General features: G+C 43.0%; 4 protein-coding genes across 12 annotated transcripts; all 4 read left to right on the forward strand.

Moving 5' to 3' along the window:
• Nucleotides 1-1,568: 1,568 nt before the first annotated feature.
• On the forward strand, nt 1,569-72,598 carry LOC108941639 (protein furry homolog). 6 transcript variants are annotated; one of them, XM_029255228.1, is made up of 64 exons: nt 1,569-1,953; nt 15,586-15,785; nt 22,849-22,902; nt 24,646-24,785; nt 25,974-26,064; nt 26,416-26,495; nt 26,577-26,657; nt 27,915-28,083; nt 28,591-28,683; nt 28,873-28,971; nt 29,736-29,837; nt 30,392-30,495; nt 31,597-31,705; nt 31,907-31,993; nt 32,714-32,885; nt 33,017-33,149; nt 33,439-33,546; nt 34,286-34,541; nt 34,986-35,153; nt 35,319-35,405; nt 36,443-36,702; nt 36,941-37,130; nt 37,333-37,457; nt 38,164-38,221; nt 38,611-38,702; nt 38,925-39,097; nt 39,525-39,581; nt 39,824-39,984; nt 41,195-41,305; nt 41,914-42,068; nt 43,081-43,180; nt 43,270-43,441; nt 44,934-45,190; nt 45,487-45,633; nt 46,235-46,403; nt 46,754-46,844; nt 47,000-47,085; nt 47,454-47,604; nt 49,298-49,401; nt 50,503-50,688; nt 52,415-52,622; nt 53,718-53,839; nt 54,547-54,734; nt 54,868-54,962; nt 55,045-55,637; nt 56,131-56,228; nt 56,566-56,736; nt 56,834-56,974; nt 57,975-58,154; nt 59,106-59,270; nt 59,754-59,828; nt 60,362-60,532; nt 61,159-61,167; nt 62,947-63,150; nt 64,816-64,959; nt 65,830-65,993; nt 67,298-67,508; nt 67,772-67,924; nt 68,324-68,422; nt 68,561-68,644; nt 69,797-69,814; nt 70,476-70,586; nt 70,914-71,113; nt 71,209-72,598. In XM_029255228.1, exons 1-64 carry the CDS (start codon nt 1,803-1,805, stop codon nt 71,465-71,467), a joined length of 9,192 nt encoding a protein of 3,063 aa, XP_029111061.1. In that variant the 5' UTR covers nt 1,569-1,802; the 3' UTR covers nt 71,468-72,598. The 6 variants fall into 6 exon arrangements, with proteins under 6 accessions (XP_029111061.1, XP_029111062.1, XP_029111063.1 ...); XM_029255229.1 differs by lacking the exon at nt 69,797-69,814 and having other exon boundaries at nt 37,330-37,457; XM_029255230.1 differs by lacking the exon at nt 69,797-69,814 and having other exon boundaries at nt 37,330-37,457; nt 67,301-67,508.
• A 1,202-nt stretch (nt 72,599-73,800) lies between these two features.
• On the forward strand, nt 73,801-93,243 carry brca2 (BRCA2 DNA repair associated). 2 transcript variants are annotated; one of them, XM_018764731.2, is made up of 27 exons: nt 73,801-73,901; nt 74,322-74,402; nt 78,010-78,252; nt 78,335-78,401; nt 78,680-78,729; nt 78,850-78,878; nt 78,986-79,097; nt 79,213-79,268; nt 79,418-79,505; nt 79,653-80,684; nt 80,778-84,929; nt 85,148-85,246; nt 85,343-85,412; nt 85,537-85,970; nt 87,607-87,800; nt 87,997-88,184; nt 88,330-88,500; nt 88,585-88,957; nt 89,213-89,368; nt 89,459-89,606; nt 89,689-89,801; nt 90,152-90,353; nt 90,635-90,801; nt 91,093-91,231; nt 91,468-91,724; nt 92,246-92,389; nt 92,714-93,243. In XM_018764731.2, the coding sequence occupies exons 2-27, from the start codon at nt 74,369-74,371 to the stop codon at nt 93,056-93,058; spliced, it is 9,063 nt and encodes a 3,020-aa protein (XP_018620247.2). In that variant the 5' UTR covers nt 73,801-73,901; nt 74,322-74,368; the 3' UTR covers nt 93,059-93,243. The 2 variants fall into 2 exon arrangements, with proteins under 2 accessions (XP_018620247.2, XP_018620254.2); XM_018764738.2 differs by having other exon boundaries at nt 78,341-78,401.
• A 407-nt stretch (nt 93,244-93,650) lies between these two features.
• Nucleotides 93,651-98,211, forward strand: LOC108941866 (NEDD4-binding protein 2-like 2). Its single transcript, XM_018764764.2, has 6 exons — nt 93,651-93,830; nt 94,341-95,635; nt 96,090-96,214; nt 96,440-96,528; nt 96,649-96,725; nt 97,334-98,211. Exons 2-6 carry the CDS (start codon nt 94,455-94,457, stop codon nt 97,470-97,472), a joined length of 1,611 nt encoding a protein of 536 aa, XP_018620280.2. The 5' UTR covers nt 93,651-93,830; nt 94,341-94,454; the 3' UTR covers nt 97,473-98,211.
• Nucleotides 98,212-122,350: 24,139 nt separating this feature from the next.
• trmt9b (tRNA methyltransferase 9B) lies at nt 122,351-134,108 on the forward strand. 3 transcript variants are annotated; one of them, XM_018763709.2, is made up of 4 exons: nt 122,351-122,690; nt 130,661-130,868; nt 131,626-131,799; nt 133,092-134,108. In XM_018763709.2, exons 2-4 carry the CDS (start codon nt 130,715-130,717, stop codon nt 134,027-134,029), a joined length of 1,266 nt encoding a protein of 421 aa, XP_018619225.1. In that variant the 5' UTR covers nt 122,351-122,690; nt 130,661-130,714; the 3' UTR covers nt 134,030-134,108. The 3 variants fall into 3 exon arrangements, with proteins under 3 accessions (XP_018619225.1, XP_018619196.1, XP_018619186.1); XM_018763680.2 differs by having other exon boundaries at nt 122,351-122,683; XM_018763670.1 differs by lacking the exon at nt 122,351-122,690 and adding an exon at nt 126,992-127,144.
• Nucleotides 134,109-143,254: the final 9,146 nt, after the last annotated feature.

The raw sequence follows: 143,254 nt of genomic DNA on the forward strand, positions 1-143,254 counted from the left end.
GAGGAAATGGTCTTTCAAATTCCCAATGGGTGCGTGTTTTAACGTCAGCAGAAATGTGAAAAGGGGACTGAACTCATGCTGACTTTCCCACAAACAAGGGTAAATTTTCCCATGTTGTGTTTGATAAAGTGAAATGTACACTGGATCCTTTATGCTTTCCTTGTTACATGGCTGACCTCGTGAACAGGGGCCTTGACTGTTTTGATTCGTATCGCAGAGCCTCATTACAGTCTGAACATTTCCTGTTTGCGGTATCAACATTAAAGCAGGGCTGTGGGATTTTTCTTTTTTTCTTTTGGGGAGGAACAGCCAAATATCACCATTCTGTACAAACTGGGCAATTTCTTACAGTCCACAACCCTATCTGGCACCTCTATCTCACAGCACCTGGGTGGTGCGAGGGGACGTGGGTCTGATCCCCACTCAGTCTGTGTGGAGTTTACATGTTTCCCCTTGTCTGCAAAGGTTTCCTCTGGGTGCTCTGGTTTCCTCCCACAGTCCAAATACATGCTCTTCAGTGTTCCCCCATAGTGTGCGAGTGACAGAGAGAGTGTGTTCCACTGATGTATGGATGAGTGACCCAGTGTAAGTAGTGTATCTAGCAGTGTAAGTCATTGCGGTGAATAAGGTGTGTGGGCTGACAACACTACAAAGAGTTCATTGGAAGTTGCTTTGGAGAAAACATCTGCTAAGTGAATAAATGTTCTTTTTTTGCAGCAGTCTCTGAAAGGTTTTCTGTCTTTGATAAAAAGTTAATGTAAAGTGTAAATGTTCGTGCATTATAACTTTAAGAACATGCCCAGATCAGTCCTTTGCACAGCTACTCCTGTAATGTAACGGAAATGTTCGTGTATCTCAAAAAAAAAAATACTAGGAAGGTGATCAGGAATCGTCGATATTCTGAAAGTTTTATGCAGCTGCACGTGTGATGAACATTGGTTCATATGGTGGAAACAAACAAACTGTACTTAAGAATCACTCGTCTGCATCTAAGTGTCTCTTTTTCCTAATGTAATGTACATATTGTATTTTCTATGAGATGTATGTTGCTTTGGAGAAAAGTGAATGATGAATTATGAATACACATAAATGTAATGTAAATGTAGTATTGAGTAAGGTAATTACCCTAAAATGCTCCAGTAAAAAAATTACTCTGCTGTTTAAACAGGTAAATCACTATAAGGTGCTGAACATTGTTATTTGCATTGGAAAAAAGTGTCAACTAAATGAATAAGTTTAAGAAACAGAGAGGTTAGGCCAAAGGAGATCTTGTGTGAGGCTTGTTGTTGAAGATCCCTCCTCCAGGGGTTCGATGGTTCTGCTTCGGCTCCGCAGCTTGGTAAACTCCCTCGAGTCCTTTCAGTGCTTCCCCTCACTCCCTTGTCTCTGCCTCTCTCTCTCTCTCTCTCTCTCTCTCTCTCTCTCTCTCTCTCTCTTTCTCTCTCCGCATGTGGTCCCACTGGGAGGAGGTGGGGCCACCCTAGTAATCCTACACCTGCCCAATTCCACATACACCGCTGCGACTTGCTCAACTGCCCCAACAAGCGCGGGAGGTTAAAACACGTCAAGCGAGCAGGGCTGGAACTAGCAGCCCTTGCCTGTGTCCTCGCACAGTGAAGCTCTCTGTGCTGGGGCGTGCACACAGGAGCCGGGACACAGATCCGCGCTGGTAGGGGGATAGAGAGGCGAGCCTCAGCTCCCCAGGAGCAGAGTGAAAGGTGTGCTGAACAGGAGCCTCTGTGATGCCGCCAGGGCTTAAAGTTTGAAGGTGCCTTTTTTCTGCTTGGGCTCCAAGCCAGTTCATGATGTTTCGCGAGGAGCTGGTGCTGAAGTGTGCTCCGGAAAGGGAGCCGGGCCCCGTGCTGGTACGCCTGGCCAACTTGCCCGAGGGCCAGTTCCCTGCCGGGAAGTTCAAAAAGATGCGCTCGAGGAAGAGACCCTCCATCCTGGAAGGTAAGCTCTGCTTGAACTCGCCTCCCAAACTCCCAACACCAAGCAATGGTCTCCTTCTGGATTTTTAAACAAATTAATGATTTTAAAAAAAAAAAAAAAAAAAAAAAAAAATCCGCTTTTTTTAAAGTACTTAATTCAAAATTTAAGAGCGATTCTTACATGTAAACAAGCTAAGCCAATATGTAAGCTGATTAATACCTGGGACTACACTTCTGACCTACTTCTCTGTGTCGCTAGGAGTTGTCACCAGCGCACCTTTTCAGCTGCTTTACCTGGCCATTGTATGCGCAAAGGAAGGCAAATAAGACTGGGAGAGCGTCTGAAAAGCGCGCTGATTTTAAACCGAAATGGTCCACAGAGAGCTGTGGCCTCACAAGGTCGTGACGTTGCACCACTAGCTATCTCTTTTCTTTCTTTCTTTCTTTCACTTTCATTTTGATGAGCTGTGGGGCTCGGCTCTTTCTCCATCCCTTTCTCCTCAAGTCCTCAGGAACGGTGTCCAGGTTTTTTGGTGTTACCTAGAAAGAGACCTGTGTTTGTATGAGCGCTCTGGGATTTTTCTTGGTCGGTTAGTTTGAACTGCTAAATCACACAGCATGTTTACAGTCTGTATGAGGTGCACAGAGATTCTTGGGGTTAGAGTTACTAAACTGCATTTCCCTGCCTGCAGCAATACTGAGGTCAAGGTTACCAGTCTGCAAACTTTCTACTGTTAGTCAGTTATTAACTAGCCATTAACAAATTAATAAATAATATAATAGCACAACTACAATAATACATTTAGCTGATGCTTTTCTCCAAAGCAACTTACAGTGTTAAGGTTACAATTATTTCTCTATTTTTACAGCTGGGTAATTTTACTAGAGCAATTTAGGGGAACTACCTTGCTCAAGGGTACTACAGCCAGAGGTAGGAATTGAACCTGCAACCTTTGGATCCAAAGGAGGCAACAGCTCTAACCACTATACTACCGGCTGTCCCTGTAATAATATTATTATTATTATTATTATTATTATTATTATTATTATAACAAATTTAATAAGGTCTGGGTGGGTTTCCTTCAGGTGCTCTAGTTTCCTCCCACAGTCCATGCAGTGCAGGTAGATTGGTGATGCTAAATTGCCCGTAGTATGTGAGTGGCTACCCTGTGATGGACTGGCATCCCATCCAGGTTGTACTCCCCGCAGCATTGTGCCCAATGCTTCAGAGATAGGCTCCAGTTCACTGTGGTCCTGCTCATGATAAGTGGTTATTGAAATTGGATGGATGGATGGATGAATGGATGGATGAATGGACGGATGGACGGATGGACGAATGGACGGACGGATGGACGGACGGATGGACGGACGGACGGACGGATTGTAATTTGGACATGCGTATACTGAAAAAGCTTTGTGGTTTGGGAGAGTGGAAAAGAAAAGCCAAGAAGGTGAATGAGTGAATGCTCTCACAGGTACGGTGAGTTGGGGGTGAGCTGTGAAGAAATCAACTGAGTGGAAGTGCTCAGTCCTGAGCTGATCAGACATGCCTTACATTCCAACTCTTCACCGGAGCTTGAAAATGCTTTTAATAAGCACTTAATTTGGCTATTTAATTGGTCTGCCACATCCCCTCCACGCAGAAGGCAAAAAAAAAATATCAAATTGGAAACATGCGCAAGACATCTTTGTATTTTTCATAACCCAATATCTGTAGCAAATCCATACAGACACATATATACATTGAAATACTGTTACTCATAACACAATGTTACTTTGTGTTTTTCTGTTTGGAATCACAGTTTACAACTGTTTAGATAGGTAGGTTTTGCGACCCCAAAGGAAGTCATTCTAGAGTGTGTTTCTGTGGAATTATCATATGCAACCATAATGTGAATGGGCAGTGATATTAAAATGAAAGCAACAGTGTCTGTGTGCAATAGTGACTGCGCTGAACTGAGATCAGGACTGGGGATGCTGGCCACTTGATAATTGGGGTTGCTGGACATTTGGTTATTGAGGATGCTGGTTACATGGTTACTGCCTATCCAGGTTACATTGTGTTTTCCAGTGTTGCTCTTGTTTCCATAGGTACACGGGTCCTTTCATGTAAAGCAGCTCACAGCAAAAGCAACTTCCATTAAACAAGTACATATTTGCTAAGGCAGACCATAATGAGGACTTTGGTTAAGCTAACAACAGAGCAGCCCTCATCAGTTTTGAATGACCTACCGATTCTTTCACTTCTGACAGTGTAGGTAGTGGAACAGCGGCAGGTACCAAGCCGGAATGTATAGACGCATGTCCGGGTGCACGAATGTCAGTAATGCTAATGTCGTGCATCCGCACAAGTGCGGTGCTATAAAACTCATCCTAGTAGTCAGTGTCCTTGTATCCTGCTGAGTATTGGGTCAGTGGCATGTGCGACAAAGTGGGCCAGCAAGGTAATGCTCATGCTGTAATGTGCAACAGGATTTCGCTGGATGTGTGTCATATGGTTTGAAGTGAGCGAAATCCCGATCCGCGCAGGTTGGGAGGGGGTGCAGGAGGAGCCGGCCCGGACTCTCAGCGCCAGGACTCCGTGATAAACCGAGACAGCTGAAATATTTGTGCTGTTATGTATTTCTGCAGAGCGTGGAGCAGCGTTGGTCTGTCCAGCGTCAGGCTGAGAGGGAGGGAGCCTATCGAACAAGTCCCGGCTCCTCCGCCAAATATTTAGGGCTGTGGAGAGCTTGTTGGAACAGGGCAGTCCGTTCCTGAAAAACCCAAATGCTTGTCCTCATAAAGCACGGTCATGTCTGGCAGTCTAATGTAGACAGAAAGTGAAAAAGGTTGCTTCCTTTCCACTGTCCCACCTGGCCCTACACTCACTCATTTATAGGTTTGTCTCACCTAATGCCCCCCCACCCCCAACCCCAACCACTGTATTCTGTGACTGATGTTTCATGGTGAAAGTGCATGACTAGGGTATTGCATAATCGTCTACAGGATCTGACATCATCTGACAAGGTCTGAACTAACTCGGGGCCGAGACGGCGCCTTCCAGTGCAGGGGACCTCAACTCCCCTGGGGGGCCCTGGTCTTGTGATTGGCTCTTAAATTAGCACATTGCAGACACCCATGTTTATCTCTGCTTCATAAGTGCCAGATTTGTAAGAATCTATTTTATGGTATAAAAAAAAAGAACCTTAACAATGAATGAGGTGTCCTTATTTGAGTATTCTGACAAAACAAAGTAGATAATAATTGTGCCTTATTTATTTGATTAAGAAATGATGCAATAAATTATTCTGCAACGTGCCACTGTCTTTCTGTTTCGGAGAATATAATTAGAATACTGTTTTCCCTCTTTTTATACAATTTAAGTGCTATGTTTATTATGTGATAAACATATGTTAATAGAAACCTTGTGTGAAGTTATTTTAACACAGTGGACATCCAGAAGGTATTAAGTATTCAAGATTCAAGAGTTTATTGTCATGTGTACAGTAAACAGTTTGTTACACCATACAATGAAATTCTTACTCTGTGAATCCTCTCAGCAGCCTATGACATAAATTATACGGACATAAGGAAAGAAAAACACAAGGTGTAAATCACAAATTACAAAAATTACTGTTAGTGCAAAAATCACAAATTTACAAAAATTGCTATTAGTGCAAAAATCCAAGAAACAAAGTTATATGCATATATAAAGTGTGCAGTGCGCAATGTAAACATGGAAGACGTACATGTGCAAAGTCCTGCAGAGGTAGATTGGGTGAATTTGCAGTTGAAAGGGGGTGTGTATTTGTGTGCGCAAGGTATGCGGAGGTAGTCTGTGGTCTCTGATGTTATTGGCGTTGTGGATGTGTATGCGTGTGTAGGAGGTATGGGGGGTAGTTGAAATTTTGGTATTTTAAGTAGGTATTTTGAAATGTGTTGTTTTTTTTTTTTTGTTCTTGAGTACTGCTGTTATGTCAGGGCACGTTCATGAATTAAACATTTGGGAAAAAACGAACAAACTGTAGGTAAATTTTTGCATATGTAGTATGTTTAGCTTTTTCCATTCTATTGCTGTAGCTGAAAATATTTGTTTCATTTTTTAAACATACATATTTGGCTGCAAAACTGAACAACAATGTAATAGTTCTCTCATAGAACTTATGTGACAGAAATGGAGGGATCGCAGTCTGTCAGTGACCCATTGCATTGTGGGTTTCCAGCCGCAAAAACCAAGAGACCATTGCAGTTATTGCCGTCACACCTGTGTACAGTCTGCTCCCGCATAAATCTCTGGTTCATCCTTTGCCCCATAATCTGTGGTGACTGTTTACTTTTTTAATGTCTCTTCAACCGTGGGTGTTATAACATCTCCAGACCTGTGTTTCAGGTTCTGTCACGATCGCCAGCGAACTGTTTCCACACTGACGTTCGCTTTCTTTAAATTGACAGGAAATAACAAGGAGGTTACAGTTTTCATGGAATCCAGGCACCTTGTGTAACTCAGCTATATCAGGGTGTGTGAGAATGTTCTAGAAATCATTTGTTTTCCTCTTGTGGTAAAGGTGACTGTGAGTGTAATAGCTGTTATGTAAATATGACATATTTCCGCCCCTGGTCTTTTTTTTTCCCACCTTTCTGTGCTGTTATGCTAAATGTGTTCTGCACACTTCAACGTGCACAGAAAATATGTTAGCATTTCATACTTTTGCCTTTACAAAGTAAACTTTTTATACCTGTGAATCCCAGTTGTGCACAATTACAGCAGATTTCAAAGACCTGCTTTGTCATGGTTCATTGAAACCCCATCACTGAGCTCAGCAGGTAGTGATGGTGGTCAGGGGGAGGTGCTGCCAGTCTTGTTAGCTATGTGTCAGTTCTTGAGTTGTCCCTTTGGATATGGGTTCACATGCATCTCAGTCTGTGTAGAGCCTGCATCTTCTTATGATGTTCCCTGGGTTTCCTCCCACAGTCCAAAGACATACATTTCGGGTGAATTGGTGACGCTAAATTGTCCCTAGTGTGCGTGTATGAGTAAATGAGTGTGTGATTGCCCTGCAGTGGACTGGTGTCCTGTCCAGGGTGTTCCCTGTCTGTCATGCTTCAGACCATCTCAAACCTGCATCGCATCAGCAGTTATTGTAGGATGGATGGATGGTGTCAGGAGGAACTAGAGAAGAACTTATGAGTCATGTTGTTGTCCTTATAGATTTTATGTAAGGGCTTCTAGGTTTTATGTAAGTTTCAGGTGCAGTTGTTTCTGGAAGAATCCAGTGTGTCGTGATTGTAAATGAAAAAATGGTCCTTGCCACCGTTTCTGGCCATCTGTAGCACTCGTTTGCCTTCTGATTCCCCAGTGGACCAAGCACTTCTTTCCTCTGGCACCTGGCAGGGCTCAGATTGGCACAGACTTCATCTTTCGATAATGGTGTGAACATGATTTCTCCTAAAGAGAGTCCAGGTAGCACTGAGCTCCACAGCTGAGGAGGTCCTGATAGAAGGAGGAGGAAGATTCTCTTGTTCTCAAGCAGAATGAAAACTGAACTGCAGCTGGGAAAAAGCAGAAGTTGCTTCAGTCTCAATCTCGTCCTTCGCTGCGGCATCGGCAGTTAGAGGAAGGAAGACCTTAAAATGAACATCTAAATGTGGGCGATTAATAATTGTGATCTCAGGAGTCAGATTTACTGAGCTGAGCTCTGAGGTTCTTTCTGTGATCCCTTTTACACACACATTCCCTTTGTTTTTCTCATCCTCCTGCTCCTTTTGTTCCCATGAAAAGTGTGTGCGCGTGTGTGTTTCTGAGAACAACCCTGCAGGACCAATACAGCCCTGATCAGCTGAGCTCCTAAATTCTCCAAGCGGGAGAGGTCGGCAGAGCAGCGGCCGACCCCAGAGTGTCATCGGCAGCTATTATTACCCACTCTCTGCTAAGAGGATTGGTTCCCAGCCTCCCTGCCTCTACGCAGTTATTTAAAGGCAGCTGCGTTGCCGCCCACCAACTGCCGCACAGAGAGAGAGAGAGAGAGAGAGAGAGAGAGAGAGAGGGAGAGGGAGAGGGAGAGAGAGAAGGAGGGGGCTGACTGCCAGGGACACAAGAGGAGGAGGAGGAGGGGCAGATCAGTGGCTGTCCATCGGTGCTTCCTCGCCGCTTCCTCTCCCGGGTCGCTCCGAGCTGTTGACAGGAGCCCTCAGCCCGCCCTTGCGGCCCCCCAGTGGCGACAGTGCCACACGCTCGCCGCGACCATGGCCAGCCAGCAGGATTCGGGCTTCTTTGAGATCAGCATCAAGTCGCTGCTCAAGTCCTGGAGTGGCAGTGAGTACGCTGTTGGGGCAGGGGGGGTTGGCGAGAGGGCACCTGTGTTTGTTTGTGGTCGTCTGGTCCTGGGCGAACCCACACAGGCCCGGCACCCCACCTCAGGTGGACAGCTGGTTAAGCGCACCGCTCTGCACATGTGTATCACAGACTTCTTCCGATTCCCTCTCTGTGTTTTCTGTCTCTCTTTGTCTGCCACCGTATGGATTCCGGTACCTTCCGTTGTGGTCCGAAAGTGAGACATTTTAAATAGCGCTGGTTACATGTGGGGACTGTGTAATGCGATTAGATGGGGCACAGGATGATCAGCCTCAGCGGTGATCTCTCTCTTCTCTCTCTGCATTCGTGTTTGCGCTCATCAGTTTTCTGTTTTGTTATTTTGTGTGAATTTGACAAGGATGCAGGTGATGCTGCTGGTCTTGTACACTGATGAGGCTCTTTTGGCAGAGGCAGGGAGTGGGGGCAAGGATGCTGCTGTCTACAGGAAGTCTCCTCTGTTTATATTTTGTTCCGCGTAGCGAGCTCCCAGTCAGAGACGTAATGCTGTTATGTAATGACATTGAGCGGCTGAAAGGTTTCTCTATCTCCATTTGATTTAGCTGGAGCATTAGTAGCACTTTACTGCAGCACTCTTTCCTGCCAGCTTTTTCCCCTCTCCAATAATAATAATAATAATAATAATAATAATAATTGTTGTTGCTGTTGTTAAACGCTCTTTTCTCGTTTTGTTCCTTTGTTACGATCAGCCCTGACTATTGACTAAGTACTATAATCATTTTGTTGTTTGTTTTAAGCAATTGCCTTATCTTGAAGCCTTTTAAAAGAGGGGCAGCAGGTGGAACGGTGGCTAGAGCTGCTTCCTCTTAACCTGAAGGACCCAGGTTTGAATGTCACCTCCTGCTGTAATATCTTAAATCGATGTGCTTGCTCTAAATTAATAGAGTAAAATTACCCAGCTGCATTGTAACCAGCTTTGGAGATGAGCATTAGCTAAAAAAGTAAGAAAAAAATTTATTTAAATACAAATTAAAAGGAATGCTCTCTGTGCAGTAGGATATGTCCCTCTGGATGCATGGCATGTTTTAGGTAAAGGGTGACACAGCGAGTAGCACTGCTTTCTCACAGCACCTGGGCGATGCAAGGGGACATGGGCTTGATCCCCGCTCAGTCTGTGTGGTGTTTGCATGTTCTCTCTGTGTCTGCGTGGGTCTCCTGTGGGTGCTCTGGTTGCCTCCCACCTGTGGTTCAGGTTCACCCATAGTGTGTGAGTGACAGAGGGAGTGTGTTTCACTGATGTATGGATGAGTGACCCAGTGTAAGTAGTGTATCTAGCAGTGTAAGTCACCGCGGTGAATAAGGTGTGCGGGCTGATAACACTACATAGAGTTCATTGAAAGTCGCTTTGGAGAAAAGTGTCTGCTAAATAAATAAATGTAAATGTAGGTAAGTGAAGTGCTCAAGCTGGCATTGCTCTGTGCATTCTCAGGATGGTCAGCGTCACATCTGTAGTGTGATGAAGGGCCAGCCCTCATGTTGCTCTTGTTTTTCTTTGCTCAGCTCCAGGCCGCACCTCAAGGACAGCCTTCTCTCAGCCAGTGAGCTGGAGTGATTTCAGTGAGTGATTTCAGAGGGAACCAGTGTTTCGTACTCCAGCATTATGTGTGGCAAGGACACAAACAGTATTTTTTTCATTCAAAAGAAATTCTTATTATAGTTGTCATCGTTGTTCTTGTTGTTGTTTCTGCTGCCGCTTTACCCAGAACCTTTATCCTAGGTGACTTATCGGGATAATGTATTGAGTTTCTTTATATGTTGTGTTACTTTTTTGAAGGAACACAGGTTGTAGTGGCATTATACAGACCAGTGTAGGTATTACTAGCAAAGTAATCATTACAACAGGAAATTCAGGGAAATAGGTTGTTCTTTAACCTAACTCATAATGGGGTTCTGTACCTTCAAAATGCCTGAGGAAGTAGAAATTTCTATTCTTTAAGGGACAACTCACTACCTTCAGTTTAATAAAATGTATACATTTTGAGCAGTATTTCAGTATTTCACTGCCTGCTTTCATTAGTCAAAAAAGTGAGTATAAGAGTAAGTCTTTATGAGAAGTGAATAGTGTCCTTGTTTTCTACCTTTGAAAATGAATCAGCTCATAGTACTCAGCCAGTAAATGTTCAGGGGTGTGGTGCAAATCACAGCGACACATTAACAGCAGGCCTGTGTCGGCTCACTGGACCAGAAGGGCGCTCGCTTTTGAAGAGAAAGCCCTGCGCCACAGATTTAATTTATTAATTTATTCATAAAGACCATGCATACCTTACACTGTATTTCGTAGCTTGCTGCCAAGGTCTCATTGAACACTGTGTGGGCTGTTAGAGCACCAGCACCAGGTCCAGCTTAGGCACTTGAAATTGGTTCTTCTAACCTGGGCATCTACTCCGCATGGTGTTGTCACCTCTGGGGACCACTGGGAAGAGGTGTGTGTGTGTGTCTGTGTGCGTGCTTGTGTGCATGCATGGGGCATTGTCTTGCAGGCTGCATTGTCCTCCTGGGAGCAGCTCCATGCTGAGAGGTCTTTCACCCCAGCGATGATGTCATGCCTGTCTGAGTCACATGGACCTTCTGAGCCTTAATCCACAGCCCAGCGCCAAGAGCCACCAACCAGTGCTCACAACTTCTGTGCAGAACCACACATTCCCTCTACCCAAAGCATTCAGACAGAAGCCCCATTCTCAACACAAATTATTATTATTATTATTATTATTATTATTATTATTATTATTATTATTATTAAGCTCATTGTTGGTTGTGATCATCCCTACTTGTTACTTGAATTTGTTTCCAAAAATCAGTTTTGGTGAAGTCCATTTCTCAAGGCTTCCTGGATTTTTTTATAACATCACACAGAGATGTATTTATTGTATTTATCTTTGGCTGTATACTGTCTGGGCTATAATTACATGCACCACTTTGTTATGTTGGTCTGTCCACATTTCCACATTGTGAATGAGGGGAACTGGAAATTTCACCGATTGTGGCAGAATATGTTGCTAGTCTATTGTCCTGTCCTCTGCTTTGCCTCGAGCACTGAATCAGTGGGTAGTTCATGGTTTATGCTATGTAAAGTATATTGATAAATGTTTGCACAGTCAGTATGGTAACCTAGCTAAGCAGTTTTGATAGAAAGCTTAATTTAATGTTTAACTTAATGGTTGAGCAAATGGTTGTGTTGTGTAATACTGACTGGTGAATTTGTTTTATTCAATAAGCTAGCTTGATAATTTGCTTATTGCAAATATGATCTTTTTTTTCTTACAAGAATTTAAATGGCAGCAAAATGATGCAGCAGGACCCCTGCCACACCACAGTGCTTGGGCTGTTCAGGTGTAGGTTTGAGTTCAGCTCAATCTGTGTGGAGTTCTCCCCATGTCTGTATGTGTTTTCTCCAGGTGCTCATTTATCCTTCCACTCAGAGACGCACAGTTCAGGTCAACTGGATGCTCTAAACTGCCCGCAGTGTGTGACGGTGTGTGAAATTTTTCAAAACTGAGTGAGTGATTTAGAAAATGTCCATAATAGGTATCCTGATCTGCTTATGGTTGCCTAAAGTCAGCTACATGGGTGCACGTAGCTGACTTTTACTTTTCATTCCATCAAGCAGCTGTAATTATAATTCTGAATACATGATATCATTTTAGGTTACTTTTTAAGCTTCAATTTGTCAGATCATGTCAATTATAGTGGTTTCTTGAGTAGCTTGGCATGTTCATGAGGTGCAGGATAGGTTCATCTGTTAGGGTGTCCTGTAGCCCAGGATAAATATAGCCGCTCAGCTATGCTACGGTACGCGTCGGCCCTCCTCACTCTGCCTCTGGGGCTCGGCTAAATATTCCCTGGCTGACCTTCACTCTGTGCACCAGTGAATTGCACAGCAAGAGTAAGCCCCGGCAGACCACAGATCCATAAGACTCGCAGCACAGGGAGCAGCGCTTCACAGAGCAACCATGGTTCTGATGTCCATGAGCAACGAACCTCATGCTGCTATGGTGGTTGTGGAAGGCGCTTTCTAACTGTTACTGGACAGCCCTGGATACACGCTCCTCTGGTTTTGCTCCGTCATGGAGGGCTTTGCCATGTGTTGGAGCAAGGCTGGCGTCATCAGGTTCATCAAGGGCCTGGGTAGGTGGGGCCGTTGGTGGACACTGGGGCATGACTGCATGCTCCTGCATGTTAGAAAGAGGTTGCATGTTAAACTGGAAGAAACTTCTTTTAAATGGCAAGGCAGGGGTGTGAGGGAATTCAAAATGTTGCCCACAGTATACCCCCATCACCCATGTTCACAGAGGAGAGTGCGTCCCACAGCATTCGCCAGAGTGTTTACTTTGTGTATTTTACAGTCCGTTTGGATCTCAGTTTCAGGTTGATGGGTGAAGTAACCCACATGTTTCTACACAGCTGTACTGTTACTCAGTTGAAAATTCAAACGTTGTTTTAAAATGGGTAGACATTTACAATATCCAGCTTTTGCAGCCGTTTTGTGTGCTTTATGATGTGGGCTTTTTAATCGTGCAGAATGGATTAAACAGATTTTGGGATAGCCCTTTGATTCCCTCCCTTATTACAGCAGGTGGTCTAAGTGCCATCAGAGTGCAGGAATGCCTGTCATTCAGCAGCGAGGGGGTTTTCATGCTTTCTCGGAGTCATGTTATTGACTCTTCTAAGCAGAACACCACACCTCATGCTGACTTTTCATTTAGCAAACTACAGCGCTCCATGAATAGCAGATTCCAGATTGTTCTCAGCAAAATCAAAGGTTAAACACAGTACGGGAACTTGAAGGGCAATTATTTTATAAATTACGTGAAACATTAGCTAAATGAATAATTGGATAAAAAGTAGGGCTATATACTATAGCCCTCTTTGACTTGAAAAAGATTTTCCTATATTTACCATCGCAATCTATTTTCTTTTTATGATTCTGTTCGACAAGTGTACTGTAATGGGCTTTGTAACAAATTGCTTTTTTGAATGGTTATAAGAAACCTGATTTGAAGAGGTTGACTCTCAAGTCTTTATCGCATACATGTGTTTTGACCCTTGAACAGAGAAGAAAAATTGCAGTATTGAATGTTAAGTGTTGCTGAGTCTGTAACACCATTACAGAGAAGCTGTGTGTCACTTGGGCATTGATTGATGGGTTCTCTTGTTGACTTGGGGTGGGTACTGTGGATGATCTTCTTGTCCCACCCCCATATTCAGTAGACCATCTAGATCAGACCCCACTGGAAGCCCTTGGAGTGACACTTTGAAGAGGAGGTATTGGGTATTTAACCAGCCAAGTAAACAGCCAGCACTATCAGTGTGAAACTGCTGCTTCAGCCCATGTTTTTTCTGCAGACTGCATTTAAAAACAAGCTGTCTTACTTAGAAAAACTGTCAGTGCTTTGTTGCTGCACGCCTCCAAAAGGATGGTTTGGTGCTGACAAACAGGCCTCATCATGGAACCTTGGAACGAGGGAGGGCTTCAAATTAACTCAACCCTGGGCTACAGCAGTCCTGTCAAAGGATCAAGGGGAGGATCATGAGAAGATTATGGCGAAGGACTGAGGAGAAGAATGACAGGAATGACAGAGGAGGGGATTGTGGGAGGAATGACTGGAAGTGGATGTGAAATGTTTGTGTTGAATTTTCTGTCTAGCAGCATAAACAGGGTTTTTGAGTTGAGTGGTGATTAGCTTATGTGGGTCTACACCATTGGGTATTCTTCAGCACTTCAGTCAGTGCTATTAGATCTTTTAATGAATTTATTTTAGCGGAAATAACAACGAACAGAATCCCTAGATAGCAGACTGACTTGAATCAGTAAACATGGAGGAAAAAAAAAGATTTGATTTCAGTCATTATAAATTACACAGCATCTTTAAAAATGCTATCTACATAACTGACAAATGCAGGTCTCTCAAAGTCATAATATAATCACACCTTAAATGTAATACAGATGTGTCACGTGGTCACTATACAGATACCCCCCATGTCTCACACACACACACACACACACACACACACACACACACACACACACACACACACACACATCATCTGAAACTGCTAGTCCCATATGGGGTCGCGGGGAGCCGGGGCCTAACCCGGCAACACATCTATGTTGTGTTTTGTGCATCCATAATGTGATAGAAACCCCTATCTGTGTCTCTTGCAACTGGTGGGAAGAAGAAGAGAAGGGCAGTTACTCTTAAGGAAAAACTCAAGATAATTGCCCAGCATGAAGGTGGCAAGCCTGTAATGGCCATTACATGTATGCTAGGCTGTGGTGTTTGGTAGGTTAGGTGTGTTAAATGCATTTTTGACTTACAATATTTTCAATTTATGATGGGCTTCGCGGAACGTAATCCCATCGTAAGTCGGAGACCACCTGTAAATTAAGAAAGGTCTTCTCTGTATATAGGGGAAGGAGAGGAAAGGGAAGCAGCTGAGTGCTGCTGAACTGGAGTTCTCTGGGGTACATGGCATGGGGTTCCTCAGAGCCATGGACCAAAACCCTGGCTCATGTGTATTGCTTCCATCTTTCTCCCTTCCATTAGGCATTATTCTGTTTAAGGACTCTCAGTTGTTATCAAAAAGCCACTCAGTTGTACTTTTGAACAAGGGACTAAAGCTCAGTTGCTGTAGTTAAAACATTGAGATATATAAATACTGATAAACTGTAAGAGAGAAGGATGTATGTATAGGAGTATTTTTCCCTATAGATTCCACCAGAGGTTTTTCTATAGATTCTGAGAGATCACATGACATGGTCATCTTGAACTTAATGGTTTAAAGAGTGTTGGCATTATAATGCGTTTTCACATGGGTTTTTTATTTGTTTGTTCATTATGGTAGACTACATACTATAGGAAAGAATTTTTAATACACTGCATTTGTATGAAAACCAAATACATAAGCAGTTAGAGAAGATGCCAGGGAGCAGTGCAGACTGGGATCACATGCTGCGACACTCTCCAACACTCAGAAGACAGTTACATCTCAAACACCAGATGAAAAATACCACCTGCTGACTTGGATGGCTTAGTTAACACAGCCGATGCAGCTGATAGGCAGAGGAACTGTGAGCCATGGTGACAGTAATGTCTCCAAATGTTTTTATCTACTAAATCTGTTTTTCACATTTTCAAGGAAGGGGTGCAAACTTTAGGGTCAGGTTAGAGGTAATTAAACACCCGATTCCTTGAATTTTGTTAAATTGTACTGGGGGGACAGTTTCATGGAGATGCATTTCACTGGTGCCAGATTAACTAATTCCTGTGTGTGTTTTGTTTGTGTGTGTACTTGTATCTCAAGCATCACCAGTCGGGAACGGATACACAAAGCCACCCATCCTCCCTGTCTGCAGCGTACAGGGGGAGAAAGGACCCCCTGCAGCCATGCCGCTCAGTGTAGATCCCGAGAGCAGGCCGGGCGAGTACGTTGTGAAAAGTCTGATTGCCAACTTCACCACGGTGTCTGAACGGAAGATCCGCATCATCATGGCTGAGCCACTGGTGAGTGATGTGCATACTGGATCGCTGTATTCTTTTTGAAAAACCTGGCCTCTTTTTTTGGGGACATTTGCTCCTTGGGGGTGTAGAAGAGATAGTGTGTCAACGCAGGTCTCCTTGGTGGCTATCCTACGGACAATCTATTCCCATAAAGCTGTTGAAAATGGCGCACCTTGCCAAATATACACTTTAGTAGTAGACACAGGTCATGAACTCAGAGGTGCTGGTAATGACTCAAGGTGAAAGTATTACAGTAGGCCTATAACTCCCCTGTCTGTGGTCACTTTTGAGGTAAACCCTGAAATGAACTGCCTCATTGGAAGTGTCTCACCCTGCATTCTTAGGATAATAAATAATCATTAACAGACTTTTCTGGATGGCGTTAAATTGATTGTTGGCTGCAGCTGGGAGAGTATCTCCAAAATCTCCAATCTCCAAAATCATATGCTTCACTATTTAATCATATTTTACAACGGGCTGCTGTTGTTTCTAAATCCATATGCAAAGCATAAATCCAGTCTTAGTTTTAGTTATGATAGACAGCTCAGTCATTTAACTGTGAAAATAACAGTACAAATTAGCTTACTGAGCTCCATTTCAATTTGAAATGCAATATGTGTAATTACACACAGGATGATTTTTCTGTGTTCACATGTTCAAACAAGCAAGGTCATTGATGAAATTTCAGTGAACCTTATATGAACCCTTATACTTCGTAACTAGTGATCTGCTACGGTCCAACTAGACTTGATCATTCACTACACGCCAACCAGACTTCTACACTCATCCATATGTTCATGATCATGCTCGGATCAGTCCTTTACACAGCTACTCATCCTATGTAACGTAAATGTTTATATGTATCTCAAAAAAAAAGTAAATGTAAAGGTAAAGGTACTGTAAAGGTATACTGTAAAAGTGGCCTTTACACAGCCACTCCTGTAATGCAATGTAAATGTTTATATGTATCGCAAAAAAAAAAAATTACTAGGAAGGTGATTAGGAATCGGCGTTATTCTGGTAAAGTTTTATGCAGCTACTTGTGTGATGAACATCGGTGCATATGGTGAAGGAAACAAACTAACTGTACTTAAGAGTCACACATCTGCAGCTATGCCTCTTTCTCCTAAGGTAATGCATGCATTGAATTTTCTACGAGATGTTCGTTGCTTTGGAGAAAGCCTTTGCTAAACGAATAAATGTAAATGTAGAGGAACCTCTTTTACAGGCAAGAACCTCACCAAATGCTTTCTGTATCTGCCAAAGAGACCTGCACAGCAGTTAGGACATATTTTAACTCATTCCTCTACAAAACTCTTTCAGTTCATGGATATTGTCTACATTTACATTTTTCATTTAGCTGATGCTTTCCTGCAAAGCAGCTTATAATGTTAAGCTACCTACAATTATTTACCAATTTAATATTAGATATACAGTATATTTAATACAAATTTATTTATACAGCTGGGTGATTTTAATGGAGCAATGAAGGATAAGTACCTTTCTTGAGAGTACTGTAGCTGGAGGTGGGATTTGAATCAGCAATCTGTGGGCCCAAAGTGAGAATCCCTAACCATTACACTACCACTTGTCCCTTACCTGTTTTTTAAATGGAACTGAAATTAGGACTGATTTGGCAATTTTAAAATACAGGATTACTTCTGTCTGAGTCACTCTGTTGTTGATTTATTCCATTAGACCATTGCCATGTTGCATGATCCAACTTGTTGTAAATTTTAGCTGACAGACATATTGAATTTATGCTGTAGAATTTAATTAAAAAAATTGAATTCACTGGTCCCTCAGTTATTGCAAGCCATCCAGGCTCTAACGCAGCAATGCAGCCCCACAGTTTTATACTCTCTCCGCCATGGTTTACAGTTGGGATGAGGTGTTGGTGTGCAGTGGTGTTTTCTCTAAAAATAATGTTCCGTACGTTTTACCAAAGGTTGTCTCATCTGTCCAGAGAACATTGTTCCAGTAGTGATGTGAAACATCCAGTTAGTCTTTAGCAACCTTCTTCTGTGGTAACCTGCCATGAACACCACTCTTGTTTTTCTTACAGTAAACTCATGAACACAGATGCTTTCAAGTGGAAGACATGCCTGCAGATCCTTAGTTGTAATCCTAGGGTTCTTTGTTTAGGGATTGTATGGCATGCCCTTGCGCTGATCTTTGTAACATACCTGCTCCTCGGGAGAGTATTACAATCATGAATTTCTTCCATTTGTTAACTGTCTGTTTGACTGTGGACAGATGAAAACCTAGATGGAGGCCCAAGTCTTGAAATTTTTGTCTTTTAAAAGTTTTGGACCATTTTCAGTTTTGAGCTTCAGCAGCTCTTCTGAGGTCTTCTGAAATATTTATTGATCACGCCACATTGCATTTCAACAGAATTCTCTTGTGAAGAGTAGCTAACCAAAACTGTGTGGTTTTTCTTTACAAAAGGGTAGGTTAAACCCAAACCTAAATTGATCGGAACATCTGATTCATTGATTACAACACCTGACTCCAATTACCTTCTTTTCAAAACACCATTATCCCAAAGATTCACTTCACATTATTTTGACAACAGTGACAGAATTCAAATTTACCACTAAGTTTTAAAATGTACAGAGGATAAAATTCCTTGTTGCCCAGTGACATTGTAGTATGTCTACAGTACTTATACTCGAATAGTGCATACTTGATAAAACTGGAAGTAAATGTGTAATATGTACCCAGTAAACACACCAATTCATTACTGAGGTTGTAAGTAACAGTTTTAACTGAAACTGGTATTTACAACCTCAGTAAAGACATCCACATTTTTTGTTTTTAATATTGCAAAAGCAGTGTTTAAGTGAGGGTCTGATCATCATATGCCAGTGTCTGAACAGCTGCTAGATACTGCTCATTGTTTGGTGTGCATATTGTATTGTAGCAAGACCCTAATGCTTCTTTTGTATTTGGTTCAAATTCAATGGGTTTGCCAGACTTTCCTGGTGTAAAATGGCATCTAGAGTCCACATACTATAGACTAAGGTAGAGGGGTAATCACTTATACCTAGAGCTCAGTGGTTAAAGTACAGTAGCTGAACTTGTAGAAAAATCAGGTGTTTAAGAGCACAAGCAAGTGTGTATGTTTCAGAAGTTCTTTCTAGTATGCAGTTGATGGGCTGCATTCTTCAGAATCTGTGTACCATGAAATAAGTCCCAACAGCCACAGGCAGGTTTAGGGTTAGCCCATATGGAAACACAGACAGCCAAACACAGTGCAATCAGTGTGATATCCCATAATAACTTAGTTTTCTTAGGAGAAATGCTGACTTTAATAGCTAAAGAGGAGCTCTATCGGATCAGAAAAGGGTCATAGGACCTTCTTAACAAGAAGACATCTCATGTGTTGGGTTACGATTTTTTCTGGATTCCTCTACCTTCACTCATTCACTTTCACTTACCACGTGTCCTGGTCAGGGTCACAACAGTCCTGAGCCTATCCCAGAATCACTGGCCACAATGCTCAGTACACCTTGGACGGGACACCAAGGAATCACAGGATAGCCACGTATGCACACACTCACTCACCGATTCAGACACTACTGGAAATTTAGAATAGCCAGTTCACCTGCACTGGAGGAGGAAATGGCAACACCTGGACAAAATCAACCCAGACATAGTAAGAACATGCAAACTCCACAGTGGTCAAGCCATATTCAAAACTATGCCCAGGCACTTTATGGCAACAACACTACCTATTGTGCTGCCCCATTTCACTACTTTGAAACTTAAAACCAGGATTTCCAAGTTATTTCTGGAGGGCTGAACTGTGCAGATGATGTAAACAGTAGCACTAGCATAGGACATTGTTATAAAAGCATTTTGTGGCATTGATGTTCAGTGTTCCCTGATATGTTGCTGTACATGTCAGCTGAGCACCACAGCATGGTTAACACTTTTTCCTCAGGGCTAGGCATTTGGCTCAGTGTCAGATCTCAGTGAAAAAAGAGGAGGTCCTCAAACTCTGTGTCTTTTTGTATTACATTTACATCACATTTACATTTATTCGTTCTCCAAAGCGACGTACATCTCATAGAAAATACAATGTGTGCATTACCATAGGAGAAAGAGACATAGTTACAGATGTGTGACTCTTAAGTACAGTTTGTTTGTTTCCTTCCCCATATGAACCAATGTTCATCACACGAGTAGCTGCTGTCATGACAACAGACAGACTGGAGACAGACGGGTAGGTTGTGGATCCGATTGCGGGTTGGTTTTATTCCTTTTTCGAGGTTTGAAAGCACAGATGTTGATATTCAGGAAAGGCAAAACTCGGTGGTCGTAGAAGACACGTGAGGGTCGAAAACCAGGAACACTAGAACTAAGCAGAACAAGGCCACTGATACTGCAAGACCACAAGGGCAATTGCAAGAATCCGCATCCTTTTATCCTAGGTGTACTCAATTAGCTGCAGGTGTTGCTCATTCCCGGGGGCGTGACAGCTGCATAAGACTTTACCAGAATATCAATAATTCCTAATAACCTTCCTAGTAGTTTTTGTTTTTTGAAATACATATAAACATTTACATTACATTGCAGGAGTAGCTGTGTAAAGGATTGATCCGAGCATGATCACAGAACATTTGTGCCTTGCGGGCATGAACATTTATACCCTACATGAACTTAAGAGATGATGGGCGAAGTGAGTCTGGAAGAGGTGAGTTTTCAGACCCTTTTTAAATGTGGATAAAGATTCAGCAGTTCTGACTGAGAGGTGGAGGTCATTCCACCACAATGGAGCCAGAACCAAGAAACTCCGTGCTTTACCTTTCATGCGTGGGACCACCAAGCGGCTCTCCGCCAACAATGAGGGCTAAACACCACCTGGGCCTGGGGTTCTAGGTCATGTTCCTGGGCTTCTCATCCTTGCAAGAGTCCTAGATTTCCTTTCTGCGGTGTTTGTGTCTTTGTGGCCTTGTTTTTTTTTCTTGTTTTCTTTTGCATCCTGTTGTCAGTGTGTGGGCATGAGTGTCTCTTTTTGTGGTCGTGTGTGTGTGTGTGTGTGTGTGTGTGTGTGTGTGTGCTTTACATCTCAGTTTATGTGTGCATATGTTTCTGTTTTCCTACACTTATCCAAATTCACAGTAAACCCTAAAAATTTAACCCTCTTGTGGGGATGTCCCCATAAAGTTTTGTCAGCTTTAAAAAGTGCAAAAACTTCTTTTGCACTTTCCTCTATGAAGTTTGACTTGTTTTTGAGTTTTGATTTTGGAATTATTACTGTTGCATAGATGCAGGAGTCATAGCCGGAACACAGGAAGGGGGGCATGATGAGCATATCCATATCCATTGTTCAAGTAACCATGACAGTTGAAATGATCAAGGCCTTTGGCATTTGGAGATTCTATGGCAGATGTTGGACTCGTATCACTAGTTACCTGCTCTGTGACATAGAGAGGACAGGAAAATATCTGGTTCCCTTTTTTGCCGTGACAAGGTAACTGAAGCCCTAGTTATTGCTTCCTTGTCTTCTGGGCTTTGACTCCCAACTGGTCTGGGCAGTCTCACTTGTCTGTGACCTATATCTGCTTGAGAACAGCAGTGTGGGTTGAATTACACCAGGAGTCTGTTGCCAGTGTTTGGGCCTCTTGCCCTGTCCTTCAGCCTCCGTGACCAAGCATGTCCAACAACTTCATGAAATGGAATATTCCAGTTGTTAAAATGCAATCAAAAAGAGTTTTGCAGTTAAACTGTCAACTATATTCCCCACCCATCAGTACCTGCTATAGAAATGGTGGAGTTTATTTAAGAGGAATATTTGTGTATTTTACGTATTGTTTCATATTCCATTTCATTGTAATTGTACCAATGTGTGAAAAAATGTAGCTGTAAACGTTTGTCGTATACATCTATGATATTGTGCATATTATTACATGGGAAAGTTTAACAGCAGAACTGCAGATGAAGTTCTAATTCACACTACAACTGATTTTTCATGTTGTCCAGCCTATGAGTGTGGTCCGGTCTCTGCGACATAATGGAATTAAATGACCTACAGTTGAATATTCATGAGCCCAAAAGAAAACAGCAGGTCTTGTTTGGCGAGGTCAGAGTGAGGTACTGTCCGGCCCATTGTGACCGTGCTGGCTTTCTCCTGCCTCAACTGTGCTATTGTGCTGCACTTAGGGCACTGTAGCAGCGTCAGAAGCAGCAGTGCCCCCCTGCTCTAGTCTGCCATGTTGCTCTTTCACCAAGGAACATAGCAGGGGAGCTCTGGGACTGAGGCTTGTTGGTTCAATATGGCTGTCTTACTCTTACAGGAAGGAAAAGGTCCCACTATCTTTAACTCTCGTGATTGCATTTCAGCTTTTTTCAAGTGTGTTCTCCTTTATAGTAACATTTCTTGTGAAACTGTGTTTTACTTCTAGGCCCAAAATGCCATCTAGACTTTCTCAGCCATTAAACCAGCCATTCCAACAGTTTACCATGTCACTTTACAATTTTCAAGTCTCCATTTCGTTGATTACGTGGGACTGGTTCTCTCCCAAATGCAGACATTTCTAAGCTTTCACCTAAGACTGCTAGTATGAAACCATGCCAAAAATCAGAAGAATGTGACCACTGTGAACTGCTGCTCACAGAAATAAGTAGAAAAAGGCAAGAGCTTGCCTTAATGGGAGGACATGTGATGGACTGTGGCCTAATGGGATGCTTTGTCCCAGCTGATTAAAAAGGGGCACTCATTAACCGGCCATCGTTTCTGTCTGACGTTAGCTGTCAAGAGGCAGACTAACGGATTTCCTTCCTGCTGTGACCACATTACCAGTCATTTCATTGCACTTCACTTTACTATTGATATCCGCTCATCCACGGCATGTCTCTGCAGTCCAGAGCCTGTCCTGGATAAACAGGGAACTCAGCAAGATGAAATAAAATATTGATAACTTGAATATTAATAATGAGTAAAATAATGAGTCTTCAATCAAAGGAAGCTGAATTGGAAACTTCAGAAGCTCCTTTCATTGAGTCTCTGTTTGCATGGTAATCCCTCATTTTTGCTCATTTTTTTATGCTTGTTTTGCAGGAAAAGCCTTTAACAAAATCACTTCAGAGGGGAGAGGATCCTCAGTTTGACCAGGTAAAACTGTTGGCAAAAAAATGAAAGTCTAGTTTTTGGTCTCCTGTAAAAATCCTTTATTTTCATCTGCGAATATTTTCAGTATTCCTCTACATAATGTTTATTGCTTTTATTAGTCTGTAGCAGACCTGCCAGTAGGAACCCCATTGTACTGTGGCTGAAAGAGACATGCGCATGGCAGGAAGAGAGAGAGACACAGAATCGTGTTTGGCAGAGAAAGACTAGTGTCACGGAGAGGCTCACAGGTCATATTTTCCTGGGCATCTGATCTCATAAAGCTACTTTAAAGAAGTAACGGTCCTTAAATTTGTCTTAATGCACACTCCTAGCTGAGTCTCAGCTTTCAAGATTACAATTACCCCCACGTACCTTCAACAGCCCTCCCGTGGTCCCAGTGGGATTTAATGCTCTACCCTTTGTGGGACATGAGAAGTCTGTCCTATATAGAGATTTATAATTGTACTTAATTTTTTCCCTTTTTTAGCATGTCCTAGTACAGGTTCTCATAAATAGAAAGTCAGGAAATACATCAGAAATGTAGTTTAAAATGATCTCTTATTTCCTTTTGTGTGGGTTTGTGAATTAATGGATAAGCTATACACAAACATCTATATAAACAATGTGCTTGCTATTCTGATGTGCTATTTCACCTCTGTGTATTTATGTATGTTGTAGATGACATTAAAGAAACCTTAGCAATTAAAAGCCTCGTTCAGCTCCCTGGGTTATGGTGGCTGTTTGCTCTAGGGGTGCTGACGTGTGCTGTAGGTGTGGCGCCAGCCGACGGAGAGGTGATGGACCTGCCCTTTCCAAGCCACAGGGCTGTATTTGTGTGTTGTACTGCAGTCTTTCACCAGGAGCACAGAGCCAGGATTCATCCAGGGCCCCAGCGCTGAATGAAGGGACTGCTGTTGTGTCACACAACCCCAACACTGCCCCCTACTCCTAGCTGCCCTCTTCTGCCCAAAATGGATTGCCCTCCCCTCACCTCCTATACATGGTCCTGTCCTTCCTTCCTGGCCATACCCTCTCCAGGGGTGCCTGGATACCTACGGTCTTCTCAGGCCCCAGTTGCCCACATCTTGATCGGCATGGTCCATCTGTCCAGGCCAAGCTATCTCCCTAGCAGTCACTGGTATAAATCTACTCATTAGCTTCCCAGCACCTAGAGAAATCTAAACCCTATAGGTGTATCAGGGTTAACCACCATGGTTACCACTCTGGAATCGGGGAGTAGTTTCAGTAATGTTTGTATTGTTTATAGGAGTTTCCCCCAGCAGTATGGGTACACAGAGGAACTGCTGTTAAATGAGTTAAAGTTGTGTCAGGAGGAGCATGAACATATTTACCAAATATGTTGATAAACTCATAATCAATCAATTATTTTTCATTATGATGTGTAAGTTTTACCTATAATGACTTCATTTTTATAATTTTGTTGCCTTGTTTATTGCATGATGTAATGTCTTATGTCCTAAAATAAAATCAAACTGCTCATTCAGTTGATGCTTTTCTCCAGAGCAACTTACAATGTTAAGGTTACACTTATTTATACAGCTGGGTAATTTTACTGGAGTAATTTAGGGTAAGTACCTTGCTCAAGGGTACTACAGCTGGAGGTGGGGATTGGACCTGCAACCTTGGATCCAAAAGCAGTAGCTGTAACCACTACACTACCAGATGAAATCAAAATGACTGTAAGAACAAACCTGATTAATTTGTGGATGTATCTTTGTCTTCTAGCTGATCAGCACCATGAGCTCACTAGCAGAGTACTGCCTTCCTTCGCTGCTGCGGACCCTGTTTGACTGGTACCGGCGCCAGAATGGCATGGAGGACGAGTCGCATGAGTATAGGCCCAGAGCCAACACCAAGTCCAAAAAGTGAGCCACTCCTGTCGTTTAACCAGCTTTTGTTTGTTTTGCTTCATTTTTGGAAGAGGAGCGTTTCTTCTTATGAGTTTACATAAGTACTTTCATAAAGCAAGAAATATGAGTGTAGTCCAGCCAGCCAGCTGGGTGAGTAGAACAGTGTTCCTGTGTTGTTCCAAACTTAAATGGAACCTGTTCCAAGAGGCAGTAAAAACACATGTATTTCTTAATAGACATTACCTTCACTCTGCCAATAAGCTGTAAATTATAGTTCCTTAATGTATATAAGACCCCTCCCAGTCTGTAGTCTTTATAAAAGGAGACAAAAGACAGTGTGTTTAGTAGGGAAATGAGGACAGCACAGCTCTCCATCAGCAATATTTGAGCTGCTTCTATCAATCTGAAAGAGTTTGCTGCATTCAAGGGCCTCAGTAAGATAGTTAATGCTCTTTGCCACACATCTAATCATCCAATCACTGTCCAACTGCCCTTCCAGCAGTGCTCCATCAGTCATTGTGACAATGATATAACTACCTAGAATCCAAAGTAGAAATTCAAGACTTATCTCCATATCCAAAAGCTCTGATTCTCCAAACATATTTTTTTCATTGCCACCTCCTCATCACGAATACCACAGTTCTGCATAATTGGTTCCAAAGGGGGTAGTCAACCAGAATAGGTGCTTTTATGTATTATTTTTTATATCGCAACTATGAAAAACTCAATTAAGTGGCCTAACCTAATTATCGCATGTTTTGTGCTAGATCTAATGCTGTAACCAAATTACCACTAATCAAAACGCATCTTTGTTTTGAGATATTGAGATTTTGTGCTTAGAAATTAAAACAGCTTTGTTTGTTGTGTTGTAATGAATCCCAGTAGAATTCTGCTGGGTGTTGTGACTGCCCTCTCACTTTGCCCAGAGGCTTAAATGACCACGAAGGCAGAATTTAATTAACAAAAATATTTTGATGAGATTACAGTGTGTCGGTGTAGTATTATTATTATTATTATTATTATTATTATTATACATCTATACTGATTGTTCAGGTTTAGAGTTCTCGAATATGGGTGGGTTCATGATCAATGTTAGCTGTTTAAATTTAAATTACTTTTTATCCACATTTTATATTCTCTGAGGCTCTTAAACTTTGCAAATACCATTAGGACTGCACAAGACATTCTTCCTTTCTGTTGTAGTGATGAGCAGCAGAAGGATTATCTACTTGAAAGGAGAGATCTGGCAATTGACTTCATCTTCTCCCTTGTTCTGATTGAAGTTTTAAAACAGGTAAGATTGGTGTTGTAGTCGCACAATGTATGTCTCCTATACTGTCAAATTAGTCTTTCTGGTCATCCAGTTACAATGAACAAGGTCTGCTCTTCATTTTAGGATCACCTTTTCAGGATGAAGGTCAGCATAGCTGGAATCGCATCATACTCCTTTGATCTATACTTATGGATCAGGTGGTGTGACTATAGTAAATAACAGCCTCTAATTAGTTTTACTGGGTTTTGAAGTTGGAACTTCATTTTAGCTTTTCAGCAAGCTAATGAAGGTGATTTCCCTACCACAGTGAATGGTGACTTTATCATCTGTCAACATGAAAATGTTAACATGGCTTTAACTTTTCATGAACAGATCCCTCTCCACCCAGTCGCGGACAGCCTCATTCAGGAAGTTATCAACTTGACATTTAAGCACTTTAAATATAAAGAAGGGTAAGTTCTTGATCCTGCCTATATCGGACGCTTGTCCGCCCTTTTTCCCAGCATGCATTTGACAACTGAGTCTCTCCTCAGGTATCTCGGACCCAGTACTGTCAACATGCACATTGTGGCAGACCTCTATGCAGAAGTCATTGGAGTTCTTGCTCAGTCCAAGTGAGTCACAGTTTAAAGGTAGAAAATCTGTTTTTGCTGAAGTGTGAAGTGTTTTCATGACCACATTATACTTTCATGATAAATGACTAGAAAATATACAAGTTATTTGCAGTTACATAATGACAGTAACTGTAAATACCAGTAATTGTACAACAATATAATCTCAGACATGAATCATAGTCTGAAGAACTCCTGACTAATGTCTCAGGGCAGCAGATGTTTATCTGATTGTCATGTGGGTAGAGGGTCTGTTTTTCTATTATTGTTTCACTTTGAGATGATCTCATGAAACAGAGTTTTAAATGCCTCAGCTCTAGATGGGCTGTAGAGACAAGTCTGGGCACATAATGCTGTTAAGTGGCCAACCTTGTTTTATTATCCTGGTGAGTGAGCCACAGACTTATAAGCAGATACGACAGCTTCAACACATCAAAGTCCAAAGACAGAGTAGCTGCAGGGGAATTAGGATACCTGCTGCCATACCGTGACACCTTGGTGAGACCTCTCCCTACGTCTGAGACATACAAAAGGTATTCGAGCAGGGCAGAGCTGCATCTTCCGCAGAATAATTCATAATTAATGCAATCACCTGATGAGGAGAACAAACACTTGTGAAGGAGAGGCTGGAAGTGCTGCCCATCAGCATGTAAACCATAAGACACTCTTTTGGAGATGAGGCCTGCTCTTCCCATACTAGGTCTGGAAATTGGCGTCTGTTTATCAGAGTCTTCCAGATCCATTCAGCTGTGAGCAAACCCTTAAAATAGAGGTACGGCTGGTAACAGTCCTGCCCTACATACCTGCATTCCAAGCTGATATCTATGTTGTTCTTCTGAGCCGTGGACTGAGAAATATGGAGCTGGTCAAAATGAGTCTGCTTGTATCAGCAGATGGATTCACAGACAAGAATAAATGTTTGTATGTGCATCTCTACTGGAATGCGATGGTGAGAGTCAGTGTATATTTTGTATATATTTCAATTGCTTTGTGTGTCAGTTCAGCTTATGTAGCTGATGATGTGCCACCTCATGGGGGTCTTTTTCTAGTGTTTACCCTGGTGTCCAGTACTTCGAAAACAATTGTTTTGTTATTAAGCTTTGGAGTTAGTAATTTGGAACAATTCACTTCAATACTAAAGTTATTAGTTTCCCCATCACTAGTTTTGGATTGCAATTAACAGAAAGCATTTATTTTTTCAAGCCTATCTTTTCCTTTGGACTTGTCTGACAATGTCTTACATATCCACGTGTCCTGTAGGTTTCCTGCTGTAAGGAAGAAGTTCATTGCAGAGCTGAAGGAGCTCCGACAGAAGGAGCAGAGCCCTGCCGTGGTCCAGAGTACCATTAGCCTCATCATGGGTGTAAAGTTTTTCCGCATCAAGATGTACCCTGTGGAGGATTTTGAGGCCTCTTTTCAGTTCATGCAGGTAAGAACTTAAAGTGTACCTTGAAAACTGCCTTGCAGTGAAAGAGCTATCCTCTGCTTCTGTGTGTTTTATTTTGGTGTTTTAAAACTGGTTAATTTGTGTTAATTTTAATTGATCTTCAATCTGAAGCGATATTAAAGTTTCTTTTTTGATTATACCTATGCCTCTGACAAAGTCGTACTACGTTTATGTGTGTCATGCCCCCATCAGTCACCTTTGTGTGAGAGTTAAGAGCATTTGTACGTTCTAATATATCCTTGTAAGGCGATTCTTTAAGAAACTTTTTTGGACTCTGACTATAATAGCATCACTTGAACACTTTAAAAATTTATTGAGGAATATTGATGGCACTACTTATTGAGGAAGTTATGTATATTGATAAGGAAGCTGTTGTCCTGTGGCAGGTAATCTTACTGCCGTTGTTGTCACTCTATAAGGATACTGTACACATTTGTAATGTAGTGTAATGTAGACTGCACAGCACATTTCTGCTCTGTTCCATTGTAGGAATGTGCCCAGTACTTCCTGGAGGTGAAAGACAAGGACATCAAGCATGCTTTAGCTGGCCTCTTTGTGGAGATTTTAGTTCCCGTGGCAGCGGTGAGTTAATTTATTCAAGATGCTCAGTCAGGTGGTCAAAGAAAGTACCAAAAATTTAATTTTGACCAGTCACATTATTCCTTCTTTTAGAATTATTAGATAATGCATGAAATTTCAGCCACGGAGTAAAGTTTTTGATATCTGTACGGCAGAGAATGATGCCGCGTTCAATTGTGCGTTTGTCTGCAGGCTGTGAAAAATGAGGTGAATGTGCCCTGTCTGAGGAACTTTGTCGAGAGCCTGTATGACACCACGCTGGACCTGTCTTCTAGGAAGAAACACTCACTGGTGAGCAAACCTAGACCCACTTATTTGTGACCTCTGTGTGGCACGGGGCATTGTGAAAAGCCACGACTCATTCGCTCTCCAAGGCAGCACTGCTCATGCTCCTATTTGAACACATCACATTTCTGGAAGTAAATTTCACTGTATGACGAGGAAAGCATTCCAGTAGACAGACTGTACATTTTAGTGACATCAGGTAGCATCAGCAAAAGGGCTTTCGTAATTATCTTGCCTCATAACTCATTTGCATAACATGGAAATGCAGTTTAATAACAAAAATGTGTTCAAACATTACCCTCATCAAAAGATTCGGCACATGTATATACAGATATATGTACAAACATACAGTGCCAGTGAAAAATTGAGTTCACCTGGGCAACCTGGGTAATACCTTTGTGAGACAAACAGCAGTAGGGTAAAAACAGTGCAACCCACAAGTGCCCTACATCTCTTGGAATTGCTGCAGAGTAGCTGGGAAAGTGTGTTCGGTGCTTTCCAGGTCAAAATAGTTCAAATCTCAAGAAATTTCCTGTCAAAAACTTAGATTCTTGCGAGTGAGTCAGACTTTTGAGTGGTACCCCATACACACAGGTTCTTACTTTATTTTAAATGAGACAGATTATAATGGAGATTATAATTTATAATGCTAAACCCATTTCGCTCTTTTTGATGTCAATACTTTCAAGTATCACAAACAAGGACAAGTTTACAATTGTTAGTGTTGCCCTGTGACATTTAACTTTTGATGTCATCTCCACTTTGTTCAGGCCCTGTACCCACTTGTGACCTGCCTGTTGTGCGTTAGCCAAAAACAGTTCTTCCTCAACCGGTGGCATGTCTTCCTCAGCAACTGCCTGTCCAACCTCAAGGTAATGGGCAGTAGGAGCACGAGAACCCCAAACACGTGGCTGGAGCATTCAGAGAGCTGATAAAAATGAAAGTGGGTGGCACATAAAGCTCTTTGCATCCAATCCCTTTGCTGTGTCATCGCCACACAGGGACAAGACTGTTTGCATTTCATAGAGCCTGATGGTTGTTAAAGAGCTTCAGGACATGTGAGGCAGAGTAGAAGAATGCAGTCTGACATGGTTGTTAATAACCTTCCAAACACTTATTTTACATCATTTATGAAAACCATAATGGCTTTCTCAGTCTACTTTCTCTTTTGTCACGTGTCCTTAACTGTCCCTTTGTAAGGCATCGTGCACTGACAGTCAGGAAGACAAGAACTAGTCAATAATGGGATTTGTTTTGTGCCAAATTTCAGTGTTGTCAAACTCTCAAAGGCTCTCAGGGAGGGAACTCTGTCAGGGAGTTTTACAGCACTGTCATTTATCCTACATTACTTTACAGGATTATTAGCGCAAATCTCACTATAGTGAGTAATATAATTTTTCTTTATATATTTTCATTTTCATCGCAGAACAAGGACCCCAAAATGGCACGTGTTGCCCTGGAGTCCCTCTATCGCCTCCTATGGGTATACATGATTCGAATCAAATGTGAAAGCAACACAGCGACACAGAGGTAGGAAGTCCCATGCCACGTAGCCTGAAGACCCTCACGCCATTCTACCCCTCCCTCACCTGTGATGCCTCCAAGAAAACTTTGGCACTTACCCCAAAATCTTCTGTTGGGTTGGGCAAGCAGGAAACCTGTTTATGTAACATAGCCAGCTTATGAATGGAGCCCTTCTTTATAGAAATGAAATGGGGAAATATAAACTAAACTGATTACGTGCAAGCCTTCCACACCCTGCTCTCCAGTGCTTGACTTCATTCTGGAGGTCTAATTCTCTATTGATCTGGTGCATACATGCAAGAAAGGAAGAATTCCTACTTCTTTCCACGGCTTATCACTAGATGCAATGTTAGTAATGTGAAAGGAGGAGGAGGAGGAGGAGGAGAGTTCAGATATGATGCACAATGAACAACATACCAGAGAGAAAAGTCATATTAGTAGTTTTCCATGTAAATGGAAGGCCAAAATTGATGTTATTGCAGATGACGAGGCCCAGGTTAACATATAGCTCAGAATGCCATTTAAGTAGAAGAAAAGGGATTATTGCTAATTACTTCTTGCAAATAACTTGGTTATTAAGTAAAACTATACACCCAGTGAAACAGCAACTTGCCAGTATATTATTGAAGTGAACATCATGTGGTTATAATGACCTCCTTTCCTGATGTATCTGTCAACATGTCTAAGTGACTCATGACAGACACTTGTTAATCAGTAGTTCGGTGTTGGATGTTAGATTTATTTGGTGGCTTAGGGTCCCATCAGGTATCAGGAGGAGATAAACTACCATTCAAAGGTGTGAGTACTCTTTTATGAGGCATGTGTGAGGCATGTTTGGGGAAACCTGATAGCACGTCTTCATTTCTGCAGAAGAGCTTTGCTTTCGCTTCTATTCAGTTCATCCCATTTTGTCCAGACGTACTCACACTTTTGCCTGTTATTGGAATCTCACGTAAACTTTTCACGTGAGTTAAATATGTGTCAATTCTGAAAGATCCTGGTTTGAATCAGACTGAGGTCATGCCCTCCCATATTAAGAAGTGGCTGTTAGGCAATGCTTTAGCACAATTTTTGGTCTCATTGCCTCTCTGTCTATCCATTCTGCAGTCGCCTCAACACGATTGTCATCAACCTGTTTCCCAAGGGGTCCCGCAGCGTGGTGCCCCGGGACATGCCGCTCAACATCTTCGTCAAGATCATCCAGTTCATCGCACAGGTACAACTAAAGCACCCGTGTAACACAAACAGGACTCACATGTGTCACACTGACCCAATAATAATTTTAGAAGTCTTATCAAGGTGTGTTTTTCACATTTTGCTCTCGTTGGTGATATTTTCCTCAAAAAATTAAGCTGCTCAGGGATTGTTGCTTCTGGGTTTAACTTCTGATATGCTATTATTACATTTTGATCAACAGGAAAGACTTGACTTTGCAATGAAAGAGATCATCTTTGACCTACTGTCTGTGGGTAAACCAGCTAAAGCATTCAGTCTTAACCCTGAGGTAAGTCTGTTTCCATTGCACATACCATGTTTTAATTTGGTTAAACACATTATGTGTTCATTTTTTTTCTGTAGGCCTTCGTGTTAATACTTTGTGACGTTCTGAGATTTGAGAACTGGTCTTGACAAAAGTTGTCAAGCACTGTCTGAAGACTTGGTAGTTTTTTTTTTTTTTTTTTTTTAAACATAGAACACACACACACACATTTTCAGAACCGCTTGGCCCATACGGGGTCGCAGGGAACCGGAGCCTACCCGGCAACACAGGGCGTAAGGCCAGAGGGGGAGGGGACACACCCAGGACGGGACGCCAGTCCGTCGCAAAGCACCCCAAGCGGGACTCGAACCCCAGCCTCACCGGAGAGCAGGTCCTGGCCCAACCCACTGCGCCACCGCGCCACCGCGCCCCTAAACGTAGAACAATGTCTATCCAATGTATAGACCAAGTTTGACTTGAAGAATCCTAAGGGCCTCTTACAGACTTTTCCTGCATAGTTTTCCGTTATTTCAGATTTTTAAAATATAAAAAAATTTTGTAAAAATATATGAAGAGTCCATGGGAAAAAGCATCAAAGGCATCAAAATGTTAAAATGAAGAAAACTGAATTTTTATTTTTGAAAGAATATTTCATTCCATTGGGGGGGCGCGGTGGCGCAGTGGGTCCTTTTTCCAAAAGAAACCAAAGCTGAATCCATCTTTTGTTCTCCCATGGGCCAATAGAGGATGAATATTGGCCTCAGGGCATTCCTTGTCATTGCTGATAACCTGCAACAGAAGGATGGGGAGCCCCCCATGCCCAACACAGGGGCTACCCTACCATCAGGCAACACCTTGAGGGTAAAGAAGACCTACTTGAGCAAGACACTGACAGATGAGGAGGCCAAACTCATTGGTAGGTGCCAGGTTTCTCTTCTTTCTGACAGACATTTTTACTGTTTATCCCCTTCCAATGTTGGGTTGGGATGACATGGGAGAACCTATTATTGCCAGTTTTCACAGTTCTGCTGCACTTTTTCTCCACAGGAATGGCCCTGTACTACCCACAAGTCCGCAAGGCTGTAGACAGTATCCTACGGCAGCTAGACAAGGAAGTAGGCCGCTGTATGATGCTAACCAACGTGCAGATGCTGAACAAAGAGCCTGAGGACATGATCACGTAGGTTTCCCCCAAGCATGTGCAACAAATGCAGAAACATATGCTTTGTAATACCCTCCTTAATGTTTTCACTTTTTTTTTACTGAATTACACGAGGCAAGCCTGATGCATAGATGGATTTGATATGGATTTGTGACCACACCTAAAGGTTCTGTGTGTTCCTGTCCCATGTTCATATTTGTATCTATGATATTCAGCACATATGAGACTCAACTAAAGTCAAACTGAAGACTGTTAGCATAGGAGGGAGTGAGTGGACCTGACATTCTGTTTTCCGTCTTGCTGGCAGAGGGGAGCGGAAGCCGAAGATTGACCTCTTCAGGACATGCATTGCCGCAATCCCTCGCATCTTACCTGATGGCATGTCCAAGCCCGAGCTGATTGACCTGCTGTCTCGGTGAGAATCCATAATATTATTCTGTCCAGTCAGAAATCCCATTCATTGAACAATGTGGTGGGGGTGCGGTGGCGCAGTGGGTTGGACCGTAATCCTACTCTCCGGTGGGTCTGGGGTTCGAGTCCCGCTTGGGGTGCCTTGTGACGGACTGGCGTCCCGTCCTGGGTGCGTCCCCTTCCCCCTCCGGCCTTACGCCCTGTGTTGCCGGGTAGGCTCCGGTTCCCCGTGACCCCGTAAGGGACAAGCGGTTCTGAAAATGTGTGTGTGTGTGTGTGTGAACAATGTGGTATAACTTCCAGTTGCCTCAATTTGCCATCAGTAGACAATTTGAACGTACACTTGTTTTTGTTTGAATTTCACACCAAAGAAATGTACATGGTACAGTCCATAAGTTCTAATACTGTTGTGGCACGGCTGAAAAACAAAGGAACAGTGACATGGTGGCTAGTCTTAGAACTTATTAACTGTACCACGTATAAAAGAGGTAATTATCTGTGACATCCAATCAGACAGTAGGGGAAAGAGGATTTAGATGGGCACTTTTTTATTTCACGTGTTTTTTTTGTGTTCATGTAATTGATTTTGTGTGAATTTCCATGTATTTCATTGTGTCTATGTGTGTTTCTGTGCTTTTGTGCTCTTTTTCCCTTGTATTTCACCATATCTTTTTTCCATGTTTTGCCTGTGTGTTTCTGTGTATTTTACTCTGTCTCTATGTGCATGCCACCCCGTCCCACAGACTGACCATCCACATGGATGATGAACTGCGACTGATTGCTCAGAACACCCTGCAAAGCCTGCTGCTGGACTTTCCAGACTGGCGAGAGGATGTGCTCTTTGGATTTACGGGCTTCCTCCTGCGCGAGGTGCAGGACACGCAGCCAACTTTGCTGGACTGCTCCCTCAAACTGCTGCTGCAGCTTCTCGCTCAGTGGAGACTGGCTCTACAAACACCAGGGAAAAGCCACGATCCAGCCAGGGTCAGGTCCTCTGAGGTTTGTCAAGAGATTGTTTTTGTTTTGAAATTTTTGCTTTGCCTGGTGCTTTGAGCACTAGGTCTCAAGCTTCTGTTTTGCAGCTGCTAATGGAAGAAAGTTAAGTAATTAAATCGGGAGAATGACACAGTTCTAGCCACAGCTAGATGTAAATGTTTGTTATTTAATAATGATATGTAAATTGGCAACATTTTCCAAGAAAGTTCACAAAATGTTATCTAGACATGCAAGTGGCCTTTGATAAATGTAGGCCTGTTTCAGGAGTAGGCTTTGGTCATGTCACTGCCTTTACCTATGTGTTGACTATGCATATGTTTAAACAGTGAAGTAGAGGAATTTGCACTTGTTCTTGAACTCTTCCTTTCTTCTTGGATTTATGAGGCAGGGGCTACTTGTTCATCTGTGTCTGAGAAGGATTGTGCTCACTTGTGATGTGCTCTTCAGCTACTGCAAGCTGGTCCCTCAAGTCGCGGACCCCATGGAATGGTCCTGCATGCAGTGGAGGGCCTGGCCTTGGTGTTGCTTTGCTCTTGCCAGACAGCAACACGGAAGCTGGCCGTTGCCATCCTCAAGGAGGTCCGCTGCCTCTTTGCTGCCTTTGGACAGGTCGAGGTAAGAAGGTAGTGGAGTGGGTGCTCTGTGGCTGAGATCAACCAGGGTCATAGTTAGACTGCATGAGACTCTTTAACATTCGATTTCATTGTTAGATGCCTGTAGCCTACTCCCATAAATGAAAGTTGCCTTGTCAATTAACTAATTTCCCTCTGACTCTTCCAGGATGATGACAAGCCCATGATTGAGGTAATGGACCAGCTGAGCTCAGCAGCTTTGGAGAACTTTGTCCATGTAGCTGTATCTGACTCGGTGAGTGGGTCTCGGAAGCTAACCTGTTTCATGACAGGAGGAGGAGAGGGGGGTTGGGCGGGGTGGTGGTGGTTGAAGACATTAGCATCTTCTAGACATTAGCAAAGCTGTTAGCAAAAACTTTATCTTGAGTGTTGAAAAAGAGCTACTACTTTCAAGTTGAGAAGACAGGATTTAGTACTTTCCAGGGATTTATACTGGCAGGTTATCTTCCAGGCTAATAGGACCAGGAGGCCAGCTGTTGGCAAGCTCATTTGTTGGCTGTTAATGAGGCTTTGTCACCATTGTTGCCTGTCATGGTGCTTGTGGTTAATTGACCCTGTCAGCCTGCATTGATCACACAGGCAGCATGCGAGGAATTGCTCTACTTGTCATTAATCACCCGTCGCTGCAGAATAGTGGCCCGGGTGGCTGGGTTTAAAATAGAAAACTCCGCTGTTGTTTGTTCCTGGACGATGGCTTTGCGTTTGCATGGTACATCTGACAACATTCAAGCCGGTGATGTGGCTGAGCAGCACTGCTGAAAGTGTGGGTTGAGCTAAATTATAAAACATTTGCCAGGGAGAAATTATTTCTTACTGGGTTGCATCAGAACCTCTTATAATAATAATGGCAAAACAAGGGCAAACTTATAGAAAGTTTAATATGTTATAGTACTGTTTGTTTTCCATAGAGTTGTCTATTTTTCATTTATATAACACTTTTCTGTAAACTGACTTGCATTGTTAAGCTGTCTACAGTTATTTACCCATTTATATAGCTGGGTTATTTTTAATGGAGCAATTAGGGTAAGTACCTTGCTCAAAGGTACTACAACTGTTGGTGGGATTTGAACCTGCAATTTTTGGGTCCTAAGACAGTAGCTCTAATCAGTATACTACTAGTACCTGCCCCTGTTTTCATGACCTTTCCTCGCATGAATTCATGAAATTTTCGGCATTTGTCATTTTGACCACAATTCCAAACAGAATTGGTGACTCAGAGATGTTGGCGTTTGGTTTCTGATCAGAAACTTCTGATCTCTATCCCAATTCCAGGCCAGCCTGCCACTGGGCCATCACGTGGACCTCCAGTGGCTGGTGGAGTGGACCGCTGTACTTGTAAACAGCCACTACGATGTGCGGAGCCCCTCCCACGTATGGATCTTTGCTCAGTCTGTGAAGGACCCCTGGGTGCTCTGCCTGTACAGCTTTCTGCGCCAGGAGAACCTGCCCAAGCACTGTCCCATGGCTCTCAGCTATGCTTGGCCTTATGCCTTCACTCGTCTGCAGCTGCTCATGCCCCTGGTGGACCCCAAGTAAGTGCCTGCGATGCCGTCATGTCTCTCACTTTGCTGTCTGCTGAATCCCAGCTTCTTGACAGAACAAAGGACAGAGGGCAGCGGTTTCCAGTGATGGCTTCAGCAAAAACTTAATTGTGGGCCTCCAACAATGATTTCTTTTAGAATTTGTATCTTCAATTAACTGGTCTTGATTCTTCACCTTATATCTATGTGATATTTCAGTGCAACTCATATTTCTGCATCTTTCATCTAGCAATCCTATCTATGCCAAGAAGACAAGCACAGCAGGCAGTGGGGACAACATTGTGCCCTTGTGGAGGAACTATCTGATCCTATGCTTTGGCGTGGCCAAGCCCAGTATTATGAGCCCGGGCCACCTGCGTGCCTCCACACCTGAGATCACCGCCACCACACCTGATGGCAGTATCAGCCATGACAACAAGGTATTTCCCTCTAGTCCCACATGATTGCTAAATGGTTACCAAATTATTCTTTGACATTATGGAGCTGGCTGTTTATGACTTGTGGTTTGCAGCATGTTCTTTTTCTGATTTTGTTTGAGGATGTGGCTGTCATGTAAATCATGGTGCACTGTACACAAGCTTCACTCACTGTGTTGGCGCCTGTGTATGTTTTGTCAAGCAGATAATCGGCACACCCTCTGTGGCCTGCTTACTGAAGCAGCTAGTTCCTCTGATGAGAGCGGAGAGCATCGAAGTCACAGAGTCCTTGGTGCTGGGCTTTGGCCGTACCAACTCCCTGGTTTTTAGGTGGGTGACAGAAGATCGGGGAGCAGCTGGGAGGGAAAGGCATCGAAATGGCCTTTCATCGTGGTATCTGCTATTTTTGCAAGAGGTCATGGCCCTGGGACCACTGCAGTTCTCATCAAGAGAATGTGATAGATACTGGTGAATCTCTGACTTAAATGATGCAGGCACATTCCACATATTTTCTTTTCTATCTCCTTATCCTTCCCAGTGTACTCAAAATCACTCTATATGTGGAATGTATGACAAAATATAGAGACCCACCCAAACTCAACAGTTTTAAACACTGGTATGGGCACAACGAAAGTACCCCAGCCCCCTCAGAAGCCCAAGTAGCACAGCCTGTGTTTCCAGTAGCTCATTATGAACAACTTCAGCAGTTTACTGTCTACCGTCTGTTAAGGACCGCTTTTTGAAAGGGATGGTTGCGATTTATGTGTCTGGGGAAAAGTAACCATATTCATTAAGGGTGCTTTCTGCCAGTGGTTATATTTATTTTTCCATTTCCAATTCCATTTGCTAGAATTAAAATCTGGAGAGATGAGCACTGATATGTGATTACTTTGACAAGGAACATCCTCATCCATTCCACTTTGGCTTATAATTTCATTTGCCTTTTCCCAAACATTGTCTGGATAATGCAGTCATTAATGTTTTCAGCAAATTCGTATCTGAAACCTTTAATTTTGTAATACTTTTTTGTGAATAGGGAATTTATAGAAGAACTACACCCTTTGATGAAGGAAGCACTGGAGCGAAGACCAGAGGTCAGTAGGACATGTTATGTTCTTGTTGGTTCTCTGCACCTTGATAAATGTGAACCATTGACATGGATTCTCTCTTAAAGCTTGTGGCCATGCTGTTGGGCTAAAAATTAATTTAGTGCTTGACCACTGGATGGGACTCTCAGGCTGGATGTTCATTTACTGTGTTACAGAGTACATAGTGATGACTCCAAGCATTTAAAATACAATTCAGCCATAGTGCTAGCTCACTGATAAGGAGTATGATTATTACATGAACAAGGTGAGCACCAATGAATGGGTTCAGGCCTTTCTCAGTCTCCCGCTGTGCTTGAGCCTACTCAGAAATATGGCCCTCATAAAGCCAAAGTTTTTATAGAGTTCATGATGTTCTCCTGTCTCACCCGCCCAAGAACAAGAAGCGCCGTGAGAGAAGGGACCTTCTTAGGTTGCAGCTGCTACGCATTTTTGAGCTGCTGGCTGATGCCGGTGTTATCAGTGACAGGTGAGCATAAATATCAAATACAAATACAAATACACTCTTTGACATAATCATTACAATAACTTACACCTCCCCACACACACACACACACACACACACACATACACACATGAACACGCATGTCATCATTGTTATTCACAACAGTTTAGAAAGACTGTGCAGGCCTTATTATCTGACCTTTGAGCAAGCTATAATTAAGTAATTATTTGTTTCTCCCTCATCCAGCACCAATGGGGCCTTGGAACGGGACACCCTGGCCCTGGGGGCTCTCTTCTTGGAGTATGTGGATCTAACTCGCGTGCTGCTTGAGGCGGAGAACGACAAGGACCTGGAGATCCTTAGAGACATCCGGGCCCACTTCAGTGGCATGGTGGCCAACCTCATCCAGTGTGTCCCTGGTAAGCGAGGCTTCGAGGATCTATTCCCTATGCTCCATCTGACTGCTGCTGGCCTGGCAGCTTTGCTGTGATTCATTTACCTTAGAAGCATTCTGGGTGAGAAGTACAATGCTGAGACTTAACACATCCGACCTTCTGCTGTACAAGTAGAATGTTTTCAGCCCAATTAAGCCACCAGGGTCTTTTCAGGAGAACTTGTGCATCAAGGGCCAAGAATTAAGCTTTGCTCTGCTCTCTGTTCCAGACAGTCCTGCTTAACTGGTTTCTAGCTAAAAAAAATAAATAATCCCTCAAACCTTTTTAGCAGTTCTGATTCTTCCCACTTTTAGCACTCTGTAATTTATACCTTTAAAGCCCTGAGCTGAACTGCAGCTGAAGCCAAGAGTGAATCATTGGGTTTCTTGATCTTGATTGGGCGGTTTCCCAGGGGAAGCCAGGCCAGGAGGCAGTGCGCATTACATGCAAGCAAAAAAAAGGAGAGCAGGTAATTTGTCACTGCATGACAAACACAGGGCTATTTCTGGGCTTCCAGTACCTGCTCATGAATGAGCAATGGCTTAAGGAAGGATTAAATAAGAGTCTAGACTTATTAGCATCACTGACACAGTGGGGGAACAGTACTTTGCTAGCTGTCACTCCCCAGTGTCTAGATCATTGGATAGGTCAAAACGGACATGTAACTGACGTAACTCTCTCTCCCCCTGTCTTCCCCAACCTTCATCTCAGTCCACCACCGCCGCTTCCTCTTCCCCCAGCAGAGCCTGCGGCATCATCTCTTCATCCTTTTCAGCCAGTGGGCGGGGCCCTTCAGTGTCATGTTCACTCCACTGGACCGCTACAGTGACCGCAACCATCAGATCACCCGTTACCAGTACTGCGCTCTCAAGGTATTCTTGGCCCTCCTGCACCACTCTGTCTGCATTTCTTGGTGCCACAGCGCTTTGGGAAGTTCACTCAGGGTTTTGTTACAGTTAAAGTGTGAAAACCTGTTTTAATGTTGCAGCATGACACTGGACAGTCCACCATTGAGCCTACATGCCTGTATATAGAACCATACTTGTGCCTAACCCAACTCAGTCATTTCTGGTATGCAGGTTCTCCTTCACACACAATACTTGACCTGAATTGTCCATCCACATATTTGTCCATCCTTATACGTGTGGTTGTAGTTGATTGAGATGAAAGTTACAGCAACGTAAAAATAGCTAGCTTTTTTAGAATTCTGCTGACATGGCTTCAAGCCCCACTCAGTCTGTGTAGAGTTCACATGTTCTCCATGTTTGCGTGGTCCCTCGAGGTGCTCTGGTTTCCTGCTACCATCCAGAGATGTATCAGCTGAATTGGGAACTCTAAATTGCACCTGGTGTTTGTGTGTGCTCCAATGTATAGATGAATAATTGACTGAAGGTAGTATATCTGGAACTGTAAGCAACCTTGTATGAAAAGGGGTCAACAAAATACTATGTAGTATTTATTTTAATTTATTGTTTTTGGCAAAAAAGCATCTGCTAAATGAATATATGTAAATACTGATTAAAGTTTGATTGTGACCTCAAGATCACCTTGCTTGCTGTGGGTCGTAGTAGGTGAATTCCTGCCCTTTGGTATGTCCTCAGCATCAGTTGCCAATGGCTGCTAGTGATCTTTTTGGCTGAGGCATCTATGCTGAAAGTGGGAGGGGGTGGTAATTTTCACTTCACTGCTCACAGACTTTGAAATGCCATTTGACATGTAGTTGACTGACACTTCAGTCCTCCTGCACTGGACTTTCAACAATGGCCCAGCTTTCTGAATAGCCCCTTTGTGGGTGTTGTCTCCTTTGTGGAAAAGCATGTAATTTCAGTCAGCTGTAAAAGGGCAAAAATCATAGCTCACAGAATACGAGCTGGGGGCTGGGGTGATGGTGTACTTTAAGCATTGTGTGTTTTTTCAGTGTAGTGCGGCATTGATGGTAATATATCTATCGTTGCCAAACATTGCTGCTCTGTACTTCTGAGCTCTCATGTGACACAACCACTAGGCCACTGGCCCCAGGGCAAAGTCAACCCAAACCCAGGATGTTTATCCTGAGACTGACATGCAGAATCTGCTCCCTAGGCCATGTCCGCTGTGCTGTGCTGTGGGCCAGTCTTTGACAACGTTGGACTCTCTCCAGACGGCTACCTGTACAAGTGGCTGGACAACATCCTGGCCTGCCAGGACCTGCGGGTAGGTGTCCAGGCTAGTGACAATAAAACTGCTGACTCAGGGTTATCAAAGTGTAAGAGGAGAAGGTACTTCTGGCTGGTCTTCATGTTTACAGGCTCACAATGTACATGTCTTTCAGAACACTCCACCTGCTGTAAAGGCTTTTTCTCACCTTTTTCAACACGTTCACCCCCTTCTCTGGGCACTGCTCATACTCAAGCATTCGTTCAAAGTTTATATTTCATTTGCCAAGAATTTAATAACTAGGCCCTGTGCCCAGTAAGTGCTATGTGGAATATCCTTGTGGAGTACGGATTTTATCAACAATGGAACAACACTTGCGTCACAGTGACTCGTGACTGCCAGGAGTGACATGGGGGTTGCAGCATTTGGACACATCTGCTTTCATGGCATCATGGTCCTTGTCTGAATGCAGCCTGGAACCTCTCTAATTTAGAATTCTGCTTGCCAAGGACAAGCTGTTATCCATGAGAATGCAGACTTTTCCTTTTTCAGTTTGACAGACAGATAAGATTATTTAATTAATCAAGTGGGAAGAGTTTCCACTGCTGTCCTTCTATTAGTTGAAGTCAGTATTTTTCCTCCCAACTTCCTGTTACATGATATAGGTCCACCAGCTGGGCTGCGAGGTTGTCATCCTGCTGTTGGAGCTCAATCCAGAGCAAGTGAACCTGTTCAACTGGGCAGTTGACCGCTGTTTCACTGGATCATACCACTTGGCCTCAGGCTGCTTTAAGGCCATTGCTACTGTGTGTGGGAGCAGGTATTGCAACCCTCATCTACAAAGACACCAACAGACACACATACATGACATTTACATCCAGGGCAGCTTATAATGTTGGGTTTGAATACTAAGCCCAAAGCCAAAGTGACTTACAACATTAAGCTACCTACAATTATTTACCCATTCATACAGCTGGGTAGTTTTACTAGAATAATTTAGGGTAAGTACCTTGTTCAAGGGTACTACAGCTGAGGGGGGGTTCAAACCTGCCACCTTTGGTTCCAAAGGCAGATGCTCTCATCAGTATGCTACCAGCTCCATTACAGCATTTACTCATTTGTACCCCTGGAGTACTTCTGTTTAGGTATGTATTTTGCTCAACAAGCTAAGATCGGGAGGTGGGATTTAAACCACTGCACTACTCTGTCTCACCATATATAAATAAAAACATACAGACACATCAATATACATACTTACACTTAGACACACATACAGGTGCATATGAAGACCTGTGTGTAAAGTACACATACACATCTGTCTCTTTTTTGGCACACCTATTTGTTGGCGTTTGGGTGATATTAATTCATTTTTTTTCTGTCTGCTGCCAAAAACTTAGTGTGGCACTTGTTATACCAAATAAATGAATTAAGTCTGTAGGTTTGAGATGGAGATTGGTAATTGCTTGCTGTCTCATTTTATGAGACTAAGCATTAAAAAGTCTTTAATTGGATCTGAGATTAATTGCATATGAATTAACTCTGAATGTTAGAAGGAGCCGATAACTGGAGTGCAGGACTTCAATGGATCCCTTTGCTAATTGGTGTAAAGTACAAACACAGTGTTCATTAGAAACCAGGCTAATTTAAATTCCGAATGTGATTCATTTACAGACAAGTTTGAACAAATATCGTAAGCAGTTTAATAAGTTCAAAACTGCACCTCAAATAAAGGTTATGATCCAGTCAGTTTCCATTGCGACAAACAGAATAAGATCTGAAAGTAGGTGACACACAGTACGATGTCCTCAAAGCCTATTTTCTTGTATTTTTAGAAACTACCCCTGTGACCTAGTGACCCTGTTGAATTTAGTGCTCTTCAAGGCTTCTGACACCAACAGAGAAATCTATGAGATCTCAATGCAGCTAATGCAGGTAAGGATTCACATTCTGGATCACACGCACACACGCACACAGCCCTTTAATGGTATAATGGCTGAACTGAAAGTGGATGTTTCTAACAGATTCTGGAGGCGAAGCTGTCTGTGTACTCCAAAAGGATCGCGGACCAGAAACCCACCAGTATCCTGTATGGGACACATGGTCCCTTGCCCCCTCTCTACAGCATCTCGTTGTCGCAGCTCTCCAGCCAGTTGGCCAGGATTTACCCACAGCTCACCTTACCGCTCTTCTCAGGTATGTGTATTTGTGTGACACTGAGATTCTGAGGCAGAGTTCAGCCGTCTTTCAGCCTGGCACGATAATATCAGTTAAGTGGGTCTTGCGGTACGAATAAGCTGATGATGTCAGTGACAGTGAAATTCTGTTTTGTCCTTGTTCAGTTGAGTTGCTTAGAGTAGTTTTATTTTTCTGGCTGGTGGAGCTACCTGGCAGCTTATACTACTACCTGCTTTCACTGCTGCACAAGACAGCTTTTATAGGGGCTCTACAGAGCCCCTGTGGTGCTTGGCTGTTTTTCACCCTTCCCTTCCAAAATCGCATGCAGCTGAATGGTCTCTTTTCTGCCTCTGTTGTTGTTGTTGCCGCTGCTGCTGCCTCACTGTGCGGGGTCAGGGTAGATGCTGACGCAGGCGCTTGATCCCACGTCCTCCCATTCGCATGCCCACAGGCACTCAGCCACATAGACTGCCAGCGGCTCATCACCATGCCAACGGGGAACTCTGACTGCCAGAGAGGAGCTCAGAGAAACAATGAACCAAAACCAGACAGTTCTGGCTTTAGTCAGTTTGGCCACAGAAACATACACTCCCTTTTGATATCCAGCTCATTGTTATTTTTTGTTAGACAACGCTTTTTTCCAGCTTTTACCATTATGCTAAGTTAGACTATTTCCTGAACCAGTTCAGAGCTTTGCTCAGACATCCATATATAGGAGCGTCTCCTGGGTTTTTGATAAACCTGCGATTGATGAAGATTCCCGTTCAAGTCCATGCACTTAACTGGTGCACCACATGGTGCTCTAAAGCTTTTTGGACATCTGTCAGCATGCAGTTTATCAGCTTGTTTTGTAGCCTTCTGTTATTCAGGTGGTCCTCAGCTTACAACATGTGACTTACAACCACTCAGACTTACAACCGCCGGGTCCATCAGCATTATTGCATTGTTATTGAGTCTTGAAATTTGGTCTCAATGTCTGACAGTAACCTCTCCATCTCCTGTTCGATAACATCAGCTGGCATGATGTCACCCATATTTCTTAATGACTCAGTCAGTATGTCTGTCAGCAGTGGAATTTTTGTAACAAAGATTGTTTTATTTACACAACATTTTGTTTGTGATTCCATTCAGGTTATTTAAAATGGCTAGCAAGTAAAAACACAAATGTTCATCTGGTGCACAAAATAAAATTATAATACTGTACTGTTAGTATTGTTATTGTGTATTGGTATTATTATAAAGTGAATAATGCATGAAATTAGTGAAAACATGTAACAAAGCCCTATTATACAACATACCATTCATACATGTTAATTGTTTATAGTATAACCTCATGGCTTGTATAATACAGTGTAAAGGGATTTGCTACTTACAACAAAGTTTGCTTACAACAAGGTTGTCGGAACCGACATGTATCGAAAGTGAGGACCACCAGTAGTATAGGGCCACACTCTGCTGTCTCACATGGTGGGAGGTTTGGTTTTTTTATCATTCTTCCTGTTACAACCAGAGGTCAGCCAGAGGTTCCCAACAACCCACCCCAATGGACGGCAGATCATGCTCACTTACCTTTTGCCCTGGCTACACAACATCGAGCTGGTGGACAGCGGCCTGTTGCCCCCCGCATCCAGCCCCAGCACCCCTGAGGAGGAGGCCCGTGGCCGGTCAAGCAACCTTGGACTTTGCCACTGGCTCAAAGGGAGTGGATGGGGCTCCTTGCAGGCCACCTCTTTGGTGCTTAACAACCTCATGTTCATGACTTCCAAGGTACAAATCCAGCTGAAGTACCATTGATTTAGCTCATTATAAGGCACAAGTATGAAGACTTATTTCCCAAATCTGACCATGTTTTTGGCTCACATATTTTTTTCTTATTTTTCACTGATTTCGTCTGTCAGGAAGGCTGGTCCCTTCTTGCAGATCTGTAAAATACTGTGCCCTTGGAATGGGGATTAAATCCAGACAGTCCATTATAGACTGCTCTGCTTCTTTTTGATGTTATTTCTTGTGCATGGGTGGTGCTAACAATGTGTTTTCCCCATGCCGACTCCACTCTCTTTTAGTATGGGGATGACATACCAGGCCCAGAAATGGAGAATGCTTGGAACGCACTGGTCAGCAATGACGCATGGAGTAACAATCTGCGCACCACACTGCAGTTCCTCATCAGCTTGTGTGGTGTGAGCAGTGACACTGCCCTGCTGCCCTATGTGAGTAACACAGGGATTTATCCCGATATTACACACACATATACACACATTTTCGGAACCGCTTGTCCCATACGGGGTCGCGGGGAACCGGAGCCTACCCGGCAACACAGGGCGTAAGGCCAGAGGGGAGGGGACACACCCAGGACGGGACACCAGTCCGTCGCAAGGCACCCCAAGCGGGACTTGAACCCCAGACCCACCGGAGAGCAGGACCTGGTCCAAACCACTGCACCACCGCGCCCCCCTCCTGATATTACATTTATAGTTATTCATTTAGCAGATGCTTTTTTCCAAAGCAACATATATCTCAGAGAGCAATACAAAAGTGCATTACCCCAACAGCAGGAGATATCTGGATGCAGACGTGTGATTCTTGAGTGCAGTCAATTTGACACATTCCATTCTATAAACCAGCGTGCACATTTCTATTAAACAAATTGATGCATATCGTTTTTCTTTTTTTTTTAAACAACATTATTTTTACTGGCAAGCAGCACTGGGCAGGATGTACCTGTTGGGAGGGGAACAGCTGAAGGTCTTGTGCATCAGTCTTAACAAGACCTCCTTAACCCATTTCATTCTTGGGGTTGCTGTTACACAGATCAAGAAGGTTGTGATCTACCTGTGTCGAAACAACACTATCCAGACCATGGAAGAACTACTGTTTGAACTACAGCAGACAGACCCTGTTAACCCAGCTGTGCTACACTGCGACAACCCACCCTTCTACCGTTTTGTCGCCAGCAACAAGGCCTCAGCCGCTGCCTCAGGTGAGCTGAGGCTCTGTTATTCATGCCATCTCACTCTCTCTTGGCCTTGTGTATTTCATTGATGCTGGTTCAGACTGGCAGTGGCATCCCTTTCACTTTTTCTATTACACATTACAATGTGTAGTCTGAGTTCAGTACTTAAAACATAAAATATTTTACATGTCTTTTCATTTTGTACCCTCATAAATTTGTCCTGTCATTTTCATCTCCTGTAGAATTCATTACACAAAGAGCTCGCATCCTTTTCAGGCTAAAGCCCAAGCTCTTAAACGTAACCTTTCCACTGTTCTTTTGAAAGGGTTTTTGCTTTCGCATTTGATATGCAGAATTGTTAAATGAATTTGTTTCAGGTACAACTTCTAGCAGCAATACTGTTGTGGTTGGTCAAGAAAGTTTCCCTGACACAGATGAAAAGAGAGTCACCAAAGAAAATGAGGAGAAGTATGTCATCTGTGCTTTAGAGCTCCCGTTTGATCTTCTGGAGAATTTAAAATACGCTTTAAGAATATTAAATCTGTAGTGGTTGACATATACTCCATGTGTTTAACTCAGTCTCGATGTACCTTTCTGTATGTTTGTTGTATCTGCATATGCAGCAGATTCTGCAACAAGATGAGGGCACATAACCGCTTGGAGTCCCGTTACAGCAACAGCTCTGGAGGCTCGTACGATGAAGAGAAGAGTGAGTGCCCTTCCCAGCCCTGTCTCCACCATGCAGACTCTGATGCATGGAATATACACGTTGCTGATGGTGTTGCAAAAGTTCAGTCATGACCACCCACTCTAGTTGTAAGCATGGAGGACTATGGTCTGCCCTACCAGTGTTTGTACTGAATGTTTCAGTCACGATGTCCTGAAGTGTGGCAGCCTTGCAGACAGTGGCTGTGTTGTAGTCAGCAGAACCAAAGCTGAACTGTTTGGAGGTGTATCAAAAAAGAAGCATAGGGTTTGCAAAGACAAGTTACAAATGCTGACAAACCTATCACCCAACTCTGCTGCTAGTGTCCCTCAAAGGGGACTTTAGACTCACCTGCTTCTCTCTGCCCCCAGGTGACCCACTGCCGCCATATGGCAGTTGGCTCTTGACTGTGGTGGAGACCAATCAGCCACACCCACTGCCCATGCCCACTAATGGAGGATGCTGGGCACCACTGGTTGACTACTTGCCTGAGACCATTGCACCTCGAGGACCCCTGCACAGGTGAGACACCGGCTAGGGGCACCTGTATCACAAGTGATGAGAGAGCAACACTAACACTTTGAGCAGTACCCACGGCTGTGTGGCATAAAATAATCTGTGTTGTTTGAAATGGATGATTTCTCTTTGGATGACATGACTCTAGCATGCCAGGCATGTAGTAGTCCTGTTTCTGAATGAGCGATTTCACCGAGAACTTTGAAGACGTCACGAACGCGACAGATGTGTTGCTAGGGTGTGGGCTCCTTGGGTGCGTGAGAGTGCATGAACAAACAAAGGAGGCATAGCTGAAATGGCTGTGGTGCAACCATTACGACTGAAGTCAATTGGACATGCACTCAGGCATTGCTCTGGGTCTGTGTATAAAAAAGATTCGGCTGCTGTTGACAGTGTGATTTATTTGACGTAGAAGCAGTTCATTGGAACTTTGCAACTGAAAACAATGTGAAATCTTGGTGTTTGAGATAAATAATTCAGTTGCTGTTTGTATCAGTAACTGCTTCTGTTGCCTATGACTGACAGCCAGTGGACATCGCCTAATCTTATTTATTTTAGTAGTTTACTCATAGCTAGCCTTCAGTGGGGGGTGCGGTGGAGTAGGGGGTTTGGCTGGGTCCTGCTCTCTGGTGGGTCTGAGGTTGGAGTCCCGCTTGGGCTGCCTTGTGACGGGCTGGCATCCTGTCCTGGGTATGTCCCCTCCTCCTCCAGCATTACACCCAGTATTGCTGGGTTGGGCTCCGGCTCACCGCAACCCCGCTTGGGCCAAGTGGTTTCAGAAAATGTGTGTGTGTAGTCTTCTGAACAACCCCCACCATATAAGAATAGAACATAAAAAGCTACATAAATCAAATAAATGAATGCATGTAGGAATTTATTATACATTTTTCCATTCCCTTTCTGTTAAAATAAGGAAGTAGAAGATGATATGCTTATGTGTTCTTTTTTCTGAGGTGAGGTTTCTGGAGCAACAAGAATATGATCTGGAATGTTTTCAGACGTCTCAAGCTTTATTGCAGAAACCAGTTAAAACAAGAGAGAATCCTGGAAATTTCTAAAAGTTAACATTAGTCTGCATCAGTAAAACGTACTTTAATAGGTACCTGACACTTCAGAGAGTCTCATGCATTTATACTGAACAAGTTAGTCTCTTTTTTATTGCTTTATTTTTCTGGTAATGGACAGTGGACACATTTTTTTCTTTCCTTTATTTTAAAAAATAATGTTGGGTGACTTGCAGCTTTTCCTTGCTAGAGCTATCTGTGGTTATTCTGTAAATCCATTTTTTTGTTTGTTTTTTTTTTTGACCATGAAATGTGACAGTCATCCAGCATCATTCTCTTGAGAACAAAAGCAACAAGCAGTTTTACAATACCATCATCTCAATGGTGTAAAAAAAGTTCTAAGGTGCCTGAGAGCTGTAATACGTTAATTGTATTTTGTTACAGTGGATTACAGGTATTTTGCCTCTTGGTGAAAATCATAGTAAAAAGACAATCTGTATTTGTCTTTGAAGAAAAAGAGCATTAATAGTAAATAGCAAGAGATCCAAAGAGATGTTCTCAAAAGTTAACCTGGCATCTTTGCTGAAAGACTGTGCGCAAGTTCTGAAAGCTGGGAAATGGGATTCGTGATGAGGGCTCCTACCAAGGAATATACTGACAAAATACCCCTCTCTGCACGTTCATGGCTTCCACAGGTGTAATATTGCAGTGATCTTCATGACAGAGATGGTGGTAGACCACAGTGTGAAGGAGGACTGGATACTGCACCTGCCTCTGTTACTGCATGCTCTCTTCCTGGGTAAGTCTTACTTGTACATGTGGGTCACACAGTTAGGTTTCATACTGGGTCAAAACCAAAGTGCTTGAATCTGAATTGTGTGCAGTTGTATCAACTCATTATGATATGGTTTTTCTCTACTTAGGACCATAATAACTAAAGATAAAAGGTATTGGCAAGGACCAAAAATATTAGCAGTAGTATTCAGAGGAGTTATATAAAGGCCTTCTTGGTCATAGGGTTATACACTTCCCCCTTAATACACCTATGCATCTAATTCACTTTCAGTAATTTAAATCTGTAACATTAGGGATGTGGATTTAACTTTATAAATTCTTATGGATGTTAATGCAGATGCGATTTTTAATGAAAATTAAAATGGAAAGTATAATTTTTACTTATTCGCATGCATATATGAATTAAAAGATATAAAGAAACATTTATTTGGTTTGGACTTTGCAGTGATACAGAATCTTTTTTTTTGTTTTCTGAATATATTGAAAATTATTTCCACATGCATCTTATATATTGTAATTATTAACTGAGTGTTTTCAAACATCTGGTGTTACTGAAGCTTAAACTCCATCCCTGCATTTGATTTTCAAGACACTTCCTGTTAATGGTACAGTGAGTATGTAGTGGAAGAAAAATGTTTTAAGGAAGGGGTTATCAGCATCAGAGCTCTCAGCCACAATTGGAGGTGTGCTTTTAGTTCACATCAAATCACATGTTACAGCATGATTATTGAAGTAATAAAGAGATGTGTTGGATGACTAGAGTGGGGAGAACCTCTCTACTTTGCTCCTTCAGAAAACTTGAGAGGTGTGAGAAGGGGCTTGAAAATGACAAAAATGTTGTTTTGTAGAGTAGTAGGAAGTAGAAGGAATGACATATGTTCTCCTTCCACCTGGACGCCTTTGTTTTATCGCAATGTCACCTTGGTATTTTCCATGTTCCAGAAAAATGGGCCATTATCTAATCTTCTGCTTGAAGTATGCGGGGTATTTTAAGAATCACTTGCTATGATAAACACACATGTTTCAACAGGTATCTCCCTTCATGTGCCCACTTCTTTATACCACCACTGACTGGCATGGCCTGGCATGGTTTTGTGTCTCGTAGGCTTGGACCACTACCGTCCTGAAGTGTATGAGCATAGCAAGAGGCTCCTCCTCCACCTCCTCATCACCCTGTCTTGCAATAGCAACTTCCAGGTCATCGCCTCAGTCCTCCTGCTCACCAGGGAAGTCACTGAGAGCAAGACTCTAACTTCCAGAACCAGTTACCAGCCCGAATACCATTACACAGGTATAGTCAATTGATGCTCTGCTGAAACTCTGTGGCCGATCTTGAGAAAGCCACAAGGAGAAGAAATTCCTTCAGAAGGGCCTTGATTGGGGTTTTTTATCAAAGACAGAAAACCTTTCAGAAACTGCTGCAAAAAATAACACATTTATTCACTTAGCAGATGCTTTTCTCCAAAGCAACTTCCAATGAACTCTATGTAGTGTTGTCAGCCCCCCACCTTATTCACCAAGGTAACTTACACTGCTAGATACACTACTTACACTGGGCAACTCATCCATACATCATTGGAACACACTCTCTCTGTCACTCACATATCATGGGGGAAGTTGAACAACATGTCTTTGGACTGTGGGAAGAAACCAGAGCACCTGGAGGAAACCCACACAGACAGAGGGAGAGCATGCAAACTCCACATAGACTGAGCAGGGATCAAACCCACATTTTCTCGCACCCCCCAGGCGCTGTGAGACAGCAGTGCTACTCGCTGTGCCACCGTGCCACCAATAAACAACAAATTAAAGCGCTACATAAAGTTGTTTCTATTATCTAGGTTGTAAGGGTTAGTCTGTGAGCACTGTGCTGTGGGTGTAGTACGATGCTGAACTTGCTGTGCCAGACATGTTAGCTTTTCTTTGTTTAACCAAGAGGTCCACCTCTGGGTAGCAGTGTGTTAGAACAGGCCAGAAATGATTAGAAAGCTGCATATTGGGAAGCATGTACTATGTTTATGTGGATGAGTCCACCCACTCTGCTGCAACCACAGGGTCCTTTTCTTCTAATAGTCATAAGTGCACTGGGTTTGCAACTTTTGTACACCACTGGGACCAGAAATCTGTTCAAAACTCAATTTGTTTGTGTAAATCAGCTGTAGTTCCCTTGAGCAGGGTACTTAACGCTGAATTGCTCCAGTAAAATTACCCAGTGTAAATGGATATAAATGGGTGAATAACTGGAAGTAACCTAACATTGTAAGTCACTTTGGAGGAAAGCGTCAGCTAAATGAATAAATGTAAATGTTTATCAATAAATGCTGAATAATACAGATGTCCCTCCCCTTATGAACAATTAGCTTCTGTAAAACTACAGCTGTGGTTAATAAATAATACTCCATAACTCTTCCATCCAGCCATTTTCCATTAGTGCTTTTCCACTGCAGGGTCACAATAAGTTGCTGTATCCCAGAAGCAAAGGGCATGAGGCCAGGTTCACGTGATGCCACAATGCTATATTGCAGTGCAAAACATTTATTTTTCCTGAATTTCAAACTAAATTAAAAATAAGACTTAAGATTTCAGAAAATGAAAAACATATCAACCCTATAACCACCCACATACGTCTGACACAAGCCGTAAATATGGCAAAAGCTCATGAAATGAATGTCGTCCCGAGCTCTTGGCTTCTGATGGCCGCACACAAAAATGGAGGGCATCTTCACTTCACAACAGACAGAGGTTTTACAAAATAGAACAGGTGAGAAAATGCAATTAAAATAAAGAAATTTAATTGGAAATGTTCAGATCCTTGAGACTTTTCTACTTAAATGTTGACACGAGCAACCACTGCATACAATTTTGAGCGTGAAGTAGAAGACACTTCCACAGTCCTAGCGAATGGTCTCACTTGATCTCATTGAAAGCTTTGTATCCTTGCGTTGCTCAGGCTCATTCATTGTGTCTTTGTGTATCTCCCTCTTTCCTGCCTCTCCACTCCCACTTTCTCATTGCAGGTGGCTTTGACTTCCTTCGAGATTGGGAGGCCTCTCCGGTGTCAGACTCTGGTTTGAGTTCATCCTCCACCTCTTCCAGCGTGAGCCTGGGTGGTAGCAGCAGCAGCAGCAACCTGCCAGCAACATCGCAGGAGACAGACGAGCTGGAGGAGTCCTCCGCAGAGATGGACGAGAAGACAAACAAGCTCATCGAGTTTCTCACTGCCAGGTAGCCCACATTCATTGAGACCACTGCTTATTTCTAACATAACACCCCTTCAGTGAATTAACCAAACAAAGAGAGGGAAGAGACACTGATGACTAGGTGATGAACAACATTATATCAGAGAGCAGATAAGAAAATCTGTTCATGCAGACAAGAATTTGCATAACTCAACAGAAAAATGAGTTCATCAGCAGAAATCTGTTGACTGCTTTGAGAAACCATTTTAATGAAGCGAAGAGAATCGTTAACAACTGTTAACACATATTAAACTGTATTAATCACATATTAAATTATATTAATATGTACAGTATAATATAATATAAAAATAATGTAACACAATTTAACACATTAAATTAATGTAAATGTAAATATTACATTTTAATTGTCTTTTACTTGTTTAGAGATTCTCAGCTCTGGTTGTGTTTTTTTCTGATTGTTATGGCCTTAAACAACTATGCTCATCAAGTGGTTAATTGAATGTGTGAAAGAATTGAAATAGTATTTTTCTGAATACTTTAGCTGGTAAACTCGGCATAATTTTGAACTGTGAACTGAATTTGTGCTATTGTAGGAATGCGTGTAATGGTGAAAAGATCAGTAAAAATATTTCTTGAATAGTATTGCTAACTACTTCAATTAAGTAGCTATAACAGGCTTATATATTGTTAGATTTCATAGATTTTCAGCAAATATGGGATTCATGAATCAAGAAGAGGTTCAATATGTTTTATGGTGTTTTGTGTCCAGACTAACCAAGTTAATAAACATTTTGTTGGTGCGCCTACAACATTTCTTATAGAAAGACCAGTCCAGCTTCACATAACTGAAAAATGTATATGGATTCTTCCTATAACATGTATCACCATCAGTGGCTAATTTGTGGCAAATTAAGAGCCCAGCTGCAACAAAAACCAGCACAGACAGAAGTTTGTTAGGATTAGGGTTGAGACCTCTTGCCTTGGTTAGTTCATCTTGATTACTTCAGAACCTGAAGGCAAAGGTACATATTCCCAGGTAATAAATACCCTATGATACGTAGGTAATGACAGTTACATGTATAAATCAAAATCAGACTCATTTTCTCATGTCACACTTTAGAGCATTTGGGCCTCTGTGGTGCCATGAGGACATCACACCAAAGAACCAGAACTGCAGAAGTGCCGAACAGCTTGCCAACTTCCTTCGCCACGTGGTGACTGTCTTCAAAGACTCCAAGTCAGGTGACTCCCTAGCTCTTCCTTCGCAGCTTCTTCTCAAATGTTTTAATTTTAATAAATATATTGGGCTATAGTTTTGTTTATCATTAGATGGTCTTATTTGAAGGTACTACAAGCTGTCAAGATATGACATTTAAATGGGGGCAGCAGACAGCATAATGGTTAGAGTTGCCACCTTTGAACTTGGACCTTGGACCTTGTTCAAATCCTGCATCCTGCTCTTGCACATTTGATCAAGGTGCTTATCCTGAATTGCTCCAATACAAAATGAACCCAATGTATACATGCTTACGTCATTCTAAGTAGCTTTAAACCGGAATTCTTTTCGGAGAATAGCTTCATCTAAATGACTAAATGTAAAGAAAAAGAAGTATTTTCTTACCATGGAAAGCTGGTGTTAAGGAATTTATTGTCTGAGACGTGTGAAGTGTTGTAACAGACTACTGTATATAGTAAGCACTCCTGTAGCAATACGGCCCAGTTGAACAGTGAGAGGTTTCTTGGCTATAGGGGTTTCTCCGGTGAAGGAAAAAGCCTCTTGTCTCTTGAGAAGTTCCTCCTCTCTTTGTGCATGTGATCCTGTGAAAGTTGTCCCCAGTCTTTGAGTGTGATCGTAAGGTCTTCCCTTCTTTGGGGCTGCTCTTTTCCAAAAGCCTTTACTCTTCTGGAGTGCAGTCTCATGAAGCCTCCCCCTCTCCTTTTCCCCATAGATTTCCAACTTGAACAACAGCTCAGCAACGTGGCTCTGCAGACGGCCCTGTGCAGCTCTTCGCGCCACTATGCCGGGCGCTCTTTCCAGATCTTCAGGGCTTTGCAGCAGCCACTGTCTGCTCATGCTGTGTCAGACCTGCTCTCCCGCCTAGTGGAGGTGGTGGGGGAGCATGGAGATGAGGTCCAGGTGAAGTCCTTTATTGCCTTATCTATCAAAGAATCATTACAAATACAAAAAATATAAACTGAAGTCCATGTATTCTGCTTAATCAAACAACTGCTGTGTTTTCACAAAGATCTTTTTTCTGTTGGTCATCCAGGGCTATGTGATGGAAGTGCTGCTCACCCTGGAGTCAGTGGTGGACAACTTGGCTGAATGTCTGAAGAACAGCGAAATGATGGCAGTTTTGGCAAGGCATGTTATTTGTCGTATTTGTTTTAATTGTATGTGTTACCCCTTTCATCAGTGTATTGCCTGAACCCATCCTTATCATCAGCAGGACAACTTCTCCGGACTTTGTGAGCAGCGCTAAACTGAGATCAAACAGGAAAAGCACTGGACAGCTCAACTTGATGGGCTTGGGTACGGCAGAGCGCAACCGGCACCAGCGGAGCTACTCTGTACCCAAGAAGTTTGGGGACGATGAGCGATGCTCAGACCCGCCCCGCAGTGCCACACTGGAGCGGATACAGACTGATGCACAGCAGGGCGGCCCTGCCAAGCCCCGTGGGAGCTCATCCACCAAGGATGGCACTGGTGACCCAGCTGGCATCAACCACCCCAGCCACCTGTTGGCCACTATTTTTTGGGTAGCAGTGTCACTGATGGAGTCAGATTTTGAGTTTGAGTACCTGATGGCCCTACGGCTGTTGCACAAACTGTTGGCTCATGTGCCTTTGGAGCAGCTGGAGAGCAGAGAACGGCTGGAGAAGCTGCAATCCCAGTTAGGGTGGGGTACCTTTGCAGGCCTCCAGCAGCTGCTCCTCAAAGGATTTACCTCAGTTGCCACATCTGATCTTACGCTGCAGCTCTTCTCTCAGCTGACGCCCATAACCCGTGTGCCCGTGGTGGATGCTTCGCAGGCCATTGGTACAAAGTCTTAAATACATGTTTTTTGTCTTGCAGTCATTTGGTTGAATTAGGTTATTATAAGTTAATTTACGAATGACTCCTTTTTGTTTTTATTTGCATTTTCCATATTGTCCCAGTCTTTTTGGAATCGGGGTTGTATTTAAATAATTTATCAGAACCATTAATTGCCTCATTAAATTACAAGTCATTGTATATTTCATAATTCTTGTATTTATTTATTAAGCAGAGGGAGAATTATGCAGGTGGGGCAAATGGTGTATTGTTTCATTTTTATGCAATTCATCATATTTATGTAGAAACAATATCATTATGTAATTTGTTACAAAATATTGTTTAGTCACACGTAAAAGAAATACACCATAGTATATAGAAAGGGACAAATAAGAGGAAGTCAAGATGATCTTCTTGGGTCATTACTTAGCAGTTGGGGTTATACTTGTAATGTCCATTAGCAGCTGTACACTTACCCTATTTTCACTTTCCCCTGCAGGTTTCCCCTTGAATGTTCTCTGTCTGCTCCCCCATCTCATCCAGCACTTTGACAGTCCAACCTTGTTCTGCAAGGACATTGCTGAGAGGATAGCTCAGGTTTGTCATGTCACTTTACAGTTTGAGATGTGTTAATAATATGACTGCTGTCTTTGCTTTTGGTATATATGAGATATATATATATATATATATATGAGATATAAGATCTCAGAAAACTTGCACTCATGACAGGTAGTTGAAGGACATAGGCTTCTCATTAAAATCCTTGGTTTGAGCCACTTAAGGAACAGCCCTGTTGTTTTACAATTGAACTGCTCTTGTGAAACAAAATTTCCTTTGGATAAAACAAATCCATGACAAGTCAGCAAAATAGCAGTAAAACCTGCCATGTTGAGGAGTTTGGATACAGGTATTTGTTTGGTTGTATGATCTGTAGGTATGCCTGGAGGAGAACAATGGCAAGCTGTCCAACCTGGCTCATGTGATGAGCCTGTACAAAACACACTCTTACACGCGAGACTCCTTCTCCTGGGTCAGCGTGATCTGTCGCTATCTGCATGAGGCCTTTTCTCACATCACCCTCAGCATGGTGACCTACATGGCTGAGGTATGCCCATCCTGTTCTGGAAGATCTGAGCTCATGCACTCTGAGTAGCAGTGTATAGCACTGAGATGTTTCTCCTGCTTTGGACTTTCCTCTGCAGCTGCTGGAGAAGGGCCTTCCTAGCATACAGCAGTCCCTCTTACAGATCATCTATTGCCTTCTGTGTCACATGGACCTCAGTGGAGTCCAGGTCAAGCCTTTCAATGTAGAAGTACTTAAGACCATTGAGAAATTTGTTCAGGTGAGTCATATCCCACATTTGTTGTATTATGGGTTTTATCGTTAGTTATATTTATTATATATTTATAGAATTTTTAGCCTCCACAGACTGATGGGATGTGCAAATGTCTGTCCAGTGGAAGTCTTCATGGAATGAAAAGTGTAAACAAGTGATATTCACCTCAGTCCTTCTGCTTGTTGTGAAAATGTTAGGAGCTTTGCTCTGCTCCTCCCTGTATCTGAACAGCAAAGTCACTTCAAGGAACTTACCACAACTACACAATGATGGTCGTGAAAAAAAGGAATCAACAGCAACCTATCAAACCTCGTTTTTGTTGTTGTTACCAAGACAAAGCTAATGTTGCGTTCAATCATTTGTTTATGTCAACATCGTAACGGAAAGAACATGAAAAGTCCTTAGTGATCAGGGTCTGTTCTGTGCCCTGGTTATTTTGCATTAAACAAACAGAAAGGACACTCTTTATGTGGGGGGGGGGTTAGGGTTAGGGTTTTTGGAGTGGTGCATAAATTTGTGCCCGAGATGTGAATTTTGGTCACACCTATAGCCGCTCCATCAACATCCTCTTTCTTCAGGCATCTGATTGACTCCATCTGAAAAGATAGATAATTTTGTCTAACTCAGACTACAGTGGGGGACTGGATGTGCTGCTCTGGATGACATTCTGGATTGCATCTTGTTGTTGTTAATGACAAACTGCTGATTATTTCATCCATGTTTTTTGCAGACTTCTACAATTTGATATTTCACTGATGTCCTTTCAAGTTCTTTGTGACATTGCAACAGTGTTCCTCTGGGAAATTTAAGCACTTACTGTACATTATCCTTATCTAGTAACTGCTCCTAAGGAAGTAATTAACTGTATTTACACTACATGGATGTGATTATGTTCTATCCCACTGCAAACACTGATGTATGCCTACCATACCTTTTATACTGTATCTTCCCACTGTAGAATGACCAGAATTTGTGTGTGGCTTTGTATGTGAATGTTCCTTTTCAGACGGCACATTGGAAGGAGGCATTGAACATACTGAAGCTAGTGGTATCACGCTCAGCCAGCTTGGTCCTGCCATCCTACCCCCCAGGTGACCTCTCACACCTGGACATGGGTCATGTGTGGGAGCGCTCCTCCAAAGCCCTGCCTGGGAAAACATTGGACTTCCAATTTGACATCTCAGAGGTTCGAGACTGCACACTCCTCTCAGTGTGTTCATCCATCTCCTTGTGTACCTATCTGTCAGAAAGTGATTGTCAGAATGGGAGCAAAGTTATACTGCATACTGTATGCAGAATTAGTTATTTGTTTAAAATATGCTGTGTGCCAGTTTAAAAGCCAACAACAATGTCATATTTTTGTTCTTCCACACATAGGTGTGGTTCTGTGGCTTGACTTGAAGTTAATTTACAGGGCTTTCAAACAGGAAATATTTATTTCCTGCCTCCTTTCTTTATAATCAGAAAGATTTCGAACCTAACGGTGGCAAATCTGGCCGCTCTTTTGTAATTTGCACTGAAAACTATTAGCGGGGACTTGGTTTGTGCATAACAGTGATGAAAGAGATGTAGACTAGTGGGTGTGTGGGAACCAAAACACTGAGCTATTTGTGTGGTTTATGAATTCCAGGAAATGATGTCAGTGAAGTAGCAGCCCCACTGTATCTGAATCGGTGGGAATTTGGAACAAGCAGAATAGAAAGGGCCTGAACATTATGGCTGCTGTAGAAGCATTAAAGCAGACCCTTGAGCTCTGATGTTTTCATACTACCGTACTATTTTTAGGCATAACAGACAGAAGGAGCCCTCTGTCTTCCAGTGGGAGTTTGTATAGATTACTTCCAGGTGGATTTAGTCTGAGTTTGAAGATTCTGTGTTCTGAACATCTTTTCCTGGCCTTTGACAAAACTCTGAGCACCGTGTGAGAATCTGTGGAGGCAGTGTTCAAGGACTTCCAGCAACTGCTAAAAAATTGATGGGTCTTTCAGGAAGGATCAGGTCCATCATGAGAGGAGCTTCGGAAACGTTAGCTGGCTTGGGGATTTGAGACAGAGGAGGTGACGAGGGACCTAGTCTCCTTTGTTCTCAGCTCACTTTGTGCAAAACTCACTCGGCACCCCCTGTTTTACTTGCACAGACACCGGTGATCGGCAGGCGCTATGACGAGCTCCAAGGCTCCCCAGGTCGGGACGGCAAGACCAGGACTATTGCTGTGACACGTAGCACCTCCTCCACATCATCTGGGTCCAACTCAAATAGTGTGCTGGTGCCAGTCAGTTGGAAGCGGCCCCAATCATCCCAGGTGAGCAGTTCCAAGCTGTCTGAGGTTGGGAACAGGGTCTTTGTCAGAGACAAAACATGTGGGTATGTGCGCTGGAATCCATAAGAATTTGACATCACAGCTCTTTCCCAGTTTCTGCTGCAGTGTGGAGTTTTGTAACGTCTTGCTATGGATCATGCGGAGATTAGCTTAGTTACTCAAAACTGCAGTTTTGGGGCGGAACCATCTGGCAACCTTCCAAAAAAGAACTTTTCCAAATCTCATGAACTTGACTATGCAGTAAATGTGCAATAGTTAATATTAGCGAGGAATGCACTTTTAAGTACATGAAGGCAGATAGAAATGCCTCAAGAAGGGCAGTTCCGAAATAGTGGCAATTCAGAAATGTAGTATACTCTTTCTGTCTGTTTGCTGCACATGGTGCAGAACAAGTATATTTTCCGTCTCTGACCATCCATTTATTCCATCCGTGCAACTGAATTTGTTCATTTTTGCTTTCTGCAGAAAAGGACCCGGGAGAAACTGGTGACCGTGTTGTCTCTGTGTGGACAGGAAGTGGGGCTTACCAAAAACCCATCGGTGAGGGAATGGTTTGCTTTATACTGGCATGGCAACAGAAATATCTACAGTCATGACAGATAATCCTAATTGAGAGCAACAGCTGACAGCAGTTCAAAACATACACTCCTCATAGAAATCATGCTATATTTAAATAATGGTGATGTTTTAAGTAAATGTGGTCAAGTACAGCTGTAATGCAAGTGCTGTCGAAATAGGCTTTAGTAACTTAATCCTGCCAAATGTCTGACATACAGTGCTGCTTGAAAGTATGTGAACCCCTTATGTCCCTTGGTTTTACCGCAAAATTGTTATTTAATGAGAAGCAGTCTTTCTCATTTGACCTAATGGGTGCTTAATTACCAATGCTATATACTGTATTGGTTTAGAGGAAATTATACAAAAGCATACAAGAATAAGGACAATGTTATAAGTGGGTTCTCATCAGTATGCAGGACCGGACTTTGCTGTTTGTCAGATCATGACGTAATCCAGCAGCCCACTCACTGATAGCCCATCACAGGTTTTAAGGTTCATAACGCCCCCCAACCCAGGTGATCTTCTCATCGTGTGGGGAGCTGGACCTCATCGAGCATCAGCCCAGCCTGGTGTCCTCGGAGGAAAGCACGCGTGAACCTGACAACATGGATGACACAGCTTCTGAGCAGCAGTTCCGCGTCTTCAGGGACTTTGATTTCTTAGATGTGGAGCTGGAGGATGGAGAGGTGAGGCCCCATCCCTGTCCTGCCAGCTGTTGACTGTGTCCCTGGGTGACTGGCCTTTCATAGACATAGTCAGAAATCATAATCGAAAGTTGTGCAAAAATCACCCACAGTTCCAAAATATATGTGTACCATTTAATTGCTGCTTTCAGTGTCAAAGTAAATAATTGTGTGGCAGCTGGTAGTGTAGTGATTTGAGCTGCTTCCTTTGCACCCAAAGATCACAGGTTCAAATCCTAGCTGTAGTACCCTTGAACAAGGTACTTACCCTAAATTGCTCCAGTAACATTACCCAGCTGTATAAATGGGTAAATAACTAAGTATCTTAACATTGTAAGTCACTTTGTCAAAAATTGTCAGCTACATTTTTAAATTGAAATAATTCATCTGTTTTAAAACCTTGGCTGTTTACCAGTATAGTGTAGTGGTCCTTGTTCTGGAGCTTTTTTTTGTTTCATTCAGTATACAATTAGAATAATATAAAAATAACATTGTTAGTAAAGCTTTTTTTTATTGCTCATATGGTCAGAGGGTCTGTGTGCTTTTATTATCAACTAGCCTCTTATTTCCCTTTGTAACACCCTGTTGTAATGTGGTTTCTTTTTCTGTTTTTTGTCGGTGCCATCTAGGAGCTCCAGGTAAGTTCAGCTATGCTGAAATGTTGACAGTGTGCAGTGTAGTGGAGGGAAGTACTTTATGGTTTAGACTGTTGTTGCCGAGGTGACATAAGGTCATCCTGTGCATGCTTTTGTCAGTGCTTTCGGCATCGCTGTGTCTGTTTTTGTTTTGTTTTTGCATAATGAAGTCCTAGACCCTCATAATGCAGACACACGACCAGGGCTGAGATTACAAACTAATAGTCACAGCCGAAGTGCATGCCTGCACAGGGCCTATTTAACCCCTTCTCTTCAGTTTGCCTTTATCTATTTTCCTGCTTGATGGTGGATTTCAAATGAGCTTTAGTCCCCTGCTTTATACCTGGTTATTGCCTCATATAACAGTCACAAGCTTAAAAGGTTGACACTAAAATGCAGGACACCCCACACACCATGTTTATTCATCATGTGCAGCCCTTTTCTTGCATGATTACTATACCCACTGTATCCATGGCAACGATCCTTCTATTATTCTGAACCATGGGATAAACAAATTGCCGAGTTGGTAGGTGTTGTTTTTGGAAGCAGAATATAGTACATGCCTAAATAAATCTAAGAATAGTTGGTTGGGTTTCAGAAAGCCTCCTCAGTCCCACCCCTCTCCTGACAGGGATGTGCAATGCCTCATGTAACATCAGCATTACTGAAGTTGTCAAGGGTCCAAAAGCAGGGAGATGGGTGCTTAAATCACACTGTGACTATTGAACCGGGTTGCAGAAAGCTTTCCAGTTTCCATCTTTCTCTCAATATGGATGTGCGGTGATCTAATCTCTGAAAAAAGGGAGTCGTGTGGATGCGAAAAGGTTTGTTCATTTGAGTGTCTCCTGGACCCCTGGAATGGGAAAGCACCAGTGGAGACGGAGTGTGATTCTGCCTCTCACCCCGCTGGGCCCAGACCTTCTACTTCAGGAGTGCCTGTTCACCAGACACGAATACAACAAATGGCATCATCTGAATTATTAGGATAGACTTTAGGGAAAATCTTCTGACTGAACAGACTGAAGTTAAAAATGAACCCTTTGCCCTTTTTTTTTTTAAAAGTCAGTAGCAGCAGCCAGTCCAGTTCAGCTTTCCCCATCGTTTCAGTTACTCAGGGCAGTCGCACCCAACATTTCTTCCTATTTCTCGAGTGCATCTGCACTGCCTTGTGGGTTTTGAGCTGGTAGCAAAAGTTATACGAGTCACATCAACAACCTCAATCCTGTGTAACTTCAAAGTGCTTTTGGCCGTCTTACTCTGCTCTTTGAGTTAAACTAGACTCCAGTTTTGCCTGCTACCACAAAACTAGAGAGAGTACCACTCTTCCGTCTGTGTGAAATATTTAAGCTTGTCCCACAGCTGTGGAAACTCTCTTGTTTAAATTGGAGCCGAGGTGGAATGTGGGGGCTGTTGGACCATTGCGAGGTCACGCTTGGAGCGCTGACCATTTGGCATCATAACAGAAGCTCTCACTAAACTCAGAAGAACAGATAACATAAATATTTAATTTTCTCCTTGAGCTATTAATGGACGCGTATTCTCACGTGTTATTGTTCATGTCCACTCCAACCCTGTGAATTTGGGATTTTATTTAGTTTTTATGCATGCAGGGCATGTGGCACGAGGGGTTCCTTGTGTAAGAGTGGTTTGTGTGTGTGCCTGGGGGGGTGAGCGTGTTGGGCAAATCAATGTTTCCTTCCCATTCCTGTCCCTTCCTCTCTGTATCTCCCTTTCTGCGGCTGTGACAGGGTGAAAGGCACTGAAGGGTATGATGTCTTGCAGGGCGAGAGCATGGACAACTTCAACTGGGGTGTGCGACGACACTCGGTGGACAGCCTGGACCGGGTTGACCCTCTCCTGCCTCTAAAAGAGAGTCAGCGCTCGGGCAGCACAACCAGCCTGGGCCGGACTGCACACGATGATTCTGATGAGTCCTCTGAGGAGGATTCACTCACAGCCAGTCAGATCCTATCCCACTCACAGCTTGTAAGTTCCTCAGCGCTACGGTGGACCGGCGACTGTCAGCACGCGGCTACTGGAGACACCCAGCATGCTGCTTTTAACTATAACTCATTTCTTCTGTTTTCCAAGATATATACTGACTGTATGGTTCATATTAGTTATTTTTCATTCCACTGGCTGTGTAAGTCAGAAAGTATTTATGGCTAAATGCTCACACACTACAAATACGGATGCCCAAGATCAGTGGTGTCCAACATGAGGCCAAAGAACTGCATGTTGTAGCCGCTTCATGTCATGCAGCATTTTTGTAAGATTATTAATATATACTATACCTACCAAAAAATGCAATAAATTCATTTAATCACGTGGCAGTAGTTATATATACACACATTTGTTCAGACGCCACACCTAAATACACACACACACACACACACACACATTTTCAGAACCGCTTGTCCCATACGGGGTCACGGGGAACCGGAGCCTACCCGGCAACACAGGGCGTAAGGCCGGAGGGGGAAGGGGACACACCCAGGACGGGACGCCAGTCCGTCGCAAGGCACCCTAAGCGGGACTCGAACCCCAGACCCACCGGACAGCAGGACCGCGGTCCAACCCACTGCGCCACCGCACCCCCTAGCACACCTAAATAAAATATATAAAATAATCTTTATAATTTGGGCATTTAAGATTCCGTATGTACGGGGATCGCCGTGGCACAGCGGGCTTAGCCGGGTCCTGTTCTCCGGGTCTGGGGTTCCAGTTCTGCTTGCGGTGCCTTGCGATGGACTTGCGTCCCATCCTGGGTGTGTCCCTTCTCCTTCGAGCCTTGCTCCCTGTGTTGCCGGGTTAGGCTCCGGTTCACAACGACCCTGCTCGGGACATGCGGTTTCAGACAGCGTGTGTGATTCCATATGTCATTTCAAATGATTTTTGCACATGGCTGTAAAAGCAGTTCATGAAAATGAACGGCTGGACACCCCTGTCGTTGATGGTTTGGTACTGCTTTCCTTGAAGTTTTTTAATGCTTAGAACCTTACATGAGGAGTGCTTATTCAATTTACTTTTACAGTCATTATACAAGTTTTGATGAAATTCAATTTCTGCAACTACCAGACTGTGATACACCATACAAATACAGAATATATAGTCTACAAACATACAGAATAAATAGTATTGCACATAGAAATAACAGCAAATGTAAATGGAAGCTGGCACCATCACTTACATTGCGTGTATCATTTTAGGTGATGAAGAGAAATATTTAAATTGTTCTCAGTTCCCCGATCAGAGACAGTGCTGTTCCAGTGACTAAGGGTGTCAGCAAGTGAAATTCTTGCATCACACCACTTGCCTGACCTCTCCCTGGCTGGCTGTGCTTCTCATCTCCCTGCCCTAATGCTTCTTCCCCTCTTCCCTTGAGGGCAGAGTGGAATGGTGGCCTAGCCCTGCCCCCATTTTGGCACTTATTTTGTCTGCAAGCATTTGTTCCACTCTTGAGTCAGTGGTCAGCTTAGCGTGTACTTCTCATTTTTTCTTTGTTCAAGTCTTCAGTTCCAGAGTAATGCTTCATTCTTGTTGCTGAAGCTACCGGTTTCTGTCGTATTTGTTTTAGTGTATATGTATAAGACTGTATTAGTGTCTCTTGTGGATCATACTGAGATTAATGAATAATGCTTCTCGTTGCAGATCATGAACCTCTCCCCCTCTGAGGAGACGAACCACACGGGCTCTTTGTCCACCTCCTTTGACACCACCTCAGCTGATCCACTGTCCCTACACACTAGAACCCCGAGCTTAGAGATCTCTCCACCCGAAGACCTGAGCCAACCGGTGAATAAGGGGTTCAGGGCAGAGGAGCTATGTGGCAATCCTTCCTCCTATCCCTGCAACACCTCTGTGCTGCAGTTCTTCACCAACGCTGCCAAATGAGAATGCCGAATGCTGGAGCATGTCCTGGCCTGTGCTACCACGGGCCACTCTGCCTGAAAGCTTGAGAGCTTCCTAAGGGAGCTGAATGGAGTTCACTTGGGGCTGCACTAGCTTTGTGTTTCGGCACACTGCTGCAGTGCCTGTTCTGTATTATAGTGTGTTTTGCTTGATTCTTTTCTGTTGGGAATAACTGAGCCACTGCTATATAGTGGATCTCTCCTTCCCCCTTCTGGCTTTTGGCATTTTAGGAGCTGTTGGATGGAGCGTTTTCTTTACTCTGTCTACATTGCATTTTGTACTGCCTCTGTACCAGTGTTGCTGTGCAAACATCTGGGCTCTACTGGCCTATGGAAGATCTAGAAGTATATATATATTGCCTTGCTGTGCATGCCACAATTTTCAGGCTTGGTCTCCAGACATTTCTCATTTGTAATCAGAAGGTGCTCAAAAACGCATTAGTATAAAAAGAAAAATTTTAAAAAAAGCTACCATGGACTGTTTCTGTCCTTTGAAAAGGTTAGTGTAATTGTAAGTCTAGGTAATTAATAGAACTGAATTTAACTGTATTTAGTCTGTGTTGGGTTGATAAAGTGTTCAAATGCACAACTTAATGTTTTTAAGGGTGTTCGTGTAAAAGTGGACTTTCATAGTTGCCAGGTGGCTTTGCCAGTGTGCTTTCAAATCAGCAGTTCTGCAGCGGAATTGTCGATATTTTGTGTAGTCATTCACCTCCTGGCATGAAGATAAACTGTCTTGGTTTTACTGCCACAGGCTGAGGCATCAGGGGATGATGAAGAGGCCAGCATCCATGAAGACAGTCTCTTGCTCTCCATTAATGAGCTTCCCCCTGGTTTCGAATGCTGCAGTAGCTCAGTGGTGGATGTCCAGGGGGAGGACAGAGGAGAGTTGGACCTGGAACCAAGCCTTCTGACAAGGTATTTTAATCCTCTGCCTCCTTCCACCCTACCCAAGTTTGATAACCTCTACAACTCACCCTGCCATGATCTAATTGGGGGTCAGTGTGTGTGGTTATTCAGGTATATCATATGCATGATACATTTTTTCTATATGATTTTTTTTGTCACATGCAGCAAGGGTCTACAATGGTTCCTTACCAATTCTACATTTAATAATCTGAAATAATTTTGTGATGTGTATTTAGAGTTGTATGCTTACAAACAACTTGAAATATTGAAATAAAATTAAATTTTTTTATCAAATTAACTAACCACTTGTTAATTTGCATGTGTGTGGCATGGTGGCACAGCAAATAGCACTGCTGGGTATGAGAAGATGTGGGTTTGATCCCCATTCAGTCTGTGTGGAGTTTGCATGTTCTCCTTGTATCTGCGTGGGTTTCCTTCAGGTGTTCTGGTTTCCTCCCACAGTCCAAAGACATGCTATTCAGGTTCTCCCATAATGTGTGAGTGACAGAGAGAGTGTGCTCCACTGATGTATGGATGAGTGACCCATTGTAAGTAGTGTATCTAGCAGTGTAAGTCACCTTGGTGACTAAGGTGTGTGGGCTGATAACACTCCATAGAGTTCATTGGAAGTTGCTTTGTAGAAGAATGTCTGCTAAATGGATAAATGTAAATTGCACATTATTTTGTCTGAAATCTGACTACTAGTGACAAAAACTACTGATAACCTTAATGAGAGGAATTAGCTTGTTGCAGAGAATATGATGATTCCTTCCAATTCTGCATTTTCTTCAAATACTTTTACATGTTATGTATTGTCGCAGGGCTCCAGGAATTGCAGTACTGTTGAAAACCACTTAAAATTTGAATCAAGTGATATTTTTAGCAGTTTCTGTTTAACTAGGTGTTTTTCCCCTTTAGTGTAACACTAACACCATCAAAACCTACAACGGTCACGTAATAGGCTATAGCACCTGGAGTCCCACCTTTAGATCTCACCATCTGTCATCTGTACTCTCACTGATGGAATGCGCTCCCAACATCTGTCAGAACATTTTAATCACTTCCACTGTATCAACAAGTTCAGACTTTACCTGAGCTTTGCTGTACTTCCATAGCTGTGAGGTAACTTTGCCCCTGCCCACTGCTCAAGCTATAGATATGGGTGTTCCACTTACACCAAACACCTGTTTCATTTCACTGTAAGCAGATTGAAGAATCATGGAAACTTGTCTGTTCTGCTTCAGTGTGACTAAGCCAAATCGGTTGCCTGCATGGTGGTGCCTGTCCTAACCAGCTGTCCTTCTGCACCACAGCAGTGCTGGACAGGAGGAGCGGGATGAGCCTTTGGAATCACGGTCATCACCACCTCCATCACCTTTCTTCTCCGCCATTCTGGCCGCATTCCAGCCGACTGCATACGATGATGCAGAGGAGGCCTGGCGCCGCCACGTTAACCAGCTGGTGTCTGACTCAGATGGTTCCTGTGCTGTCTACACCTTCCATGTATTCTCCTCGCTCTTCCAGGTAATCCTCCTCTCTTTGGAGTGACCGCAGTGTAGACAACAGAAGTAGGTTTATACAAAAGGTGTGTACATTAATTTAATTGTAATTATTAACATCAGCAGATCTACATTCAGATTCAACTCTTGTCATCATATTGACTTAAGTAAAATAGAACAAGAGGCTTGTAAATCTGACTGACATATCCTTTGTAACATCTAACTCCAACATTACAGTTTATTCTCTTTAGTGTAAATGAAAGGAAATGTTTTGTTCTCCTTTTCCAGAGTATCCAGAGTAAATTCTGCTCCTTAACCTGCGACGCTGCCAGTTATCTTGGTGACAACCTTCGTGGCATTGGGTCAAAGTTTATCAGATCATCCCAGATGCTGACATCATGCTCACAAGAGTGCCCCACACTCTTCATTGATGCTGACACTGTAAGTAGCTTTTTTTGTTACCCTCTTATATCTGTATCTTTTTTTTGCAGAAAATAATTAAACAGTATCTTATGGACATCATACTATTGAACCCTACTTGGTCTGTGAAAAGTCTGCATGCTCTCACAGTCATGGTGTGAGTTTCCTTCAGGCTCTCTAGCTCCCTCACACATTCCGAAAACATCGTCTCGTGTGTATGTGGGAATCAGTGTGTGTGCCTGCCCTGTGATTGAAGGGTGCCTCATTACACTAGTTCCCTGCTTTATGCCCTGTGCCTCAGGGTTAGGCTCCAGACCACCATGACCCCACATAGGAAAAGTGGTCATTGATGATGGATTGGTGAATGGGTGGATTACACCTGACATTGTGCGATATGTGATTGCTGCTTATCTTTCACAGATCGTCTCTTATGGACTGTTGGAGAAGATGAAGTTCAGTGTCCTAGAACTTCAGGAATACTTGGACACTTATAATACCAGGAAGGAAGCTGCCATATCTGTGAGTCATGACATGTCTGCGATTTGTATTGTTTTTAAGTGCTGCCATGTAAACAGCTGGTAACCGTTAGAGAGTGCCCTTCCTCTAAATCCATTCGTCCTCATCCTCCTCATCCTCCCCATCCTCCGTGCTTTCCAGTGGTTACAGAACTGCAAGGCCAGCTTTCCCCAGGGCCCTGGGGATGCAGTGGTCACCTGTCAGCCAGGGGACTCAGAGGAAAAGGTACGTATCCCCAGTGACAGAGCTGCAACATCTCCAACATCATTCTTCTGTTCCATACATTGCTACTCTTTGTTATTGATAAAGGTCTATAAACAGGATTAAATCAGACTGTTTGAATAAAGGTTTTAAATTGTGCTTATTGCTATCCTAACCCTTCTGAATGCTTTATGAACTGCATGTCTGTTTTATAGTAATATGACTAATTCACTGAAAGAATTAATAACCGTCAACACCTCTGAAGACGTGATACAGTCTGTAAAGGGTGTGCTTGTCTCATATGAAACGATTTAAATCGCTTGTGTGAAAATAATACAAGAGGGCTCGATCAGCAATAACATTTACATCAGTACTGAAATGAGGCATTGGTCTGAGAGTGCTGGTTGCCACAGTGTCTGTTGTAACTTAAAATCTGAGATGAAAGTATTTTACCTGCAGTGACCTCAGGTTCTATTTTAATTGATCTTTTACATGTCCCCCTATCATCCACAATCTGGTAGCTCTGTGAGTTTAACACTTTTTTCATTTTCCTCTCTTAATTCTTAATCCCAGCTGTGAGCTTGTTTGGACAACCCCCCGGTTGCCGTAGATCACACTGGTTTCGTCATGCCTCACCAAATGTTTGCAATGTTACCTTTGAACTCTGCTGGGTAGGAGAGCAGATTCCTAGGCAAAGGAAACTTAAAAACAAGAAGCTAACAATGCCGACTGGTCTAATGCCAGTCGTCTTTTACTGGAGTCATGATGCACCCTTGCGTTCAGGAGGAAGAATACACAGCTTTCTGTATCAAGATGCTGATCCCAAGAACCTTTTACCTTTTATTATTGTAACGAAAGGCTGCCATTATCCTGTACAATGCTGAATCCAGCATGGAGACTCCCAGCAGAGTACTACTTGTGCTTTAATGAAACACAAGGCCTAACTCCTTTCTTGCTTGGCTTCATTCAAAGGCCATAACAAGGGCTTTCCATTAAGCCTTTTATACTGCATCTCTTTTGCTCTTCCTTTCCTTGCACGTGAGCATAAACTGATATATGCTGACCGCTAATAACACTTCTCTGTGGCTCTGCTTCAGGTGCATGATGCTGTTCATTGATCTTCTATGTTTTCTTCTTCTCACCTCTCTCTTATCCTGTGGCATGCTTGTTCTGTAGCAAATGGAATCTCTAGCAGTAAGTTCAATAACCTTTTTCTAACTAATCACTGTGTCCGTTGACTTTTTGAAATATAAAAGATAGAACCTACTGAGAGGGGATGCGGTGACGCAGCAGGTTTGGCCTGTGCCTGCTCTCTGGTGGGTCTGGGGTTCAAGTCCTGCTTGGGGTCCCTTGTGACGGACTGGCGTCCTGTCCTGGGCGTGTCCCCTCCCCCTCCAGCCTTATGCCCTGTGTTGCTGGGTTAGGTTCCGACTCGCCGCAACCATGCTTGAGATAAGTGGTTTCAGACAGTGTGTGTGTGAATTTACTGATCTTGGGCAAAAGCACAATTTTAGTGCATTATTCAACCATTGTTTTAACATTCAGCTTGACTGCCATGCATCCTGTTACCCTAAAATAATTAATTTAGACTTTTACTCTTGTGAAATTTTTTGTATATCACTTGTGAAATATGAGTAAAATGAGAGAACGGGTCAAATGTTTGAATACTTTTGCAATGCACTGTATGTGGATATCTTTGAATTGACTGTACCATTTATCACAGTTGAATTTTTTTTTAACTACTTTATTAACTATTGCCGTGTGGTTAGTGGCATTTTTTTTTACATGAGTAAAATGATTGTGCTTTTGGAGAGTTTACAGCTCAAAGGTGTGTGTATGTTTGTTTCCTCCTCAGCAACTGGAGTTGTGTCAACGACTGTACAAGCTCCACTTTCAGCTGCTGCTACTTTTTCAATCCTACTGTAAGCTGATCAGTCTGGTCCATGCCATCAGCTCTGTTCCAGAGGTAAACTGATGATCACGTACCACTATACCTTTTCACACATTTAAATGCCCTGAATCTGGTTGTTCCATAACACAACAGTTAATGAAACTAATACTGCATTTTGCATTTCTCACTCATATATTTTAAAAAAAATCTGTTAATAGATATGGTTCTAGTAATTTATCAGTCCAAAAAGGTTTCAGATGATTTAAAAGCTATGTTTATCCTTTTAAAAATAATCACTATCAATTTTGTGCCATTGTGTATAGATAAACAAACCTGCCAAAAATTGCTTTGGATTGCTGTGCTGACATGATGATACTGTCAATGGGTCTTTTCCACCTGCAGCTGCTGAACATGTCCCTGGAGTTAAATGACCTGAAGGCCAGCTTGAGGGTTGCAGCAGACTCTGTGGCCAACGGCATGGAACAGGACAGCATCTTGTTAGAACCCACCTTCAGCTCCTCTGAGGCAGCTGTGCAGGCAATCTTGGAAGGCCTAAAGAACAATGATTTCACCACTGCCATTCAGTACATCTGTGAATGCAGGTGAGCATCTGACATCAGATTGTTGTCTCCTGCAGGCCTGGCTGTGTTGAGAACAACATGGTGATGTTTACTGACTTGGAGTTATCCATGCACAGGAGGATTTGGCCCAATGACATCTTTGGCAGCAGCTCAGAGGATGAGGTCCAAACTCTGCTGAACATCTACTTTCGGCATCAGACCCTAGGCCAGACGGGCACCTTTGCACTGGTGGGCTCCAAGCAGGATTTATCCGAGATCTGCATCAAGCTGATGGAGCTCAATGGGGAAATCAGGGACATGATCCGCCGGGCCCAGGGTTACCGGGTCATCAGCACTTTCCTCCCAGATTCCAATTTGTCTGGCACAAGTCTCTGACTGGAAGAATAGCACACGCTGCCCTTGCCCCTGCTTCTGTCTGGGGGCCATCATTGCTGCCGCACCTACAGAGGCCCAGGGAAGCACTGCCCTTGACTGAAGAAGCGGGGGTGCCATGTTGTCCTTGGTCAGCTGGCAGTGAGTCCTGGTCCATCAATGCAGCAATACTGTGGGAATGAAAGGGATGCAAGACTGTATTGCATTAAGGACTGAACCTTGATTTATTTTGCACTAATATTTATGGATGACATCACAAGATGTGGCTGTGGTGGCTACTGGGATCAGTGACTTCCACACACAACAAAGGATGTATACCAAAGTTAAATTAACTTATATTTCAACAGATGTTTGCCATTTTAAATGCTTTGGGGGAAATGTGCAATTCTTCACTTGAGTGAAAGACTTACTTACTGTACCATCGAAAGAATGTTTCTAAATCTTAGTGCTTTTGGCTACTTGAAATTCTTTGCAGTAACAGGCAAAAATTGTTTGTTTTTTTCCATTAATTTTCTGCTGAAATCTGACTGCCTGTGTATATGTTCACCTAACTGTAATCCAAATACCATCCATTAAACACTGTAGCACAGAGATTTTTGCATATACACACTGAACTATTTTATGTAAAGGATACTGTGTCGTTGAACTGGATACTGCTGTTGGTCATTTATCATTTATAATATTTGTTCTCCTTACACTTTTCAATTATGTTCGCTTTATCTTGTGTAGTTATTCACTTTTATATTTTTTTAATTTATATTGTCAAGAAAGCAACATGCATTGCACTTAGTAGTTTTATAGGATAAATGCAAACATCCATACTCTATCTCCTACAACTGCCAAGCATGCATATTGTTCTATGAAATGTATGAGAAATATTTATGAACAAAAGAAATTATTTTAACTCAGAAGATGCATTTGTATATAGTACAGAGAGAGCTTTGCTGGTAAGATTTTTATTTTGTAATTTGCTTCAAAACAAACTGTGTAATTGTATAAAAGGATAATTGCATAGTTTTAAATCTCCTCTAAGAATTGTAATTGTTTCTCACCCTGTAAATATTTTTTGGCTTTTGTGAAGTAATTTTGGTTGATGTTCTCTATACGTATGTAACATAATAAAAGTCACAAATACTGGACAATGAATAAAAGTTTCATTCTCTTGAAATTGTAACAGCATTATAAGCAGTATTTGTTGTTGACATGACACTGATTTTGAATATGTGCTGAATGAAGGACCAATGCTACCTGCTACACAACTGCAAAGTGAAGGAAACTAGTCAAAATAGTGATCCTGTTTAGAATGCCTCTTTAACCAAAACATAACTAGAAATTGCTATTATGTTTTCTATCTTTATTTTACATACAATAGGGAAAACTATTCCTGTATGTGTCAAAACCTAAAGATTAATGGAAAGACTTGTATGTCAGATATTACACGCACACACACACACATTGTCAGAACCGCTTGTCCCATACGGGGTCACAGGGAACCGGAGCCTACCCGGCAACACAGGGCGTAAGGCCAGAGGGGGAGGGGACACACCCAGGACGGGACGCCAGTCCGCCGCAAGGCACCCCAAGCGGGACTTCAACCCCAGACCCACCAGAGAGCAGAACCCGGTCCAACCCACTGCGCCACCGCGCCCCCCTCAGATATTACAATTTGCGCTCAAAACGTATTTTCTTGATTTACTGTGTAATGTATTAATTTTGGCGGGGGTGCGGTGGCGCAGTGGCGCAGTGGATTGGACCTGGTCCTCCTCTCCGGTGGGTCTGGGGGTGGAGTCCTGCTTGGGGTGCCTTGCGGTGGACTGGCTTCCCGTCCTGGGTGTGTCCCCTCCCCCTCCGGCCTTACGCCCTGTGTTACCGGGTGGGCTCCGGTTCCCTGTGACCCCGTATGGGACAAGCAGTTCCGTGTGTGTGTGTGTGTGTGTATGTATTTTGTAAATGTGAAGTTAAGTTTCAGTTTAATTTCAAAAACAACATTTTGTTAGTAACACACATCCATACGGTGATCGTACTGAATCTTCAACTACATCGATTTAGGAACACAAGATAACTAACAGGCCATTTGGGGATTTGTGTGCGTGTGATTCTTCTTCTTCTTCTTCTTCTTCTTTAGGATTTGGCGCCAATCTGCGACACAGTGCCGATAACATTGCCTTGGCGCGGTAAAAACCACTACCAGACTGTTCTGATTAGCCCCTCCCATGTGCACCCGGTTCCTATTTGTCCAGCCCACCGCGTCGGAAATAGGTTGTGATTGGCTACGTGCTTACGTAACGTCGCTAGCGCGGGCTTCGAGGACGAATTGAGCGCGTGCACTCGGCGTTAGTGGAGGCGGTTGTGGTAGTGTATTGTGTTCGTGTAGTTTTATTGCTCTTTTAAACGACGGCTCGCTGGGGAAAATGGTTTCTCTAACATCCTATAAAAGGTAGAGTAGTGGTCACAGTTTTTCAAAACGTATGAGAAAGGAAGGGGAGTAATTGCAAACTTTTCGTAATGAAGTAACAAAAAAGTTTGCAAATACTCCCACCCTCGTTTTGAAAAACTGAAGTTCATATGATTGTTCTGTTGAATTTCATTTCAATTTTCGCGTGTTTGTCACTCGTTACAGTAACTGTGACAGAATGTCATGGCTAAAATCGTCAGATTCATTTCTCTCTCTCTCTCTGTGTGTGTAATGACGCACTTACTTGTACCCGCAACCCAGTTAGCTGCGTATACGTAGGTGAGGCAGCACGGCTGTCTGCTGGAATTAATACCATAAATATGTCTATTAATAAAATTTATATTTTCTGAATTAACTGGTAAGTTTCCTGTCAAAAAGTTTTGTTTTAATGTCAATTTCCAGGTCAGATACCAGAAACTGATGGGGTTTTAAAAGCTGAATAAAGGAAGATGTTAGATGTGCTGAGTCCTCATCTCAAAGAAGGTACAACTGAACTTTTGTATAACAATATGTGTCTCTCTGGCTCTACCGTAATGAATAATGTGTGTATGAGAGTGAGAGCCTGGAGAGAGAGAGTGAGAGAGAAAGACTTAACGGTGTAAGCCGGTTTGGAAAAAAGCATCAGCTAATTGAATAAATGTAAATGTCAGAGTTTTTCTCTTGTGTATGGACTGTATATTGTGTACTGTACTCTATGTAGCATTTTAAATCACCTGGGATGAAAAAGGTGCCAGTTTAATATTACATTGTATTCATTGTTAGCTGCTTTGTTGATAAGAATCAGAATCAGAACGAGCTTTATTGCCAAGTATGTTCGCACATACAAGGAATTTGTCTTGGTGACAGGAACTACCACAGCACAGACAGAATGACAGTGACAAGACAGGTGGAAAGATAGAGTATGTGAGCAAGGGATAAAAAATATTTAAAAATATAAAGTACCCAATATACAAAAATAGTCACTAGATACAAATGCAAGGGAGTGTGAGTAAGAGAAATGTGATAAATAGTTATAAATAGCATTATGTATTGCACGATTTACTCTCTAGGGGAGAGATTTAGGTGTTCATGAGGTAGATGGCCTGAGGAAAGAAACTTTTCTTATGCCTGGCTGTCCTGGTGCACAGTGCTCTGTAGCGCCGGCCAGATGGCAAGGGTTCGAAGAGGAAGTGGCCTGGATGTGAGGGGTCTAGAATGATTTTGCTCGCCCTTTTACTGACTCTGGACGAGTGCAGTTCTCGGAGAGCTGGGGGGGATGTGCCGATGATTCTTCCAGCAGTCTGAACTATCCGCTGCAGTCTTCTGATGTCTGACTTCGTAGCTGAGCCGAACCAGACAGTTATAGAGGTGCAGAGGACGGACTCAATGACTGCAGAGTAGAACTGCAGCAGTAGCTCCTGTGGCAGGTTGAACTTGCTCAGCTGACGAAGGAAGTACAACCTCTGCTGGGCCTTCTTCACAATGGAGTCTATGTGGGGCTCCCACTTCAGGTCCTGTGAGATGGTGGTGCCCAGGAACCTGAATGACTCCACTGTTGCTACAGTGCTGTTCATGATGGTGAGTGGGGATAATGCTGAGGTGTTTCTCCTGAAGTCTACGATCATCTCCACTGTTTTGAGCGTGCTCAGCTCCAGGTTGTTATGACTGCACCAGACAGCCAGCTCTTGGACCTCCTGTCTGTAAGCAGACTCGTCGTCATTCCGGATGAGGCCGATGAGTGTGGTGTCATCTGCGAACTTCAGGAGCTTGACAGAGGGGTCTTTAGCGGTGCAGTCGTTGGTGTACAGGGAGAAGAGCAGTGGGGAGAGCACACATCCCTGGGGGGCGCCAGTACTGGTTGTGCGAGTATTGGATGAGAATCTTCCCAGCCTCACTATCTGCTGCCTGTCTGTCAGAAAGTTGGTGATCCACTGACAGATGGAGGTGGGCACAGAGAGTTGGGTTAATTTGGACAGGAGGAGGTGTGGGATGATGGTGTTGAAGGCTGAGCTGAAGTCCACGAACAGGATTCTCGCATAAGTCCCTGGTTTGTCCAGATGTTGTAGAATGTAGTGCAGTCCCATGTTGACTGCATCATCCACAGACCTGTTTGCTCGGTAAGCAAACTGCAGGGGGTCCAGCAAGGGTCCAGTGATGTCTTTCAGGTAGTCCAACACCAGTTTTTCAAGTGACTTCATGACCACAGACGTTAGGGCGACAGGTCTGTAGTCATTAAGTCCTGTGATTTTGGGTTTCTTTGGGATGGGGATGATGGTGGAGCGTTTGAAGCAGGAAGGAACTTCGCACATCTCCAGTGATCTGTTGAAGATCTTTGTGAAGATAGGGGCCAGCTGGTCAGCACAGGTTTTTAGGCAGGCCGGTGAGACACCGTCTGGGCCTGGTGCTTTCCTTGTCTTCTGTTTGATGAAGACCCGACGCACCTCCTCTTCGCAGATCAAAGGTGCAGGAGGGGGGAAGGTGGGGGTTACTTGAGTTGTTAAGTGATTGGTGGAGAGAGGGTCTGAATGGGTGTGCGGTGTGAGACAGGGTTTATCAAACCTGCAATAAAACTCATTCAAATCGTCGGCTAGTTGTTGAGTTGACACGGTGCCGGGGGGTGGTGTCTTGTAATTTGTGATGTCTTTCATGCCTTTCCACACTGACGCAGGATCGTTGGCTGAAAACTGTTTCTTCAGCTTTTCAGAGTAGTTTCTCTTAGCCACTCTGATCTCCTTTGCCAGTGTGTTTTTGGCCTGTTTATACAAGACTCTGTCCCCATTCTTGTAGGCGTCTTCTTTGGCCTGACGAAGCTGTCTGAGTTTTGCAGTGAACCACGGTTTGTCATTGTTGTATGTTAAACGAGTCCTGGTAGGGATGCACATATCCTCGCAGAAACTGACATATGATGTTACAGAGTCTGTGAGCTCATCTAGATCGCTAGCAGCAGCCTCAAAAACACTCCAATCGGTGCACTCGAAGCAGGCTTGTAAGTCCTGCTCTGCTTCCCCAGCCCAGTCCATCTTTTAACAGTCCTTATTACAGGTTTAGCTGATTTCAGTTTCTGCCTGTAGGTCGGTATAAGATGAACCAGGCAGTGATCAGAGAGCCCCAAAGCTGCCCGTGGAACAGAGTGATATGCATCCTTTACTGTGGTGTAGCAGTGGTCCAAAATATTACTGTCTCTGGTGGGACATGTAATATGCTGTCTGTATTTTGGCAGTTCACGGGAGAGATTTGCTTTATTAAAGTCCCCGAGAATGATTATAACAGAGTCCGGGTGTTGTTGCTCTGTGTCAGTGATCTGGTCGCCCAGCTGTTGCAGCGCAGCGTTCACGCACGCTTGCGGTGGAATGTAAACACTTACAAGGATGAACGAGGAAAACTCCCGCGGCGAGTAGAAAGGCTTACAGTTGATGAAGAGCGCTTCTAGGTCGGGACAGCACATCTTCTTCAACGCTGTTACATCTGTACACCACCTTTCGTTGATGTAGAAGCATGTCCCACCGCCACGTGATTTCCCCGCTGATTCCGCGTCGCAATCCGCTCTGAACAGCTGGAAGCCCTGCAGATGTAGCGCGCTGTCCGGGATGGCTTCATTCAGCCAGGTTTCCGTGAAGCACAGAGCAGCAGAGTTTAAAAAGTCCTTGTTTCTTTGGGACAGGAGGAAAAGTTCGTCCATTTTGTTGGGTAAGGAGCGGAGGTTCGCCAGATGGATACTAGGCAGCGCTGTTCTAAAGCCGCGCTTTCGGAGCTTGACAAGCGCGCCGGCTCGCTTTCCACGCTTGCGCGTCTTGGAGCGCTTGAGCAGCGCCGCTGCACCTCCGACTACAATGTCCAGCAAAACGTCAGAATAGTCGAAAACCGGTAAAATGTCGGGTGGTGTGTACTGCCGAATGTTCAGCAGTTCTTCCCTGGTAAAACTGATTGTCGGAGTATAACTAAAGACAGGGCAAACTAACAAAAACAGTAAAACAACTGTGGAGCTCCACACCGAGGCGGCCATCCGCGGCGCCAAGTATCTGCCATAAGTATCTGCTAAATGAAGAAATGTAAATAATTATGTGTGTGCTTTCAGTTATTATTTCAAAATATCTCTCCTCTTGCTGTGAAGCTTTGGGACCGCTTCACACAGATTGGTTTGAGCTGCTGACTGCAAAAGTCTCAGCTGGACCTTCTGCTGAAGACCATGGCAGCACCAGTCCTTCCTATGTGCAAGAACACTGTTTCAAAACACCCGTTGGGGAAGTTTCTATGGAAAGTGAGATTTTTTCCACGCCCAAGATCTTCAGGGAGAGAGGAACAGAGTCGCCCATCCCCATAACTCAGGATGAGGAGCTCCACCACTCTGACAGAGGTTAGGGAGAGTTTGTTTCTTTAAGGTAGTCTTGGTGTGGTACCAGTTCAATGGTTAATAGGATATGTGTCATTATTTTGAGGTACAGGAGCACCAAAAATATTGGACCATGCTGACAGTCCTTTTTCATTTGGATCTGCAAAACACAGGTAAGTGTGGTTGCTGATTTGGTGGAATGTTGAAGGGCACACGCGTAATTATATTCTTAGTAGACCTCCGCCAGGTTAATTGGCTGTACAGCAAACCTACATGCATTACAATTAAAGAAATGATCTATGTTGCTGATGTAATATCTATTTGCCATGGACCACTGGGGTTTGCATAAGATACTATGTCCTCCATACTTCAGTAATTAGCTTGTGTTCTGTATGTAGTTTTTTGTGAAAAGTATCAGTATTGTTGTTTTATCAGATTTTAACTTTTTCAGCCATGCAGTCAGGAGCAGTGGAAGAAATCAGCTCTCAGGAAATTGTTTTGGTAAGGATGATCTACTTTACCTAGCGTATCCTGAGCCATTCCAGGATTTTTTGTAGTCTACAGATTTTGTTTTTTAGTGTAACTTTCTATGAAATGATTCTCCTTTCTTGTCCCTGATAGGATTTCTGGATACACCAAGAAGCTCTGTAGTAAGTGTGTGCAGGAGCCCCATATCAATGTGTACAAATAAGCAATTCTGTTGTCACTCTTATATAAGAATTGAATCATTCAGTTTTGTTCATTATATTGTTTCCAGTCTCAATCGGTCAAACGTATCTCTGAAAGCCTGGGTGCGCAGATAGATCCTGATGAGTCCTGGACCAGTTCTCTCAACACACCACCAGTTTTGTCTCCTACTGTAATTCTGAGTAAAGATGCTTCAGTTCTCTTTTTTTTTTTTTTTTTTTGGGGGGGGGGGTTAAAATCTTTTAATGTATTGTTATTTTGTTTTCTGTTCATTAATTTTCATTTCTGTTTCTTCAGCTAAGACCAGTGACAGTTCTTGTTTGGTAAGCTGCTCTGGAGATAAACAAGCCATTGTAAGTAAATCTGTGTTGTTACAGTTTCTTGTAATGAAAGTTTGCACCAAAATAATAGAGCAATGCATTTTTATTAAACTCCATGAACAAGACTCCAGCATTAAAAAGTCAAAGTTATCACCCTCCAGTAAAAGCTTCTGTTCTGTCAGTTTGTGCGGAAGCTCTTCCCTTCCCTCTCTGAGGCCTCTGGAATCAACAAGTTGCCATCAAATAAGGACAAAGCCGTACTACATTTTGGTGAGTGGTTGTTTTGTCGCTTGTGTGATTCATCCTTTATGCAACATATTTTACATGCAAAATGTAAATACAGGCACAACTTGATACAAATTGTTTTCCAAGTACAAATGTAAAGTGTTCTGACATTTTTTCATATTTCTTTAAAAGAACCTCTCAGGCAGTTTGAAAAGGCTGAATTTGCCAGCACTGCCACACCAGATGTGACCCCCAGTGTGTGGAAGCAGAAGATGCCAGAAGCCATTCGAGACAGAGAAGTTCGCAGCACAGTGGCATATGTGCTGGGCGGAGCTGAGGATGTCCTTTCTGTCATCTTCAGTAATGGAAATAACAACAGTTTGGTGCAGAAAACAAAAGCCAGTGAGAGATGCAGGAGGAATCAACCTAGGTCAACATGCAAGGATGCGTTAAATAACCCTACAGAAGATACTGTGGCCTCTGTAACAAGCACCATAGTGGAACTTTGCAAAGATCCAGTGACAATAGTGGCAGATGAAGTCCAACTCATTGGTGATTGCTCTGACACCAGTCATTTTGCAGAAAGCTCCCTTACAGCTGCAAGCTGTGAGATAACTCAGTGGACTCCACTAACTTTGCCTGATTCTGAAATAATTCACACTGAGAAAGCTCATTCACTGCCTTCATCAGAAGGGAACACTGCTGCTCCCTCAAATGCATCAGTAGGAAAGCAGCTGTTTGCCAATCCACCAGAAAGCTTTACTTTGTATGCAAAGAACGAGGCAATGGACAGAGTTGTGCCGACCCATCGTGGCCATAATTCAGATATGCAAGATAAAAACAAGTCCCAGTATCCTGATTCTTATAGCACAGGGGGTGAGGAACCAAAAAGTGGGCAGCTGAAGAGTTCACCCACAGATAACCTGTTACTGAATGTCCAGGCTCCAGAGCTGAATCATAGCTGTCAGCCTGATGGAGATACTAGCCCAGGGAAGTTATCTCAGTGCAGTAGTAAAATCCAGAAAGAAAATAGGGTTTTCCAGTCAGGTGGCTCTGAATTGCTTCAAGTTTCACAGGAAGGCTTTGTTGCTATGTCATCCATTAGGAAACCTCCCAGGAAGTTTTTTTACACTTGCCAGAACCCAGGTATGTCTGGCCAAACAAGCAATAGCACAACAGCAAACAACCATTCTTTTTCTGCACCTGCTGCGACTCCCTTTTCAGGTAAGGATACTGTCCCCTTGTGTTTGCTGTGTGGACACATATATTTTGTTATTTCTGTACATTTTTTTTTTTTACATGGAATTTTCATTTTAGGAGATTCTCCAAGGGATATGCAATCTGGAAGAGCTGTATTTTTCAGTGAAGGCAAACACAAAAACATAACCATGGATCTGTTGGATTGTCAAAATATGTGTGAACAATATAGTGGCAAAGTAGCAGAGAACAGTAATCCCATGGTTTCAGAAAAGGAGAATGGTCTTTGTGATACATATGCTGAGAATCCCATGGAGGATAAAAATTCTGGTAGAGAATGCAGCTTAAAGACAAACACTTTTCACAATCTCCAGAATGGCTGTACAGGCACTTTGACCTCTGCCATGCTACAAGGCATGACCTTTTTAGCAGAAGCATCTTTAAACAAAGTCATATCAAATACTGAACATGAGATGACTACTTACGAACAGAGTGCTTTAATGAAGGAAAATTCTGTAGTTTCCATGGAATCAACACATCCTGTTAATGTCAGTGAAAGTAATGATTGTTTATCAGATGGAGTGAAGATGACATCTGGAAATCAAAAGTCTGAAAGTGGATATTATACATCCTGGTCCAATGTCATACAGTTTCCTGGATCATCAGATGGCATCTCCAGACCTAGAAAGGGAATTCAGCTGGAGTGTTGTTTTAAAACGGCAAGTGAGAAAATAATTTCTCTCCCCTGGGAAGCAATACAGAGAGCAAAAGCTTTACTCAACGAGACAGTGGAGGACAACACAAGAGTTGGACAGTCAAGGAACTTGATTGAGAATTCTAACAATGTAACCCAAAGCAAAGATTTGGGTATGGAAGCAAACGTTGGTATTTTTCAGGTTGTCAGTAAGTATGATGATAATGTGAGTGAAGGAAATGGTCACCCCTGTAAGTCAGCTATGGGAAACAACTCTCAGAGTGCCCCCAACTCTCTTTCTCATTTCACAGGGCAGTCTCCATCACACAGTCTTATTGGCTGTAAAGCTGCCTCCAACACAGTACTACAGGTGTACTCCAAAAAGCTGGCCAGGGCCAGGCAGCTGTTTGAAGTAGATGAAAAGCAGCTTAAGAAAAATCCAGACATCAATGTGGTCACAGGTAGTGGCAAAGTAGAAAAGGAGGCCCACCTGCATGGAACATCAGAGGCGGCACCTGTATTTCATGTTTCATCCTCTCATCATGGTCATTTAGATGATTACTGTTCTCTGACAGCATCCCAGAGAGCTGATGTTGCAGAGCTCTGTAGCATTTTGGAAGAGGCATACACCCAGTTTGAGTTTACACAGTTTCAACAGGAAAAAAAGGCCTCTAACAGAAGGGATGAACTTTGTCTACAACATCCTTGTGATACAGAAATAGATCCTGATTTGCTGAAGGGAATAGATTTTGATGATAGTTTATGTGAGAAACAGGTGGACAGACAGGAAAGTGAAGAAATTGAAGCATCAGAAGAACTCTTGCCAAACATCAAGCAAAGTATGCACGATTCCAGTTTCAAAACTGAAACTGTGACGATATCATCCTGTGATTTGGCTGACAAACCCATGGAAAAATCTTTGTGTGCAAGTCAGAAGGATGGCAATAATTTCTTAGTCCATAACAACACATCCAATCTTGAAACCTTTTATTCTGCCCGGAGTGTTAAAATGACTGTGCCAGAAGATTATGTCAAGAAAGCTTCAGGTGTTGGTTTAGATCTTTGCTGTGTTTTAAGTTCTGTGTCTGAAAATTCCCATTCTGTAAAAGATAAGTGTGATGAGTTGCAACATGACATTTTGAAATTTCAAAGGCAGGATTTAAGTAAGGTAACAACATGTTACTCCACTGAACAAGGCAACCTTAATACCAAAGAATTCTCAGCAAAAGAATTACACATCACCTCTGTGTTTGATAAGGGAAAGCAGAGTCTTGAGAATGTCAAATGGAAAAATTTCAAAAGTCACAAATCAGGCAGCTCTAACCTTGCTCATTGTGTCGATTTTAAAACTCCCACGGGAAGTGCTGTGAGCATCTCTGAGAGATCTCTGAGCAGAGTGACAGCAATGTTTGCAGATTTAGAGGAGGACTACAGAAGTGGAAATGAACAAAGGAACAACTCTCACATGAACTTGAAGAGGCACAATGCTGAGATGAAAAATGAGTATTCACAGGCAAAGTATGATCATTCAAAAGCAGAAGACACTCTGAATTGCAATTCTGCTATAGAGTATAGTAATAACCTGATTAGAGAGAGTCTTTCTAAAAGGCTATGCTTTGAAGTAAACAGCACTGCGAAGGAATTTGATACAAGTGCTTTACAAACTAAAGAAATGTCAAAAAGAGATTTTGTAAAAAATGCCTGTAATCTTCCAAGTGGTTCTGGGTATTTATCTGTTGAGGACAAGGAGTCAGAAGAAAACCTTCAGCAGATTAAATCGCAACTAAAAAAGCCTGTTGAAAATTCCTCAGAATGTGAGCATTCCATAGGTGACAAATTTCACTTGTCCCTTAGGCTTCAATGTGAAAAAGATGCAGGTTTCAAAACGGCTAGTGGTAAATGTGTGTTCATTTCAGAGAAGGCACTTGAGCAGGCAAAAACTATATTCAGAGATTGTGATGAAACTGCAAGTTGTGAAATTACACGTGTGGAAAATACCAGTGGCAATGAAATTACTCCAGCAAGCAGTTCTGCGTTCACCTTTGCCAGTGGTAAAGGGGTGTCCATTTCAGCACAGGCACTTCAGCAAGCAAAAGCTGTATTCAGAAATCGTGACAAAACCACAATTTATGAAATGACTGCCTGTGTTGACAGGAAGACCACTGATGGCAAAAATAGTGGTGAAGGGGTGTCCATTTCAGTAGAAGAAATTGATAAAACAAATTGTTTCTTGAAGGACTGCGATAATATATTAACGAGTGGAACTGAAATGAAGAAACCTGTTGGAAAGGATGATTCTGGCACTTCAGGATCAAGCCATTTTGGATTTAGTAACACTTGTGAAGAAGAGATGTGTGTCTCTGAAATGCTGCCTTTAAAACCAAAGGCACCTGTAATAGAATATGATAAACCTACAGATCATACAGTTTTTGGCTTGACACATGAAATAAGCAGTGGTTTTAGCACAGCCAGTGGTAAAGGGGTATCTATTTCAACCAAGGCCATGCAAAAAGCAAAAGCGCTCTTTGCAGCAATGGAGGATACTTCCTTTTGTGATTCTGGCACACAAGACATGAACAGAGATGGAAGATCAAATTTCACTGATTCACTTTGTGCAGAGACAAGAAACTGGGGTTTCAGCACGGCTGGTGGAAAGAAGGTGACTGTATCTGAGATGGCCTTAAGGAAAGCCAGAGGTCTTCTGGACCAGTCAGACAACATTGAAAAAGCCAAGCCTGAAAAATATTTTGGAACACTGAAATGTACAAAGGATAATGCCAGACCGTTGGAGTGTCAGAATAGCAAAGACAGCAATAAAGGTTTGTCCACCTCACTAAAAGAGGCGGGTGAGGCACAGTTGAAGTTTTATGACTGTCTGGAGAGTGAAATGCATGGTAAATTTGAAAACCATGTAAAAATGGAGTGTGGCTCTGGACTTTGTGATTCAAAAACAGTATCGTGTAGTTTCAGAACAGCTGGTGGCAAAGGTGTTGTTATTACAGGAAAAGCACTTAAGGAGGCAAAGGCCCTGTTTGAGGACTGTGATAATTTAGAAAATGTAACCTGTCCGAAAATTAACAGACCAGCTAGAAAGAGTAGAAGCTTCTATTCTGCTCATCAGAATTCAGGTGATGGTCCTTTTAGTGACAGAGAGACTGAAATAATCTCTGAAAATTCTTGCCAAAAAGAAGCTTTGCTGAGCTGTGACAGAAATGAACAAGCCAATGGTCTACAGAAAGTTTCTAATACCAAACTCATTGCAGAGCAAGCAGGAGCTCAAAAGAAGCTTGTGGAGTCTTTGCCATCATTAGAGGTGCCTCAACAAAATTCTTCCTTATTGAACCTGGGGTTTAGTGGTTGCACCATGACCCAACAAAAGTACCTTGAACAGGAGGCTATGGCATGTACGAAGGCATTGCTAGAGGATGAAGAGTTCACCAGGAAGATTTCCCAGCAGCACTTGGAAGATTCACCTTGTGAACCACATACTGCATCACAACATCTGGATCAGTCAAACTCTACAGAGCAAAGAATTAAAAGTCTAAAAAGGTTTAGGCCAGTGGACTTTCATTGGAAAGGTAAATTTCATTTACAAAACAGCTTTCTTATTTATTTTAAAAGCAAAAATGTATTCAATGAATGCTGAAAATTTTACTTTTTTGCAAATGTTTGGCATTGTCTCAGGATTGTGGTTCTCTTTTTTCAGTATACTGTGAATTATCAGCACAAATGTGCAGTGTAAACCCCCTGGTACGAAAGAATATGTTTTGATAATGATATTTCTTTGTCCCAATAGATCAACCCCCTCTGAAACGACAGCTTCTGACAGAATTTGAAAGAACTTCAAATGGTGGAAAGCACTCTTACCTGACCCCTTTAAAAAGCAGTCCAAATGGTAGCAGCATTGTTTTAAATACGTTTAGCAATTTTCCATTAAATATGTAGATGTATTATTAAATTGCATAATTTTTTTTTTTTTTTTTTTTTACAGGTACACTGAATGACAGGAGAACCTTCAAGTACAGTATGCCCCTACAACCTGTCGTGACTCGGCCTTCTTTGTAAGTTTGACATGCTCTTTCGTGTCCGCCTTTGACATGTTAAGTTGGACATGAAAGAAATGTCAGGAACTTTGAATTCTCTCGAATAAGCAGCATGGTGCTAACAACTACTTTGGTTTTACAGCAATAAGTCATCTGAAGAGCTAAAGCTCCAAAAGAAATCGGAGATGCCCCACAAGAATAGCAAGCATATGAAGCCTACCTGCAATGCATTTCTGCCCCCATTTCAGAAGCAACTTGGAGCAAAAATAGTGTGTGACACTGGATCTCAAAGGCCAAGCAGACCCACAGGTACCTTTGTGCCCCCTTTCAGAAGTATCCACTTCAAGATGAACAGTGATCTTAAAGACAACCCAGCTGAAGTCCCAAAAGGAAAGCAATCTACTTGTAAGTCACAAGCTTCAGCAGCACCCAATGTGTTTGTCCCTCCTACTAAAAAGAAGCCAGCAAGTGTTTCTGAGTTAGGTGCCACCTGTGATGCAGGAGAGAAGGGATTAAACTGTGGGGCACCAAACCCAGCACCTGCCTTACCAACTGAGGAGAAGGCCAATTGCTCAGGTGATGTTGCAAATGTTCTCTTAAAACTTCTTTTTACAAAATACAGCTTCAAGAAAACATTTGTGAACCTTTTGGAATTACTGGATTTCCTCATTAATTACAGATACAATGTTGTTACCTTCAACAATGCCATCATAATAGACAGGCACAATCTCTTTAATGCACAAGCAATAATTCTTGTTAGTATTGACTGCATCTTGGTTTGGAGCTGTTTTACTGCCTCAAGGCCTGAAGCTTGCTATCATAGAAGGAACAATGAATTTGAAATTCTCTCGAGAAACTTTACAGGAGAATGTCAGGATAGCAGTTTCTCACCTGAAGTTTAATAGAAGTTGGGCAACTAGGCTCAAATGAAAATTTGTCTTCTGGAATAGTAAACTGAGAGTCCACTTTGGGACAACTGGTTAGAGCTGTGGCATTTGAATCCCAAGGTTGCAGGTTTGAATTCCACCTCTAGTTGTAATACCCTTGAGCAAGGTACTTACCCTGAATTGTTCCAGTAAAATTACGCAGCTGTGTAAATGGGTAAATAATTGTTTGTACCTTAATTTTAAGGTGCTTTGGAGAGAAGTGTCAGCTAAATGAAGAAATGTAAATCTAAACCAAGTTGAGGTGCTGTAGCATGACCTGAAGTGAACTGTTGGTGTAAGGAATCCCAGAATTATCAATGAACTGAAAGGGTTTTGTAAGGAGGAATAGTCTGGAACTCTCACTCACACACACACACACACACACACACACACACACACTTTCTGAATCGCTTGTCCTATAGGGGGTCGTGGGGAGCCGGAGCCTACCCGGCAACACAGGGCGTAAGGCCGGAGGGGGAGGGGACACACCCAGGACGGGACGCCAGTCCATTGCAAGGCACCCCAAGCAGGACTCGAACCCCCGACCCACTGAAGAGCAGGACCCGGTCCAACCCACTGCGCCACCACGCCCCCCGTAGTCTGGAACTCCTCCTAACCATTGTGTTTGTTTAATCCATAGCTACAGGAAAAAGTTTGGTGGAGGTTATAGATGCTGAAGGAGGTTTTACTAGTTTCTAAATACAGGTGTTCACATTCATTTGGACCCTAGATTGTCAGTGTAAATAATGTATTCAATATTGATAAGAAGCAGTACTGGTTTGTAATTGTGTTGTTTAAGCAGATTGTCTGTCTATTGTTTTGACTTAATTGAAGACCAGACCAAATTTTATAAGTGATAACTGCAGAAATCCAGGTAATTCCAAAGGGTTTGCTTTACATACTTTTTCGCAAACTGAAGTGTAAAGCCCTTGAGATTCAGTACTTAAAATTGAACTTGTGAAGTACAGTGCATCGGCAGAGCAACAGATCTCTGGAACAATGGGCAGTGGCCAAAATATATATATATATATATATATATATATATATATATATATATGTATGTATATATATATGTATGTATATATATGTATATATATATATATATGTATATGTTTAATTTTTGGAAAAAAAAATTATGAATTAATGAAATTAGATAAAATTAACTCTCCCTCTGTATAGTCCATTGTGAAAATGGACTGTGCTAATGTAAAGGTTTGAATTAGTAAAGATAACTATATTTGTAAAGTGACTATGTACCTGTTGTTTATGTGATGTACTATCCACAGAAACCCAGCTTATGCCCCTTGAGAACTTGCAGAATGCTCGAGACCTGCAGGAAATGCGAATAATGAAGAAGAAACGACAGACCATTCGACCCCAGCCAGGGAGCCTCCTGCTTGCCAAAACATCTGGGGGTCCTAGGGTATCCCTAAAAAATGCTTTTGGAGGGAGAACTCCCACGCGATACACGGAAGAGGAGGTAAGAAGAGCCTTGGGCTGCCCATTCGTCTAATTAAGAAAGACCCTTCTCATGTTAGCTTCTATACCCATACAGTATCTCATGAGTGTTTGTTTAAATCTGCAGTTTTATTATTACCAGATATCATGTCTGAGTTATTTAATGCAAAAAATGATTATTCCAATGAACCTTCCATGTGTTTTGTCACTCCCTGCAGTTATATATACATGGTGTCCACCGGTTCGTCTCACAGATAAACAGCAGCAATGCAGAGTCTTTGCACTTCCACTGCAGTGACTTTTTTAGACAGGAGGTGTTGACAGAAGGGTGTGGAGTTCAGCTGGGTGATGGTGGTTGGTTGATCCCTACGAATGATGGAACAGTGGGAAAGGAGGAGTTCTACAGGTGAGCTTTGTACAGGTGGAGTCTGGGCAGTGATGAAATATAGTGCAGTGGAGTTGAATGAACCACTCTCATAGTCTGTACCATTTTGATGCACAGTTTGTTATACGTTTGAGATCCTTTTATAAGGCATGCCCTCTATCTTCAGGACCTTGTGTGACACTCCTGGAGTGGATCCCAAGCTAATCAGTGAGAGCTGGGTGTACAATCACTATCGTTGGGTGGTTTGGAAACAGGCCTCCATGGAGAAATCATTTCCTGAGCAGCTGGGAAGCCGGTGCTTGACTCCAGAGCAGGTTCTGCTTCAGCTGAAATACAGGTACTCTTCTCATTAAAATCACACTAATAAAAAATAATATTCTACTGTCTTTTTAAGTTTTGACCGTAATTTAACTTCCATCAGGTATGATGTGGAGGTAGATCAGAGTCGAAGGTCTGCGCTGAGGAAGATCATGGAAAGGGATGATACTCCAGCTAAGACCCTTGTGCTCTGTGTCTGTGGCATTGCCTCTAATGACTCCACCTTAAACCTACCTGCTCAATCTGAAAACAAGACCATTAAGGATGTAGATACCAAGAATTATTTGCCCACAGGGGTTATTTGGGTAACAGATGGCTGGTATGCCATCAGGGCACTGCTAGATGCCCCACTAACAACAATGGTACGGAAAGGCCGCCTGGCAGCGGGTGTGAAGATTGTGACCCATGGGGCGGAACTTGTGGGCTCTCAGGATGCATGTACCCCTCTAGAGGCACCCTCAACTCTCATGCTCAAGGTGAGCCTGCACTGGAATAAAAATATTTATTTTCAATTAAGAATAATTATAGCATCATTAGGAATTCACCAGAAATAGTTAATCAGTATTATATTCTGACTAACATGCATAGTATTGAATTTCTACCTAATTATTGACCAAAATATTAACTTAAACAAGGTCAGGAATCCTCCTATATTCTAGATGTGCACTACCATCGGTACGAGTCCATTGTTTTTAGCCAGTGTGCCCATCTGCTCCTCCTAATTGTTTCAGGTCATGGCCAACAGCACCAGACCAGCTCGATGGGATGCCAAGTTGGGTTTCCACTGTGACCCTCGACCTTTTCGTCTACCCCTCTCATCTCTGTACAGTAATGGAGGCCTGGTGGGCTGTGTTGATATTGTTGTGCTCAGAAGTTATCCAGTCCAGGTGGGATACCTGATTCAGCTTAGTTAAATAATTCAAATTTGTTTCCATAGAACTATGCTCAAAACAGTTTTACATTTGTATTTGCAACAGTGGATGGAAAAATTGCCAAATGGTGCTTTTGTGTTTCGCAATGGCCGCGCGGAGGACAGAGAAGCTCGTAGACACAGTGACACGAAGCAGAAACACATGGAGGCCCTCTTTAATAAGGTTCAAGCCCAGTTTGAGAAGGACCAGGAGGGCAAGTAGGACTTTTCTGCAGCAGTTCTTTTAAGTACATCTGTATTTGCCAATGGAAACCATCAAAGTTTTTGTCTTTGTAGTGAAGAGCAAACCTAGGGGCCGAAGGCAGATATTCACACGCCAGGAGATCGAAGCTTTGCAGGAGGGGGTGGAGCTGCATGAAGCTGTGGATAGTGACCCAACTTGCCTCGAGGTGAAGGAACACTGTAATGGTGTAAATCTTTAATTTACTTTGACTTCTTCATAAAAATAAAATCGCTCTGATACTGAGGTAGCTGGTGGGATTGTGGTTCGAGCTGTTCCCTTGCAATCAAAGGATCCCAGCTTTGAATCCCATGTCCTGCTGTATTTTACCTGAGAAAGTTATTTACTCTGAATTGGGTCTGGTAAAAATTGTAAATTGCATCTATTGAATAAATGAATTAAACTTTTAATTTAGAAAATTTCTGGCTTTATGTATTCAGGATAGAATGCAGTTAGCTCTGGAACAGTTTCACAGTTCCAGGATCCTTGAGAAGGAATAGTTCTGTTTCTGTATACCAGGTTCTCCTTAGTGAGAAGCAGCTGGAGACACTGAGGAACTACAGGCGGTCCTTGGAGGAGGAGAAACAGGCCCGTCTGCAGGAACAGTTCCGCCAGGCCCTGGAAGAGGCTCAGAAGGCTAAAGTGAGCTGTAGTGACAGAGAGGTGACGCCTGTGTGGAAACTCTGTATCTCTGATTGCCAGGAACAAGCAGATGGCAGAGGTGAGCTCTCATTTGTTATCCTGGACTCAGAAATTTTATATCTCTTTAGTTAAAACTGTTTTGATAATGTCTGCAATATAAGCTACATGAAATGTATACCTGAAATTAGTGTACGTTGCTGCTGTAATGACATAGGAGCAGGAGCTTGTTGCATTTGTTTATTCAGTACCAGTAGGAATTTGCCAAACCCCAAATCCATTATTACCTGGTAAATTACTCCTGGGTTCAGAGCAGTATAGTGGATTCTTTAGTTGCTATCTTTCTTTGCCTCTCTACTCCAGGATACTTTTTAAACATCTGGCGACCCTCAGCAGATTTGCAAACCTTGCTGAAGGAAGGCAGCTGTTACAGGGTCTATAATCTTGCCACATCAGAGGCCAAGAAACGAACCAGCAATGTATCGATCCAACTTAGTGCCACCAAGAAAACACAATTCCGGCACATTCAGGTACTGCGTGTGCCTATAGAAATTTAAAGATTTTCTTTATAAAACATAGACTACTTAGTTCCTTTCTTTAAATGGATGACAACTGTAGGTCACAATGAATATGACAGACTCCACTGGTTTTAAATAGTGTTTGATGTGTGGGGGGGAAAACCTTTTTGTGTGTTTTGTAGTTAGCAATGGAAGACTAATTTATACTTTTATGGAAACATGTTGCCACTGAAATTTTCACTGAGCTGAATGAGTGAAATATATGGAATGAATCTCTATAAATGTATTCTGTGTGTTTTGTAGACATCCTCAGAAGCCTTGAGTGAATTGTTCCAGCCCAGAGTGTGTGTCAGCTTCCCGACTTTGTTGAACCCAGGGTTCCACCCTTTGTGTAAGGAGGTTGATGTTGTGGGGTTTGTCATCTCCATCACTGATAAACAATGTAAGTCCCACAGCATCTTGAGCTAGTCCTGCATTTTCGAGTGGACATGTATACAGGTAGAGTTACTGAAAAGGTTAGCAGCAATAGAGTGTGTGCTGTTTCACTGTCAATGCAAGCTTTACTTTTGCATGATATTGCTTGTTTTATTTACATTTCCAAGTTGTTAGGATTGAGGCTGTGGGTTATCTGTTTTGTGTAGTGAAAAATGGTCAAACACATGAATCTCCTGTGTGCAGGCAGCTTTCCGGTGGTTTATCTAGCAAATGAGTGCCTGGACCTGGTGGCTGTGCGGTGCTCCTGCAGTCTGGCCCAACTGGCTGTAGAAGAGGTGGTGAGACCACAGGCCCTGCTTGCTTTCAGCAACCTGCAGCTGTGCTGCGACACATCTGCTCCCATGCCTGTCCTGTATGCAAGTGACCTAGCACTGTTTTCAGCCAATCCCCAGGAGCCACACCTACAAGAGGCTTGTTTACGAATGAAGAAAGCTGTCCAGGTACAAGACGTAACAAAGACATATATATTCCCTGCCAGCTTTTTCAGAACAGATAAAAAAAAAAAAGGCACATATAATTCCCTGATCTTATATTAGAACTGTGGTCCTAATGCTGCGGGGGGGGGGGAGGGAAGGCTTGTAACTTTGAAGTTTCCAGTTCGTTAGTTATTAATTTAGCTGATGCTTTTCTTCAAAGCAATTATTGCGATACTTGAATGATTATCCAACTGTATTGCTGATTAAATTTTACTGGAGAAATTCAGGGTAAGTACTATACTTAAAGGTATTGTAACTGAAATGAGATATGAACCTGAGTACTTCAAAGTCAATACAGATCCTCTAACCACTACTCTGGCTGCTGCCCAGAAAGGATCTTGCTGCACCTGTAAATATTCAGCCAAGTAAAAAGCTACATTTTGTAAGTGACTTTGGATAAACGTTTCAGCTAAACAGTAATGTAATATTCTCAAGACAGATCATACTGGAACTTAAATTTTCAACATATTCTTTCTCATAAATAGGGACACGAGCACTTCTTTGGGACAGCAGAAGAGAAGCTTTTCAACATTATCCTGTCGGATCGGTGCTCTTTACCTTCTCCTAAAGTAGAGGCTTTCACTCCAAAAACACCATGCTGGAGCACGCGACAGCCAGACAAAAATATTGTAAGAACTGTAAAACATTCATGTCAGTTGAACTGTGTTGCCTTGGATTAAGAGCTCAGAGCATTTTTTTTGTAGATGGATACATACCTTCATACATATTACATGCATGCATAGAAACTTTAATTCTGAAGGAAGTCAAAGCCAAGCAGCAGACATACAATGAAGTTCAGACTGCTCAGTACCACCTTGATAGCAGGTATTGCGATAGAGCCTAATGGATATTGGCAGGAATTACCTCAATGTAGTGATCATATTGTTACTCTGTGTGGGCTCACTCATTTTACTGGTTATGAATTAAAGCAATATCATGCACATTGTTTACAGGACACTACACCGACCCCTCCAAAACCTGTTGGGTGCACCACACTTGTAAATCAGAAGCCCCCTACACTTACCAGCAATTCAGAGGAACAGGATCCCAAAAGGCTAAAAAGGAAGCGGGGCCTGGACTACCTATCCCGCATCCCCTCTCCTCCTCCTCTCCAGCCACTTGGAACAACTGCGTCACTGCCTGTGAGCAGAAATTTTCTACCCCCAAGGCAATCTGAGACACCTGGTTCTGTGGACAAACAGCAAAGGCCTGTATCTCGCTGTCCTCCTACGGTGGAGGATGACTGGGTGAATGATGAAGAACTGGCTATGATCAATACCCAAGGATTGATGGATTAGTTGAGGGAGCTCAAGAAACTGTTGCTACAAGTAAATAGGTTTGATTGTAATATATGTTCAAATCTTAAGTTTATGCCTACAACCCAAGCTTTACTTCTAGTGTGGTAGCAGCGTGGCAGATTAATGCAGAACATGTTACTGTTGTGTACATTTTTTTTATAGCTACTATAACTGCAATAAATCTTTTCCCAATACATTTTGTGTATTTGTTGCTAATGTGCACTGTACATAATCTGTCAGCCGTAACATTCACCCTAGAAATTTTACTCTAAATTTAATGTTCTGATATCAATATAAGGTAAATTCCTGTAGAGGCAGCTGAAGCCTGATATTGATTGGCAAATAATTTAGTAATAGTAATTACAGAATCCTTGAAGTATTTACACATTGCGCGTACCACTGAGTCTACCCACTAGAACACAGTAACTAACTACTCCCCTACTCCTGAAATATAGTAACAGCCCCAGACAAGCGGGTACATTCATAGCTAGATGCCCACTTGTGCAGTAGGCGGCAGTGTCTGCGTGTGGGCTGCATCTCAGTACAGAAACGAGGCAACGCTCTAGCGTCACTTCCGGGTTGCAACTTCCTTTGTTGTCACTTCCGGCGTGGTGTCTTTAAGGATTTACTGTGAAGACTGCGAAATCGAAATGTATATTTATAAGAATACAGTAATGTGCGCATTTTAATGTAGTATCGCTGCTAATATTCATTTAATGTAATTCCTGATGCGGAGGCTGTGACCAACTCAGACTGAAAACGGGGAAATCAGGTGTCAAGTTAATTTTCTTGTCATTGTGTTTAGACGAACATGACGAGATGGCTGAGGAACATGACGTTCTCATTTTGTTTACATTTTGCAGCGACTGAAATAACGGTGCGATAGTGGCTGTAAAGAACGGCGTTGATGCTTTGACTGCCTTCAGCCATGGCATGAAGTGAAACGAACAGCACTGAATTAATCTGGACATGTAATATACGAATTTAAATTAAATGTTACAAAACACCAATTATTCGGGCGTATTCTCTCAAGTCGATTTGTTTTGAAAAGTAAAAATTTTTTATTCTTTATTTGTTACTGTCAAATAAATAAAAACTGTTTATTTTTACTGAAGGAATTAAGGCCAGAAATACTTTGGGTTTCCTAAGTGATGTGAGCCAGAGTTTGCACTAAAACGCATTGAAGTACCATGAGGCAGATGTGCAAAGATCGAGTGTGTGAAGAATTTTAAACAAAACGTGATTACATACATATTTTAATGCGTTTGTGTCTCCTGTCTAGATGTTCGATCTTTGTGCCAGTATTTCTATCTCGGAAACCGAAGGCAGAGATGTGAAGGACGATCGCTGACAGAATTTTAAAATTTCTCACAAGGTTCTGGATGCTGAGGGTGTTATGCATGACAGACAGGAAGAGATGTCTAGTGAACCTGGTCAAGACTTCAAGACAGAAGGTGCTCCAGTTCCTAATACAGGAGACCTACCGCACTCTGATAATGATGAGTGCAGAGAAGCAGTGCAAGGACTGCCTCACAGCTCTGCCACTGAGATCTCCTGCTTCAAGAATGAAGCAAGCAACTGTTTGCCAGAAACTTCTTTGAACCAGGAGCTTGACTCTGTGGTCAGTGCTGCTGCTTCAGCAGATGACGTTGCTGAGACAACGCCGTCCTTAAACAGCCAGAGCCCTGAGCAAGGAGGTGAAGGCCTCCCTGAAGACAAGTGGCGATTCCGCAGCACAGCCTTCATCGGACCCGCGTGTCGACCCCAAGTCTCCAGGTCTCCCACACGAGACATGGAAGACAAACTGAGTGAGTTCTACAAGGAACTGGAGCAGATTGAACCTGAAGACAAAACTGATGTCCCTGATAAACCTGAGAGACCTGTCGAAACAGAGAAACCTTTGAACACAACCCCCAAAGAGGAAACAAGGTTAAACTTCAACAGAGACCACAGGCCTTATCGCAGACCTCATCCGTATCAGGGTCCCCATGGAGACCACTGGCATCCCAGGAGACACAGGCAGAACTTTTTGTGTGGCCCAGACAGTGGTGGCTGGGGTCCTCACTATGAGAATCAATGGCATCACTCCCAGCACTTTCAGTTTTATGGGCCCAATGAAGGCCCACCCCTCCAACCCCTAAATCCTTTTTACCCTCCAGATTTTGGCCCGCAGATGAAGCCATACTATGAATATCCTGAGACTGTACCCAGTGTAAGACATTATGAATGGGATCAACCATTCCCACCAAGTCCTGTCTTTACAGCTTATGATGTCTATGACGATCCCAATATTTGTCGAGGGTACAGTGATTGTGATTACCCTCCATACCATTTTGAATACAGTCAAGGCAATGGTTACTTCAGACACAATGAAGGTACCTGGTTTCATTCATATGAACAGGACCATTTTGGTCTGAATCATAATATCAGTGGAGAGCACAGACCACATCTGCGACATCACCCCTCAGAGCAGCATCACAAAGAACCAGACTTTAAAGGAATTTGTCCTCCTGGCTCTTCTTTGGTCCTGATTCTAATGAGAGGATTGCCTGGGTCTGGGAAGTCAACTTTTGCCCAGTGAGTTACTTGGGCAACATCTAATGTGAGATGTGAAATTAAATGAAAATGAACTTTTCCTTCTGCTTGAATGTGCTTCTGTGTGTTTCATCAGTGCAAAGCTGCTGTGTATTTCTGCGCTGGTGCTTGAAACATTCAGTCCCTTTCCTCCACGTTGTCTTTTCAAAGGGGGCCCAGTGCTACCTTTAGGAGATGTGTAAAATTGCTTCAGCATTCAGTGTGTTCATTAAATGCATTTTTGACAAAAGTCTAGAGTTTCACACAACTTCTGCATTCAAATAAAACTTTGTAAAGATGGAAGAACTGAATGGTATTACTGGCTTATTGGTATGTTTTCATTGAAGTGTTCAGGACAGATCAGTGAGACCAATAGATTCCTTGGCAATCTAACTGCTAACAACACAAAGTGGCAATACCTGTGTGCAAGGCTCATTCTGCTTGCTGTGATTTTCAGGGAGCTGAAATCCTCCAGTCCCCATGGGCTTATCCTCAGCACGGATGACTACTTCTGTCAAGGGACAGACTATGCGTATAATCCTAACCTGCTGGGGGATGCACATGAGTGGAACCAGAAAAGAGGTATCCCATGGCACCTTCCGGAAGCCCCTGAGTAATCGTACATTCATTGTCCATCTTGAACTTGTTCAAGAGTAGAGTATATATATGTTCCAGAATATCTTCCCAAGTAAGGTGTATTGGTGTAATGATGACAGTTATGTTCAGTTAAATCATTAAAATGTGCATATTGAATGACTGGATCCTATCATTAGCCCTTATGCTTCTTCTTGTTTCATTGTTTTGCAGCAAGAGAAGCTATGGATGAAGGCCGCTCTCCTGTGATTATTGACAACACAAACCTGCAAGCTTGGGAAATGAAGCCTTATGCAAAACTTGTGAGCCTCTTTTGAGCTGTTAATGTCTATTTCTTCCAGGAAACATGTTTTGTATTTTGTATATTTAAAAAAGTTTCTGTACTGTACTGCGACTGAAGGTTTGATGTTCTTTTTTGCCAGGCTGTAGAAAGGGGATACCGTGTGGACTTCTGTGAACCTAACACCAGTTGGAGGAGGGATCCATCAGAGTTAGAAAAGTACATTTAGAGTGTTTGCTTTACATCTTACTCTTCTTGACACTACAGCAGAAAGACCAAAAAACCCTGATTCCGAAATGGTTGCACATTCAACATGCTTTTCGTGGCATCTTATTGGCCTTATTTTTCTTTTGTATTTTGAAAGTTCGTGCAAGAGATGGTCCTTGACTTTATTCCCCTTGCCTCTTTTTTTCATACAACCTAAACATAAGGTCACTTCACTGTGTTAAGTTTTAATCTGCAGTACTCGTAGTTCGCAATTCTGCATTTACATAGTGTGACATGATTGAACTCGTGACCTTTTTCCCCACAGTAACTAATTTCTGTGCTTTTTCTGTTTCCTTTTCAAACATTATAATTTCTCATTAAGGCCTCTGTTCTGCCTTCCACTATGGGCTGAAATCTTGTGGTTAATATGCAAAGTTACAATCATATTATCAGTTGTCTGTCTAGTCCTTCATTGTCCATCTGAAATGCAGATGTGCTCATCTTCTGTTGTAGACTGAAGACTCCTTATGCCTCACCTTTGCTCTTTAAAGTCATTAAACCTCTTGAAGGTGCGTCTCACCACCATGGTTCATGCAGTTTTCTCTTCCTCTTACTCCTAGGAGGAACAAACATGGTGTCCCTCGGCACAAAATAGCCCAAATGCTGGAGCGCTTTGAGCTTCCCATGTCTCTGGACATTGTGCTGAACTCCCAGGAGCCCTCACACAAAGGTTCAGGATGCCCCAACACAAGGTCATAAGACACTGAAGACGGCTGCCCCATTCCACTGACAGATGACCCTGCAGTACTGTCTTCTTCCATTGCCAGCTTTTTGACACCAGCATATATTTATTTTCAGTCTTCAGCCTTTTACACCTATAATAGTTTATTTAAAAAACTGGAAATCCAATATGCTTTCCTGTTGCTCAGAGGTCTGGATTGATTGACAGCTCTAGTTACAAAAAAAGCAGCTGTAAGGCATTGACGTGTGCTGTATGCATTTTTGATGATGGCACCTCCAAATGTCCTCACGTAGTGATGAGTTTCCAGGAGAAGGCAGTGTGATTTTGGTTGCCTGTGTGTGGACGGGGAAACCTTTTTTAATGTAAAATAAATTATTTTCTGTAGAAACTAAAGCAGTAATGTCAAATGTAGCAATACAACTATTCAGGAAACTAACAACAAAAGAAGTATCTGGTTTTCCAGCTTTTGTGATCAGAAGCAGTTGGAATTTATTAGAAACGTCAGGAAATTGTTATACAACACACAGCCAGGCTAATATTGCACTGATTTTGGATACTTTGACTTCAGTGAATGTAATATTTTCAGTAGCGGTTTTTGTACATATTGTAAGATTTTGTATGTTATTTCAACATTTGTGTGGTGTACATAGTAAAGGATATTAGAACGTTAAAGCATACGCCTTTCTGTACATATATTTCAGTGTTAATGAGGTAGAAATCTGAATAATGATGGTCATTAACAGTTGAACAGATTTACACCCCCAGGTGGCCTTAGAAATTGTAGGGCCCATTTTGAATCATATTGGGGGGATCTTCTAGACTGAGGTTTCAGGAATAAATTCTATTGTTTTATATTTTAAACTATACAACCTCTTCTGTAGGGCATTCCTTCTTTGATAAAGCAGAAAGTGGCAGTCCTGCTGCAGACCCCTCTGTGGTTGTGGGGCACCATGGGGTCAGATAGGTTCAGCTCACCTAAGGCAGGCCCTGTATACACCTTTATGATATTAACATTAATAACAACATGCACATTCGTCAGTAGACAGCTCAGTTTCTTGTAAACTTGTTGATTGAGAAAAAATCTGAACGTTTCTAAATGAGGCAGGAGGGTGCAGAAGGAAGTGAACAAGTACTAGTCAACATTGTTCTGTGCAACGGAGTCAGTGTTATCTTGGGTGCCCAGTAAATTGGGGAGGGATTGGAAAGTAACATTCTGCATGCTAATCATGGCTCGCGCTCCACAAATTGCCTTGGACAAATGAGCGCTTGCGACACTTTGAGAGATAGGAGGGATAGTGCACCACTTGGTGTTCATACAACAAGGTAGAGCTCAGGGTGGAATGTGTGAGTGTGTGCATACATCATATGTCTTCTTCTCTGCGTGCTTCTGATATTGGAGTTTGAGCCTAAGGTTTCGAGACACGTTCGCTATTAACCTCTCACTGTCAACACGCTTTCTTTTCACATGGTTAAGGAAGAATTATGAATTGGTATGAAAGAGACATTAAGAGACAGCCTAAAGTAACACGCAATACTATATGTAATGTATGCAGGTATAATGATATGAACTGATATACAGCCTATTCCGTACAGAATTGCCATAACTCCTGTGTAACTACCAGAAGTCCTGCTCAGTCACATGACAGAATTCGAACTTGTTGCCAATAAGACAGGAGCATAAAAAGTGCACTGACCATTTACATGATCCTGACAAGAATGAAGATTTGAAATGCTTTTGTTGCTGAAAACAAATACTGTGGGAAGTCTGTTAAATTCTAATATCATGTAGATCACGCAGCATCACTTTTGTTTTTTGCTAGTGACTGGGTGAGCCTGTCCATTCTGAGACAAGAAAATGAACTCATTATTCCATTGAACCATTCATTTCCTTTTCTGATAACATCGTACTCGTTGAAGCCTATCTCCACAGGGGAACAAAAGTAGCTTCATTTTTAATTATACTGCCAGTAAATCTTCAAAACAGTCTCACTGGATATTTTGTCTGGGTGTACCAGACAGATGCAGAGTAGGATGTACTTCTGCCTCAGACTGCTGGAATTATTTGAAATCATATTCAAATAATTAGCAAACTAACTGGATGTTTTAGTTTTCAGATGGTAACACTAAAGTCAGTTAAAATACCCAGATAAAATTCAAGACTCTGGTTACTGCCTACAAAAACATCAATGAATCTGCTCCCCAATATCTACAAGACCTGATCTCTCACTACACCCCAACCAGACTGCTATGCTCCTCCATCTCTGCCCAATTGGTGGTCCAATGCATAAAAGGTTGAAAATCAAAAGCACAAAGGTTTTCACTTCTGGATCCAATGTGGTGGAATGACTTCCCCCTCTCACTCAGAACTGCTGAATCTCTCTCTGCATTTAAGAAGGGTATTACAACTCGCCTCTTCTGGACTCACTTCTCCCATGATCTCATAAGTGTGTGATAAACGTGTAAATGTTCTTGCTCTATAACTTTGTGACAATAACTGTTGAATAACAAACTTTTATGCAGCTACTCGTGCGATGTACATTGGTTCATATGGTGGAAAGTAACAAATTAACTGCACTTTAGAATCGCGTGTCTGCGTCTAAGTATATTCCTGCTAATGTAACGCACTCGTATTTTTGGTGATATATACGTTGCTTTGAAGAAAAGACTCTGCAAAATGAATAAATTTAAGTGTAATGTGGGTTCAACAAGGAACTGAAAATGGTTCAAACCAATCTTGCAGATTGGCACACCCCGCCCCCCCCAAAAAAAACACTATGGTTGGTGCTAAGGGGCCTAATCTATATAAAGATCTGCAAATCCATGTTGTTTAAGCCAAATTTTGAGCTGCCATCCTGAGACAACAGAAGACAACAGAAGCTTCAATGAGTCAAATCATGTTACTTTTTTAAGTTACTCATCCATCCACTTTCGGTGATCACACATGCCATGGAGCCTCATCTTGCATGGCAAGACACCTTTCAGCAGACCAGTTGCCTTTAACCTGTTATTTGCTTAGCTTTGGCTTAACTGTTGGTTTGAGTTTTGCCATTCTCCTCTGGCTTGTCTCAAGGAGACATTTCTTCCCATGAGATTTCCATTGAATGGATTTAGTGTTTGTGAAGTCTTTACCCTACAATGTATGGAGAGGTCACTTCTGAGATGCTGGAACCAACACGTACAGTATACATTGCATCTTGCAGTAACTTAAGCTCTTGACCCTATCAGCATGCTTTCTACAGTAAGTGACCACCATAGCTTTGCGTGTGGCTGTATCGGCAAATGGTAAGTGTCTCCAATAAAGTGGCCGGAGAGCATCTACATTTCTTCTGTTTACTTAGTCAGTTGGGTAGACAATTTCAGCGTGTACCGTAGGAAAAAATGTTTGCAAAAGTATCAATATGCAAAAGTGTGACGCGCAAGAAATTGCAGTTCACGTGCAAAATACCCTTACAATATGAATCAGAAAATCAGAAAGGAGCACCATCCTCTCCCTGCCATTTTTCTGTAAGTAGGTGTGAGTGTTTTCCTCTTCTGATCTCACAGCTTGCATGTTTGTACTGAAGCAGCTCTGCCTTGTAGAGATAACCGCCCACATGGCAGGTTGTTGTCTCCTGGGGACAAATGGTACACTGTCAATGATTTATGTCTTGAATTTGCTCTGTTTTTTTCCTCGTGTGTGTGTGTGTGTGTGTATACTTGTGTATGTCTATATTTGCCTAATTGCTAAGACATAGGTATGAAAACTCAAAGAATAAAGGCTCATATTTGCAAAAGCAAACTAATTACTTGTTTTAGTTTTCGGACGCAGCACTGAAGTCAAAGAGAACCTGCAATTTTACATATATACAAAATGACAATCATTCCTTGAAAGTTCGAGGTATGGTGAACGAGTTTGGTAATGGTTAGGCCAGGTCTGGCTGCAACCAAAGCCTAGAACAGAGGTAAATGTCTTAAGTGCCTCTTGTATCCAAGTAAAGAAACACAGCTTGAGCTGCTTACACAGAGCAATGAAAGTGATCAGGATACATCTTGAAATGACGTTTTCTGTGTTCAAGTGCTCCGCATCACTGTGCGAGAAGAGTGCTCTATATCAATAAATTGAATTGAACTGAATCAACGCCAGAGGGGTGCGGTGGCGCAGTGGGTTGGACCGCAGTCCTGCTCTCCCGTGGGTCTGGGGTTCGAGTCCCGCTTGGGGTGCCTTGCGACGGACTGGCGTCCCGTCCTGGGTGTGTCCCCTCCCCCTCTGGCCTTACGCCCTGTGTTGCCGGGTAGGCTCCGGTTCCCCGTGACCCCGTATGGGACAAGCGGTTCTGAAAATGTGTGTGTGTGTGTGTGTGTGTGTGTGTGTGAATCAACGCCTGCAGGTGGTGAAGCTTCTGTCCAAAATGTTTGGACAAAGGAGGCTGAGTTGGCTGTGCAATTCTTTCTGGCAGGTGCTGTAAGATTTCTTTTGAACAGTCATAATTGTCTTTTTTTAGAAATAAATAGAAGCAGCAATCAAAAGAGGAGCGCTAGTAGTGTAATAGCATTGCTGCCTTAGGATGCAAAGGCTGCAGGTTTGAAACTCACCTCCAGCTGTAGTACCTTTGAGCAAGGTATTTACCCTAATTTGCTCCTGTAAAATGACCCAATTAAATAATTGTAAATAGCTTAATAGTGTAAGTCACTTTGGAGAAATGCATGAATAAATGCAATAGCGATATAGCCTTTCATTGGGCTATGAATATGTGTTCCTGGGAACTTCCCTTAAATTGATTTCCTGTAAACTGGGACCTAAATTCAAATGAATACAAATGGATGTGCTTCTGAGATTAAAAGATTTCACCAACTTTCTGTAAATGTGCAAAATTATCACCTGACCACATGATATTTGCGTGAATTCTTACTATTCGTCATAGTTCAGTCTGACAAGGCAGCTCTGAGTGCACATACCTTGTAAAACTTGAACACGCTCTTAGCTATTTTGTCTGATTTGTAAGAAACTGATCACAGCTATTATGAACACTAACAAAAAAGATAAAATGAATTAAATACAAATCTCTTTTTGGAGAAGCCTGTGTGTGGTAACCTGGCTATTTGAAGAGGGAGACCTTAGGAAGACTTTTGTGGCTGCTATGTAGCTTGAACCCTTGGCACTTTCCTCTGCGTTATGAAAGAATGTGACCTAGGAGTTAGATTTTTCTTGTAGCTTCTGCAAGTAGCTTGTAAATTCATTCTAGTTAACAACCTCATCAAAGGTAACACACACACACATTTGCTGAAGGTGCTTGTCCAGAGTGGGATCGCGACGAACCAAAGCCTAACCCGGCAACTCGGGGCTGGAGAGGGAGGGGACACACCCAGGATGGGATGCCAGTCCATCAGAAGGCACCCCAAGCGGGACTTGAATAACTAATACTGGAATACTTTAAGGTAAGCACCTTGGTTCAGGACTCCACAGCAGGAAGTAGGATTCAAACCTGCGTCCTTTGATTGCAAGTCCACTGCTTTGACCACTATCCTCCCTGATGCCCATCCATCCATCAATCCATCTTCCTCCGCTTATCCGGGACCGGGTTGTGGGGGCAGTAGTCCAAGCAGAGCCCCCCAGACTTCCTTCTCCCTGCACACCTCCTCCAGCTGCTCTGGAGGGGAACCCCAAGGCGTTCCCAGGCCAGCTGGGAGACATAGTCTCTCCAATGTGTCCTGGGTCTGCTCCGAGGCCTCCTCCCAGTGGGACATGCCCGGAACACCTCCCCAGGGAGGCGTCCAGGATGCATCCGGAACAGATGCCCGAGTCACCTCAACTGGCTCCTCTCAATGTGGAGGAGCAGAGGCTCTACTCCAAGCTCCTCCCAGGTGACTGAGCTCCTCACCCTATCCCTAAGGGTGTGCCCAGCCACTCCGCGGAGGAAACTAATTTCTGCCGCTTGTATCCGCAATCTCATTCTTTCGGTCATGATCCAAAGTTAATGACCATAGGTGAGGGTAGGAACGTAGATCGACCGGAAAAAGTGAGAGCTTCGCCTTACGACTCAGCTCCTTCTTCACCACAACAGACCGGTACAATGACTGCATTACTGCGGATGCCACACCGATCCGTCTGTCAACCTGCCGCTCCATTTTTCCCTCACTCGTGAACAAGACCCCAAGATACTTGAACTCCTCCACTTGAGGGAGCAACTCCCCCCTAACCCGGAGGGGGCACACACACACACACACATTTTCAGAACCGCTTGTCCCATACGGGGTCACGGGGAACCGGAGTCTACCCGGTAACACAGGGCGTAAGGCCGGAGGGGGAGGGGACACACCCAGGACGGGACGCCAGTCCGTCGCAAGGCACCCCAAGCGGGACTCAAACCCCAGACCCACTGGAGAACAGGACTGCAGTCCAACCCACTGCGCCACCGCACCCCGGAGGGGGCGATCCACCTTTTTCCGACTGAGAACCATGGCCTCAGATTTGGAGGTACTGATTCTCATCCCCGCCGCTTCGCACTCGGCTGCAAACCTCTCCAGTGCACGTTGTAAGTCTTGATTCAATGAAGCTAACAGGACCGCATCGTCCCCAAAAGCAGAGACGAGATCCTGCGGCCACAAAAACAGACACCCTCCATTCCCTGGCTGCGCCTAGAAATTCTGTCCGTGAAGATAATGAACAGAATCGGTGACAAAGGGCAGCCCTGGCGGAGTCCAACATGCACCGGGAACAGGTCTGACTTACTGCCGGCAATGCGAACCAAGCTCCTGCTCCGGTCATACAGGGAACGAACAGCCCGTAGCAACGAGCCCTGAACCCCATAATCCCGAAGTACCCCCCACAGGATGCCACAAGGGACACGGTCGAATGCCTTCTCCAGGTCCACAAAATACATATGGACTGGTTGGGCAAACTCCCTTCAAAACTCTAGTGAGGGTATAGAGCTGGTCCAGTGTTCCACGGCCAGGGTGAAAACCACATTGCTCCTCCTGAATCCGAGGTTCGATTATTGGTCGGATTCTCCTCTCCAGTACCCCGGTATAGACTTTCCCAGGGAGGCTAAGGAGTGTGATCCCCCTGTAGTTGGAACACAATCTCTGGGCCCCCTTCTTAAAAAGAGGGACCACCACCCCGGTCTGCCAGTCCAGAGGCACTGTTTCCGAACTCCACGCGATGCTGCAGAGGTGTGTCAGCCAAGACAGGCCCACAACATCCAGAGACTTGAGAAACTCGGGGTGGATCTCATCCACCCCAGGAGCCTTGCCACCGAGGAGTTTTTTGACTACCTCAGCAACTTCAGCTAGGGTAATGGACGAGTCCCCCTCTGAGTCCCCAGCCTCAACTTCCCTCGGGACCTGGTTGAAGCTCTGTCGGAGGTAGGAGCTGAAGACCTCTCTGACAGGGGCCTCCTCCAAACGTTCCCAACAGACCCTCACTATGCGTTTGGGCCTGCCGGGTCTGTCCAGCTTTTTCCCCCGCCATCGAATCCAACTCACCACCAGGTGGTGATCAGTTGACAGCTCAGCCCCTTTCTTCACCCGAGTGTCCAAAACATATGGCCGAAGATCAGAAGAAACGACTACAAAGTTGATCATCGACCTCTGACCTAGGATGTCCTGGTGCCAAGTGCACTGATGGACACCCTTATGCATGAACATGGTGTTCGTTATGGACAAACCATGACTAGCACAGAAATCCAATAACAACTCACCGCTCGGGTTCAGATCAGGGAGGCCGTTCCTCCCAATCACGCCCCTCCAGGTGTCACTGTTGCTGCCCACGTGGGCGTTAAAGTCCCCCAGTAGAACGACAGAGTCCCCAGTGGGAGCGCTTTCCAGCACGCCCCCCAGGGACTCTAAAAAGGCCGGGTACTCTACACTGCCGCTACGCGCATAAGCACAAACGACAGTGAGAGACCGTTCCCTGACCTGAAGGCGTAGGGAGACGACCCTCTCAATCACCGGGGTAGACTCCAATACATGGCGGCTGAACTGGGGGGCTATTAATAAGCGCACACCCGCCTGCCTCCTCTCACCCTGGGCAACGCCAGAATAGTGGCGAGTCCACCCTTGGTCGAGAAGAGTGGTTCCAGAACCCAAGCTGTGAGTGGAAGTGAGCCCGACTATATCTAGACGGTATCTCTCAACCTCCTGCACTAGCTCAGGCTCCTTCCCTGCCAGTGAGGTGACATTCCAAGTCCCAGAAGCCAGAGTTGGCGCCCGAGATTTGGGTTGGCCGGGCACTCGGCCCCAACCACCGCCCAAATCACAATGCACCGGCCCCTTACGGTCTCTCTGGCAGGTGGTGAGCCCACCGAAGAGTGGCTCCACGTCTTGGCTTCGGGCTAAGCCCAGCCAGGCCCCGTGAACATAGACCTGGCCACCAGACGCTCGCATGCGAGCCCCCCCCAGGCCTGGCTCCAGGGTGGGGCCCCGGTGACCCCATACCGGGCAGGGTAAACGAGAACCTTGATTTTATAGTCATAAGGGGGTTTTGAACCCCGCTTTGTCTCGTCTGTCACCCAGGATCTGTTTGCCATGGGAGACCCTACCAGGGGCATATAGCCCCAGGCAACATAGCTCCTGAGATCATTCAGGCACCCAAACCCCTCCACCACGTTAAGGTGGCGGTTAACGGAGGGGCCTCCCTGATGCCCCTGCAGCTTATTTATATAGCACTATTATATGTAAGCTGAGGGGGGCACGGTGGCATGGTGGCGCAGTGGGTTGGACCAGGATCCTGCTCTTCAGTGGGTCTGGGGTTCGAGTCCCGCTTGGGGTGCCTTGTGACGGACTGGCGTCCCGTCCTGGGTGTGTCCCCTTCCTCTCCGGCCTTATGCGCTGTGTTGCCGGGTAGGCTCCGTGACCCCGTATGGGACAAGCAGTTCCAAAAATGTGTGTGTGTGTTTATGTATGCTAAAGGGTAACTCCCCCACCTCTCAGTTGCTTCTTAAAGTATTTAATGCAACAAACAAAACTTTAAACAGTGAAAGACAAAAATGTGCATAATCTGAAAAATACTAACTTACTTAGCTGATGCTTTATGCCAAAGCCTGGGACAGGGAGAGGTCAAAGTATTTACAATATTTAGGTATTTTTTTGCAGCACAGGTAGTGTCACATCAGTGTGCAATGTCTGACTCAAATAATCATCAAGCACAGGAAAAACTAGGTGAAAAAGTGCACAAAGTTTCGAGCAAGACATCGATGGCAGTCAGGAAGAATACATTTTGTTTCTCATTTTCTGCTGTTAGATTTATTTGACCTATTATGCAAAGCTAACGGTTTAGTTTTTTAGCTGACTGTCTATTGGCTAAATTCTCTTCATCTACATATACCTACAATGTCAGTTATTTTCATATACTCTATCTTATTGGTATATTTAGATGTAACATTAAAGATGCTTTATTTGCCTCTTGTGATTCTGTACTTTCACGAAAAAGTTTTTTTTTATTTTGATGTCATTTGTCTGGAGATTTGGTCAGCCACACCCCAGCTGCAAGCACCTGGCCATATTCAACACAGCGGGGTATAAAGGGCACCACTCAACTTCTCCCTGGTTGCGGAATCTTGCTGAGACAACCATCCCCTCTGCACTCCTGAACCATCCCCTTGCCTTACCTGACCTGCTCCTTGCATCTCCTTTCCTCGTTCCCCTACCTGTCTCCTTGTCCTCGAAACCTGTCTCCCACAGCCAAGACCTTTACTTCGTTCCTCCAACCATGTCTCTGGATCATCCTTGGAGCAACGTTTGCCAAATGAGTTTGGACCTTTGCCTGGCTCCTACCACGGCATTTCCTTCGCCCTTTAAACATACCAGTAAAGGGTCCCACATCTAAGTCCAACCTCCTGCACCCTAACTCATCTTTGTCACAGCTCACAGCATGATTGTTTTATAATAAAGAAAATACTAAATACAATTCATACTGGTTGATCTGAAAACTTTGATGTATTCATACATGGATGAGCATTTTACAGTAAGTCAAAATGCAAACCTGTTTGAGTTTCCTCCCTTTAATAACTGGGACTTGCATTGATTTCAGTGCCAGTTTTTTGCTAATCCAATACAGTATATTGAGTGGTGTCATAATGAACTCCAAAACCCAGCTGAGGGACTCAAATACGGGAACATGTTTATTCAGTGGGAGCAGGCAAAAGAATCGTCAGGGACAGGCACAGGTCAATCGAATGGCAAATGTCATACAGTGGGGCAGGCAGTATCAGAACCAGGAAAATGAGAGCAAGAGGGTCGAGTAACCGTACAGGAGAAACACAAGGGTAAGGCCCACAGGGTGATGGCGAAGAGCTGCAGATTCTCTAGACGAGGTTCTGCACTCAGGAGCGTCTGGGCTGCTTTTTAATCCCTTGTCTCCTCGATCCAACGCAGGTACAGTTGTTGGGCATGTGGTTGGGGGCGTGACAAGTGGTATATAACACTCAACTAAAGGAGATATACTGTTGAGCAAACATTCACAGGTATAAGTGGATTAAGTGCAACATAGACTTCTCTGATTTAAAAAGCCTGTGATCCCAACCTTTAGGTGGGTAATCCTATTAAATTGGTTTAAGATTAACTGTTCCCTGAAAGAAAGGTTCTGGTTATAGAGAAAAGGAAATTGCCAAGGAAAACGAGGAGAGAGAAATGCAACAGAAAGACAATTTAGCAGCTGTTGAAATGACCAGTCATGCACTTTGTGGTTGTCAGAGTTTCAGGAATAGGATTAGTGCCCCCCTTGCAATTTAAGTGGAAGATGAGTTTAGAAAGTTTTAATATAGTGTATAGTTTTTTTTTTTTTTTTTGGTGGTGGTGTATCAGACGTGGTTTGTTGGTTTGGTTTTGTTGGTGGGTGTGGTTTGTTGGTTTTTGTGTTGGTGGGTTAAACTTGGTTTGTTGGTCTGGTTTTTGTTGGTGGGTGTGGTTTGATGGTTTTTGATGTTGGTGGGTTAGACTTGGTTTGTTTGTTTGGCTTTGGTGGGTGTGGTTTGGTTGCCTGTTAGGCTTGGTTTGTTGGCTTGGTTTTGTTGGTGGTATGTGTTGATGGTTCTGAGTTGATGTGTTAAACTTGGTCTGTTTGGTTTGATGGTTAATTTTTGTGTTGGTGGGAGTAGGCTTGGTTGGTCTCTGTTGGTAGTTGAGACTTGATCTGTAGGTTTGGCTTTGTTGGGTATGGTTTGATGGTTGGTTATTGTTAGTGGGTTGGCTGGATGGCTGGTTTGTTTGGTTAGGCTTGCTTTAGGTGTTTTGTTGGTGGGTGTGGTTTGGTGTTTTGTGTTGGTTATTTGTTAGTGGGTTAGATCTGGTTTGTTGATTTGGTTTTGCTGGTGGGATTAGTTTCGGTTTGGTGGGTGGGTTAGGAAGTTAAGCTTCTTGGTTTCAGGGCATGAAGATGTTTGTTGGCTATGCTGGGTGTTGTTCTCTGTGGCTTCGGGTTGGTGGCTAGACTGGGTCCTTGTGTACAGCCGTTGAAAAATACGCATGGGGTATAACGTCTTTTCCTGTATATCTTGAATGTAATGAATGTATATTATAGTTCTAATATCTCAGAGAAATACACTGCTGATTCACACTGATGCTAGAGAAGGACTCAGAATATTTTCATGTGTAGAACAAAGTAAAATTGCACTGGAACACCATCAGTCTAAGAACCATGTAAAAAACAGTTTGTGATCCACTTTATCTGTAACTCCAAAGTCACTTTTATTAATAAGTCGCACTTAACAAAAGGTTGTTCCTCATCTTTTTACAGGACGGGTTCCATAAAAATCTGTTACAGCTATAAAAATAATTTGTTTTTGCGGGAACTACCCCATACATAAATTGAAGTTGCTGATTGATTCATTCCGTAAACTTGTAAACGTTTGTCATCTTGTTACTGATTACCAGCATCAGATGAGCTGTTAAAATTGTGGAGTACAACTCAATTAATACCAGGTGAGTTTAGACAAGACTGGGCACATTAACAAATGTTGTGTTGATGCCAGGAAAAAAAACTGAAATTTTAGAATGCAAGATCTGCAACATAGTGGCACAGCAGGTAGTGCTGGTGATGTAGTATAGGGTAATAGAGTTATAATCTTTTTACACTAGTTTCTGTCAAACATTTAGCCAAGAGAACTCAATAAAAGAGACATGGGACTTTTTATTTGTCTTTGCCACAACGTGCCACAAACAACTGGATATGAGAGACTGCCACAGGTAGACCTGCACAAAAGAGAGCAAAGGTCTGTTTTCTCGTCTTAAGAGTTTTAGCGCTGATTCCAGGTGAAAGTATTTATTCTTTCCAGAGCTGGAAACAACAAAGTGATGCCTTGCCATTGTCCAGTCTGCTGGAAACAGAAAGGTACACAAGGTCATCCGGTCATCCCTCGCCTCCAAAACCAGCATTTGTTGCCTGTTGTGCCCTCTAGAGATCTTTTACTTGTTCTTCTGCTCAAAGTGAAGGGACCCCTCAGCAGTCCAAGGGTGCCATCCACTGTGTCCATGCCAAGTCCTCCAACAGAGACATACAGTTTGCACAGGTATTTGAGGTAAGTTTCCAATACTCTGCTCATGTCGCCATACAGAAGTAAAGGTACTGTATTTGCACCGCACGTCATAGTTTATCCACGGAAACAGCTGGATGCCTACTCAAGATACACACACATACACTATCTGAAACCGCTTGTCCCAAGTGGGGTCACGATGAACCAGAGCCTAACCTGGCAACACAGGGCACGAGGCTGGAGTGGGGGGACACACTCAGGATGGTCTACTCAGGATATTTAGATTAAATGTCTTTCTCAGAAGTAAGTGCATTACTTTTCCTGCAGTTTAAACCCATATATTTATCAACATGATGGGTATCTTGAGGATATCTTTACATCATGCTTGATCATCTGCAACACCCCAACCAGACTACACTCTTCCACATCTGTCTACTTGGTGGTCCCACGTACAAAAGGTAAAGGATGGAGTTTCTCGGTTCTAGCTCCGTTGTTTTGGAACAACCTCCCCCTCTCACTCAGAACTGCTGAATCTTTGTTCACATTTAAAAAGGGTCCGAAAACTCATCTCTTCCAGACTCACTTTGCCCATCATCTCTTAAGTTCATGTAAAGTATAAATGTTCATGCACCATAACTTTAAGATGATGCCCAGATCAATCCTTTACGCAGCTACTCCTGTAGTGTAACACAAATGTTTATATGCATCTAAAAAAAAATTATTATGAGAAAGGTGATTTATAATCATGGATATTCTGATAAAGTTTTATACAGCCACTCATGTGATTAACATTGGTTCATACGGTGGAAAGAAACAAACTAACTGCACTTAAGCATCACATGTCTGCATCTAAGTCTCTCTTCTCCTAATGTAATGTACATATTGTATTTTTGATGAGATTATACGTTGCTTTGGGGAAAAGCGTCTGCTAAATGAATACATGGAAATGTAATTTAAATATATGCCAAATAGTGATACTAATATTTTAGCGGAAGGGCTCTGGATAGCAGTATCTGAATAACTGGAAACTTCTCTTGGTTGGATAGTGATTTGGACTGTATTCTGCTGGAATGCTCTAGTTTTACTCCTTGCTGCAGAGGACAGTGCTAACGAGCATTTTAAATTATTTGAAGTATTAGCCTGAGAAGTTGTTTCCACCGAGTAATTTGTAATACTTGGTCCTGGTGGGTGCAATATCTGCAGATGCAACAGCACTTCAGTCAGGATACTGGGTATTTCCTGTTACTTATCTTCTGCTGTCAGCAGGTGCTTTGAGTGCTATAAAGAAGTTGTGGGATGACACCACATCTCTCTGCGTCTCTCAGATTCCTGTTATGGTTCAGAGGAACTCTTCTCTGAGGAATATTGAAGCTGAGAATCATGGGTAATTCCACACACGTTGAATTCATACTCTATTTATCATGGGAATTAAGGTTTTTAGACCATTAAAGATTGTTATCCATGTGTCCCATCGTCACACTAGCATCTGCACAAGGACCTGAACCTGGCCAACCTAGAGCAGCTCATAACCCCACTCAACACTCTGCGGCAGTTAGCTTTGCTGTCACCAGAACAGTTTGCAGGCGCTCCCAACTCCCTGATGGCCAGTTTTGTTGTCATGGACCTGCTCATGAGTGATTGGGGTATGTTACATGGTTTACGGGTTTCTTGTAAATGTTACTCACCACATAAAATCTGCTTCTGAAGGTGGGTGTAGGCTGATCAATATCACACTCTCACACACACATACACACACAGCGAAACTGCTTTTCTCGAGTGGGGTTGCTGTGAGCCGGACCCTAACCCGCCAACACAGGGCGTAAGGCAGGAGGAGACACACCCAGGACGGGATGCAAGTCCGTCACAAGGGACCCCAAGCAGGACTCGAACTCCAGACCCTCCAGAGAGTGGGACCCGGCCAAACCCGCTGCTCCACCACACTCACGCTGACTGATCAAAATGCAGGCATTAATTGCCTTACTGTCTCAATGATGTAAATTTCCAAGCCTCTGCTTAGACACTCACTTTTGCACATGGTTAATGCTGCATTGGTTTTCTGTTGAAAGCATCTGGAGGAAGGGACGTTTTCCATAATGTTGATGTTTACTGTGTTGATGATGTGATCATTTTGTTTTGTTTAGGTCTTTGGAAAGAAGACACCCAAATTACGGGTTCCGCATGACAAGGTACCTCCTGGAGTACTAGATTTGGTGGGCCTTAGCTCATAATAAGAGAGCATTTCTGAAGCATTGGTGGGCTGTGAGACTTTTCTTGTCTCCAAGAGCAGCAGTTCTCAGTTCCAGTCCTGGCCAACCACTGGTGTGTGCTTGTGATTGACTTCTACATAAATGGGTAAATTATTGCCAGTAGCATAGTGTAGAAAACCAGTATAATAAGTGGCCTTTGACAAAGTTGTCAGCTAAATGATCATGGACTATGGACTTTTATTTGTTCTGTTCTTATTTGATTCTTCTAACAATTTTATTTGCACTGTATATTTTGGGTGATAAAGTTGCTAGTGGTTCATAAAATTAAAAACGTTTCACGTGAATCAGAGTGAGTAGTTTTTCTTGACCTGATGCTTTTTAGTTCAAGTAAATTTTTGAAAGAGTACTTTTAGTTCAAATAGACAAAGTCAGCCAGTCACAACCACATGAAAGAAAATATACCTCACAACTGAAATGGCAGGTTCAAAATACTGGGTCCAGAACCTGTGAACACAAATGGTGTCACGCCTCCAACCGCGGGCCCAACAACCGCACCTGTGATCAATCAAGGAGGCGGGGTATAAGGAGGCTGCACGGACACCCCGGACTGTGGAACCTCGATTTGAGAAACCACAGTTCTTTGTTACCGCGCTGTACCTTCAACCCTGTGTACCTCCCTTATCCCTCCAACCCTGCTCCTGTATGGTGTTCACCTGGCTACTCAACTTTCTGTTTTCGTCCTCCTGACTCTGGATTCCCCGTGCTCCTCCGAACGATGGCTGAAGATCAACCGACCCCTGCCTTTCCCCAACCATTCACTTGTCTGCCCCACCACAGTAAAAGACACACCTGCATTTGAGTCCATTGACTGAATCCCTGTGTGCACCATGACACTTAGGACCGGAAGTCTTGTCATAACTTGATTTGATTTTGCATCCAAATTCACTTACTCCACAAATTCACTTACACTTAACTAGACAGAGGGGGACCATAAAGGGTAAATCACAGATGAATCTAGCTGGTTCTAGTACTCTTGGGACTGAATATGGACTGAATTTTATGATTTGTACTACTTTGTTGGAAACTCTGCCATATCCTTCACTTTACAAGCTCAAAAATTGCCCACACTGTGTGATGTGGCCGTGAACATCATCAGGCCGAGGAGTAATGCAGACAGCCTGGAGTTGCCGAAAGTCCCTGTACTGCCACCTGTTTCTTCATCCACCCTAATGCTGCTGAGGTCGTCATGGTTACTCAGGAGGCATGCACCCTCAGTGCTTCAACCTTTTTTACCTTAATTATTTTCCATGTCAAATAATTTTTATGCAAGGTTGAACATAATTCAGTTAATAACATCTTTCGTTAACAGAAAGAATGCTCTTCTTCCAGAATTTAAGCCCTTTTTCACCCCAGGAGAGGTTGGTTATCCTCAAGCTCAATCATGTTGTATATTTAGATAATTCACATTAAGAAACCATACATTGTAGGCATATCCTGGCAGTACAGTTTGAACTCTGAGGGTTCTGTCTCTCAAACATTTACACATTAATTTAACTCATGCTTTTCTCCAAAGCAATTTATAATGTTAAACTACTTACTATTAGTTATGCTTTTATAAAGCTGGGTAATTTGGGGTACACATTTAAGCACCTTTCTTATGTTTATTGCATCAGTAAGGAAGATTCAAACCTACAACCTTCTGAAGGTCCAAAGATCCAAAGGAAGTCGCTCTGACTACTAACCATTAACCTATCAGCTCCCCCCGTGTGTGTGTGCTCAGCTTTTTCTTTGGTTTTGACTGTCTTTCACTGTGTCCTGGGCCATCCACCGGTTGAGAGTAAGCACCGCTGTGGAGGCAGTGAATAAGGAGTTCCAGACCAAGTCTTCACATGGCACAGAATGTCAGCAATGGGAGCAAGAGCTCCACCCTCAGCATGCTGGGGCAGTGCAAAGTGAGCTCAGTGCATAGTCCTCCACCTCATCACCTCAGAGTCATGATAGCTTTAATATGTGGAGAAAGGTTTTGGCATCACTGAAATGACATAGTATGGCGAGAATTAAGAATTTTGACCCACATGTAAAAAAAAAAATCCATTAATACAATAATAATGGGAGATGTTTGTGTGCAGGTGCTTTCCCTATTTACTTTTCCCTCTGATTTTCTCAGCACCATCTGTTGTAATCCATCAACACCTCTAAACATGTAATGGCACAGAACATGTATTTTTGTACTGTAGTTCAAGGCACATGGATTTTGTGCTGCAGAAAATGCATTCAACAGAAGAAGACAGAATATTGCAGGCTAAGCTATAGCTCCTTCATGGAGGAAACTGAGGGAAGTGTCTTGCAAATAATGCACTAGTGCATTGTGCTCCCGGTTCTGAAGAAACCCCTTTTCTAAGGACCACCCTTACTAAGAAGGAAACCTTTTTATTTGGCTCTTCCTGATTCAATTCTCAAAGCTATTTTCACACAGAGAGGGAATGTGTTGGCAATCAGCCAGCAGAGTGTTCATCCTGCTGTGAAAATTTAATTTAATTGACCTCCTTTGGCTAGCAGTTCATGTTTAATTAAAAATTAGCTCTTGTTAAATGCATGCTTTGTATGCACAATGGGGAAAAACTTAATATAGTGTAATATTGTGTTAAAGACACACAGGCAAAGCAACACATCAGAATCCTACCTGGGGGACTTCCTAGGATGGACAGCAGTGAAGTGGACCATGATGAGAATTGGGATGTCACTGTCATGTGAACATCTCCCTCATCAAGAAAGAGTAACAAGGCAGAAGATTGCAGCGTGTTTAAGGTGCTGGTTCCTTAACCACCCTGTTGACACGAGACCCTGAAGCAAGCAGAAGGTGAGAGCGAATAAGAAATGGCCTGTGCTCTGTTCCTTTAGTTTTTCCCCCACCTAGAACATACCATCATGTCAAGGGCCCGCTCGATTTCAACAAATATTTAGTAGTACATTGTTTGTACTTCTTAAGTGTTTAGTAATGTTATTGTTCGGTATAGAAGTACTTTACTGCTAATTTATGATTCTGTGCAAGTCTTCATAGATGCTACCTTTCAATGAAAATTTAAGAAATTTATAAACCTTTTTTTTTTTTCAACAATTCAGAATAGAATTTTCCCTGCACACAACTGAAAGCAGCTTTTGTTGTGTATTTCATAGCAAGAACAGAATATTATTTTGCACAAATGTCCTTAACTGCATAGCGGGATGTGGTGGTGCAGCAGCGAGTTTGGTCAGGGCCTGCTCTCTGGTAAGTCTGGAGTTCGAGTCCCACTTGGGGTGCTCTGCAATGGACTAGCGTCCCTTCCTGGGTGTGTCCCCTCCCCCTCCAGCCCTGCACCCTGTGTTGCTGCATTGCTCACTGGGACATTTGTGTGTGTGTGTGTGTGTGTGTGTGTGTGTGTGTGTGTGTGTGTGTGTGTGTGTGTGTGTGTGTGTGTGTGCTTAATTGCTTTGATTTGCTATGGAAGAAAGCAGCACAACTAAACAACCAGGCCAATGCTTGTCAGCTTGTACAAAACCATGAAGATTGCTGTATCATATTGTTTTAGAAAATCTTCAAGCTTGTTATATAGGAAAGCTTGATATCATCTCTCATGATACCTCTTATCTGTCACCCTGTAATAAAGTGACATATCCACTTCTGGATGCAAGTGCTTAGCAGTCTCCAGTGTGGACTCCAACCCTGAGCAAGGATCTAGGCTCAGGCAGGGCAAAAGGAAGACCAGCGGCACCACTGAGGTGTACCAGAGGTAAGCTCACACCACTGTGCAACTGAAAGAAGAGCAAAACAGTTTCGCAACAAAGACCAGGAGGGGTCACACCTCTAGGTCAGCACTTCATTTTGAGCAGATACTCTGCACATGCAAGGGAAGCCACAGAAATGCAACTATTAAATTCAGTTCAATTCAATTTATTTTAATAGAGTGCTCTTCTCACACAGTGACACAGAGCACTTTAACACAGGCATAAGGCAAGAAAAACAAATATATCAGATAAGAAACAAAGAAGACAGTTGACAAATGACTGCCATACTATATTACTTTTATAGAGCTATAAGTATGCCTACTGGCCACGGAGGAAAGGAACAAAAACTCCCAACTGAAAATCAAGGGAGAAAAAACCTCAGGGGGTCCAAGGGAAGGTGGTTGCCTACCCCTCCTGGGCATTCTAGATTAAGTAACAATTCTAGGCCAGTTAACAAGTAATAATGATATTGTTGCTATATGGTATCTTGAATCCCCAGCTCAGCATGATACGTCTCATCCACCATGGCAGTTGGTTATCATCTTCAGTCAGCATGGGATTCATCTGTCACCACCGGCCGAACTCCTCAAGTTTTACGTAACGAGGCAATGCTCAACAAGAAGAAAGAACAGAGTTCGTAATTTGTAACTTAAACAAGTCAATTTAATAAGCATTTGTATAAAGGTGGTAAAATCAAACACAGGCAAGTTGAATTACATTTCGAAGTGGAATGCCTGAGTGAACATGTAAGTCTTTAGTCTGGATTTGAAAACAGAAACAGACGGGGCATTTCTGACAGTAACTAGTAGACTATTCCACGGTTTAGGTGCTCTATAACTAAAGGCCTGACCTCCTACTGAGGTCTTATTGATCACAGATACTTTAAGGTAACCTGCATCCAATTAATGAAGATTTCGTCCTGGGATATAAGAATCAATAATCTCACAAAGGTAAGCTGGAGCAATGCCATGTACTGCCTTCAAAGAGGAGGAAGATGCTGAGGAAAAGATGGATAGAGACTGTAACACGGAATCCAAGACACAGAGGCTGTCCCCAATACTCTGTCCATCAGAGCATAAATAATGGAAAATGCAAAACTGAGACAGACCCCCTCAACTTACACAAATAAACCGCTCTTCAACCCCTTACATAAGTCAAAAGTCACGTGTGTCAGATTCCCCCTGCTCCCCCACCATTCAACCTAGTCAGGCTACCTAGGTTTCTACCCTATCCTTCCCTATCCTACCCTACCCCACCCTAGACTAGGCATTTCTTACAAACACAGGTATAAAAAATTACACAATATAATTCTATAGTAAATGTCGGACACGTTAGATGTCTGTCATATTATTATTGTTGTTTACATGTTAGCTGTTTCACGTGCTCCTTTATACATGCAGCATCCTTCACTGTCATATTTATAGTCAATACAGCTAAACTTGGTTCTCGTGCTGTAGACGATAATCTTTGTCCACCTTCATACCTCCTTGTTATGTTTAATTTCATCTCCAAATTGATAACTGTATGCTTGCAAGACAGTTCTCGTTTTCCTTCAAGAGCTCATTTACCACAAGGCTTTGTGAATAATCAAAAGGGTAAAAAATATGGGAAAAAAGCACTACACTAACGAGACCCGCGGGAACTGGGAAGATGCAGCTTACTGCCTTGTCTGGCTACTCCGACTTACGCTTAACGTACTTCAGATGTTTTGCATAAGCGCTATCTGTAAATAATGCGTATACCAGGAATTTTTTACATAAGTCCGGATTCACGTAAATCAAATGTACGTAAGTAGAGGGGTGTCTGTATTTGCTTCTTCTGGGCGATATGTCAATGTATTTAACCTGAATAAATTACTGCAGTCTGTCCTATTCTAAGCTATTCTGACTCCAGAATCCTGGGGAGGCTCCTGTCATGTTTTCTTGGTGTTAATTGCCTCCATTTCACCCCTGACTGGGTGGATGAGCTTATTTATGCACAATCAGCTGTTACCTCCCAGCATCATCAAAGCAGAGCTTCAGCACACCATCTGCATGACAAATACACCCTGCTCCTCCATGCAGCTTTACCCGCATCATTATGGCAGTAACATTTGGAAGTGTTTCTGGAGCATTGTCACATCAGTACAACATTGATGCCTTTCACTGGATCTTCCTTACTGGTATTGTGGTGGTCACGCTAAATGGATGGCTGCATGTACGTATGTCTGGGATATTATTAGACACTTCTTAGTGTTCAGCTTCATGGCCTGCTCTGTGCAGCAAGGGTCTGCTTCTCTGCCTGGCAAAAGAGCAAAGCCAGTGCTTATAATGCTAATGAGGCACGTTTGGAGAAACTGCTCTAGTGCCAGCTCTTCAAAGACCACGATACCTCCTATAAGACCAGAGCTCACTGGTAGCTTAGCCTCTCTAATTGAAACTCTAACATTTTTGATTGAGAGGATCAGTGATGAAAGGCTGCAATAATGCTTAACATTTTGTCCTTTCTGTGTGCATGTGTCACGTCCGGAGGTAACGCAGACATGGACGTATTTGCTGTGCTTCCAAATGCGGATGGAAAAGGGTGATGTTTTCAAAAGCAGAGTAAATACACACACACACACACACACACACACACACGCACGCACATGCATACATATATATTATATATATTTTCACAGCTTTTGGGAACATCACCCTTCTTACATATACTGTATCTGCACCGCTGCACCATGCAAACAAAGAGTGCTGAAGTGACATGAGGAACACGAAGCAAAGGGACACGCTGAGTATCTTGTAAGGGAAACTGATTGAATACACAGACATGTGACTTAAGCCAAGCAGGGACATGGGACAGGAACAAGGCCACGGAGGACAGACACTGATGGGACTGGAGCTCTGGGCTAGAACCCAAACACACTGTGAACAGGACTTTGGACCATGGAATGAGAATCGCTATGAAATTGCCGAGGAATGCAATAAAGAATTGATCAAAAATCAGCAACTAGATGTTTATTCATCACTCCTTTTATAGTGCAGGGGATTTGGTGTTTACTGAGTTCAGGTGGTGAGGGGGTGCAGCGGGTTTGGCTGGGTCCTGTTCTTGGGTGGGTCTGGGGTTTGAGTTCCACTTGGGGTGCCCTGCGATGGACTGGCATCCCATCCTGGGTGTGTCCCCTCTCCCTCCAGCCTTGTGCCCTGTGTTGCTGGGTTAGGCTCCGGTTCACCGTGACCCCCACTTAGGACAAGCGGTTTCAGACAATGTGTGTGAGTTCAGGTGAGCTTGATGTAGCTGTGTGGCTGTGGGGGAGATGCCTGCTACGTTCATGCTGAATCTGATTTTCAGGTATTGTGACAGCATGTATGTATGTGTGTGTTTCAAAGAGAGGCATTGAGACACCCATCTACTAATCTTAGTCAATCTGTTTCTGGCTCTGACTCTAAGACACCCTGGCTCTGAATGTAACCCTGGCCCTGACATTGACTGTGAGCTATGACTGTAACCCTCCATGTGAATGACTCTTGAATTGAGTCTGACTGTATCTCTCATTCAGATTCTAACGTGAAGGAATGGAAATCACTCCATAAAATCAGTAAGCAAAGAAAATTAATCTAGAGTTGGAGGAGGATCAGTCTGAGAATAACTCTGCACCAAGAGTAAGAGCCCTCACTGCAGGCTTCCCCTTAGCCAACTCTTTCAGAAAGATGCCCCCTGATATCCACATCTCTGTTCATGTTAATACATCCAATGTAAGTTAGCAGGGAAGATACAAAACTGAAGGTGGAGAAGGGAGGATTGTTGGACTCACCAAAGTTTCTACTGGTTCCACGCAGCCTTCAGTGAATGGATCAAAAGCTGAATTTGGGCTTATATGAGAATAATGTATACAATTTGCTATACATATAATACTGCTAGATGATTTTACACTTGTTGTGGGGAAGAGATTAAAGTTAGGAAACTAAATGTTGATTTCTTTAATATCTATTTCTTGATGTAACTGGACAGGTAGCTGTCTAGCTTTCACCGTCAACTGCATTTGCCTTTTGGTGAAAACTCTCATCAGGGTACCTTCAACAGTTGCTTTAGCAAGTCTCTGTAATACTGGTAGACCTCCTGCAGTGTAGCCTGGTACAGTGTCATCTTTCAGGTCTGCTCAATTTTATTTTGAGAAGCTGAAGTCCAAAGGACAGCACAGCTTATTTGTTGAGCCCCTGTTGCAGCAGGACCATGGCATTGTGCTGAATTCTTGCTGTCTCTCTCAATTTCTTGCTTGATTTGAGGAGTATGACCAGCTGAATGATCGAATACTCGGACAAAGGTTTAGGGTAGGAAATACTGGCAGCATGCATGGTCTTTCTCTATGATGAGCATTGCATAACAGTGTTAAGGTCTGTAGCTCCACTGCTTCCTCTCAGGATTAACTGATAAATGCAGGTGAGGAGCCCATTGTGTCAATTCTAAGGGAGTTTTTGTAAGGGATCTGTGCCTGTTGGGAGAGAGGTTGGTGTCAGTGCTGAACTGTTAATGGCTTTTTCACTGAATAGGAGTTCTGCCTGGTGTGGAAGATCAATGGCTGTTTATGAATAAATTCTTCAACAGGATTCTGGTCTGACATATTACTTTAGTCTTGCATGCATCACCCTAGTCTGCCACATTTCTGTACTGTTGAATGTGTCATTCTTTTGCACCACGTCTTGGCCAAGCCGTGAAGCCCACGCCAATTCATTAAGGGGATCTAGCAGCTGAGACAGAGGAATTGCTCCATATGAACCAATAAGCAGAAAGTGGACCTAATCTTAAGTGTCTGATTTTTGATTTTTTAAGGGCTACATGCCATGCATATACCCTGGTTCCAGTGTTTCCTCAAAGAAACTGGCAATGCTAGTGTGTTCCTCTAAAATAATATTAAATGGTCCATTAGGACTATTGTGTAGGCTGCTACAGCTGTTTGACAAAAGCTAAAGAATCACTGTATAGTATCTGATAATTCCTCTGCAGTGTTTAGTGGAAATTGTACTCACAACATTCAGTGTTACAGTGTTAGAGCTCAATATTATGGTGGATCAATTCATCTTAAGTATCTTTTAGAAATCCAGAACTGCAGAGACTCCTCTGAGATCTGAACCAGCAACTATCAGGTTACACATTTAAGTACATCTCTGGTATCTGCTTACCTGGTGCTTATTTAAGTAATTATCTTATTCTAGTAGGTTTAACAAGCTTTTGTTGTTACCCACTGATGCAAACTGAAATTTACTGACGCTTTTTAGGATGAGCATTTTATGAGAAGTAGAACAGAGGTTTTCCTGCAGGGACATGAATGCAGATCCTTCCGGTAAGAAGGCCCAGTTTATTCAGCAATGAGAGCAGATTGTGATATTTAATATTTGTGTAATCTGTGAACTGTAACCAGTTGTGGGGCCTGTAGGTCCTGTCACTGGGCTAGTCTTGAGTGACAGCTTGAACGTGATGCCACTTGTCACTTGGGACAGAAGGTATTGACAGTGAAACACTTGAGGGTGGGCAGTTGACAGGTACATGTACACACTGGATTCCCTTTGACAGATGCCTAAAGACGGCAGCTGAGTAGTACATTGGCATAAAAAAATGTATTAAAAAATGGATGGGCTTATGCTCGGAAAAGATCCCAAACTGCATCCCCACTGAAACGACTGTATACCTGAGGTATATGTCACTGCTCTGTTATAAAATTATTTTAAAAGATTAAAGCTGAAAGGGTTCACACACGTTTATGTAACACTTGCAACGTGTCTAAGTTGGACAGTCCTTGAGCAAAGCACTAGTTCCTAAATGACCCCTCAATGTTTTTTCAGCAGAAACACTGCGATTGTGATATAGAAATGTAAATTCAAGTATAAAAAAAATCAGTCATGTTCAAAAGCATGATCTTCGATGTGGTGTGACACCACAGAGCACCTCTCTCTTTCACTCACACACACACACAGAGCGACAAAAAAGCGGCCACTGTTCGTACGCGTTGCCGTTTATTTGTACTCTAAAATCTTCTAAAAACCTTCACTGTGCCAGATGTCATCAAAGCATATCCGAAGATGCTTATTGTAAATGATGAACAGTGGAAGTTTGACCATATTCACTGCATATTTTCCTCCATTTCAGGAGCTCACAGTTGAATGCACTGTGAGAAGGGCTCCACGGCCTACCAGATAAACTTCTCTGCTGTACTTATGAAAAAAATACTTATTGTGTTACAGTTGGACAGCATATGGTTATGTCACTCATATGAACAGCAATTACGTGTCCTTAGTTCTAATTTATCAGTGCTGACAAATGTAACCCTTCCTAGCGCGGATCTTCACGTCTGGACACACTTGCTCGCGCACAGTTAGGAACCAGGTCCTCGTTCAATCTCCGTCTGTTAAACCACGATATTTTTAACGGGGCTGCGGTCACGTGAGAAAATTGTCCAATCACAGGCGTCCCCCAGTCTGCACGTCACGCTCCAGTCGGAGGCGGAACGCCGAGTTGTGCGAGGTGGCGACACACGCTCGCGGAGCTCGTCAGGGATGTGCGGCTCCCCGGTGTGTGGCTGCGGTGGTTATGGGTGTTGTGCTGCGCTGAGTTGAGAGAGGCGACGAGGACTCCTGTCCGTCCTCCCGGCCGCTCCGCTGTGATGCTCGTCGTGGTGCTGTCTGTGAGCGCGCAGCCTGAGAGACTCGCGTCCCCGTGCCACTGTGCTGTGGCGCAAACTTAGTGTTTCTGCGTCCACTCGTCAGGAGCACAAGCGCGCCGACGAGTGAGTCGTTCCCGGCGTCGGACGTGGCGGTCATGGTGTGGCGGTCGTGGCAGGAGGTGAGTGGTGAGTGTTGTTTTCAGTGGGTTAACATCATCATGACATAGTCAGTGATGTGTGTGTGTGTGATGTGAAGAGCGTGGGGTCTCCTCAGCGCGCTGCACGGTACAGCTTACAATTAATAATTATAACGTTTTTGAAAAGCGAAAAGTTAGTGTAACTTTTGTGCAGCAACACGCACATCTCAGCTCTCTCTCTCTCTCTCTCTCACACAGCAATCCTTTACCTAGAATATGAGTATTTCTCTTCTGTCCTGTTGCGATGCAGTGTGTGTGTGTGGTGGGTTTGTTGACGGCTTGCAGCCCAGTGTTTCTGTCTTTCTGGCCATCTGGGTATCTGGGGAAAATGCAGAGCACAGCGCTGGGTTTTTTCACCTTGTTGAAATTCAGCACAACTACATCATGTTTTTTTCCACCTCTGCAAATAGGTTTTCATTATTGCGGACCTGAGTGAGTCATGGGGCTTATCTAAAGGGGTCATCATTATTATTATTATTATTATTATTATTACATTTATTTCCTTAGCAGATGCTTTTCTCCAAAGCGACTTCCAATGAACTCTATGTAGTGTTATGAGCCCCCACACCTTGTTCACCGTGGTGACTTACACTGCTAGATACACTACTTACAGTGTGTCACTCATTCATACATCAGTGGAACACACTTGCTCTGTCACTCACACACTATAGTATAGGGGAACATGAACAGCATGTCTTTGGAGTGTGGGAGGAAACCAGAGCACCCAGAGGAAACCCATGCCTGCAAAGAACATGCAAACTCTACACAGAGTGAGCAGGGATCGACCCCACGTTCGCTCCCACCACCCAGGTGCTGTGAGGCAGCAGCACTACTCACTGTACCACCATGCCATATTATTATATAAAGGTTACTATTAGTAGTAATAATAGTAATGTTAAAGGTTTTTACTATTATTATTACTACTAATAATAATAACCTTTCCATTTAACAGATGCTTTTCTCTAATGTGATGTACAGTGATTACTAGTATGTAGTATTTAGCTGACACCTTCATCCAAGGAAACTTGCAATGCTACATACACAATTTCCTGCAGTCATTTACATGGTATTTCCATTTACATGGTACATCATTGTAGCACGTATACACACACACATGCACATGGCAATTTCCCCAATTTTTCTGAAACGTGTCTTTGAGGTAGCAGACACTTATATCCAAAGTGGCTAAGAGTGTTAGATAATTAATCTGACATTTTACAAGTTTGTACAACTGGGCATCCATACTGTATGAATTGAGGTAAGTACCTTGATTAAGAGTGCTACAGCAGGAGTGGGGTTTGAACCTAAGACCTTAGAGTAGCAAGTTGATAAGTACTAAATACAGCAGCGGGTGGCACGGTGGCACAATGAGCAGCGCTGCTGCCTCACAGCACCTGGGTGGTGGAAGAGAACGTGGGTTCGATCCCTGCTCAGTCTGTGTGGAGTTTGCATGTTCTCCCCATGTCTGTGTGGGTTTCCTCTGGGTGCTCTGGTTTCCTCCCACAGTTCACATACATGTTGTTCAACTTCCCCCATAGGTGTGAGCGACAGAGAGAGTGTTCCACTGATGTATGGATGAGTGACCCATTGTAAGTAGTGTATCTAGCAGTGTAAGTCACTTTGGTGAATAAGGTGTGTGAGCTGGTAACACTACATAGAGTTCATTGGAAGCTACTTTGGAGAAAAGCGTCTGCTAAGTGAATAAATGTAAACTATTTCTGCAGGCTATGCCAAGTAATCTGTGATTTTATTTATTTACTTATTTTTTAACGGTAAATGTGTTGGACAGAGCAGGAATGGGGGTATGACCAGAAGGGCTGTGACAGCTTCTGGTTGAATGTCAGCACAGAGTGGGTCATGGGTACTGACAGTGTCATTCCTGCAGAGTCTAGGTGGGCTAGTTGTGATTTCTCTCCAGAATCTCTCTCTCCCTCTCTCCTTTCAGAAGCCGAAGGAAAGGACGACTCCACATTGTGTTATGCTCCCCTCCGCCCACCCCTTCCTTCATACAGCTCACCAGCACTGTACAAAACAACCAGAAAATAGCTGGCACTGGCCAGAAACCCCTGGCCAAAAATTTGCATGAATAGAAATCTTGATTTTTTTTCCATCACTGATTTTTCTCAGTTTCCTCATTGTTAAGTTGAGTCATTGCTGACTCCTGGTGATCACATATCATCACATAGAATGTTTTCAGAATTTTCTGTCCTCTGCTTGTGTCCTTAGTCCTTTTCATTGTCACTGACTCCATCCATCTGGTTGCTAACCGTCTCCCGTCTATTTCCTTCAAAATTGAAAATCCAGTCTTCTCAGATGTCAAAATTATAACAACCCCAGTATCATCGTTTGTGCTTCCAGTGGGTGCTCTTGTGCGAGTTGATCCCATAGTATCCTTCAAAGGCTCCCTGGCACCACAGACTGCGTTTCCTGTCCTGCATTTTCAACGTCCAGTATTTGCATGCATTTTATTTTAAAATTTCTAATTCCTGAGAATACTCTGCTTTTGTGACAGACTTGTATAGGTAGATAGCCAAGAATGTTAGCAAGCAGTGTAATTCTATGGCTTAACATGTATATCAAGTTAGAGAAACATGCAATTCCCTAACCTACAAAGTGGATAGTCCAAAGTGAGCCTCTCATTCACAATGTGTTTGTGTACAGTAGACATCTCTTACAGTTTGAGCTGCTCTGGTACTGGATGAATTTACAAAAAGACTTAAATTTGCATAGTAAGCAAGTAACTCAGATGGTGGTCAAGTGGACGTTTAAGTTCTGCTGTCAGGATATGGCTTTTGGAAAGGAGATGAGTTCTTATGAATTTTGGAGGAACACTCATCAGTTGGTTGTAATGATGCTCTTTTTGCCCTTTTGGAGGCTGCTTCTGATGTGAAATTGAAAGGCTGCTATGTTGGCTGCCTTCCACGTGTTTAGAACTTCGCCAAAGTTGGGCTGTTATTGCAGCGTGGTTTCTGCTGGGTTTGCCTCTGTTTTTTAACACCTGAATGCAATCGTTGCATTGCATGCTTACAGTTTTTGCCCTTCCAGTCATTACCCCACAGAACCTATTGGAAGTTCTAACTCAAGGTGTATTAATCAGAATTTTTTTTAATAGAAAATGAATGTAAACTTGGGCCTTCAGCAGCTGGCATTTATATATTTTCTGTAATTTTTTGGTTGCGATTCCAGTAGTCTGCTTTTTGATTTGTTGTGTAGCTCAGTTTGTGGCCTGTTTATGTCACAGATGGGATTGAGTCTTGGACCAAATATGCTAATATACCCTCAGGACTCCAATGTGTACAACAGTCATATTTGCTCTGACAAAATGGGGTCTGATGATGGCATGATGACCAAACCATATGTGCCGCAGCAGGAGATGGGCTGTGATCGACACTGATGTTTTGAAGTCTTGTTGCTGAAAGGGAACTTGCAGACATACACAATTCCCATGTTTTTGCCTTAGCAACTCTACTGAAACTTCCTTTGTTTCATAATTTAGGATTTAAGTGTACGACTTGGTATGGAAGTGGCGACTGTTGGGTCAAGGCATATTGTGCATTTTATGTATCGCGAAAGTATACATACATGTTATTGCTGTATTTTAACAGTTGCTCTTGTGATGACAATATAAACTTAGTCACCAGTTCTCCACAAATCAATCACAGAACTTTCCAGTTTATCCAGAAGCTTCTAATACTTTGCCATTATCAGAAATTTATCACCGTATGTGACAATGAGCATGTATCAGTTATGTATGTCTGAATCCAACTGTACTTTCTGGAAGATCAGAATTTAAAAAAAAAAAAAAAGTCAGTTACCAAAAATGCAATTTTCATATTCTGGTGCAGGGTAAGGTATTTGAAAGCAGTGATTGGAGGGGTTTAAGGTCTGAATTTCATGAATAACAAAACTGTTTCTGCAGCACTAGACTCTTTCTTTAGCTGTGCTACAGTCCCCTGAAATTGTACCCGGGCTTCTTTGAACTGTACTTATGTGTAGATGTATGCTGTGGCAGGAAAGACGTGAGACTGAAACCCTGATGGAGAGCTGATATGTTTTGGTTTATGAACCAAGGTGCCTGCTGGCATTCTAATTTCAGCGAGCTTTCGCATTCTGTTCACTCGCAGCCCTGCTGTGATGGTCAAAGGTCCACAGTTAGTTACATAATGCATGTCGTCTACTGTATTCTGTGGGACGGAGGGGAGTCTGGGGCAGAATTTCATGCTGAGGAACGGGGACATTATGTAACGGCTTATCTCCACTCAGCTCCCCTCCAAGGGTTGATTTCAGCGATTCGCAAAGCCATCGTCGTACCGACACCCTGAACTCAGATTCCTCACCAGCTGCAAACTGCAAACAAAGCCACTGCATAATCTATAGCTCTGTGCATTTGGGTGAAACGGTCTTCTCAACATGCGGGGTGAGCGGTTGGTTCTGAAAGTACTGGTAAGTGCTTTTCACATCTGGCTGATTCAGTGGAAGCGGAATGCAAGGCTTTAAAGGTTTTACAGATGGATGGACTGGGTATTGGGGCACAAGATTGGAGGACATCTGACCTGCTGCCAGTATTTTTAGCCCCAGGTTATTCCAGATCTCTGCTTTGAGTAAGATGGCCCTACAGTAGAGGGACAGACTTTAGAAGCATAGGCTGTTCTTACGTTGAAATTATGACGGTGTGCTTTTTTTTTTTCTTTCTTTCCTCCAAGTGCCTCTGGTTCCTTGAGTCTGTCAGTTTTTGGGGAACGGGTGTTTATGATAGGGTTCCCCCCCCCCCCCCCCCCCTTTTTTTTTTTTTTCTAGACTCGTTCTCTGCTGAGATAGCCAAGATGGGTAAGATGCTAGCTTCCAGCAATGCTTCTGCTCTGATGTTTTGAGTACTGTGCTTCTCTACCATGACACCGAAGTCCAGCAGTTGTAAAGAGGCTCTCTGAGCATGGGTACCATTAGCACCTGTCCATGGACATTGTTTTTGTGATGTGATACTTTCCTTGTGGGATATGTGCTAGATGCTGGAGGACATGTGGGTGGTAGAATGCTAATATTGTCCTCACTTTTATTACCCCACACTGAAATAAAAAAAAACCATACGTCAAAATGAGTTCTGTGTTATGTAATAATAGAGAACCACTTGTAGCAGAAGGAATGTTCCTGCTCCAGAGAGCTGACTAACAGCCCGAGGGGGCAGTGGGGGATGGGGAGGTTGATATCTCACTGAATCCTTTTACACATCCTTGTTAGGCAGCTGATTCTGGGGGATGGGTGAGCAATGAGCACTCTGTTCCCCACCTCCAAACTTCCCTCTGTGTCCTCTCAAAACTGCAGTGGATGTTTTTATTTATATTTTTTTTTAAATTTTAAAAACTTTATCAGTGGCTTGTGGCAACATCACTCATTACACTGTCAGTTGTCAGTTTTCTTGTTCATTGTATTTACATGTTTACATTTTCATTTAGTAGATGCTTTTCTCCAAAGTAGCTATCAATGAACTCTATGTAGTGTTGTTAGCCCACACACCTTATTCACCAAGGTGATTTACACTGCTAGATACACTACTTACACTGGGTCACTCATCCATACATCAGTGGAACACTCTCTCTCTCTCTCTGTCACTCACACTATGAGTGAACCTGGACAGCATATCTTTGGACTGTGGGAGGAAACCAGAGCACCTGGAGGAAACCCACATAGACACAGGGAGAACATGCAGACTCCACACAGACTGAGTGGGGATCAAACCCGCATCCTTTCACACCAACCAGGCGCCGTGAGACGATAGCGCTACTCACCATGCCACCATGCCGCCCACCGTGTTCACTGTTGGGTTCATGTATGCTGCTCAATGTGTGTCTGGTAACTGCATTTACATTTATTCATTTAGCAGACTCTTTTGTCTAAGGCGGTGCACATCTCACAGGAAATGCAATGTGCGTTTTACGTTGACAGAAAGAGAGCCTCGGATGCAGGCGTGCGAGTTTGTTCTATTCCGATAGACTTGTCAAACTCACTTGTGTATGATGTGTCAGCAACCTTTTTATGAAACTTAAAGGTGCAAAGAGGCAATCAGCATTTTAAAATGGTCAAGACAGTATATGCGACATGTTTATATATTATAAATGTAATAACATAATTCACTTTTAATTTAGTTTATGGCCTGAGTTGTACTCAGGTTAAATTTATGCAGTATGTATAGTCACCTGTGGTATATGATGCCGTTTGTCAGTATTTCTTCTCATTTATACTGTGTTTGGGTGTTAATCTGAAACTGGCATTCTGGTTTGTGTTGTTTGTAACCAGATTTTCAATACTTTTTCAGAATGAGGTGATAATCTCCATGATAATTTAAACATTTTAATTTTAAGCTGCCTGAAAAAAATGTGGCGGATATGGGTTCCCCTCCCAAATCCTTAATGTATAACAATGGTCAATCCACGTTTGAGAAGATAGGAATCAAAGCAAGCTGTCTGTCCATCCATGGGGCAGTCACATACAGTACAATCCATTCTGCACAAGGAACCACACCCAGCTGGAACAGGGGAGGCAAGAGAGTGACTCAGAGCTGGCAAATGAGAGCTGGAATTGTCAAGATTGCAAGCAAACAGAGATGGGGAATCATCTCACTGTGAAGGGTTTTGTAGGAACTGTTACCTTCTTGTTCAATACAGTTATGATGCACCAGTCAAAAAACAAATTCCAGACCAACCGCCTGACTCATGTCTGGTTCAAACTAAAGCACATCCTCTTAAGAACAAAGACGACAGTTGCAGTTCTGAACAGTTGCCAGAAACATAATCGCGTGATTTGCAAAGGTTTGATGTTCTAGTGTTTCCTTTCCTCCTCTGCGGTGGTGACTGATACCATTCACTGAACCGCAAGAGGTCTGATGCTGAGTGGTGGTGTGAGGCCTTTACGCCAGAAACTGGACTGTGGGGTTAGAGTAAACGGCTTGTTGACGTCGTTGGTGGTCTAGCTCTGTCGTAGCTGTTGAGAATTTGATTTGAGGAGGCCAAGTGTCTGTTGGCCTGCATGGTCACTGACCATGAACATTTGAGGTGGGAGCTGTGGTCATTGACAGCACTCCAGTGCTTAAGTGGTTTGAAGATGAGAGGCCCTGAGGACATCAGTTGCCCTGCTCTTGACCCCTCTTTCAGTCCAGTGTTTGTGGTGTCAGCATGATGACAAGTTGATTCTCCTGTGGGAAGCGTATGTGCATCCCACCCACACAAAGCTTTTCTGACCCAGTTCTTTATAGTCTTCCGTTTTCTTGGGATTTGCGGTTCATTCGGTCTATCCTTGGGCAAGTTCAGTGAATATCCATCCGTTCTACTGTCCGTTTGTTAGTACCACGTTTCTAAGATGGGCAGTTTTTCCTCATTTTACTTGCAAATCAGGATGCATCTTACAGTTGGTGGCATCTTAGAATCCCTGAAATAATTGTATGCAAGTAACTTGCATTGCTTTAGTTATGTCCATTGCTAGTACAAGATGTGTTGAATGTAACTTAAATTTGGCATATAAGGTGATATTTTGTGGGAAGACACCATCAGCTGTTCAGAATCCAAAAGTGATTCAGAAGAATCTGATTTTGAAGGTTCAGACATGGATAGTAAAGTGAAACTTAAACAAATAGAGTAAAAAAAAAAAAGCTCATTTATTTTTGTTTGATCTTTTATATTGAAATTTTAAGTTTTATATATCACAAAGCTTAAATCATTAGTTATGAAGCAAGCTATGAAACTTGAATCAATATGTCTCCTATGATGCTTTTTTTTTTCCATTTTCAAAGAAATGCATTTAAATCTAAAGTGTGTCTTACAACCGATGGTGCCTTTGAATGAAGTAAATATTGTAACTGATCCCGTTAGCTCTGTGCCACCTACAAATCCGTTTGCACAAATGGCTGACAGCTGTGTAAGGGACTCGGAGACACAAGCATTCTCTGATGATATAAATGATGTCTTTCAGAGCTGAGGAATTGCGCAGAGGGTTTATGACTGAGGCCCAGAGGAGAGGATAACGATGGAGGAAGCCGCCAGCCAGCTGGAGAGAGACCACGTGCACAGTGTCTACGAGAAGGTTGCGCCCCACTTCAGTGATAGCCGCTACAAGGCCTGGCCCAAGGTGCGACAGTTCCTGCTGGAGCAGGAGCCTGGGAGCATCATTGCTGATGTGGGTATGTGACCAAGAGAGAACCCCCTACTAGTAACAGGATAGGTCACAGCACCGGGACTGTACTACTTTTATACCGCGGGTGTAACTTTAACCTTCTGCTTCTAGTTGTGTGTGTGTGTGTGTGTGTGTGTGTGTGTGTGAGGGAGAACTGCATATTCTTTATTAAAAACAGCTTTATAGCCTTTGCGTTCGGTTGCACACTCATTTTCTGCCTCCTCCTCTCCTACCTTGTTAGCCTGCTGGAATGTTTTGTTGCCTTTAGCAGTTGGCTAGTTCGTTGGGTGAACGTTTTTTCAGTTATGTTCATTTGAATAACAAATTTGCTTTTCACGCTGCCAAGTATGGTAGAAAAGCCAGATAGCCCTGTTACAAGCACAGACACATTTCCCCGTTAAATTCCACCCTCCCTCCAAGTCAAACAGAGCTCAGAGTCACAGATTGGCAGGTGGTGGTACCTTCTGTCTCTTCTATCTTAACTATCTTTTGCCTCCTGAATTGTTAGTTAACTTTTTGTTTTCTTTTCAGATGTGTAGCTGTGATTCAGACTTTTTTTCCTATATTTTATCCATCATTCCAGTGTTTGTACATTTTTGTTTTGTAGCTTAAATTGGCTGTTTCATAACACCTAACATGCATGTTACATGTCTTCTCATAACCACTGTGCTGTGTGCTGAACTAGTACTGCATAAATGAGCTGTACTCTGAGCACTAATTGTGGGTTTATGTTAAGGATCAGCTTGACTGATCTGCCATTGCAGGCTGTGGAAATGGCCGGTACCTCAGCATCAACGACGACGTGTTCAAGCTGGGCTGTGACGTGTGTCGACCCTTGGTTGAGGCGGCCCGCTGCCAGGGCCATGAGGTGCAGGTGTGCGACGGACTGCGGCTGCCCTATCGACAGGGCTGCTTTGATGCAATCCTGTCTATTGCGGGTACTGGCAACCTTCACTACAGTCTCATCCCAGTTTAAGAGATTAAAATATTATTTCCCTTTAGTTAGTAATTCTTTCTTTCTTCAAGTTTTAGAAGCTTTAATTTGAGAAACCGAGAGGCGGGCCATCAATTTGGCAAGGGGTAATCAAGACAAAGAATGCTTACTTTGCTGATGCTGGTTAGCAAGAATTACGAATTTACCTGATGTTGAAATGAAATATTAGATGGTCAGTATAGAGAGACTGACGAGGTTACAAAAAACTATTATTTAGCTGGCCTGCAGTAATATTTTATTAACTCGGGAAGTCTAAGTGTTGTCTGCTAGAAAAGCGATATGGTAGCCAATATGAAAGTCAAAGAAAACGCACAGTATTTCAGTGTTGTGCTGTAAATGTTTTCCAAGTCAGAATGGAATGAAAAACATTTAATGTTTAGGATAACTAGGTTCTATACCAACCCAGTAGACATTAGATGATATTGTGTACACAGCAAAAAGTGTTACAGAACAGTAAAAATGGATGGATGGATGGATGGATGATAGTCTTATAGAGTTATCATCCAACACTGAAGAGATCCTGGTGATGTCACCAGTAGGTAGAGTGCGACCGTGTCATAATTTAACTGCAGTATTTTGCAGCTCTTATTGTGAAAGTCACAAGGCTGAGGACCCTCTGTTTGCTGATCGCCAGACCTATGTCTAATGTTTCACAGATATTATGCCTTTAAGGACTGTATGAAAACAACCCAGGATGTTAATAGATGATGGACTATAATCCAGAGGGTTTTGGTTTCCTAGGCTGCATGGTCACCAGGCAACACGTGGCCATTCCCCCTGGGATTGTGTTCTTGTTATATGGGAGCAGCAAACAAATCTCCGAGACTACGCCAGTTAGAATGGACCCTTGTTAGCGTGTTGTGATATTGTTGGGTTGCAAATGTATTTCTAAGGAATATGATCAGATGTACTCCCCTGTACCACATACATGCTTGCAGAATAGAGATAGGTTGTGGAGTTGTTGCTAAAGAGTTTGAACGGGAATTCCTGTTAAGCTCTTGACTTAGTGTTTCTCTTGCATGGATTTGGTTGTATAACACACAAGAGTCATTGTAGGGTTTATAAACAACAACAAAATGTAAATTCTTTTCTTTTTTTGCTTTGAGGCAGTTGAAGTTTTCATGAGTGTGTTTTTATGGACTTAGTAACTTGAAACAGCTGTATGGAATCACCAGCACTCTTTTGTCATTTTTCATCACAACTGCACATTATAAAAGCAGCTGTGTTGATTTCCAGTGATCCACCACCTGTCCACAAAAGAGCGCAGGATCCGGGCCATAAAAGAGATGGCACGCACTCTGCGAGTTGGTGGCCGCCTCATGATCTACGTGTGGGCTATGGAGCAGAAGAGGCGAAAGTTTGAGAAGCAGGATGTGTTCATCCCCTGGAATCCAAACCCACCCGCTGCAACCTCCAGCTCAAGGAAGACCAGGAGGCAGGCAATCGGAACAAGCTGCAGTATAGATGGTGATGATGACAAGCACAGAAAGGCCAAAAGCACATCTTCCGTGGTCGATGAAGAGGACGTAGTGACTACTGTCCACCAGAGCACCTGCAGCCGATGGTCTTTTTCTAGATCCCTTGACTCAGTATTGGACTTTGGTGGCTTGGCCGTGTCCAGGTCCTCCATCCGGGAACTCAACAAGTCCTGCTCAGACGGAGGGGAGCTGGATGGCCCCAGGGTTAGTCGGCGCACCCGAGGTGTTGAGCTGATAAGGCAGTTCTCCGGCCTCTTCTTCTCACGGAACGACTCAGAGGATGATGTCTTTAGCTCATCCACAGATCTGGGGGATCGAAGGGAAAAGGCTAACCACAACAGTGGTACCCTTGAGATGCAAGAAAGCTCTGCTGCAATTGTGAATGACTGTGGATCCATGCCCTTACCTGACCTGGTCCCTCACCAGAGAGAGAGCTCCATAGGCATCTCAAGTGGAGAGCACTTAGGCTCTGAGGGGAGGTCCTCACAGTGGCAAGGCAGTGAAGAATGCCTTGGAGAGGGGAAAGAGGAGGTGAAGGCCATCGACTCTTACTTGCGGTACTACCACGTCTTCAAGGAGGGGGAACTGCTGGAGCTGATCGAGAACCATGTGGAGGAGCTGCACATCCTTCAGAACTACTTTGACCATGCCAACTGGTGCGTGGTAGCTGAGAAGGTCCAGATCTGGAAGATCTAAGTGGGTGTCATAGTATTTCTTAATTTATTTTACAAGCTGGAATTTCATCAGTATTTATTTTTTACATAAGCAGATGTTTTCAGAAGAAAAATCTGTGTTTTACAAATGGCCATCTAGATAAAATGTTAACATTTTAAGGGTTAATTAATGAAGCTGTACCAAGTCTTTGTCTCCCCCCTCCCCCCAGCAAATAGCCACTAGTTATAAATTGATACATACACATTACTAAAAGAGCAGAATAAGTTTGCTAACAACCCATAAATGATCTGGCTAAATTTTCCATTGAAATATTTTAGTGTTTTTGTAAGTTTAAATGAAATTAGTTCTTCAGTACTGTTGAAGGTTCTCCCTTTACCAGCTTTCTATTATTAATTGATGCTTCATAGTTTTATTAGTTTGTGTGAGGAGTTACTAACTTGACAAAGCTATGAATTTCTTGAGTTATTACCTTGGTGTCAGTCATTTATGAACCAGTTCTTCTTACAGTAGTGACACAATTTTTAATTTCCTCCAAATGGAGTAATGGGATACGAGGCAAGCATTAAGCTGTAATACATAATAATGCTGTTGATGGCTTTTCTGTGCCACGGAGACCAAATGGGCTACTATTGAGAATTTTATGGCTTTTAAATGTCAAACCTCTATAGATGTAGCTTTGTGTGTGAGGAGTTTTTTAGAATGGTTTTAGTTTTAGCCAAAGAGCTATGATGGGATGTTCTGTCCTAATAATTTCTTGCTACTTAGATAAACCAATGTTGTGTCCTCCCTAGCCTTGCATCATATTGCACATAGAGTATCACTCAGCACTGAATCTCATGAGCACACCCTTAGAGGAATTTGTGTGTGTGTGTGTGTGTGTGTGTGTGTGTGTGTGTGTGTGTGTGTGTGTGTGTGTGTGGCCTCACTGAGCTGCTGAACAGGCTGTCAAGTTGGTAAGTGAGCTACAGTGACACATCTGTCCGACTCAAGTTGCTGCATCTGACCTCAAGATAGTGTGTTGAGTCCTTATGATAAACTTGAAATTGTCTGTACCTTTTTTTGACCTGATCAGTAGTTGTTTTTGCAGTTGTGGTGTTACTGTGAATTTTTTTTTTTTTTTTTTTTTTTTAAAATTTGCTACACATTGTGACAGGTTACTGCTGTATCTTGTTAATCTGCCTTTGTTTTTGCTGTGTTTTAACTGGTAAATAAATGTTGATAAAAATTATCATGGGAGGACTTATATTTTCAGATACAAAATATTAATACATGATGGCTGCTAGAGGCTATAGTTCTGTGCTTAACTACAGCAAAATTTGACTGACTGACCATGTCACAATGTAGAATGTAGTCAGTAAAATGCTTATGTGAATACTAGACACAAGGCCAAAGTTAAAATAACATGGAGAAACCAGAGCTGTACACTTTCTCCTTACCTTTTTTACTTGTTCAGTGCTGTGCAAAAGTTTTAGGCACTTGGTTGGGGGGGGAGGGGAAGCTGTAAAGTGAGAATGCTTCCAAAAATAACGCTCTTAATTAATAAACTTCCTACAAAGCTTAGTAACCATCCATCGTCAACAACCGCTTGTCCTGAGCAGGGTTGCAGCGGGTTTGGCCAGGTCCCGCTCTCTGGTGGGTCTGGGGTTTGATTCCTGATTGGGGTGCCTTGCCATGGACTGGTGTCCCCTTCCCCTCCAGCCTTGCGCCCTGTGTTTCCAAGTTAGGCTCCGGTTTGCCGTGACCACGCTTGGGACAAATGGTCTCAAACAGTGTGTGTGTGTGTGTGTGTGTGTGTGTGTGTACTTTCTTTCTTTAACAACATACAAAACCCTTACCGTAATACTGTAACTTTTTGCAAAAGGAATGCTTGGAAATCTAAAATATGCTCTTTCCCATTGACACTAATGCAGAAGACATTAAATAGATGTTTCACAAAAATATTTGTTTTAGACAGTTAAGTGCCTAAGACTTTTGTGCAGTACTGTACATCAGACATATGAAGCCAGAAGCTGGACAATTGTGTGTTCAAAATTTGTGGAAGGTGCATGAATAATCTTCACTATGCTGATGATACCAAACTAAGTTTTCTTTTTTTTTTTTTTTTAAAAAAAAAGCATAAATATGATAATCAGAAGAAAATAATTTGACAGAACAGTAGCAGAATAATGTTAACTAGGAAGACAATATCTAACAAATTTTGTATTTTAGGATAAATGATCAACAGCAAAAAATGTGGCATTCCAGAGATACGCTGAAGAGTGGCACTTAGCCGAGCTGCAATGAAAGATCTGGAAAAGGTTTTCAAATAATCCACTTCATGCCATGCACATGAACAATTGTTCAAACAATGGCATTTTTGATAATATTATACGGGTGAGAAAACCGGACACTGATGAAGCAGCACAAGAAATTCATAATCTCTTGGTGTGGTGCTGAAGGAGACGTTAAGAATACCGTAACGCGTAAAGAAAACAAATGGGTCAGAACTCTCATTGAATACATTATGTGACGACTGCATTCTCCTGAAATGGCAATAATACTTGGGAGAGGTGAAGGAAGCTAAAGAGGACAAGAAGCATTTGGATGTGTGTACCCATTGCAGTGCCCGGGCTGAAAATCAATGATTATCTACTAGTTGAGAGAAAATTCTCTATTTAGCGTAAGAAATTTTGAAAAGACACTAGAGCAGCTCTTCCATGCTGAAATTCATACTGGGACTTTGTAATGAGGAGAAATACCATGGTAAAACTCATATTTCCAGTGGTTACACTGATTTACACTGCACTGGAACTGCTGATGTGAAGAATCCTGACACCTGTTTGCGTTCAAACCAAACAGGTTGTTGCTCAGGTACATGAATGTAATATAAACCTTTACAGCTCACTTTAACAGGAACAAGTTCAGTTGTCTCAAGTAAGTTAATGGAAAAGACAGAAATTTGCATATTGCCATGGCTTTTTATAAGTTTGTCAGTAAACTACAATAAAAACATATATACTATATATCTTATATTGATAAATATTTAATATTAATAGTATAGTCTTAATATTAAATTTAAAATTAAATATTTAAAAAATATTAAAAGTAGTACATATTAAATGAATATTAAAAATTTTTCAGGACCTATTACATGCTAACTGCACTAAACTCCTGCCATCATTCACCCATTTACACACCCAGGCAATGTAACACATATATATACATGCATTATGTTCTTTTAACACTTCAAAAATCTAAGTCTAGAATATCGGAATTACTCTGGACACCTTAAATTCCAGGCTCAGAATTTATGTTCATATATACATACATTTGTGCACTAACTTTTTGGTATCCACTTACCCCCTTTTTCCCTCTTATCGTTTACATTACAGCGTTTTTATTTTGTTTTATTTTGGCCTTGGGTGATAGTGGCACTCAGCAGGTAACTCTTGGGTCTCGCAGTTCCTGCACTATGGATTCCAGTCTGTCTTAGTCTAAGTGGAATTTGCTTTCTCTGTGTCTGCGTGGATTTCCAGTGTTCCGGCTTTCTTCTCACGGTGCCAAAGATGAGTTCGGGGTGAATTGTTGAGTCTAATTTGCCCTTTGTGTGTGTGTGTGTGTGTGTGTGATTTCTCTGTGATAGACCTGCATCCTGCCCCACATCTGTGGGATAAAACCCGACTACCATGACCCTGAACCGGAGAAAGTGTTATTAATAATGCATGACAAGATTTTATTGTTATGGTTGTAATTGTTTAGTATAATTTTTCTTTTGTTTTGTTCTGTTACCGTAATTTTTTTTTAAAATGCTCGTATTTATCTACTTTGCGAAGCTATTTTTAAGGATTCTGTATAAAATAGTAATTAGAACACTATCTAACAAGGCGAGTATGGTAATTATTTACACCAATCATAATTATAACCTCTCTCTGCTGAGTTATTTGTTCATGCTTAAAGTATAATTTGCAATACATGAGCAGTAAATCATTTTCGTTCACAGTGCCGTTGCCTTTCAAGAGAATCCTTTGCCTTTTATCACTACAAGATTTAAATTAATGATCCTTGTTATGCAAGTTTTGGGGTGAAACTTTTCAGATCTTTTTGGGGGTCACAATGAAAGATGGACGTTTAATTCAAATGCTCAGATGTTCGTCAAGCTTGGCACCTCAACGGGTGATGGAAACGTGTGCAGTCTGAATGCCAAGCTCGACAAACACGTGAACATCTGAATCAACAACCCGAGCTACAAACACCATCAATTATCTGTACCATTTTTAATGGATGTTTAAGTTCTGGCTCTGCTGTAGGAACTCATAATCTTTTATCATTTTCTACTCCATATTAATTGCAAGAGGTTATATTTGGAATATTGTATCTTCCTATGTTTTTCTCCAAGGGGATTGAGGCTGAGCTGAAATACCTTCAGAAAAGTAGCTTAATGGAAGAAGGAGGAAGGAAAAATGTTACTTTGCAGTTGGGCTTCTAGTGTGGAGAGGTTGCTCTTGACATTTTTGAAGAAATATCGGTGTCTGCCTCAAGGTGTACTGGATCCCCCTCAAATGAAGAGCTTGCATCAAGGATGATTTGAGCTGCATCTTGGATTTCTGGCCAAATGTGTGGTATGGAATCTTAGCTCACAAATGTCAGTATTGAATTAAAGTTTTTATCCCCCCTTTTGGCTGTAGAAACCACTTTCTGTCTCGATTCGCGTGGGTAACATTGAGACCAATTTGATGAAGCCAAAGGCAGGATCTCTGCTGTCAAGGATACATTTGAACGGATGGTTCCCTAAAGCAAGAACCTCAGATGTGCCAGGAGAAAGCAAACAAGCTGGAAAACAAAAGTGCTAAAATAATCTGGAAGTGACATGCTTATTCAAGAATGCTGAAGGGAGTATTCCTGTCAAAAAGTTTCTGCAGGACGAGTTGCCATCCTGGATTTATTAGGTTGTAAAAAAAGATCTGTCAATCTTTGGCAACGCTAATGCTAAACGCTGCCATTCTTTTCGACTCATAAACCCTGGTTTTGGGGGTTTTGTCGCCTCTGGTCTTAATCAGCTGCTATATGCCAACAATTTAACTCTAATTAGAGTTTTAAAGAAGATTTAGCTGCATGGACCTGCCCACCTATTTCATTACCTGGGAGTATTAATGTCCTAAGGATAAGATTTTTTACCACATTTTACTCATTCCATTTGAACCTGAGTTCTCCAAATTCAAGGTGGCAGCTCTACCCAGTATGTTACCCTCTCCCCTTATTTTTATGGACGCCACATGGAGCTCCCTCTGCACATGGTTACGGCTGTGATTAGTTCAGCTGTATAATTCTCTTCCACTAAAAAAAAATTAACATTTGAACTACATGAAAATTTGAATTAATCCTACAATATTTTATCACTCTTTTGGAAGTTCTAAAAGTACTACTTGACCATCCCTGCTAAATATTGTAACCTTTTGCCCTTGTATTGTCTTATGTATCTGTATGTATTTACTTTAAAAAAAATTAATGGATGTCATAATGGTGCAGTGAGTTATATTGCTGCCTCATAGCAGCTGCATTTTTCATGTGTGGGTTCAAATCCAACTCAATCTGCATGGATATAAAACATGTCTCCATGTCCTCCTGATGTTTGCCTTGGTTTCCTTCCACTACTCTGGTTTCCTCCTACAGTTCAAAGATGTGGTTGAGGTGAACTCAATGCTCTGAATTGCCTATATTGTGTGAATGTGTGTGGCTACCCTGTGATAGACTGATTTCCTCTCCGTGTTATACCCCTTTCCCCTGTGCCAAGTGATGCTGGGATAGGCTCTGGACCACTGCAACCCTGATCAGGACAAGCGGTTACAGAATATGAGTGGCAAAACAAACCGCATGTGCTCCTAAATGTGAGACTTCATGCAACACTTGTTCTGTGAGGGATGCCTGTAGCTACTGATGTCAGCAATGGTGATCCAAGATGAACAGTGTAAAACTAAATTGAGGCTATTTTTTCTAAATCGATTTTACAAATCTTTTACAGCTCTATTTTACTGCAAACACAACCAACCAAAGTCTACAACCGCTCGTCCCGAGCAGGGTCGTGGCGAGTCGGAGCCTATCCCAGTAATATAGGGCGCAAGGCTGAAGAGGTAGGGGAAACACCCTGCGTGGGAAACCAGTCCATTGCAAGGCACCCCAAGCAGGACTCAAACCCTGGACCTGGCACACAGCGGACACTGGCCAAACCTGCTCCACCTCCACAACCCCCCCGCAAAGACAAAATTGGGCAAAAAAAAAATATGTAAACTAACTCTCACACACACACACACTGTTTGAAACCGCTTATCCCTAGTCGGGGTGCGCGGTGGTGCAGTGGGTTGGGCCTGGTCCTGCTCTTCAGTGGGTCTGGGGTTTGAGTCCTGCTTGGGGTGCCTTGTGATGGACTGGCATCCTGTCCTGGGTGTGTCCCCTCCAGCCTTATGCCCTGTGTTGCTGGGTAGGCTCTGGTTCCCTGCGACCCCGTATGGAACAAGCGGTTCTGAAAATGTGTGTGTGTGTGTGTGTCCATCCCAAGTCATGTCATGGCAAACCGGAGCCTAACCCTGCAATACAGGGTGCAAGGCTGGAGGGAAGGGGACACACCCACAACAGGATGCCAGTCCATTGCAAGGAACCCTAAGCAAGATTTGAACCCTGGACCTGCTACACAGTGGGCACTGGCCAAACCCCCCCGACGCCCCCAGCAAACACAAAATATTGCAAAAAAAAAAAAAAAAAAATGTAAACTAACTCTTCGTTTTAATCTCACAGTAATTAGATTTCCTGAAACGAAGATGAAAAGAAATGTTTATAGGTTGTACCGGTAAAAATCCTCATTTATGTTTAATTTCAAGGATCTGCCATATATAGTGATCCATAGATTCCATCTGTGTACCGGTGTTTAAAAAGGAGTCTGAATAGGAAAACTGTGGAGTGTCTGATGGCCAGGCGATTGATATCTCTGCGGTACCCTCACCGATGGCAGAAGCCGCTGGAATGCCGCTTCCTACCGCCGTGTGAATCACGCACAGGTCCCTCTGGTACAGCCGTTAGAGATGTTCGCAGAAAAAGTCAATGTCATTAACACACAATGTCACATCGGTGTTTCATTCTTTTCACAGCTCGGGATTTCACTGGAAAAGTTCAGGGTTAGAGCGGTAATCAAGGATAGTGCAGCGGGTGCAGGGAGTGGGGCTTCAATCAGCAACTTTCAGTTTAAAAAGTGAAAGAATGCCCTTAAGCTCTAAGCTCTACCTTCCAGGTAAGTCACAAGTATGGTTTGTCATTTATTGTCAAGTAAATCTGAGACTCCTGTCACTGCTTAAACTCATCAAATACCTGTTGAAATACAGCCTTTGTCAATCCTGTTAATATTCAATACTTATAGTAGGTCCTTATAATAATGCTGGTATTTTTACACCCCCTGACAATATCTCAATATCTCATGCCTTTCGCAAGGTACTTCTTGTCCCCTGTCCCATCCTCCAAGCTAATACCCAGGTCACTGCACTGCTTTTGGATTGACTGTTTTTGACGCAATGGAAAGCGAAAGTACAATCACGACACTCTTCCAAGAAGGTATAGACCCTACCGTCAGCCTAAGATGAATAACCAAGGAAGATCAGGCACTTTCCAGAGGTGGAGAAGCGGGGATTCTGGGACACATGGATGGATTTTAAAACCAGATCTACTCTGCGTTGCAAGTTGCCATGACGTACTCTTTGAAATGATTACTTTAAAATAGCTATGAGGGACTGTTATGCAGATCTAGTAGACCAAGGCTGGTGTAATCCGTGGTGTCAACATTAACTGCTCCGTTTCAGTCCTGGAGGAGCCCGTTCAGCAGGTTTTTCGGCTCTGAAACCTCAAAAGTTTAAATCACATCGAGGCGGTTAAATGAAGTGGGCTTTGATTGGCTGGAATGAAAAACTCTTGGTCTCGACTTTCCAGGATCACAGATGAAAAGTCCTGCTCTACCTGATGCACGTCCAAGTGCGCAGTAAGGACCCTCCTCAACGAGGACTCGTCCGTCCAACGTTCGGCTGCCGCAGCCAAGCCGTCGAGGAAGCAAAAGCCAGCACCATAGCTGGGGAGGGCGCGATGCATCCCCCAGCAGTACCGCAGACAAGGCCCTTCTGCGGACCACGGTCCCACCTTCGCTCAAACACATCGACCTACGTGATCCGTTTCATCACAGTAGACTAAAAGAGACCATTGTCCCCGTGTGTGTCACTCTTTTTGGGTTTTGTCCCTCATCGGTTTCACATTGGCAGCATCTCACAAGGCCCTCACTCCAGGAGAAGGCTGTTCTCTTCTGCTCCTCTGGACTGATCCTTCCGCGTACGATGCTGCCCCAGGTATTCCCGTGTGTCCACGCAACTGAGCAGCTCCGTCGAGGTCACACGTCCAAACCTCTTAACAAGCGAGTGAATCCAAGTCCAAGAGGTACCCATAAAAGTCACACGCACGTTCAACATTGCAGTGCCTGACAAACATTGACTCACCCGACCTGCTTTTATGACTTGATCCTAGAGACGGAAGTGTAGCGTCATCGGGAATTTTGCCATGAGGAACCTCTGGCTGGGTGGGACGTGGTGGACGGTGGGAAGGCCCCTGTGGTGCTCCCTGACCTGCGCAGGAGAACAAGGTGCAAAACACGGTGCAGCGTTTAGGAACACTTCTCAGCTGCAGACATTTGCTCTCTCACTGTTTCAACACCTTTACCGTATTGCTGTGTGCCAGAGTGTCAACATCTCAGTATTTACGTTTCACTGAAATTCAAAGTCTCGGTGTTTCTGTGTTTCAATAGTTGTGTGTCACTATTCCAGTGTAGGTGACATGGTGGTGCTAAAACCTCCCAGCACCTGGACTCTTTGGGCACGGGTTTGAATCCAGCTCAGTCTGTGTGGCTGCTCTGGTTTCCTCCCACAGTTCAGTGTTTCGAATACATTAGCGAGTCTAAATTGCCTGTAGTTTGTGTGTGGCTACCCTGCAGTAGATGGGTGTCCTGTCCAGGGTGTAGCCCTCCTATCCTAGTCCAAAATGATTCCAGGATAGGCTTCGGACCACCGCGACTCTGACCAGGATAAGATGTTAATGAAAGTGAGTGAGCGTCTAGGTAAGTGTTTCCGTAGCTGTGTGTAGATCTGTGTTCTTCCATGCGTCAGAGGGCGCATGTGGAGCGCTCACCGCCGTCTTCTGTAGACTGCGGACCCTCGGTGTGTCACCAAGTCTTGCCACTGTCACACC

The sequence above is a fragment of the Scleropages formosus genome, chromosome 10, assembly GCF_900964775.1.
Source record: "Scleropages formosus chromosome 10, fSclFor1.1, whole genome shotgun sequence".
NCBI classification, from domain to species: domain Eukaryota; kingdom Metazoa; phylum Chordata; class Actinopteri; order Osteoglossiformes; family Osteoglossidae; genus Scleropages; species Scleropages formosus.

Bases quoted from the DNA above. Each gene is read 5' to 3' on its own strand.
- trmt9b (XM_018763709.2), top strand. From the start codon at position 130,715: ATGGAGGAAGCCGCCAGCCAGCTGGAGAGAGACCACGTGCACAGTGTC. The intron at 130,869-131,625 runs GTATGTGACCAA...CTGCCATTGCAG, and splicing joins GAGCATCATTGCTGATGTGG to GCTGTGGAAATGGCCGGTAC. The intron at 131,800-133,091 runs GTACTGGCAACC...GTTGATTTCCAG, and splicing joins TGCAATCCTGTCTATTGCGG to TGATCCACCACCTGTCCACA.
- LOC108941866 (XM_018764764.2), top strand. From the start codon at position 94,455: ATGCATGACAGACAGGAAGAGATGTCTAGTGAACCTGGTCAAGACTTC. The intron at 96,215-96,439 runs GTATCCCATGGC...ATTGTTTTGCAG, and splicing joins TGAGTGGAACCAGAAAAGAG to CAAGAGAAGCTATGGATGAA. The intron at 96,726-97,333 runs GTACATTTAGAG...TCTTACTCCTAG, and splicing joins GATCCATCAGAGTTAGAAAA to GAGGAACAAACATGGTGTCC.
- brca2 (XM_018764731.2), top strand. From the start codon at position 74,369: ATGTTAGATGTGCTGAGTCCTCATCTCAAAGAAG. The intron at 87,801-87,996 runs GTAAGAAGAGCC...CACTCCCTGCAG, and splicing joins CGCGATACACGGAAGAGGAG to TTATATATACATGGTGTCCA. The intron at 89,802-90,151 runs GTGAAGGAACAC...TCTGTATACCAG, and splicing joins GTGACCCAACTTGCCTCGAG to GTTCTCCTTAGTGAGAAGCA.
- LOC108941639 (XM_029255228.1), top strand. From the start codon at position 1,803: ATGATGTTTCGCGAGGAGCTGGTGCTGAAGTGTGCTCCGGAAAGGGAG. The intron at 15,786-22,848 runs GTGAGTGATGTG...CTTGTTTTGCAG, and splicing joins TCATCATGGCTGAGCCACTG to GAAAAGCCTTTAACAAAATC. The intron at 35,154-35,318 runs GTAAGAAGGTAG...TGACTCTTCCAG, and splicing joins CTGCCTTTGGACAGGTCGAG to GATGATGACAAGCCCATGAT.